A 144,179-nucleotide genomic window follows, 5' to 3' on the forward strand; every position below is an offset into this window, starting at 1 on the left:
TATTATATATCATAAAATAATAAATCAAGCCTTCTGAACATGGAGTCAACATTCTTGTCTCTCCCCTCATCCAAGAACCCCTGTGAACACTGTCACACAGAGAGTTTTTCAGAAGTGATCCCACATCATTTGACTGGGTGTTACATCTCTGCAAAGACTGCAGCAATGACAAAAATGAACACACCCAAGACTTTCTTCAGAGCCTTCCAAATGTGCTCCTACAGTAATTCACACTACAAACATTCCCCATTCAAGACCAGGTGTTTTAGTTCAGTAGAGTTGGAGGTAGTTGAGAGAGCATCTGAATCCACTGCTACCCTGAGCCACCCAGAGCAGCCTGCCAGGGAAAGGACAGATGTACCCACCCAACTCCTGATTTCCAGACAAGGGCAATAAATAAACCCCGTGGCAGAAATCCACAGGCCAGGAGGGAGCAACCTGTGAACACACACCAAAAAATACATTTTTAACCCAACTAAACCTCCAGAATCACATTATACTCCATGTCAGGTTGGTTTGCTTAAGCAGCAATGGCAATAAACAGCTTTTGTACAGCTTTAGTGAGGCTTCTCAGCCAAATTTCAGGGACTCTGAATCAAATGCCAGAGAAAGCAATGGAAAAATTCCCATTGCATTGAAAGGTCTTTAGACATGGGCCATCTACCATAATGTCTTGGCAGAGGTATTCCTATGTACACCAGTAAAAATACTGACAATTTGGGAAACCTCCTTTTTTTGCCTGTTTGTGATTTATGCCAGATACCCCCTAGAAATACCCCATTAAAATGTCTATACATTCAATCTGAAGTATGGAACTAACCCACTACAAGTCAGCCTCATGTCCAGTTAAGGCCATGATCGTGATATGCAGGATCAATTTATTTAGGAACAATGTGATTGTTCAATTTCTAACCTAACATTGGATTTTCCTAGAAGATGTTGTTCTTAATGTTCACCACATTGCATGTATGCATTCTAGCATAAAACTCCTTTTTTCCCCTTTTCCCTAAAGAGGTTAAATGCGTTTACTACTGGAACCTACTTCTCTACCAAACTGTTACAGGAGACAACATTTTTACTAGGCTTAATTAAAACTCATGTTAATAAGATAAAGTGTAATAAACTAAATATAGCTAATATTTTATTGTAAGAAAAAATGCTAAATATATAGCATACAGTAAACACATCATATAGTTAATTATATTAGCTATATTTTATTAGCTATATGATGTGTTCACTGTATGCTATATATTTATTATATTAGCTATATAATGTGTTCACTGTATGTTTAAAGCATTTAACATAAACCAGAATGTCTGGTTAATAAATACAAATGTTAAATATCCATATAATATGGAGATGCCTAAATGTAAATTGAACATCAGTATTTTCTATAGCACACTGCTTTCCCTTGTTGTAGGTAAGAAATTACTGATTTATCACATGTAAAAGCCCTGAGGTTGTAAAAGCTTTTTCTGAGGTCTCTGTGGTACCATTGATGTCCCAGTGCAGCTTGTGCTGAGCTCTGCCCAGCCACTGACATCCTTGCAGCACTTTGGGGGCAATTCAGTCAGATTTGATTCCCCTGAAATGCAAGGCCATGCATGTACAGCCAAAGTACCAAAAGCACAGCAAGGTACCCCTGGTGTGACCAGGACATGCACAGAATCCCCTCCTTCTCATCACTTTTCACCACGTGTACAACAAACACTGGCAGCTGCCAAACCCTGTCTGGGCTGGAACCATCCCAGCTCTGAAACCCGCACCTCCTGCAGAGCCCATCTGCTCTGCAGCACACAACAAACAGCCCTGGGGTGTAGTAAACCCCATAGATTTAGGAAAAGCACCATGGAGGATATGAACAATAGGAATGCTGAAACAGCAAAAGAAAATTCCTGTTTTCTTGTCCTCCACCCCTTAACCTACCTCTGTAACCCTATAAGGCAATGTCATGTTAACCCCTTACCCATTGGTCAAGCTTGGATCCTTTCCAACCCTATAAAAGAAGCATACTGTACCCCATTAGTGGAGAAAGAAGAAGAGCAGAGACCCTTCACGGACCTCCCCAAATAAAGCCATCTTCGTGGAACAGCCTGCGCCTTCTCCTTCTCCTCTCTCTCCGTCTGCTGCAGCCTCAAGCCCAGGGCACCACTACCTAGCAAGCAGAGCTGAAATCCTGAGAGCTTGCAATCACTATAGAGCTGATAATCACCATGCTTGCTAGATGGTAGCCCTGCGGTCTTGGCATGAGCGAGCTAGCTTCGGGCACCCGGTCCCTACCCAGGGACTGAGCTCCTGAGCCCTAGTGCTCTGCATTATGATAAGGCCAAATAAGAGGCTTTATTACTGGGGTACCCAGCCAAGCCCTCCCTGTGCCCATCAGATCAGCTGTGGCTCAATACAATCCCAGGAGAAATCTTGTCCCTGCCCTGAAACCCCACGGTCTGGAGTCAGGGGCCTCAGGGGAGCAGCCACTCTCAGTCTGGTTTCTCTGCTCCCCCTCCTCCTCCCTCCCAGGCAGAGAAGCACTCCTGGCTCTTCTTTATTTGCACTTGCCCTCCTTGTGTTCGTAAGGCTCAGTCTCTACAAGATCAAGGCGCAGTTTGCCCGCAGTACAGGATACAAAGTACAAAAACTGCATTCGCAGCACAGATCTGCTCTCCTGGTCAGGCACAGCCCACAGGAGGCCTGGCCTGCTCTAGAGCCCACTCCATGCAGAGAACATGGATTACATGACCTTTTCACCATTTTGCTGGTTTGGCATCACTGTCCTTCAGGTTTTTAAAGCTCATTCCAACTCCTGCTCCTTACAGGGACCAGTAAAACAGGCTAAAGCAAGCACAGCCCTGTGGCTCCCTGGCTGGAGGGAATGAATACATTTCAGGGATGTCTCACATGCTATGACAGAGGTGTATGGTCAAGAACATCTACAGTATTTTATAGGACATAAAGGGGAAAATGGGCTGTAATAAATTGTAAAAGTTATGCCTTTTAGCATCTGGATGGCCACTTTAGAAATTTAGGACCTTACCTTTAAAAAGTGAAACAACTGAGCTATAATTCATTTTTATTTCACTTCCCCATCAAAGATTTTCACTCCACATACATCACGTTTGGTTTTTTTTCAAAAGCTGTCAAGAACATAAGAAATTTTGCCTTGAAGAAAAACACAGCTATTTCTTTCCATCCTGCAACATTATGTGTTTCAATCCAGACAGGGTTGCAGCAGCTCCATTTATGCAGATTATATTTCAGGAGAATCCATCAAAGCAGGGAATGATTGCTGTATGTGAGAAAGGTTAATGCTCCAGAAAGGATTCTGGAAGGTAGATACTCCAGGAAGGACTCGGCCATCCTGCACTGTAGGCTCACCTCCTGCACAAGGCTGAGGCAGCTTCAGCACTGACTTTATCTGCTTCAGCCTTTCCAAAATGTGCTTCCATGGTCACAGAGTGTCTCGTTCAACCAATTTCTGAGCACACGGCTCTTTGGTTCTATGTGGTTCAATGCTGGGGTTATTTTGCCATTTCTGCCCTTACATTTTCAGCTCTCCAATCAGAGCAGCACCTGAACCATGGACACCTTGAAGAAGCAAAGTCACACCTCTCCTGGACCGACCCCAGTGGCTGCCATTTCTTCAAAAGCCCATTTTTACTGCTGCTTGGGTAAAAGATGTTTGTGCAAAACTCTCAAGTGCCTCCATTTCTATACAGAGCTTATACACAGACTTTTACTAATCCAAAGCAAAGCCACAGTACAGGTCCTTCCCTCTTCCTTTTTTTGGAGAAGTGGAAAACCTTTGCAACTCCTTCACCCCTGAGGATGCAATAAAGGCTTACCCTGTTTCACCCAGCAGTTTATTATTCCTTATTATATAGGAAGCAGGTTCCTTCCTATGAGCCTGCAAACTCCCACAAAACACTGGGTGGGACCTATTTCTCCTGACTTTGGATTAATCCAAGGTCACACACACATCTTTATAAGGGAATTGATACTTTTTAGGATCCCAGCCCTTTGGGTCCCATTTTGCCTTGGGCAATGGAAGCTTCCCAAGAGAACGTGGGTTTAGGCAGCATTTTATGCTTCCTTTCCCAATCAATACACCATAAAACACACGCCGAGGTCCCTCTCACAGCTCCAAGGAGCCTCCGAGCATCACTTGATCTTCCTTCGTGCCTTTGCCTGCAGAGTGGCCTCCCGTGGTGCCCTCAGCTGGAGGACAAAGCTGTGTCGCTGCAGAGGGCTGCAAACGAGCCGCTGATTACAGAGCACAATTAAGAGACATCGTGCCGGTCCCTGCAGGCTGGTGCATCGCAACCTTCCACGCTCCGAAGGTCAGACGAAGTGAGCACAGTGGGAAGTTGGATCCCTGTCACCGGGAAGCTCATTGCAAGCAGGTTCTTGTCTTTTGGGAAAGGCACGTAGAAACATTTAGATTTAATTGCAAGTGGCAAACCAGAATGCCAACGAGATGAGAGCAAGCTGGTCCTCTGCAAGCATATGAGATTCAGTCACCAGCTCAAGCCAGGAAAAAAAAAATCAACTTTAAGAGCTTAGGAAGGTGATAAACTTCTGCCCAAGGATATAAGGATGTTCCTTAGCAGCAAGTGTGGCTTGCATATATTCATTGTCTTTGAGACACCTACCTCAAGCAGGCTTTACACCACGAGTCTGATGTGGCTTTCACTTACACCACATTTGTAGCACTTTTCTGCAGAGTTTGACAACACTAGAGTTTGGAAAAGCAAGCTCCACATGAGTTTTCAGATCTCAGCAATTTAGGCATGTTCTTCCATATTTTGGATTCCTTTCTGAAACAGAGGCTTACAAGATTACAGCCCCCTGTGAGCACACCCACCCAAAGGGATTAACAGCAAACACCGTGTGAACACAGCTCTCCCTAACACCAGCCCAAGTCCTTTCCCATCCTGCTGCACATCCCTGCTCCCAGCTGTGACCACAGGGATAAAGGCAGGCTGATGCTACACACCTCATGGGCTAAGCTTTGTCTCTGTAAATAAAACTGCTGCTATTTTTCCTTTGAACAACCTTTAGCAGCTTGATCCTGCCTCTGGGAATATTTCCTTTACAGAAGCTCATTTGAAGGATAATTCACACAGCCCCATGAAGAGCTGAGGAAAAGCTCCAGAGAGAGCAGACCCAGAAGGTGAGTGCCACTCACTTTGATCTGCAAACCCTCACATTTTTGCTCCATTTCTGGAAACTTCAAAAATTCAAAGTTTTTGCAAACTTCTTATGCCAGGATGTAACCTTGCTAAATTTGTTGTATGTGGACTATTCAAGGAATAAACTTGTAAATAAATTTCTCTTTTTCCCCCATGTGTTCAAGGGGTTTGATGGAGTGTCTGCTGATATTTGGGCCAACAGTTGCCAGAGGCTTACAACTGCAGAGTAACTCCTACACCAGACTAGAAGTGCTGGGTTTGCACAGTCTGATCAGAGAGAGACAGACTGACACTCTTAAAAATATTTCTGCTCAGACTTTCCCTTCTGTCTCAGAGGAATAAAATGTTTTCCAATGAGGCTGAATTTCCCCTTTTGTGGTGCCTTCACATCATTCTCTCAGGCTCCAGAGACAAAAGATTAAAAAAAATTCTTTCATGTCTAATTTCAGTTTAACTTCTGTTATGACTCCCTGTCTCTGGCCTTGTACCAGGATTTCCTCTGCCTTCTGAAGCAAGAGTAAACTCAAGTATTAAACAAAACCTTCTATTTAAAAAGAAAACAATTGAACTTTTAATGTGTAAATCTACACATTAGTTCTAGAAATTTAAAACTGATCTATCATCTCCAACACCTCTAAAAAAAATCCCATGCTGAGGGCTTTTCCCCTTTTGTTGACAATACAACAAATAAATTCAAAACAAGAGACAACTGCGCACAGGCAATGTGAGAGTCAGAGCAGATGAAGAGTTGATATAGAGAAGCTGATTTGCTGTTCATTTTCAGTGCCTGGGTTGTCCTCTCACGTTTCAATATGCATATTGTACTCTGATTTCACAGAGATCACAAAGCCCTTGCAGACACGGGTCCCTGTGTCACAGGCAGGCGGGTCCTGCACAAGCAGGAGCTGCTGAGACACCCCCTGCCCCCAGCAGCACAGACAGAGTTACAAAGTCAGCCCTCACATCTGACAGGGAGAAGAGAGGACACAGAACAAAAAGGGAGACAATTCAGGCAGAAAAGATAAGCTGAGGACACAGCACAGCCTTGATCTCTAGCTGATCTCATGCCCTCAGCACAGCTGGAAGCTCTGGCTGAAGCAGACTGACTTAGACCAGTCCCAGTTTCATTTACTTGGAAATGAAAGGCACTGCTGGCAGAGGCTTAGCACAGCCAAGAGCTCAGGAGCAGGCTGGAGCCAGCTGAAGTACCTCAGGTGGCAGACATGTCCCCTTACACACACTCAGATGTGAGGCTGAGCTCCTTGCAGCCATGCTGAGAGCTCTCCATCCTTGCCAGGGATCTGGGCACAAAAGCAGCAGATCGGGGAGGGACGGATCTGCTGGAGTGGCCGGTGAGATCTGCAGCCACCATCAGACACTGTGGCTGCACTGCTGCTGAGTCTGTCAGAGGAGGTATGAAATCACACCCCATTAGTTCATTCTGAAAGTTGCAAACATCACTGTTTGTGCAAGAATCATCACAATATAAATGTGATGCTGTAAATGTTTTTTAAAATAATCTTTTATGTATCTAGGATCTGAAGTATGCAGAAAGAAGTTAAAAATGCTGGAGCAGAAGACAGAAGAAACTTGTCCTCTTTGTTCTTGCCAGAATGATGCTCCAAATTCCCTGGGAAATACATTGCCTCATAAAGTACAAACTCTATTTCCAAACGAGCTTGAAACCCCACCAGACACACATGTGCTCCCAGACACAGAGCTCCAGAACACCAGGAGAAACTCCTCAAAGATTTCCAGCATAATTTTTCCTTACACTGTTGTATGCAAAGCCCACAGGCCATTTCTGACAGCTGCTGTGCAGGTGTGGAGCCCCACTCTCACACCTCACCCAGAGTGTGGCAATGCTGCCTTGAACAGGATGCTGAAAATCCAGCAGAACCCACAGGACAACAGCCCGACATGCTCTCCTCCAGGGCATAAATGTGGTGTTGTTCCATAAGTCACCTTTTTGGTTTAGGTGACAACAGTCCAGAGCCAAGGCCCCAGCACTGCACAGCCCCAGGAGCAAGGGCATTTCATATGGGGATATGGCATTTTAAAAGGAGTAACTTCTGGCTGTATAATTACAAACTGCATCATTATGCATGTGCACAACCAGAGGAGAGGACAAACTGAGGTCACCCAGGAAACTTTGATGCTGTCATTTCTTCACCCACCTCAGAGCATCTGACTTTGCAGCTTTAATAATATTCTTGTCATGAAGGGGTTTTGTTTAATTTATATATAGATTATGGGCTGCTGTCCATTGGCAGACACCCACAGTGTTGGCTGGATACAGTTTAAACAGCAAACCTTCCCTCTGTTGGAAACACCTGTTTTAGCCAGAAGAGCATTTCATTGCAGGTGTTACACTCTGAATGAAATAGGAACCTGTTTTGATTCTGTGATCTGCCCAGGGATGACAGCATCATTTAATGCACCCATCAAAAGTTACTAACTTGATTGTTATGGAATAGGGAACAGTGCACATGACCTTTGTTTTAAAATTACCATTGCAGACTTTTAATAGGTTTCTCAAAAGTTATTGCTATTAACATGAATATTACAGGAATAAAATCAGCCCCTTACAGTCAGTTATCACAGTGCTTAAACAAAGCTGATACCTGCTGAGGTATCAAGAACTCTGCTGTTCATAAAGGAGGACTTAGATGGAGACAAATCTATTGCCTGGTAGAGATAATGGTAAAGATATCACCAGAGTTCATCAATTGTTTTAAAGGGGACAGAATTTTACAGCGTGTCTGTTATTGGCATCTGCCACGCCTGGCTGGGGGTACGGGGAGCACTGGGAGATGCAGGGCACTGGGGCACTGTCCTGTCCCACAGGCTGTGAACCTGCAGCCATCATCCCCTGAGCTCTGAGCCACCCATCAGAGTTAATGCCACATTTACAGCCAAGGTTAGGGAGCAGCACAAGGGAACAAATTCCTAACTCACAATGGACCGCACTTCTTTGAAGATGCCCCCTTTTAATTTTAATTTCTACATGAGGAGTGAATAAACTGTTTGGCCATTCAGAAGGAAGGACAACAACCCAGTCACATCCCACTCTGCTGGTTTGCTATTCATCGTTCTTTGGTGCCCCTCCACTAGGATCAGTGCTAGTGAGTCTCACATTTGCTGTGCACATTTAATTTTTCAGTCACTGGAAGAAAAACTACAGTAATGGGTCTGGAAAAGGTCTGGTCTGGAAGAGCTGCACACACAGCAGGGATCAGTGGTTCCCTAAGGATGTCCCCTTGCAGTGTGTCCCAGTCCCTGGTCAAAGGCCCAGTCCCAGGTTCCAGGCAGGTGTTTGTGCTTTGGCCTTTTCTGGGAAGAAAGGGGTGAGTTTTGATGGTGTGCAGAATCTTTCTAACAGCTTCCCACTCCTCATGGTCCCAGTGAAGAGTTATCAGAGCCCTGAGTGCCCTCTGAGGGGCCACTGACCTCTTTACTCCATTTAATGTGCTAAATGCCACCTCGTGAGCTACAGTACCTTTTACAGAAATCAACGTAGAACTAAGTTACTAAGCATGTCAAATTGGCTACAAATAGCAAAGGCATTTTTCCAGGGAAGAGTCACTTTTTTTCTATCATGCCATAGTTTTCAGCTATTATTGTCATTTCTAAAGTATAATTATATATAGTTGGTGCCAAACTGAGTTTACAGCCTGTTGTAATTCCATGCTCTCATCTATTTTTCTGCCCCAGCAAGCCTAACTGCCAAAAATAGGAAAAATCCACCCAATTTACAAAGAGAAAATCATTAAACTTGATTCTACCCATATAGCAACTTAAATACCATCAATTTTAATATTGGGCATTGCAAAGGGCACTTGGATATGTACTGTACTGCCTCCACAGATTCAGGATATGCAATAACTGTGCAATACAAGTCACTAAAGACTCCAAAAGCTACTGGAAATGGAGCATGTCTGGACCTGTGGAGAACCATGCCAATACTGTGTTATCCAGCTTTTTACCTGGCTGCTGGCCCAACCCAATAAAACTGATTACCATGAGATGCTTTTTTACAAATGGAAAGCCTGCAGTTCGAGACAATCCAAGTGCTGAGCTCTGTGCAACAGGCAAACACCACTGCCAGTTGTTTTTTCCTTGTGGAGAAAGGGGCAATTTGCTCCTGCTCACTCCAACAGAGAAAGTCACAGCTCTGTTCTCTGGATCTGCTGCTCCTGGGAGGCAGCAGCAGAGAGGACCTGACTATCACTGCTATGATAAAGATCATTCCCTTGGTGCACTCAAACACTTCCAGTTCCCCTTTCATTCTATGAAATTTTTAGTTGCTTTTTGCAGATTTTTTTTTTTCACACATCCTTCAATCTGCCCCTGCCACAAGGCTTCATCCAGTCAGGTCCAACATGCAGACGCAATTTCCTGTTACAGAGAATCCCACAGACTCCTTCAACCCAGCATCAATGTAGGAGCTTTCTAAAAATCCTCTACTCCCTGCCAGAGCTTTCAGATTTCACACAGAAAAGATCACACAGCTCATGGCCTCGCTGCCACTTGCTTTTGGCACGTGGCAGGGGCTCACTAGTGTGACCCAGAGCTCCTGAAAGGGGAGCAGAGACACAAATAAAGCTGCTAAAGCAGTCCTGCTAAAGCAGCCATCACACCCTGAACTGGTTGCCCCCTGTACCATGGCACATCCCAGGCTCACATCCAGGATTTTGTTGGCATCAAAAAGCACTGTTGATATTTACCCTGATCCTCTGAAAAATTAGTGGGAAATGAAAAACCAACTCAGAACAAGGGTCTTTGCTCAGGATGGCAAAAGCAGGAAGATTATTTGATCAGGAGAGTAAATCTGTCTCCTCCATAGGCATTGATATTTGAGATGGCACTGAGCAGCCATTTCCATAGTTCCAGAAATTCCCTTTCTGGTCTGTGACCACAGACAACACCATCACTGTTGGATACTCCCATCCCATCTTCCAGTTCACACATAACTCACCTTTACACTACCAGACTGTACAGACAACAGCAAAGCAGCTCCCTCAACTCCACTGGGCTGCCTCACCCTGTGCCTGAATCCAGCCACGTGCTCCAGAGCCTCCTGGCTTAGGGCTGGGGCTGCCCACTGCTCCCCACACGTATCCATTGCCATGGCTTTAGGGCAGAACACATCATTTGCTGCTGGAAAGGCAGCTGGAAGGTTTGGTGCACTGAATCTATCAAGCTGTTTAAATTATTTGAGAATATTTCCTGGCAGGTGCCAGCACAACACAGTTTTTCACTCCTTTTTCTTCACTGGTGCTCCCATCCTAAAGGGCCCTTCCCAGAGCCCTCCTGGGAATCCATCAGAGACCTGTCCTCTCCTGCCAGACTAGCCCAGGAAACAGTGGCTGATATAAGGCAAGAGGCATCACACCAAGTAAATGGCTCATTAATGACAGTGTTTAGCACAAAACAGACACCAAAGATCCCTCTTGAAAGAGGGGATCTGTGTCTGACAATGTGTATCTGACTGCAGGGAAAGCAAAAAACAGCATGGCACAAGGAAGGACACAGAGCCAGGCTCCCAGGGACACTTCTGCCCAAGCAGGAATCTTTCCCTGGGAGTCTACAAAAGCCATTGTTGGTCTCACCTGCTGCCCCATTTACTGTGCTCTGTACAGGTCACAATGGTTCAGGTACAATGAACACCACTGTCAATCCCCAGCCTCCAAAGCAAGGCAGGCTCCACACTGCCGTGGACACCTTCAGAGCAGGGGACTCGGAGCAGGCTCTGTCCTTTCTGTAAAGTTCCAAGGGCATTCCCTTCCTCCCAAAGAAAGTTCCCTGACTGCACCATTTTGGAGCACTTTTCCCACTGCTGAGGGCACCTCTGCAGGCTGTGAGCCCTTAGTCCAGAGCTGCCACCAAAGTCATATGCATTTGAAACACAGTGACTCTGCAGCCTTGGCCAAGGGCTCCAGCTGCATTCCCCAAGCGTTATGCTCACTGTGCTAAAAAGCACCTGCAAAGCAGCTCTTCCTGGTATTTACTTTGTAAAATTAAAGTACAGGGAGGGAAAAAAAATAGGAATCAGTATCTTTCTGCTACCCCTTAGTTTGCATAAGCAGTCAATGGTAAATGTCAAATGGCAGCAGTGCATTAGAAAAGGATCACACTGAAAAATTCTGTCTTCAAAGCCAGATCCCAAACCCCTCACCAGCCCCAAATCTGCTCCCATTTCACACACAACATCCTACATTAGGAGCATGTACACTAATGCTTCATTTAGCCATCACAGCTCCAGGAGTGTGGGAGTCAGGGAGACTCCAACAGCACATATGCAGAGGGTTCTCTCTATGCCGAATTTTAGGAAGTGCTCCCCTGCTTCAGACAGCTCTTCCCAGGTTCAAAGGAAGAACACGGAATATTGTGAGATCCGAGCTCATTAGAGGAGCAGGTGGGGATGTCTGCAGCTGAATAAGCAGGTTGCTTTGGGAATAACTTGAAACAGATGTCCTGTCTTAGTGCTCCCTGAACATTTGCTGCAAATAAATTGCAAGTTCACGGTTTAAGGCTGAGCCTGTCATTTATCTCTTTAGCAACTCCTCTTCTGTTTTCTTCTGCCTGTTTTCTTTCAGAGCAGAAAATCTCTTCTGTAATAAGATGACTTCAGAAGCTAGAGAGCAAAATCTGCTTTTTGATTGAGCAAGGGAAATGAAGAACTCCCTGCTGGATGAGTTTACTGATATTTCAGGTAGACAATACTGAGAGGTGCTCTGCATATTGTCCAGGACAGACACACATTCAAAGAACATCAAAGCTCACTGAAGAAAACCATCAACCCAGCTTTATTAAGGGAATTTCCCTTCAAGATATTTTCCTAAAAACATTCATTGTTCAGGCTGGGGAGGAAGTTGAGGTTTTACATATGTTAAGTTTAGCCTGCAAACTGTAATTTCAGCACAGCAATGCATTTACTCATATCAAATGTCTGAAAGAGATGAGGGACACTTGTTCTGACCCCATACCCAAGTCCTGGGAAAGACTCATTCTGGACTAGAACCCTATTTGCCAAGAGATTACTTAAAGCACATGTTAAGGAGGCTTGATTCCCCTTCATTCAGGAACATTTTGCTTTGAGAGACCAAAGCACAGAGCGTTTCACCCACAGGCAGTCTTCTGGGAGGCTCTGTTTGGAGACACCCCCAGCCTCTGCCAGAAAGCAGCTACTGATCATCACAAAGTCCCTTTCACTTCCCATCTAGAAGGTGCCATTGAGATCCATTCAGGTTTGGCAGCCAGCCAGCTCAGAACATATTTAAAAAACATTATACAGATAATGAACAAGGGACTAAAACAGGCAACAGCTTCTAACTCTTAGTAGCACAGAAAATAGGATGTACAAGTCCACTGCCTTAACCCACAGTGGTGTGTCTCTTCTTCCTGTGCTGCTGGGATAACCCTTCCTGTGGGCAATTCCCTTAGTAATGTGCCTAACTCAAAACTGTGCAAAAGAAACTTCCAAGAATCTGCACAGAGGATTAGCTCAAGTCTCAAGACAAAGAGGCAATAATTCACCCACTCCATCAGCACTACCAGCAGCTAATGTAAAATAAATTCCATGGGAGTTTCCAAAAATGTCAGATGACAGTAATACCTTAGTGAGGTAGAGCATATTTTATGCATCCTGTTCATTAGCTGAAAAGCCTGTCTGCATGACTGTTTTTTCTCATTTGAATTAATCACACCGTATATTAAGAAGAGACCCGCTGAGCTCTTCGATACATAAAGTATTTAAAAGATATTATTAAAAAAGTTATTTTGGAAAATTGCAATTACACCTCTATGTGTACACTTGCATTTATTGCTTCTCTTCCTGTCAGCCTGCATCAAGCAGGAGACACATGAATGTTTCCACAGCCAGAGGTTTGGAGCCATGCTAGGGATGTTTCCAGGGAAATATTAAAGTATTGTCCTGGTGAAAGGCTACACATGTCCCAGCATGTATTTCATAATAAGTGTATAGAGTACCTCAACTTTGATCTACACCCCTGTTCCAAACACAGGAACCCAGAAAATCCAAGTTCAGCCTGGTCCATTAAGTAGAGGCAACAACCTCCAACTCATGCTGTGCATGGAAGCTCCTCTCTGTGCAGTATCTCAGGCTGGAACCTTAAAGGTTTTTAAAAGCCCTTTGCAAGGCAACAAACCCATCAGTCCACCAATGTACATCCCCTTTTGTGAATTAACTCTCTTACCTAAAAGGAACTTCAACTTTTTGCTTTGGCCTTTACAGGCAGACAATTTTTCTAGCTTGAGATTCTCTTCCAACTGATACAATAAATGCAGCCACAGCCAGTTTATCACCATTTACTCTGGGATCAGGCAGCTCTTCTCCCTTCCTGATGTTCATCCCTAAACTATCTATAGACAACAGCCTAAAAGATCCAGCCAGCCCTTAAAGTGATACTTGGGCACTGATTTTTGTGTTCAGGACAAGCATAATTTCTGCATATAGGGCTATCACCTTGCTACCATAATTAAAAGCAGGAGAAAAGCAAAGTTTTAATTCCAGAGCCCTAAAAAATATCTCATGATATTTGTGAATCACAACAGCAAACAGGCCTCACTCAGACCCCCAGAGACAGTGTTAGTAAAGGCTGACACAAGGGCAGCAGCTCCAAGTGCTAAATGGATAAAGTGGCATCCCCAGCAGAATTTTTCTTCATTCATTATCAACACATTTTTAGAGTCATCACACAACCCTGCCCACCCTTCCCCACAGGGATAGGGGTATCAAGTCATTCGTCAGCAGAATATTGTCACATTTTACAATATCACCCTTAAGTACACGAGCTCTCAACAGGACAGTGCTGGAGGTTATTGATTCTGAACCACTGACACAGCAGACAGCATCCCCTCAGCAGGAGAGATGCCCAAGGTCAAACGCCTTCTTAAAATACACATTTGGCTACAGAAGTTTCATTAAGTCCAATAAACCATCAGGTATTGACTGGTGGCGCTATTTATAAATAATCAGCCTGTGCAGTGCTGACCCCTTTTTTATTTAATGAAATTTTCTTCCTCTTGTCAGTGTCAGGTACTTTGAGTCGGCAAAACGCTGTGACCTCTCCTACGCTAAAAGTGAAACTGTGTGTGAACACTGTCATAAAAGCCCTACCCAGCTCCCGGAAATAGCATGTATCTACTTAGGCAATAGAAACAAGATGTCAAGTCTTTAGGAGCGTGAGCTGCTGAAGCAAGCACCAAACCCTCCCTAGACATTTGCACACCACAGACAGGGAGCGAGGGAACTCTTTCATTCAGCCTTCATTAAATAAATAATATATTATGCACAAGGAAAATTGTGCATTTCCTAAAGGGAAAGAATTTCCTAAGGGCAGGATTTCTTGTGGAGGAGCTGTGATGTCCCACAGCACTGTGGGCCCAGCCAGGTCCAGGCTGGGCCTCAGCAAAGCCTCCCTTCTCAGAGGTCCAGTGCAGGACCAACATCCTGCTCTGCCCAAGCTTCCACACACTCCCTTAGTTCAGCACTGCTTCCTCCTCCTTAGCCCAGAACTGGCAGGAGCTTTATCCACCACAGGCTCGCAAAATCTCATTCTGAGTTAATGGTCCTTTATTTCCCAATGGAATTTCCTTACTCCTATTCTTTATACCACAGTGGCAGGAGTAGGGATCCCTTTTCCTCTTTCCGAGGTAGTTTGGTCTCCTGACCTTTAAATTCTCAGGTAGGGGTGGGGAATCACACCAAAAAAATCCAGGAAACATTAGCTCATCTCTTCAGGCCATTCTATATTTAGCAGTTCCCCGGTGTGCTGCTGTGTTTCTAATTGCTGTAGTCTGAATATATGCAGGAGAGGGAGCTGCTGTTTTACAGAGGAACAGCCCTTCCTCCCCAGGTGTGAAGTGTGGGATGGCAGCTGACCCGGAGCAGGAGCTGCCAGGGTCAAACACAGCACCCAGATTGTTCTCTCCCTAAGGCCCAGCCTTGCTGGACTCGCCCTGGAAGCTGCCTGGGTTTGTTTCCATGCATTCCCCCCATTCTCACAGCAAGGGTGCACTCCTGGTGGGTGGGTGCACACATTTATAGTCACTACATGGCAAGGGGACATTCTGATTTGCAAGTGAGCAGCGTTCAGTGACACCACACTGTAATGAATATGGGGCATGGAGAGATAAGGAGTTATTACAAGGCAGGATTAAAACCCTTCAGTTGATCTGTATTGATTTTCTTTTTGCCGTACTGCCTGCCTGATCATACATCTTCCCATTCCCATCCCGCCGCCGGGCAGGAGGGGGCACGGCTCAGCCGAGCCTGCAGGGTCTGGCACGAATCCACGGAGCAGAGGAAAAGCCGCCGGCATCCTTGAGTGGTTACAAATTACAGACCTCTCAGCAGGGGACCGGGCTGGAGCCAGGATCCAGCTCTCAGCGTGCCAAAGCCAAGCACAGCTAAATTACACTCCCAGCTGCTCTGCCAAGCAGCCGCTATGGCAGACGCAGCCCCGTGCCCAGGGCCACCGTGCACATCCACCCACAGCAGCCCAGGCATGGAGGGGCCAAACCGCCCCCTGGCTGTCACTCTTGGGCCAGGTTTAGCCCTGTTCAGTGGAACAACCAAAATCCCATCGGGAAAGGCAGACAAGAGTTGCACAGTGGGAGTGCTGAGGGAGAGCTCCCACACCGGCACGCTCAGCAGCCACAGGTGCTGCAGTGCTGCCCTTGCTGTTGCTCCAGCACAGAGCTCCCTTTGCTTCCAGCCCAGACTGACCCAGGAACAAGTGCGATGTGACCAAGCAGCTCCCACCCCTCCCTGCTGACCGGGAAGCAGCAGATTATTGGAAAGCAGGAATTATTTTCAACCTTGTTAGCATTTGCCAAGCGTCATTTCAACCCTAACATTCTAGGTGTTTAATAGGGCCACACTGAAAGTCTTTGAACCTTGCAATCAATACAGCTGAGCTGCTGCACAAAATTTACAATTGATCTGTGTTTCACTTCATTAAATGTTAGTTTTACAAGCTTTGAAGATAGGCCTGCTTAAAATTGTTTAACAACCTGTGGCTGCACCATCAGCTCTAAACAGCCACGCAGCACTGACTGAAGGCTGACCCCACTAGTCAGGGATCTCTTGCCCTACAACAGCATCAAACTCACTTTTAAAAACCTGCAACACGTACAGCAACATTCCTTTCAGCTCAAAGCACACTGACACAAACCACTTAGAGAAAGAGAGAGCACAGACAATAAAACTGAAACCCTGGGCCCACCTTCTTTGAACACCCATCTCAGATGTGGCTGAGCTGCCCACCCTACAGGCCTCAAGGAGGGACTCTCGAAAATTCTTCAAATACTAATTTTTTGAACATACCAGCTCCCCTGGAGCAAGCAGGCACATGTTGTTAGTCACTTGGAGACCACACAATCCTCAGGTGGACTAAGCCATACAGATTTGCAGCAATAACGTGCACACCCAGCAAATTAATGATCAAATCTGTTTTCTGGCTTCTCTTTCTTGATCCACTGAGTTAAGAGTGAAACACAAAACCTTGATTCCTGCTACACCGGGATGGCTGAGAAGATCTATCAAGCCCTTACTCCACAGGCAACGCTCTGCATGGGATAAATTATGAGGTCTGATAGCAAACCATCACTCAGCTACCACTACTAACACACAGTGTTACTTATCTTCTAGACAAGTGTAATATTTTAGTGCAAATGGGTTTATGTACTAGTATTTCCTCATTTCTATGGTCTTGCCTCACCAGCCTCTATATTTTCACCTCCATGCCAACAGCTAGTAATGGAGAAAAATACTGTACATTCATTACAGATTAAAACAAAAAAAAATTCCACTTCCATTATTTCTTTATGTTCCGGTTAAAGGTTACCTTTCCTCTTCATTCCCATCTCCTACAATTTATTAAGCCCTTTGCCAGGGTAACTCTTGGAGTAGGTAAAAATCTATTTACACAAACAAGTGATATATTGCACAAACCACCAGATAAGAATCAGCATTCTTGAAAATTAAAACATAAATATATATATACACACATAGCAGTAGCTGAGGAACTTTGTCACCTACCATGGGCAGACAGGCTGGGGCCTCCTTGCTTCTCCTGCTGGAAACTCTGCTCGGCTCCTTTGGCAATGGCTACTCACGGTTGTGCCGAGGGTGGCTGTGACAGTCCTGCTCCCCTCAGAGGGAGCGCTCCTGCTCAGCACTGGGGGCTCAGAGAACCAGGCCACATTTACAGCCCAAAAACGCAGCTCCCCCGTTCACCAGGCAAGCAATTGGACATGGCAAAGGCACAGAAAACATTTTTGTATTGGTACTCCACATGACAGACCAAAACCTCCCAGATGTGTTACAGTCATATTTTCTGAAAAATCCCTTGCCCAGGATTTCTTCTCCTGGGAAGCTGAGAAGCCTCAGAGAAAAATGAAAACAATAATTATCTGATTCCCCTCTCCTGTGTTTTGCTGCTTTGGAGTGTGGTTTGGACATTGTTTACCAACTGGCCATTGTTTGATTGGTTTCATGTGAATTATTTTGACTTAATGACCAATCATAGTCCAGCTGTGTTGGGCTCTGGGGAGGGTCAAGAGTTTTTCATTATTATCTTTTAGCCTTCTGTCTGTATCCTTTCTCTATTCTTTAGTATAGCATTCTTTAATATAAGTACATAAAATAATAAATTAGCCATTAAGAACATGAAGTCAGACTCATCTTTCCTCCCAACAATGGGGGACCCCAAAAATACCACACAGATGCCACTACTGAGGTGTTAACACTTCAGCAATTACTCATTCCCCTGCCAACAAATGGGAAACCTCTTTTGGTTGCCAGGAGCTCCATGGCCAGGAGGGAGACACAAATACAAAGTGATCCAAACCACCCCTGCAACACATCCCAGGGAGGTTCACAGCACCCACTACAGCAAAGGAATTCAGAGAATTCTCCTTTGTGCATTATTTCTCTCCCTCATCCACATCTTTGCTTTGCACCATGCTGATAGCAGAGGCTGGGAAGTGGAATGCTGGACTTGGAGCTAAAGCATCACAAAATGCAATGTTTATTGTCACTGTCTGCAGGAGAAAAGCTGTTTCTCTGACATTCCTACACAAAACAAACACACTCCTACGAGATAAAAGGAGCAGGGAGCTGCTCCAGCCACAGCCCAGCATGACTTCACAAGGCCCAGCAGCCTCTGCCAGCTTGCCTGGCACAGCCACAAAACCAACTCCAGACCCAAGGCAGGAAAGGAGAAGAACTGAATTCAGCTCTCAGCTGCTAAGTTTTATTCCTCTTTGAGCATTGACAAAACCCAGATGGTCTTTTCTCTGAGTGAAGACCATTTTGCACCTGGAAAACTCCAGTTGGGAAGAGAAACCAGAAGGCAAAGGGGAGAAATCTGCTCATGCAAGCACTTTGCTTTGCAAACAGAGCTGTACCCCTCTAATCAGCAGCAAATGTTCCTGTGCACAGCAGGAACATGTGCAAAGCAAACCTGTCTCTCAAAGAGATGAAGGCATTTCTTCACATCAATAAATATTTCACACTGATGTAAACAAAAAAACCCAAACAGACACCTGTTGGAAGGTTTAAAGTTGAGGGAAAATGTGTGAACAAAAATGGTGTTAAATGAGGCTGTTTGGGATCTACCTTTCTTTTCTGAAATCATTTGAAGGATTGAATGGCTGAAGCAAGCAGCAGATTGGAGGGACCTTCCCTCAGGAGCAGAGTTCAAACTGGAGGATTTTTCTGAGCAATGTTCCCAAGCAAAGGCCACCAAGCATTCCCAGATGCCTTCTAGTAGTACCACAGCAAATAACACCACATAAACATTAAGCTAAGACCAAATAAAATAAGCCTGCTTCTCAGGCCCAGGCTCCACACACCCCATACAGAGTTACCCCTCTTTACCAACTTACAAGGTCAAATTGATTTTAATCCTTTTTAATCACTGCCTGTGACAATTCCCCTGTAATTTACCCACTCCTCAGGAAATCACAATTTATTTTTACCCACTCCTCAGACACCAAAACAAGAATAGAAATTGCATCGTTTTGAGGTAATTTTCCAGTCATTTATACCCATGAAATCCCAGTTAACAGGACTGCCTGTGTAAAGCAGCAATAGAAATGTGAAGGGATTTTGTCCTTTTTTTTAATTGAATATCTGGTAAACCAGCATTAATTTTCTGGTGGGTTGGAATATTGTAAGGATCACTCAAGTAATTGGAAACAGAATAAAGACTTGGGTTCGTGTGCAGTTATAGTTTAGCACTGCAGTCATTTTTGCTGCCCTTTGGACATCTTTATGTGTCTGAAAAGAATGAAAACTCACAGGACACATCTGAGCAGAGGGTAACTTTGGTTACACAGCTCTCTTCTAATACTATCCCTTAATTGATACAATTTCAGCTCCTCTTGTTCAGGCCACTGGAATTCTGAGGCTAGTAATATGCAAAATAGGAACTAAAAATGTGGTTAATAGACAGTTTAGCCCAAAACCTTTCTGGGAGCATATTTAATTACTCCTAGGGAAGGAAATGAAAAAAGCCTGCCCAAAATTTTCTCCCCAACCAAATGAATAGCACGGGGTAATTAGACTAAACATCTTTCCCTCTTGCAATCACTCTTGCAATTATGGACTGTTTACATATTTTGTATGATGACAGAAAACTAAAATGCAGCAAATATGACTTGGAACCCATTTTTTATAACATGCATTCAGAAAGTTTTCCTCAATCTGTGACATCAACAGCTCCTGAGATACCCACAGGCATAGGTGGAGGCAAAATTTATTTATGTGGATTCCACCCAGCCCATGAAAAATTCTCTCCCTCTATGACACAAAGGACTGGAAATCTCCAAATTCCACCTTTTTTTTTTTTTTTTCCTTTTTCCCCATCCAGACTCTCCCAGATCAGTATTTTCTGTATTTATAGCAAGTACCTGTGCTGGAGATGAAGGCCCGGTCCTGTGAGGGGAGAATGGAGCCATGAGGGAAGATGGCGGAGACAGGGCTGTGAGGGGAGAGAGGAGAGTTGTGAAGGGAGAATGGGGTCATGAGGGAAAGATTGAGCTGTGAGGAGAGAGAGAAGAACTAGGAGGGGAGAATGGTACCGTGAGGGAAGGTGTGAGGGGAGATGGCAGAGATGGGACTGTGAGGGAAAATGGCGGAGATGGGGCTGTGAAGGGAGTTGTGAGGGGAGGTGGTGGAGACGGGGCTGTGAGGGGAGAATGGGGTCATGAGGGAAAAACTGAGCTGTGAGGAGACAGAAAGAAGAGTTATGAGGGGAGAAGGGCCATGAGGGAAGATGGCAGAGATGGGGCTGTGAGGGGAGAGAGAGGGGAGTTGTGAGGGGAGATGGTGGAGACGGGGCTGTGAGGGGAGAGAGGGGAGAACAGGGCCATGAGGGAAAAATTGAGCTGTGAGGAGAGAGAAAGCTACAAGGGGAGAGAGTTGTGAGGGGAGATGGCAGAGATGGGGCTGTGAGGAAAGAATGGAGCCGTGAGGAGAGAGAGAGAGAGAGAGAGAGAGAGGAGCTAGGAAGGGAGAATGGTACTGTGAGGGGAGAATGGGGCTGTGAGGAAAATGGCAGAGATAGGGCTGTGAGGGGAGTTGTGAGGGGAGAATGGGATTCATGAGGGGAGAGAGAGGGGAGTTGTGAGGGGAGATGGTGGAGATGGGGCTGTGAGGGAAAAGAGAGGAGTTGTGAAGTGAGAGAGAGGGGAGCGAGAGGGGAGTTATGGGGAAATGAGGCCGTTGAGGGGAAAATGGGGCTGTGAGGAGACAGGGGGGCAGTTATGAGGGAAGAATGGGGCCGTGAGGGGAGAGAGGGGAGAGCCGTGAGGTAAGATGGGAATTGTGAGGGGACATGAGGCTCTGAAGGGCTGTGTGAGGAAGGTGCTGCTCCTGCTGGTTCCCGCCGTCCCGGCTGCATCATGTGAAAAAGCCCACTGCAAACACCAGCTCCAGGGACAGAAACACCCCAACAACCCCTGCCCCGACCCCAGCAAGTGAATCCTGGGACACAGCAGGACCAAGACCTCAGTATTTTCCTCAACCAGGTAAGCACACTTCCGAATGAGACTTCAGCGTCAATTAATTAATCAAGATCCAAGATAAAAACTTATCAGCGCCAGTCTGGGCACTGATCACCGGCTGCCTCTTCTCTCCATTGTTCCTTTTTCCTGCTAATGTAGGGATATTAGCAGGGGAAAAGTCAAGCCGGCTGTCACATGGAACTATCCTCTAAGAAAAGAGAAGGCAGCTTCAAAAGAGCTGAGGGAAGCAGCTGGGAAAGCTTCAAGTTGCCTATTTTTCATTTATTTGCTTTTTGTTTAACCAACTGATCATTTTACACCTGAAAATGCCTCTGAAGGGCCTTTAGAGCAGCACATTCATTGCTCTCTGCTGGCACATACCTGCCTTCCCATTCAGCTCAGTTTGCCATCAGCACTCACAGAAACATTTTCCTGGACACAGTAAAGTTATTACTTAACATTAAGCACATATGGATTATGGATGCTCTGCAAGGATATTCCTGCACTTTCCATTCTGTCAGGGTACCAACACAACTTCTTGAACCCCCAAAATGCTCAGGGCAAAACTCTGAAATCTCTAGTGAGAAGCCAAAGAGATGCTGTAAAATGGCCACAACTGGCTTAAAAATAAAAAACAAAAGGAAGTGTGAAAATCATGCCAGAAAGGAAAAACAAAACAAAACAAAAAAACCCCAGGAGTTTTAATATTCAAACATACAAGAATGCTTGTAAGGAAGGCTTTAAATTGAGTTTCATAATTTGTTGTGATTGAAGAAAAGGCCTTATTCATGACATCACTCATCTTGCACCGAATTGTATGCATATGTTGGGGCTCCAGCCTGAAGCAATGGGTTAATTCCCCAATTATTTCACGGGATTAAAACTACTTTTTTTTTCCCCAGGAAATGTAGTGTGATTGTGAAGCCCATCAAGACATGCTATTTCATAATTAATTCTAAATAAAAAGTGAATTCACTCCTTTGTCTAAATAGTTTGCTTTGGCTCAGCTAGGAGCAGCAATTAGCAGGACAGCCTCCCTGAACACATTTGATCTGCTACAGGGTTTCCTGCTGTGGATCAGAGGAACAAACCTGATTTCACACAATCCATGGGGTTTATGTTGGCTGGATGTGCTGTAATTAAAATGATCTTTTTTTCCCCAAGGGCTTTGTTTATCTGCTTGTGCTTTCTCACAGAGAGGCATTCATGTAGCTAATTTAGCACTTCTGTTGATTTACACTTCTGCTCTTTACCAGCTCCTTTGTAGCATTCACTGTTTGTAGTTTGGTGCAGAAACTGGGACCTGTTGTCACTGGTGTTATCGGTCTGTTTTATTAGCAGGAGTAGAGGAACAGTTCCCATGGAAACATTCCCATCTTTCATGGTGTGCTTTTCCTGGGATTCTCAAGGTTGGGTAGGGTGGGCTCTGGGCCTTCCTAAATGGGAGCATGCAGCAGTCTGTGAAAACTTCCCCTTCAGCAGGGGGAGGAGAAAACTGCATTTTTAGATTGTGTATTTCCTCTCTTATGAAGTCTAATGCTGTGAAAACAGAGCAGCTCCACAGCCCCACACGACAGATTGATGTTCAGGCCAATCCCACCGCTCTGACAACAAATTGGATCCTGTTTGGAAAGGCCACCTCCAAACCCAAGAGAACATTTTCCTTTCATTCTGACCTTTACACTTAAGCTGTGAGTGAAGCTGTGGTTTAGCAGGGCTCAGCACACTGGCCTGAGCCAGGATGGGCCTCTCTGTGTCACAGCAGGCACTTCCCAAGCTCCTTGGAAAAGGGCCCCAGACACGCCATCAAACCCCTCCTGTTCCACAGTGGAGGTGTTCAGGCCTGGGAACACCAATGCTCACGAGCCAATCCAAGCCTCTGGCACTTACCAAGAGTGATGAGAAAAAGAAAATGAAATCACCTGTGACAAGATTAAACAACCATCTCTCGTCCCTCAGTGTTTGCCACACACAATGAGGTGAGCTCATTGCAAATTGATTATCCCACCTAAACACATCATGAGATTCACCTGCAGCAGCCTGGATCCTGGCAGGGCAGGAACCCATCCCCCTTCCCTTTGTACTCTTGCTTTCGAAGCTGGCAATGGGCTCCCACTGTTATTTTTTTATCTGCAGCCTCACAAATATTTTTTTTTTAAATCTACTTCCTATACACAGTAGTGGGAAAAAAAAAAATCCAAAGAAACTTCAAACTTCAGGGCCACAGCCAGTGCTTTGAAGAGATCCTTACAACAAGTTCTTATTCAAGAGGAGAGTAATTATCATGTTCTAACAAACATATTAAATAATTCATTATTATTATTTTAGCAGTTCTTTGTGAACCAGGGGTTTAGGAAGCAGTTTCAGACAGGAGCAGGTGATGCAGTCTCTGGGGTCCTTCCCCACAAGCCAGTAGCATGAGGAGAGCCACTGATGCCTGGACTAGGCTGGAGCTCCCCAGAGCCTGACTCCAGCAAAGCCCTCAAATCAGCATCACAGCACTCTGTGGTTTTACTTATTTCCATCATCCCCATCAATATTTCTCAATTTTAGAATTACTCACATGGAACCATCTGAGCTTCCAGTTTAGGAAGATTCAAGTAAGGTTTCTGTCTCTGGTCTATGTTATCTTAAGCTTTTAAAACAGTCATTTTTATTTATGTAAGAGTATTCAAAAGTTAATTTTCCTTCACACTACCATCTCTGTGTTGCTTCCCCCTTACCAATCCCACATAGTCTTGCTAAGCCTTCCCCTCCTCTGACCTTCCACACACTGAAAATCTCAACCATACTATGGCATTTCTAGGATTAAAAAAAACCAACAACCAAACAGGAGGAGTCTGGAGCCACCAAGCAGGAGGGGAAGGAGCTTTTTCTTTAAGAGAAGAGTGAGTCCAAGCAAGATGATTTCCTCATTCCTCCTTCGGCAGTTCCCCTTCCCCCTCACAATCCTCTCCTGCATGTACTAGAAAGTCTCACAACCACAAACCAGCCTGGCAAATCCCTGGTTTGCTGCTTGATTAATTAATGCAGAGCCTCTATTTACTCGGTCCAGGCAGAGCTGCTCTCAAGTCAGCTGTTCTTACCTTGGATGACCAGAGCTGCAGGTTGGTGTTGGTTTGGGGACACTCATGACTGCTTCACCTGAGCCTGGAAAACACAAGTGTGGAGACAGACAGAGATTTTGGCATTCCATACCCAGCAGCTGCATTTGCTGGCCCATTCTGCTCAAAATAAAAGACAGTCTCATCAAGACTTTTTTTCCACTTAAAAGTGGGAAGAAAAAAAATGGCTGAGCCATTTTCTTCTGTATCAAAGTGGTGAGATCAGTATAAAGAATACACACCATCCTGGGACTTACTTCAAAAACATTTGGGGAATTAAACAAACCAGTGCCCTGGCATAGCTGGTATTTGTTGGGAAGGCAACACAGAGAGCCTGGGGGGCATTTGGTGTTTGAGAGGTTTGGGTAGCACAAAGGAGCACTGGGCCAGGCACTGTCCCCAGGCCACAGAGGCTGTTTGGGTTAGCTCTGCTCAAAACATTACAAAGGGCACTCTGGCTTCATGCCACGTTCATAAGCATGTCCATCAACTGCAGCCTTTGGGGAACAGGCTCTACTGAAACCAGTCACTTGCTGAAAACAAAGTGCCATTCTTTACCTTCTAACCCTTCAGCAAAGCAGTTTTCCTGCAGTACAGAAGGTAAAATCCACTCCATACATCCACTACACAAGTGCTATTTAAAATTCACTTGCACAATGAATTTATAATTCATTCAGGCTCAGCTCAGATCCTGGGAAAGGCCCTGTAACATCATCTTCAACCAGAGCAGAATTCTGCTAAAAACAACCACACAAAGAGTCCACGAGGCTTGGCACAGTTTCATTTCACTGAAAAGGGCTTAAGCACAGGGGCAGGGAGCAAGACAGAGGAGCTGAAGGTCCCCAAGTACTACAGCAATTTTTATTCATTAGCACAGAGGCATTTCAGCAGGCTACAGACTCTCCCAAGAGCCCTGACCCCCTTCTCTACACACTGCCCACTTTCTTCTCTTAGGAAGGTGCATTTGAAGGAGTTCCCATGGGATTTATTAGCTCAAAGATATTGATTGTACTAAGTATCTCTTTTCTCCAGAAAATTCAGTGAAAGTTCTCTGCACTGCACTAAGAGCCAGCCCTTTCCCTTGGCCCACACAAGCCCATGCTGGGACAGAGATGTGGTGACACACAAGGCCACCAACACACTACAGGACACTGCCAACCCCTCCAGCACCCCTTACCTGAATAAGAAGACTCCGGGAGCTCCACGTTCTCCTGTCTACACCCCAAAACTACTCTGTGAGGAGGGCAGGAAGAAAGAAGCAGCCCAACTGTCCTGGGGCTGCAAACACAGCACAGCTGAGGAATGAACGAGTTGCACCTGTGCACAATTACCCACAGCTACTCCTTGTTTAGAGAAAACAGGGAAGCAACTTCACATTGCTGGGATTTTTTAAAGACACCTGGCAAGAAAATGAAGAAAAATGCACAGTGTGCTGCTAATTTCTCAACCAAGCATGTTCAATGGCTCCTGCCTGTAAGCCCAAGCAGCTCAGAGCTTCAGTCAGTAAAGGAGAGAAAACAAAGGTGGGATTCTATAATTTATTACCATTGCTAAGATGAACACAATACTTGATACCCCATCGTATGCAGAACTGTAAAAAAATAGTTTTAATACAGTATCAAAATTTACACAAGTGTAGTGTCAAAAGACCAGTGTCCCTCGCTTGGCCCCTGCACACCCAGAGTGCAGGCACAAGTACAGGTGATACAGCTGTTCATACATACAGAGATAGGAATACAACAATTGAAATTGAACTCTGCAAACAATATAGGGGAGAAAACAACCTGGGAAGAGAACAGATAGCTGGCTGGGCTGGGAGTTATATCAGAAACCACGCAGGAGGGCAATGGTTCAAAACAGAAGGCTGGATCCTGCACTTCCAACTCAAGGAGAAGCAGTGAAAGGGAGATTTCCCAAGAAAGCAATGCTGGATCAGAGGCCTTACATTGAATGGTACCAAGTGAAAATAACAACAGAAACCAACAGAATTACTGCTGCAAATGAACACGCTTTTTCTGAAGACAGATAGCAGATTTACATCATACTCCTATATAACAAAAGATTGTACAGCAACAGAGCTACATTTCACTGCAAATAGCCCACAGATACAGTCCAAGCTCAGAAAAACAGAGGTTCTGACTTTGGCTCAAATCTCAGTAACCAAGAACAAACCAGAAACCCAGGAATTGTTGCATTCCTATTTTTTTTTAATTAATTTTTATTAGTCTTTTTGATACTCAGCTATGGTAAAAAGTTAAGCAACAGCATTCAGTCACAAGCCTGTTGCACATTCATACATGAAACTATCATTGCTTTAAGATATACACAAAATATCTATCGTTGTAATTCAATACACACAACTAGGATCATACACAGAGATAAAAATAAACTAAGCACATCTAGGGCGCCGTCTGGTCAAATCTCAGGAAATCTGAACAAGAGCTTTCTGCCTCATAATAATGAAAGGCATGCTCTGAGGATAATAAAACCTTTTTCTTTGAAAGAACGCTACAGTGGCAAGAAAAGCTTTTTTTCATAATGCAGTGCAATCTTTTAGATCCTTGTAGGCTCTTGTTAAACAAACCAGCATGTCTCTAAATTAAACAGTAGAAATTAGCATCCTGACAATTGGAATATAATTTCAAAAATAAATTCTAATGGAAATCCTGACTTGAGACCTGTAATAATGATGCCTAAGTATTCTGTTCATTAAAGGGCCGTTCATTAAACACCTTACACCTCTTCAGAAGATGTGCATCAAAGTGAATCGAAAAGAAAGCTATCTTGACTTTCATTTAGAAAGAAATTGTGGATCACTACAAGTACTGTAGTTATGCTACACTACCGGCTGGTTAGGACTTTATGGTCTTTTAGCACCTCCAAAGGCAGGTATTCTACCAAAGCAAAAAAATCACCTGGAAATTGCCTAAGCACCATTAACGGATCCTTTACAGACTGAAGTGTGAGTTACTAAGAAGCGACTTCCTCAAACCTGCGGAGACCAAAGGCACAGTTTATCAGTGTCTCTCCAGTCTGCTGAAAACACTCTCTTAACTCCAGTGGAAAACTTGTTCAGACCTATCAGAGATTCACTGTAACTAACCAAAATAAAACTTATTTCGCGTAACGCCTGCAGAATCCCAAATATCTTTTGGTTAGGATGGCAATACCTCAGTGCTTCTAAGGGTGGAGTGTTGCAGTGAGGGCGCAGAGCTTCGTTAGCTGGGCTATTGGAACAGCAGGATTGGGGGACGCTGCCACACAGCTCCCTGGCAGGCCCCTGTGCAGAATGTCCCCCCTTTCCAGCAGTCTCTTGCAGTGCAGACCCCCGTGGTCAGCTGGGGATTGCGGCGGACACAGGCGGTGCTTCCCCTCTCCTGGGCAGTTCAGGCTGTGCTCTTCAGAGAGAGGATGTGCTCAGGGCCTCTTACATGGGTCCTTTGTACTGATTTCCTGACAGGTGCTGTCTAATTCCAGGGCACGACCCTGCAGCATCTCCAAGTTTCCTCCACACAACCTAGAGGGAGGGATGGAAAGAGAGCTCAGTTATTATTCCCAGCTAAGGAGCACTGGTGTTCTTATGGACATGCATCTGGAATGCCACAGCTCGGCACACACACCATGCAGCACAGCTGGGACACAGGGCAGGGACACACAACAGGAGCAGAGACTGTCTCAAGGGACACAACATTGCTTCTGAACACAGAAAGCACATGCTGCCAGGTAAAAATGACTAAAAACAGGGACACATGAACTGGCACGTGCATCACTGGGATACTTTACGCTCCACACACAAGACTGAGGGTGTTTGCAGACCTCAACAGAAACTCTGTCCAACAATTTCCCCAACCACATCTCTTGCAGGATGTGATTGAGAAGCACAAAGATCCATCCAGAGGTGTCTAAACGTCACCAGTTTAAAAACCACAGAGCAGTTCTCTATTTCCAAAGGTTTACTTGTTCTCTTAAAATCAAGCAAGGCATTACAAATGTTTACTCCACTAGCTCTTCCTTGAGGTCAGAGGAACTGTGCTACACTTTGCTTAACACCCATGTTACAATGCTGGAATTAAAAAGGCAGAGAAGTGATAACCCCCAACACTCAGGGAACTATTTTATAATGATTTATAGAAAGGTTGATGGAATAGGAGCACAAGAACAGTAGCTTGTGGCATGTCCCCAGGCCTCTCAGGGACCACTAGAGACAAGAATGGTGATTCCTATCAATTGGATCACAATTTCAGATTATTTTTTTGTAACTGCTACTAAATCACCCACTAATCTCCAGGACAACAGCAATAAGACTGTCAAGAAAGGTAAAAGCTGTTTTCCATTGTCATCATTCATTATTTGCATTTTACTAGTGCCTAAAGTCCAGCAGTGAACAGACTCTGCATTAGCTGGCACTGAATAAAAACAAAGGAGCTGGATCCTGGGAAGCTGACATCCTGAAAAGGTAGCTCCTGTAGCTGATGGAAAAAGACAGAAGAAACCCAAGGTCCTACTGTGATTCTGTGCAAGAGATGGGAAAATAACCCAGTTTCTCTGAGCCTTTGCTGAAGAAAACCTGAGTGTAAGCATGAAAACCAGAAATATTTTAGACTGGAAGCAACATGGCTACAGTGCTAAAGCTACAGGGCCTAACAAAGTCAAGTCTTTAAAGGGAACTGTTTTTAATTCCAATGGGTGGGCATGACCCAAACCCTGCAAACTTGCCATATGACAAAATCTTGCAGCCAGAAATCCCAAGTCACCATCATAAAAAACATGTGAGCATGAAAAATGGGGGTTCAGTGACAGCTCTCAAATAGGGTGTCTGTGGCACAGCCAGGCTGGATCTGACTATTCTTTCCAACCTCTGGTTCCTGATTTTCCTAACTTAATACAAGCAAAGAGGAAGATCTCCTGGACAGCTTTTGTGAGAAGGCACATTGCACCTACCCATGACTTTCAACAATTTTTCTTCTCAATAAAAATTAAGACAATATTTACCATGCAGCTAATGCTGACACAGTAATAAACCAGGGGGTGACTCTTCCCACAGTCCCTTGTCCCAGCTGAATGAGTGACCCCTGATTGCTAGGAAGGGACAAACCCATACAAGAGAGCCCATGTCCTAAGCATAAGTGAAAAGTTGGGATCAAAATGTCCCTCAAAATAATTCCAAATTTCAGCAGAAAGCTCAGCTAAAGGACAGCTGTGAGGCTCATGATGCAGCCATGGAGTTTCCTTTCCAGCTTACTTCCAACACAGCAGAGTGTCAGGATGCAGGAATGCCCCTGGAAGCCAGACAGGAACCTGCACCCAACTGCAGGGGAGAGCCATTACATCTGCAGCAGCATTCCAGCCCTGGGGGACTCCATGAGCAGCAGCAAATACCCCTGGAATTCTCAGCTTCCTGAGCCCTCCTGCCCAGCTACACCCCTAATCCCAGCTGGTGTATCCCACCTTCCCTTAGCCTCCCTTCCCAAGTGAATTATGAACAAAACTTCCCAGTAACCTGAGAAAAATCAGGAATAACATCCCTCCAGATTCCTGTGCTTTGGAATTACCCCCATGCTCTCTAATACCCCATGAACTACCTCCAAACCTGCTGCCACATGTGGCTACATTCTCAAAAGGCACTACAAGTTTATAAATGCAAAGCAAAACCATTCCCAAATCCATTGCTGATGAGGAGGCACCAATTCCATTTGCACATCCTGAGGAGAGAATTCCCACCTCTGTTATCTTAATAAAATAGCAGCACTATCATATACAGCACAAAATTCCTACAGCATGAATTACACATCCATATTTGCATTTTGCAATATTTTGGTACCAGATTGCATTTTGGTACCAGTCAACACCACACATCAAAATTCTGGAGCTCAAAGTGAAACTTGTCATCGTTCCACTGTTTTCACAGGCAAAAGGATGCCATGGCAAATGTTTCCTGTGAAACACCCACAGTGCATCAGGCTGCAGCTAAACACTGAGTTACAGCCTGGCAGGAACTGCAAGGAGAATGCAAAAGAAAAGAAACATTATAATTAGTTCATCACAAATCTCCTGTGCTTTTAATGTAGGCTGGGTGGGTGTAAGAGAAGACAAAACCAGAAAGGAAATAACCAACTATTTAAAAAGTATAATAATATATCAATAGTCAAATCAGGCACAGATTATAAGAGTCAGAGGAAAAGGGAGCATTTCAATGCCAGCAGCAGAGCTTTGAATGGCTGGGGAACAAAGGGACAAGGTGGGATACAAGCATATATTTGAGATTTACACAAAGGAAGTGATAATGTCAAATTGAGCATTTTGGAAGTGGCATTACTTACATCACAAGAATTTTTATGGATTACTATTAAATATGTATAACTTACAAACTGGGGTTTTAGCCATAAATTGTGAAGGAATATCACAGGCAGAAAAATACAAAAGGGCCATTGTTCAGGTGGGGAAACTGAGGCTGTCAGGCTTCATCCCACTTGCCAACTTTTATTCTTATGAAGGATAAATTCAGGTCAGCTGAGTCATACACTACTTTATCCCAGATATATTTTACACATAGATTTTTCTGATCAATATTAACCCACATGTTAACACTACAGTGTTCCTAATGAAACAGTAACTGCATTACAGAAACAGTAATTAACTTAATTTCCATATAAAATCTTCAAGGGCATACTGTCAGCATTTAAACAAAGATTACTCTGCATCTTCAGGTGTTTCCAGGCTCAATATGGAATATAAAATTCAACACCTTAAACTTACCCTGCACTTTTTCCCAGCTGTCTCAGTGCAAAGCAAATCTGTGGGGAGCACCACAGGCAGTTTGGTCAGATACAAGTGGCCCAGGCATGGAGACACACACGTGGCAACTTCTTCTTCCAGCAGGTCATGGAAGAGCCTTGGCCAACCAGCTGCATGCCAAAGCTCTGCTCCTGTTCCCCACTTCCTCCACCAGAAAGAGAGTCCAGGCAAGTGTTTAAATATTTTTTCATTTTTTTTTAAAGCCAGGAAGACAACAGCAGTATTTTAACGACTCCCTCCTCTGTTTTCTAATGGAAATGTCCCTTTAAAACACATTCCTGCTCTTTAGGTTTCTTGCTGTGCACAAGTGGGTTGCACTAAGAATGAGATTTTGTAACACAGACTATTTCTTTGTTGCAGGAATTCCAAGTTGCCAAATTAGCACAGAAAAACAGGCTCCTGGTGCTGGCTGGTTCTTCCTCCTGCACCTGATCCTGCAGAGTGTTCATTCTCCAGAAAGGAGGGACCAAACCCATGTGTCCCCCCTGGGAAAGAGCAGGGTCTGCTCCCTGACTGGGGATAGGGAAGTCAGGCAGTCTGTGGGCTGACAGCTCACTCTCCATTTGGATACAACACTTCATTTATATCAATGGCTGCACTACCTCCTAGTGAACTTCCAGCTCAGCTTTCACATCATATTGAACTAAACTCTGTGTACTTCTTATCAATCCATTTCAGCAAGCAAAGCATCAGCTGTTGTTCCAATATTTCACTTACACAGACCAGCTGTTATTACAGGTTGTCAAAAGCACCTTGTTAAATGCTCTCTTCAGGGAAGAGCCTTTGCCAAGGGGGATTTTAAGAGAACTACAAAAGGCTTTTTTCCATAATGACACATGATCTCTCGACAAAATTACATAGCATAGCTTTATTTTCTCGGCAGCAGCAGGTGAAATACATGGAAGGTGCAGAGAGGACCTGGAGCACTCTGAACCAGGCACTCCTTGGAGCTGGGAACGTTTCACAAGGGTGAGAACGGTGCACTCCTGGGGCATCCCCCGCTGCTTCTCCCCTCGGGATGCCAGCAAAACAGGCGAGGTGGCTGCAGGGGAGCGCTGCCGTGCCCGGGGCTGTGTTACAGGAAGGGATCTGACCAGGGGCTGTGTTACAGGAAGGGATCTGATCAGGGGTTGTGTTACACGAAGGGATCTGTCCCAGGGGTTGTGTTACAGGAAGGGATCTGTCCCAGGGGTTGTGTTACAGGAAGGGATCTGGTCAGGGGCTGTGTTACAGGAAGGGATCTGATCATGGTTTGTGTTACAGGAATGGATCTGATCAGGGCTGTGTTACAGGAAGGGATCTGATCAGGGGCTGTGTTACAGGAAGGGATCTGTCCCAGGGTTTGTGTTACAGGAAGGGATCTGTCCGGGGCTGTGTTACAGGAAGGGATCTGACCAGGGCTGTGTTACAGGAAGGGATCTGATCAGGGGTTGTGTTACACGAAGGGATCTGATCAGGGCTGTGTTACAGGAAGGGATCTGATCAGGGCTGTGTTACAGGAAGGGATCTGATCAGGGGCTGTGTTACAGGAAGGGATCTGTCCCAGGGTTTGTGTTACAGGAAGGGATCTGTCCGGGGCTGTGTTACAGGAAGGGATCTGACCAGGGGCTGTGTTACAGGAAGGGATCTGATCAGGGGTTGTGTTACAGGAAGGGATCTGTCCCAGGGTTTGTGTTACAGGAAGGGATCTGTCTGGGGCTGTGTTACAGGAAGGGATCTGACCAGGGGCTGTGTTACAGGAAGGGATCTGATCAGGGGCTGTGTTACAGGAAGGGATCTGTCCCAGGGGTTGTGTTACAGGAAGGGATCTGGTCAGGGGCTGTGTTACAGGAAGGGATCTGATCATGGTTTGTGTTACAGGAATGGATCTGATCAGGGCTGTGTTACAGGAAGGGATCTGATCAGGGCTGTGTTACAGGAAGGGATCTGATCAGGGGCTGTGTTACAGGAAGGGATCTGTCCCAGGGTTTGTGTTACAGGAAGGGATCTGTCCGGGGCTGTGTTACAGGAAGGGATCTGACCAGGGCTGTGTTACAGGAAGGGATCTGATCAGGGGTTGTGTTACACGAAGGGATCTGATCAGGGCTGTGTTACAGGAAGGGATCTGATCAGGGCTGTGTTACAGGAAGGGATCTGATCAGGGGCTGTGTTACAGGAAGGGATCTGTCCCAGGGTTTGTGTTACAGGAAGGGATCTGTCCGGGGCTGTGTTACAGGAAGGGATCTGACCAGGGGCTGTGTTACAGGAAGGGATCTGATCAGGGGTTGTGTTACAGGAAGGGATCTGTCCCAGGGTTTGTGTTACACGAAGGGATCTGTCTGGGGCTGTGTTACAGGAAGGGATCTGACCAGGGGCTGTGTTACAGGAAGGGATCTGATCAGGGGCTGTGTTACAGGAAGGGATCTGATCAGGGGTTGTGTTACACGAAGGGATCTGTCCCAGGGGTTGTGTTACAGGAAGGGATCTGATTGGGGTTGTGTTACAGGAAGGGATCTGATCAGGGGTTGTGTTACAGGAAGGGATCTGATTGGGGTTGTGTTACAGGAAGGGATCTGATCAGGGGTTGTGTTACACGAAGGGATCTGTCCCAGGGGTTGTGTTACAGGAAGGGATCTGATTGGGGTTGTGTTACAGGAAGGGATCTGATCAGGGGTTGTGTTACACGAAGGGATCTGATTGGGGTTGTGTTACAGGAAGGGATCTGATCAGGGGTTGTGTTACAGGAAGGGATCTGATTGGGGTTGTGTTACAGGAAGGGATCTGATCAGGGGCTGTGTTACAGGAAGGGATCTGATCAGGGGCTGTGTTACACGAAGGGATCTGTCCAGGGTTTGTGTTACAGGAAGGGATCTGTGCGGGGTTTGTGTTACAGGAAGGGATCTGACCAGGGGCTGTGTTACAGGAAGGGATCTGATCAGAGTTTGTGTTACAGGAAGGGATCTGATTGCTGTAATCTGTGCTCAGTTCACTTGCATAAACCCATTTCCTCAGGCTCCACCGAGGTGAAGCCTGGCCTGAGGGGCACAATCACCCTGTGCAGGAACTTGGCCCGAGGGGCACAATCAAATCACCCTGTGCAGGGACTCGGATGTCCAGGTAAGTCAACAGCACTGCTGAGCTCAAAACCGGAGCAAATGTCTGCAGAAGTCCCTTCCAGAAAGAGGTCAAACCTCCCCATCCAAGTATGTCCCTGCAACACCTGTGTAGGTGGGGAATAACACCCAATGAACCTACAGCAGGTTAGAAATGAGTGAAGCACAGGAGAAAAGAGGTGCCCAAAGCCCCAAACAACCACGACTGAGCCAGCACTGGGAGAGAGGAGTACACAGTCCTCACTCTGCTCAGCTCTCCCTCCAGAGGAACACAAACACCACTGGTGCCTGTGCTGCAGTGGGACAGTGAGCTCAGTCACTCGTTGTCTCAGGTCACCCCATAAACCTTGGACATCTTGTAACACTTTCTAAGTTTCTTTAATTGCAACAGTTTTACTGCTGACAGAAGGTAGAACTGGAAACTTTACCCCTCTGATGACTTGTGTCAACTGCTGTGTATCAATGCCACACAGGCCTTTGCAATCCAGCCCTGACTTCAGGGTAAAACACATCTGTTCCCAAGGGAGTTTCAACACTGACCTTGGAATTGTGGTCTTTGCTATTTTTAACACAAATATACTGTGTGCCTTGGCTTTATCTCTGCATTAAAGTCTTTCTCTCTGCACAGGTTACAGGAATCCCTTGTATTCCACTGGAGCACAAACATGAAACAATGAGACTTCCTTATTCAGCAAAACACCACTTCCAGCCTCAAAGAAAAACTACAAATGTAACATGGAGAGCAGCTACAGCTGGAACCAACATGGCTGAGAGGGCTGGACCCTGCCCAGGAAACACACAGTCCACAGATGCAATGAGTGACGAACAAAAACAACCCCACTGATGACAGCAACATCCCGGTGGTGCCCACGGGGATGTTGCCAGGACAATACACACGTGTTGAGGGACACACAGGACGTTTTGCATGGACTGTACCAGAGGAGCAGCGTTACCTTCAGAGCATTTACCACTGAGTCAGACTGCTGAGAGGCTGAGCCATGTCCAGTGACGTTGGCTGGCTCGTTTGCAGAGCAGTGACTCCCCTCCGCCCCTCCTGGCATCCTAACGGCATCCTTCGCAAAAGATTAAACACTCTTTAATACACAAAAGGCTTGGTCACTGATTAAAACAGATGTCAGTCATTTATTGCTCTTTTGCAAAAGGCTGAGAAGTGCTGAAGGTGTGTGTTACTCCAAAGCCCCCTCTTTCTGTGCCACAACCGAGGGCCATTGAGGCAGCCTGGGTGGCACTGCTCAGTGTCACCCCGAGGGCATCTCCGTGGGAAATCAGGACATAGTAACAAAATTTCCTATGTGTGTACATCGCCTCAGAGAAGTGCTACAAAGTTTAGAGAGATAATTTCAACCTCAGTGTAAGGTTTTTAGAAAGCCTAATTTTATCTCTGTAATTCTGGAGGTTGTTCCTTCAACAGAAATCATATTTTGGAATGTTGCTGCGAGGTTTGCAACACGAGCTGTCCAGGGAAGGAGTCAGGAGCTCCAGGCTGCCAGCTCCCTCCTTCCCTGCCTCCAGCTCCTCCAGGCAAGGCCCCCTTGCCCTGAGAGATGTCAGCTTGTCCCCAGCAGTGGCAACCTCGGAGGCTTTGTCCTCCCAGTGGACACCTGGAAGGGCTCTTCAGGACACTGCTAAAAAATGCAAGCTACATAAACTCTTCCAGCCCAGTCAGCTCCAACTTTGCAGGATGTAAAGCATCTCCTGGAGTGAGGTAACCTGAGCAAGCAGGCAGCTCTGGAGGAGTGCTAAAAATACCCCTACAGCATCCGTGGGCAGCGGTGGGAGCGCTGCAGCCGCAGGGCCCGCCCCAGCCCCGCTCCCGAGCTGCTCCCAGCCCGCCCTGCCCTTCCCTTTCATTCCTCACACACAGCTTTGGGAAAAAAAAAAAAAAAAAAATTAAAAAAAAAAAAATTGAGAACTACAAAGAAGCAAAACGGTTCAGACCGGGGGATGGAAATTTCCTCCCTTCCAGACTAACAAACACCATAAGAAACGTTAAGAAATAATGTAGCAGTAATTCCTGCTGGAATGTGTGGGAAATGCATTCTGAAGGAAAAATAATGACGGTGGAAAGAGCCTCTGATGAGGATCGGTGCCCCCTGTGCAGTCATTTGCCCTGCTGAGCAAGCACACAGCACAGGGCAGAGCTTTGGGGGGGTCTCTAATCTAAACAATAGGAAAAGATGAAGGGGATGTGGGAGAAAAAGGGCACAGAGCAAAGACACGAGGCTGAACTTCACAGATCCAGTCTGGAATTCATTGGAAAGTAACCCAGTCCAAAGCAAGTTCCTGATGCTCTTGGGATATGCCAAGGTCACTGTAAGCCATAGAGCAGGCTCAGAGCAGTGCCAAGGGGCAGAGGGAACCCTCACAGCCACCCAACACACCAACTCAACCCCCACAGTCATCTGGACTGGACCTCATATTTTTTTTTAAAAACCCTAAAGAATTTAAATACCTTTAAAAAACACCAAACCTTGGAATGCTGCATATGCTACAGCCATAGAAAAGGTACATTAAGCCTGAATCTGAAACTTCATTTCCTAGACAAACTTGTCCTCCTGCCAAGCACAGGATCCATGTAACCCATTAGAGTGGGCACTAATGGATGGGATAACCAGGCTGACAGCAGCAGCACACACTCAGGGCTGTGCAGGGCAGCATCCTGCAATCCTCCCCTGGAGGGACCTGGAGCAGTTTGCTGTGAGGTATGGAGGGGTTTTAGGACTTGCTTTGGGAAGGATTTATAGATCTGTTAGTGACTGGCCAGACTTAATGCTGTACTTTGAGAAAGGAAATGAAAGTTGAAGGAAAAGGGGCAATAAAGTAGATTGGGTTAGGATAAATTCAGTCTGTCAGCTTTGGAGCTTTTACCAGTAAAATATTCTGTTTCTTTACTAACTCCAGAGGCAGCAAAGATTTTGGTCAGTTTTCAATTGAAAATAGAAGTATTGCCATTAAAATGCAGAGAAAATGAGTACAGACTACACATGTAAAGCCTGAACACAATAAAACCCTGCTCCTGCAAGTGGTGCAGGCTCTCAGAGTTCAAGCCTTCCTCCAGGCAGTTGTGTTCCACAGCCTCTTCCCTGCCATATGTAGCATGTTTTTGTCTCCTTTCATGAGAAAGAGAAACTTGTGAACACAATGCTCCAAGCAACCAGCACATGTTGGTAGGAGATTGAAAATTAGTATTTCCCCTGTGGACATCCTTCTCCTTCCTCCCTCTGTCCTTGATAAGAGACCTAAGTTTTCTTCAAAAAGTGAGGCAGATTTTGCAGCCCTGAAGGCCCTTCCCCAGCTCAGGGATTTCTCATTTCAGGTGAGGCCACTCCACGGAGGCAGCAAAGCTTCTGCCTCCCTTGGAGGAAGCTTTTTCCAGGGGTTTTGGGGATGCCCAGCCTGAGCATGGCCCTGTGAGCTGGAGCACTCCAGCACTGCTTTTGGGAGTTCCTGAGGCAGGGAAGCAAAGCAGGAGGAAAAGGCACTTTGGGGCACAAGGACCTGAGGTCTGCAGAGCCTCTGGCACAGCTGCTGCCTCCCAGGGGGAGTATGGACACATTTAACCCTCCACCAAAACCTGCCCTTGGTGTCCTTGCACTGAGCCCTGTCACTGCCCAGCCCTGAGTATTGGATCCTGAGCAGGACCTCGAGGATGGGAAGAGAAATCTGCTCCCTTCCTCCTCCTCCTCCTCCTCCTCCTCCCTGGCTGCACTCAGTACCTGTACGGAGCCACTGGAAGCACAATCCCTGTGACAGATCTTTCCATTTCTTATCCAGTAACAAACTGTGAAAGTGGATCCAAATCAGACAGGAGGGATGAAGTCATAGCTCTGTAGAGCTGAAAGGTCCATAAACTTTAAAAATCTGGAGTAATTGTGAACAAACAGTGCTGTACAACATCAGCACCTGAGAAATAATTGACTTTTTTGCTCATTCCACACAACCAGCCTTCCCTACAGGCCCTGGCCAGCCCTTGTGCCTCTCCTGAGCCTGCAGGGATCTGTGTGCAGGTCATTCCACTGCAGAGAGCAGGTAAAACCCACACCACATCCTGTGTATGGCTTCCCATAAGGATCAGGATCCCTGAATGCACAGATCCATTTGCTGTTAGAAGTAAATCTACAAAATATCTAATGCCAAAACGTGACTCTAGTGAATTGAAAGAACAGGAAATCTGACTCAGCCCTGTAATATCACCTAACAAAAAGCCCAGATGAATGGAAATTTAGCATTTCACTCACACTAACTGCAAAATGTTACTACTCAGGCCATTTTCCCACAAACCCTGCACTGTACCCTGGCCAGGGTCAGAATAAAGCCCCCTGTGTAAAACAGGGGATTTTGTGATGGAGAGAATTAATCATAAGCCTTTCTACATAAGTCAGTGGAAAGCTTCATTTTTTCAATCTGTATTGTTGAAAAGGACAGCCATGAATGAAAGCCACTGTAGTGCCCAGCCCAGTGTCCAGCTCAGTCCATGTGCCAGCCCCTGCAGAGGTGCCTGGCACGCAGGGAGAGGCAGGAAGGGAAAAGGAGTCCATGGCTGCCCCAAGGACACTCACAGCCACCTCATCAAAGCTTCCAAGAGAGCAGGAGTTTCCTGCCTGCTGGGCACTGCTCTGTGCACTCACCATCCAAGCCCTACCTCATTGTGCAGCAGCCTCTTGTTCCACAGGCAAGTGGTTTACTGGGAACAGATCCTTCCTGCTGGGGAGCTGCCACACCAGTTCAGTTACTACCTGATTTTCAAAGCTTTTTTTCCTGATTTCTCCAGCTCTCAATTTCCCTGTACAGCTCAAAGCAAACACAGACTGTGTTTGTCAGCTTGTTTCAAACAGGCAGGAGAAAGGAAAACCGGGAAGCAATAACTGCAGCATGTTGCTCTGCTGCATTAATAACACACTAAAGAAAACAGTGACTTTTTTTCAGGGAACATTCCTGTCAATTAAAATACATAATCTTCAAATGCTGCAGTTTTTCACCTGTCCTCAAAGACCTCAGCAGGAACCTGCTGCCAAAATCCACACACTCTCACAGTGGCTTGGAGGCACACTCAGATTTTGGAGTGGCCAAAACCATTGCTGGCTTCACCCCCTCAGAAACAGCCATTTCCAGCAGGCCCTTCAGAAACCTCCTTTGATAATGAGCAGGCAAGAGAAAAAAATTCTGGGCTGTGGCAGTTCCAAACCTTGGAGGCCACACATGTAAAGTCTAGAAGATTCTGTAGAGTCTGCTAGAAAATCCTGAGGACAAAGTAATTCCAGGCCTTTTGAGTTATAACTGGAAAAAAGCACTATCTGTCCTCTGAGAGCTGCAACTCTCTGTACACCAAGTTTTTCTTGAATTTGTGTCTTGGTAGCTTGAAGCTCATGAGCTCTTGTCTTCCAGCCCTCCCTGTCAAGCACAATGGACAGCCTGAGATAAAGGCTCTGCCCAGAACCTCAGCACTGGCAACTGGAGCCCTTTATTAATGGCCAGTTAATTTACACTGGGGATGGGAGCACATGAAGGAACTGGGTGGGTGGATGCTCTTGATTCACTTTCTTTCAGCAAATATTTGATGACATGATTAGGAGACATCAGTTTGTTCAATGGCTTTTAATTACATTTTGGTTGAAGGATTCCCTATTCTACATGCTAAGGAAGGGAGGAGACAAACACTATGGGACTGTGAGTGACACAGATTTTAGGAAAAAAACACTAATCAAACAGTTCCCATCTTCTAATTAGATTTATAATTTAAAAATATCATGAAAAGGGAAAATAAAAAACCTTGGAAATGTGGTTTAATAATGGATAAGATTTGGAAATGGGTTGAAATTAAATGTGATAATCTAATGGAAGGGGGAAGAAAGAAGGAAATGGAAATGTTGGAAGAGGTAAAAATAAACTAAAGCGTGCCTAAGAGTCACGCCTGCCATTTTCCAGTTTAACAGACCAGGACTGCAATGGATTAACAAAGATGCAAACCCCCCAAAAAAGGGCCTGAAGGACAGTGCAAGTGAAAGAAAAACAGCAAAAAGAGATTTAAAAGGACCAGAAGCCTTGGAAAGGCAAGAGTGAGGAAACAGAGGCAGCAGAGCCCAGGTGAGAGGGAGCAAAGGGCTCCAGTTCAGCCCAGCCCAGCACTGGCTCCTGCTCCTGTGCTGAGGGAGCCAGGAGCTCACTCCCTGCAGCCCAGCTCCGGCCCCACTTTGTCTGCAGCACCCTCCCCTTCACTGAAAGGGAAAGCTGAATTACAAGGACAAAGAGCTGGAAGGGGAAAAGTCTCCTCCTCCTCCTCCTCCCGTGAAACAAATAAGAAGTGAAGCAATTTAAATTGGGTGACTTGCCAAGTTTGTCTTTTGCAAATGCATTCACTGTCATTGTATGACAGATGTCCACATGGCCAGAGCATTTCAGCTGAGCTGATCAGCCCTGAAATACCATCCCATAAAAACTCAGGGATATCTTCAGCTAATTGACATGTGGATGCCAGGCCCTGCTCTCTGGCTTCCCCCAGCATAAGGCACAGGGAGCAGTCATGCACCACAGCAAGCCTGGAAGGACATTCCTCTTTCCAGGCCTCTGAAGTTACTCCTGACAAAACAGGGCTGTCACAGCCCAGGGAGCTGCAGCTGGGATCCAAATCCAATCTTTGATCCCTACATGTTTTATTGATTATCTCTGCGCGTCTTCATTGCAGCAGCATAGGTGTTATGTCCTGGTGTGATTTTAGTGGTAGGGGAAGATTTAGGGTTTTAGTAATGGGGAGGCCTTTGGGATGGCTTCCCACTTCCCAGCCCTGCAGCTCAGTGCACATGAGATACACATTTAAGGAAGAAAAAATGCCCTATCCACCCTGCACTGCTGATGGGGAGGAGATAGAGAAAATCAGGAGTAAAGCTGAGCCAGGGAAGAAGGGAGGGCTGAGGGCAAAGTGTTTTAAGATTTAGTTTCTATTCCTCATTATCCTGCTCTGATTAGAGTGGTAATGAATTAAACTCTCCAGGCCAAGTCTGTTCTGCCCATGACAGTAACAGGGGAGTGACCTGTCCCTGTCCTTATCGCAACCCATGAGGCTCCTGCTGTGTTTGCTCCCCCTGCCCAGTTGAGGAAGGGAGAGATGGAGCAGCTTTGGTGGGCAACTGGCCTCCAGCCAGGCTCAGCATGCTGTAGGTGGTTAGAGCACTGCTGATGCTGCATTTTCCCTTTTCCATGGCAGCTGCACAGCCTGATCCCAGTGGTGCTGAAGTTCCAGGTGTGCTTTGAGTCAGCAGAAGGCACTGCCAGAGCCCATGTGCTGCTCCTGCCTCAGCCCACAGGGAACTGCTCTGGCCTGAACTCCATCCAGCAAAGCAGAAACATTCTTGCCCTGCAGCCCCCCGGCCCTGCTGGCACACAGCCTTGCCCACAGCAGTGCTTGAGGAGCACCAGGGCAAGCTGCTCACCCCTCAGCACAGTCTGGCATTCCCAACAGAAGAGCCAGCTGTGTGCCATAAATCTTGGGAAGTATCTGCTTTCTTGCTCAAAAGTCCTGTTTGTGGCCAGAAACTGAAAGGATCTGGATCACATCTTGTTGTTGGAGAGAAGGAAAACAGAATAACAACAGCGAAAGAACAGCTCTCACCAAACCTGCAACTTACAACTCTCTGTAACTCTGAAATCCCCTCCTATGCTCTGAGCCACCTTCTCAACCACTGTGCAGCACAGCAAGAGCCATTAACAGGCTTAAGTGAATATTCCCATTTTTATACCTTTTCTATTACCTGACCAAACTAAAATGTTGACTCAGTGGTGGTACTGCAATTCCCCTGACAAAGCAGCCCTTTGGTACAGCAGAGTGAGCTGAAACTCAGATTCCGTTTGAACAGTGGTGGCAGCACTTAAAACCATTTGCTTTGGAAATGCCCTTGCCACTAAATATTAATAAAACCTTTACATTAGAGGTCTGTGGGGTTTTGAAAAGAAAACTAATACATATGGAGGGAGACAAGCAAAGCAAAAGAAATTGGAAAAGAACCACATCTAAGTGACAGAAGAACAGAATGATTTGTCTGGAGAGGTGTCGACAAATGTGTCAGTGCATTTCTGTCAGTGGCACATAAGCAGAAAAGGGGGAGAAGAAAGGATATTGAAAGCAGAGAGGAAAAAGAAGAAAAGTGTGGCAGGAGGAGAGAATAAAGCCTGAGACAAGGCCAGGGCTCTTCAGCAGAGACAGCAGAGGTGTCACACTCATGGCTGTGAGTTCTCACCTCTCTCCTAAGTGCAATCCTGCAATTCCCAAACCCTCCCAGTGCTCCAGCACCCCATCAGAGAGGGACTATCCAAAAAGCAAAAAGCATCTCTCATGGAGGCAGTCCTGAAATTTTAAGGCAGGACACTGTAAATGAGTTAGGGCTGTGCCAAAAACCTTTATCAGTTGCTGAGCTTGTTGTAGATTTTCAGTTTATTTGTCAAAAGCACTTGGCTTGGCTTCATGCCCAACAAACTCCCATTCCTCCCATTAAATGGGATCAAACTAGTGCCAGGAGTTTATGCATTTCCATCCTGCATCCTTGTCTTTGTGACAGGGCCTGATCACACTGAGGTGAGCACGTTCTAGGTGGGACCCACAGGAATAACAAACCCCCAAAACAAACTCGGGCAAATGTAACACCGAGGTGATGAGAGCAAAGTTAGAATCAGCTCGGTGTCTCCACTTCCTTCCTCTCCCCAAAGCCATGACTTCAACCAGGAGGAAGAGTAAAATATGCCAGGAAATGTGAACTCTTGCCACTAATTAAGACTCAGAATGAAGTAACGAGAGATAGAAGGAGATTTTTCAGAACTCTACCACAGATCCTTGTGCCAACAAAACCACACATAAGACAAACTGACCTGGCTATTTGAAAACAAAAATAGCTTCCAGGCTTGCTTGCCTCACTCTTCCCTTTTAAACCCCTATCCTCAGCATATTTTGTTTCAATATTTTTGCAACAGTTTCAGGCTTAGGTGCCAGGCTGTTTCTACAGGGAGTTTTCTCTGGTTTGGCACCCCAGTCAAGATATTTTCACTGAACCCAATGCACACAGGGTGGGTGTTCCAGGCTTTGGTCAGATTTGGGAATGCTTTTTGTGGGTTCTGCCTCAGCACCTCAAACCCAGACAAATCAAACATTAAACACACAGACACTTCTAAAGATTTGGCCCATGAAGAATGTTCTGCACAATTTATCTCCCAGTGTTGTTCCAGACCCAAGACAAACCACACAGTATTTTTGGGTGGGTTTGTTAACATTTGCCCTGAAAACCATTCTTGAAAAGAAAATAATATTCGTTATCACTGAGGATCAACCTTTGTCTTTCCTACTGAAAACTGTTTACATGTTAATGAGCAGGCATTTCTTGCTGTCCTTCTTTTCCAGATCCAAAAATTAGGGTAGAGAGAAGAAAAGTGTCCAAGGTCACCAAGCAAACAGTTGTAGAGGCCCTTCCAACTGTCACATGAAAGGTGAGGGGAAAATCCACCACACTTTACCTAAAATCTGCCTCAGGAAAAAGGGCAATAAATCTGAGCCAGTGCATTTTACTTCTTACTACATCACTGTTACCTTGGATTTTACAGTCAGACAATGACACTAAGTCCAACAAAATATACTTTTCTTCGTCAGACCAAAGACCAGTGTTCAATTTAAACAAAATCCAACTTCTTTTCCAGTGGGCAACTTCATTTGAAGACCTGATGGATTTTCCTAAGGATTATTTAATGAAATATAATAGAAATACATTCTAGTAAGTATGTGCATATATCAGGATTACAAGTGTCTTTGATTCATTTGTACCAGACTTTTAAGTTTTTCGTTCTTAGAGACATGTTAGGAAAACCTTTAAGACCATATTTGCTTATTTATTCAGCCTTGCATTAATGTAGCTAATATAGTCCTTCAAGCATTAAAAATAATATAACCCAATTATCACTTATAATGTTTGTGTTTCAGAGCAAAATATTTTTGTTAACTATAAAAAGTAGTTGATATTTTAACATGAACCTCTTGGAATAAAAGCAGAATGCAAAGGGTCAGTTCCCTGTGATTCCCAACCCATTAATTAATTAATTAATTAGAAGTAGCAGTTTCCAGGAATTTTTTTCTTAACAAAGTATCAAAGCCTGCAAAAGAAAAATAATTAATGAAAGCATTGTCAGAGCCTTAAATGAACCCCCTAGTGGAACACAGCAGGATGAGCAAACAGATGTGGGAGCCTCTGGGTGTGTGAGTGTTGGAAGGCAGGAAGGACAGGGCTGCTGGTCCCTCTGCAGCCCGGCACTCCCGCGGGGCTGGCACCCACCTGGGGCAGCATCCGATTTTCCTCCTCCAGCTGTCTTACTCTGGCCTCCAGCTGCCTAACATAGGACAAGGTTGATTCTAAAAAATCAAACAGAAAAAAACTCGTATTACCCACAGAGATCTGCTCGTGTTCACCAGCGCCAGAGCCTGTGCCACACTCTCACTTGTACTCACAGCAGACTGCCTCTCTCAAATATCCATGGAACATCCCACTCTGCTCCTCCCAGGGCAGAGCAAACACCACTGACCCTGGAACTGATCAATTCCTTGCTGCTTGTGACTCTGCACTTTAAGGTGGTCCTTTCTCAGACCCAAGGTGTAGCTGCATTTCTCTTCACAGAGAAAAGCAAGGCACAACTTCCCAAGGCTGTTTCTAGGATTCACATTCTCCGAACCTCAGAGAAAGAAAAAACAATTCTTATCTCAATTGCTGCTCCTCTTGTTGTTCACAAGTGGAAAGCATTGTGGAAGATTGTTTACCTGAAGGGAATTGGTAACTGGATTCTGGTGTGAGTGCTTTGATCCACTGACCAATTGAATCCATGTGTGTGTGTTGGGACTGTCACGAGATTCTGGGCAGTTGAGTTGAGTGCTTGGCAGATTCAGTGTAATATAGTGTAATATAATATAGAATAATAAAGTAATTAATTAGCCTTCTGATAAGATGGTGTCCTTCTCGTCATTTTCTTGCCTTTGTCAGGGTTGCCCTGCTTTTACTCTACCCAAGGAATCTCACAGAAAGACAACACAGTTTTCCAACCCATCCCCAACTGGAAATGCTCCACATGGATAATGCACCATCCCACATGAACAATGCACCATCCCACATGAACAATGCACCATCCCACATGGATAATGCACTATCCCACATGGACAATGCACTGTCCCACATGAATAATGCACTATCCAACATGGACAATGCACTATCCCACATGGACAATGCACCGTCCCACATGGATAATGCACTGTCCCACATGGATAATGCACCGTCCTACATGGACAATGCACTGTCCTACATGGATAATGCACCATCCCACACGGATAATGCACCATCCCACATGGACAATGCACCATCCCACATGGACAATGCACCATCCCACATGGATAATGCACTATCCCACATGGATAATGCACTATCCCACATGGACAATGCACCGTCCCACATGGATAATGCACTATCACATGGACAATGCACCGTCCCACATGGATAATGCACTATCCCACATGGATAATGCACTATCCCACATGGACAATGCACCGTCCCACATGGATAATGCACTATTCCACATGGACAATGCACTGTCCCACATGAACAATGCACTATCCCACATGAACAATGCACTGTCCCACATGGATAATGCACTATCCCACATGGACAATGCACTGTCCCACATGGATAATGCACTATCCAACATGGATAATACACTGTCCCACATGGATAATGCACCGTCCCACATGGACAATGCACTATCCTACATGGACAATGCACCATCCCACACGGATAATGCACCATTCCATATGGACAATGCACCGTCCCACATGGATAATGCACTATCCCACATGGATAATGCACTATCCCACATGGACAATGCACTGTCCCACATGGATAATGCACTATCCAACATGGATAATGCACTGTCCCACATGGATAATGCACTATCCCACATGGACAATGCACTATCCCACATGGACAATGCACCGTCCCACATGGATAATGCACTATCACATGGACAATGCACTATCCCACATGGACAATGCACCGTCCCACATGGATAATGCACTATCACATGGACAATGCACTATCCCACATGGACAATGCACCGTCCCACATGGATAATGCACTATCCCACATGGATAATGCACTATCACATGGACAATGCACTATCCCACATGGACAATGCACCGTCCCACATGGATAATGCACCGTCCCACATGGATAATGCACTATCCCACATGGATAATGCACTATCCCACATGGACAATGCACCGTCCCACATGGACAATGCACCGTCCCACATGGATAATGCACTATCCCACATGGATAATGCACTATCCCACACAGATAATGCATTATCCCATCAGGTCAGCACTGCAGAGCCCAGGGAGAGCAGAGGGTGCTGTGCAGGCCGCTGGGTCAGGGGCACCCCTCACACCCTGGCAGGGCTCTGGGGCACACGCAGCCTCCCCAGCCAGCACAGCAGCTCCTGGGCTCCACCCCAGCTCCACCAGGCTGTGCTGCCACAGCTGGGGCTGGGCTGGAAGCAGCTGTATGTCCCCAGGGCCTGGAAGGTCCCCAGCTGGTTGACAGCAGGACCAGCCAGGGCACAGAGCAGCTCACAGCGTGTCCTCCTCTGCCCCAGGGACACGCTCCCAGTGCCCTGCTCTGCCCTCAGGACTGCACAGAGAGCAAACCCTGCTTGCTCTGCTCACCAGGCACTCACTGACCTCCACAAGGGCAACATTTGGTGCCTTGTGAAGAACGTGAGGTACTCCCAGTCTGCTCCCAAGAACTTGACATAAGAAGAGGAGATCCCTCATCCGGCACTAAAAACCCCCACGAGCTTTACCATCAGACATTTCCTGGGTCACTTAGAAGTGCTGCTGTCAAAGTCCTGGATCTAAGAGGGAGACATGTCTAGGAATGCATCACTCAAGTGTAAGAAAAAAAAAGAAAAAAGGTGCAGAAAAACTGCTGTGACTCTTGCACCTCTTTGTATGTAGGTGGAATTCTGCATGTACTCATTCCTGACTCAGAGAGCCACTCAACTTCCTCTGAGATGTCAATTCCCATCACACATTTGTACTCACATTGCCATTTAATTAGCAAAATTGATGATTGATGGTATGGAATCCATGGGTATTGGAGCATTGCTGATGCCTGATACAGCCCTTCAAAGCTGCATTGACAACACAGCTGTTCACTGGTTTAAACTGACAGATGACTTTGGGCATGAATTTCCTCTGATAGCTCAACACTAATGCAGCCTGCCCATAAAATAAGGGAAATAAGGTGTCACTTACTGCTCTTACAAGGCTGCAATAGGCTAAAATATGCATGGGAATTTACACAACATGAAGACAACAAACAGTAATTTGTCAAAGATGATTAATGCCCAGCCAGGCACTGGATTAAAAATAGCCTTGTGCAGTAAAAGAGGAAGAGGTAATCTGAGGTTCTACAGGCTTGGCTGCCTGAGGATTTTCATAGTTAGTGATGGGTGCATCTCTGGAGAGCGCTGAGCCCGGCTCAGATGAGCACTTAGGAGATGAACAGCTCATTCAATTAACTGCCAACGACAGGGACCCTCCCACCAAATCAGCTCCTTCCCAGCACAGGCACTCCTGGAAAGGGCTGCAGGAGCTCCCTCACATCACATTAGCACAGGCAACAGCCCCCAGCACATCCCAACCCTCCCCTCTGCTGTTTTCCATATGAGATGGCTCCTTAGCACTCATTATGTCAGAGGGCTGGACCAGGAGCTCTAAATTCCTTGGTTACAGGTTCACTGCTGTGTCAGTGTGGGATTGGACTTCATGCTCCAGTCCAACTGCCCAGCTGTGCCCACCAGTTCCCTCCCTGTGAGCTCCCCTCTGGATTCTCTTCAGCTCCAGGCTGTCACAGACACATTTTATGAAAAATCCTTTCCTTAAGATTTTTCCTCCTGAGAAGCCTCAAGAACAAAATGTAAGCAATGGTTATCTGCTGCTGTGGAATGCAACAGGTGCATCTGGGATTGGTCTCATGTGGTTGTTTCTAATTAATGGCCAATCACAGTCCAGCTGGCTCGGACTGTCTCAGTCAGTCACAAGCCTTTGTTATCCATTCCTTTTCTATTCTTAGCCAGCCTTCTGCTGAAATCCTTTCTTCTATTCTTTTAGTATAGTTTTTAATAGAATATATATCATAAAATAATAAATCAGCCTTCTGAAACATGGAGTCAGATCCTCGTCTCTTCCCTCATCCTGGGACCCTGTGAACACGGTCACACCAGGCCTTCTGTGATTTCCTGGCTGAGCATTCCTTATCTCCTCAGATAACCAGATAACACACACCTCTTGGCAGCATCTGCCTCTTACTAGTTTTATTCCTTCACTTGTCTGTTGGGAGTCCAGAGCAGAGATCCCTGCTGCTTTAAATCACACAACTCTGCCTCAGTTCTCAACTTCCCAATGCCAGCTGAGGATTTGGTCTGGAATCTCTGTGTCTCCTAACCCTCCTAAAGTGTGAAACAGTTACTTAAATCTCCTCTTGTAATCTGATTAAAAGGGAAAATTAGGTCATCTACCAAAGGCTTGAGCAAGCAAATCCTAATGTATGTGAGTCTTCTTGACACACAGACTAGACACATATATATTTCAGGATCTGTTAATATATTTATGCTGGGATGGTATGAGCTTAGAGGAAAAATGAGCAGAAAAGTCAGCCAAGGACATAGCAGACAGAGAAATTGAAAACACAGTGAAAGTGAAACAGTCACCAAACTTTAAAAAGACCAACCAAACAAAAGTTGCACTCAAAGAGTTTATGAGAAGACCTGTATGATCCATCTCTTGTGCTCTGGAACATCCTGTGCAAACAGGTCAGTCACTGGCTCATGTCATTACTGCCAGATTTGACCCCTGTGGGCCCCTTGGTTACAAGATTTCCATTCCTTCCCATCTCCCTTTGTGAGGCATTGCTAAGGATGGAACAATTTGGAAAAATTCCCCTTCTCAGGAATGGGTTACCACCAAATGAGCTCCCCTCCTTGAGCTTCCTGTGCTCTTAACATCTCTGAGAACAGGATCAAGGTGGTGCTTCATTCCAGAGCTGAAATAAAACTATTTTCTGAATTATTAGAGACACAGAAATATCTTGCTCTTAGGGAAATTCAGTGACAATTCACCCTCTCTCCACATCTGTCACTCTAACATGTTGTAAGAGAACATCAATATTTACAGAGCTGATCTCCTTTTCTTTTGACATCCACACTCTTGAAGCAAGGAGATATTTTGGGGTTATGTCAAACTTTATCAGACACTTACATTGCTGCCAAAGGCATATTTGTGCATTGGATTTATCCATTTTTATATGACTGTGCCTGGTCTCAGTCTAGCAAGGAATTCATAATATTCTTTAAGCCAGATTATCCTCTGCTGTTTCGGAATGGGGGAGGATGTCATGTTAAATTCTGATATTTTCCTTTTTCTTTCTGGGTTTGTTTTGGTTTTTTAGTTTGTTTGTTTTTGAGGCTTACAACTCACAGGCAGCTGTGGGACTGCACTGGATAACATTTTAAAGTCTGAGATCCTCTACACACTAATTAGATTCCTGGAAAAGGAGAACCCCACAGAAGACAAAAACCCAGAGGTTCAATCAACTTTTCTGCTTGTTCATAGGAGCTGGAGTAACAAGCTCAGTATGGCAGGTGGAAGGGATTTTATCCAACAGGGGAATACTTGAGGGAAAGACAGAAAGGGAGAGCCAAGAGCTGGACAGAAGGCTGCTCTGAAGCAGTCCTCACATCCTCATGGCCAGAAAATGGAAAATCATGACTTGGTGATAATGCAAAATTCACCTGGGTTCTGTTACCAGCAGCACTTCCTGCTTTGGTACTCACCTCCTAAAGGAGGCCTCCAGAATCCTTGGGAGCTGCTTCTCAAGGCACATTTTTAAACACTCAGGGTATAAATGAGGGAAAGTCATTCCAACAATTTACCCAGGCAAAGGATTCAGCACGTTGGGTTTAGGGATACTTTGATGTGTGGCAACAAGAGTTTGGCTGAGGTACATCCAACTTCAACAAACTCCATTTGTTATGCTGCTCTTCCAGAATCACAGAATTAACTAGGTTGGAAAATACCTTTGAGACTCCTGCACTGTGCTGGCAGGAATTTAATAATTGCACATCAAATCAGATTTTGGTCATTCAAATCCACACCCAGCACACTGCAGTGACAACTAAATAATCTTTCAATAAATGGGAGATGAAAACCAAGGTTGTGCAAGGAGTGTTCTAAACCCTCCTGTAACTGCCTGGCAGCTCCACACATTTAGGAAAGGGTTTCTCTGCTAACTGGGGAGCAGATTCAATGACATGCAAACCATCTCCCTGTCCTAGAATTCCTAGTCATCTGATTTAATTGCTTCAATATTAATATTCATGACTGAGACAAGCTATCACTGCAATCCATCCCCTTTCAGCTACCTTGTTCGGATATAAAAAAATAAAATGGCACTGCTGGATTTACACTCTCAGCAATTCACACCCCTTGCACTCAGTGCTGGCAGTGTCCACCTCCCCAGGGCAGGATCAGAAGACCTCCCAAGGTCATTTTTAGCCCTGTCTCCTATGATTTTCTATTAGGGCTGTACATCTTACATAACATCCCTGACTGGAGAAGTGCTGGAGAGCTCCTTGTGCAGCCAAATTCCCCCACAATGCAGCAATGCTGGGATTAGTGCTACCATGTAGAAAGAAAGACAGACATCTGCCCAAGGCAGGGTTTTATTAAGCTCACCAGAATGTTTAGGAGCTATTTATGACAAAGGCACATATTCTCAGGAAGTTTTGGGACAGTGAGCACCATGGCACTAAGACAGTGCATTTCTCTGTCTTGCTGTTGTCTGAAATTCTGTCCCCAAGCTCAGATTCCTCCTGATTACAGATCCAGCAATTCTTGACTTCTCTCAGTAATTAAAAATATCATTAACTAAGCTGAGCTAGTTCACCAAGTGTGTCAAAACTGAATCCTAGCAAAGGGAAAAGCTGGCACATGCTGGTTCAAATATCCAGGATGCAGTGGCAGCTCTGACACTTCTCAGGCATCGTGTGCCATGTCTCCCCTTTTCAGCACACATTACACACAGACAGGTGCTAATTACCTTATCTCTGCAATCAGAGAATTTTATTCAGATTTCCCACAAAAACTATGTGTTTTCTCAGGTGCAGCAGCTTTTAATCACAGATTAACTATTTCTTAGAAGAAATCATACCCTCCTTATTTGAGGCAGCCCTTGCCATGCTTTTACCAATTCAGTGGTGGGGTCTGACTCAGACTCCAAGGTGTTTGCATTTGCCTGGATTTAGGTGCCACTGTGGATCAGGCAGTTTAGTGAGCAGGTCTGGGCTGGCTATGCACACACACTCCTGTGGTGGAGCTCTCCAAGGCTTTCCTTCTTCCCCAGATCACCAAGAAATGTCCCAGGTCACCCAAATGCTGCCTGTGACACTACTTACCAGAAATGTAACATTGGCTTCCACTTAAGAACATTACTGATTTGGGCTTAGGAGGTTTTGTTGCACATTTAGCTTTAGGTGCAACAAAATTTCCAGTTGAATTCACCTGGAAAAAAATAAACTCAAAAAAAAGCTTAAAAAAAGGTTTAAAAACCTTGTATGGAGAATAAAGGATTCAACTATAGGAGCACCTAAAAATGATCTCAGGTGTCAGCTGAGGCAATGCTCTTACTAACAGCTGGATAACACTGTCCCACTAATGGGCTGCTGAAACACTAACCTTGCTTTGTTTGAGGTTTTTTGGTGCTAGAGGTAACAGCAGCAAGGCTTTCCTTGCTGGCCTGTTTGATACTCTGTTAGCTCCCCTCCAGCCTGTGCTAAATGCATTTGGCACAGTATTGATGGAAACAGAGAAAATCAAACCCATTATGCTGTTGCTGAAGCCTTTCCCACTGGCTGTCAGCTTGTTTTGCTATTGACTGCTGTGGTTTATGAGGGGTAAAATCTTTATTGGTTCCATTTACTCAGGTTTGTCCCTGTGCCACCACACTCTCCTGGGCTCATCAGGAATGTCCCCAAAGCAGGCACAGCCCCTGGCCTGGAAACACAGCAGAAGGAAAGGGGGGTGGGTGTTCAGGAGGCTCCTGCATGGAACCCAATGGAAAGGTGGAAAAGGCACCAGCTGGGAACAGCTTTGCTTAGGGAAGGGAGATGAAGCACTCATTCATCTCTCCATCCCAGTGCCCTCATCTCCTTCCTTCCCCAAGCCAGGCTATTCTCAGGCTTGCCTCTTCCCGCTTTCCAGCTGATTTCACACAGGAATCTCCACCTCACACCGGTGTCATTGCATCTTCTAAGTGTCCCTTGCTGAAAGGGCCCCGGCTCCCTTCCAAACCTGTGACCACTGAGAACCCACTGTACCCACAGAGCCATCTCCAGCTTTTCCCAGTTTTGCTGAGCCTCTGTAAAATGAACAGTTACAGGATAAAATGAAAAAATACTATAAATGAAAATAAAAATCTTCCCAGCAACAGCAAGATTTGTACAAAAACCAGAGGGTCAAACTGACTGAGACATCAAATACATGCACTAAACGTCACTCACAATCCCCACAATTCTCCCCAGATGCTCACAGCCACTTTTCTTAGCCCATAAAATTGTGTTTCACAAGCTCCAATCATCAGATGTTGAAGAGACATAGTTTAGAAAAGATAGTTTAGGTGAGAATTTTACTATTGGTACAGCAATCTCAAGTTAATAATACATTGGCTTCCACCTGGCAAACTGCAGCTTAGGCCAAACCTGAAAACCACATCTCCTGGAATTGTGAATCAGACCAAAGCTCTCAATCATTTTTATGCTCATCTAGTGCCTTGTTAGGAGGCAGTTATCCAACCTGTAAACTCCTCTTTTATGGGGAACTGTTTGTGTGACTCAATCCCAAATTCAAACAATGTTCCTGAGAGTACAGAAATAGAAGCTCTCTCATTACTGAAACCATTGAACCATTGAACATTTTGTTGCTACAACTACAAAAGAGATGCCAAAAATCACAACAAAGATCAATAGACACATGAATATGTGGAGGAACAGCCAGCCCACAACAGTCCCTCTTCAAGGTGTATGTGGGGTAAATTTGAAGGAGAGAGAAGGGCTCCCAGAGATGTTGGGCAGCAGGCAGTGCCAGGAAAGCAAGAGGGGCAGCAGGGCCACCCTCTCAACTCTGTTTCCAGCTCCTTGCCTCACTTCTGATCCTGCTGATGCTTCATTGCCTGCAACAGGAGCATCCTGCATGAACTGTGCTGTGCACACAGCATCCAAAGCCTCCTGTAAAACACAGCAGGAAAAACTACAAAACCAGCAAACATCCAAGGGAAAAAGCAGCAAGATGTGCACAATGATCCAGCTCTGTGAGGAGCAGTGGGGAGCATTCTCATGAGCAGGAAAGGGCAGCAGCTGGGGAACTGCCAGAGGAGGACAGGCCAACCTGAGCAAACTCAGTGGAGACTTAAAATTATCAGGACAAAAGGAGGGTTTGGATTAATTTCTCTACACTGAGTGATTAAGATGTAGGACAGGCTATTAAATGCAGTAAAAGATGTTACAAGATTAAATATGTCCTGGGGACTGAAACCACCCTCTTGCTTCCAGAGCCCATTAAAGAGCCATGGTACAGTAACACCTGCCTGTCCCTCCTGAGCTGGGCACATTTAAAGCAGGAAAGATGAGCATTTTGTAAAATTACTGCACCAGCAATCTCAGCACAGAACCTAATTCCAAGGAAAAATTAGCTCTATCCATTTCAGCTGGCAACTACACAATAGCAGAGGGAAAGGCTCTCGGTGCAGTCTCCATCTCCTCTGTGAGACTCTTTTGGAATGACTGGGGAAGGGATAACAGAAAGAAATAATCAAATGACAAGGTATTTAAAATCTATCAGTGCAAGCATGTTGCTCTCCAGGGACTCACCTCTCCTGGGCTGCTCCCTCCACAGCTGGAGCATCCATGTCTCCAGACAAAATCCCTGGGAGGGGAAGCCCCAAGAGGGACCTCAGGGATCAGGAATCTGTGTCCAGCTCGGGCTGAAACCAGCACTCAGCTACTTCAGGACTTAGGAAAACTCTGCAGATGTCTCCTGCATGTTGCTGACAGCCCAAACATCCCCCTTAGGGGCAGAAAGATTCCAGAGCAGACCAGACATCACCCAACAGAGGATACTGCCTCAGTTTCAGCTCATTATTTCCCTAATTTCTGAAGATCTGCATGTCTGATCATTATCTCTGTGCTCCTGATATGATGCTGGGATTATGGGATTATTCCAGAGAGACTCCCAGCAGCCAGGGCAGAGGGAACTCAGGTGCTGCAAACCAAACCCTGCCACATTTAGGCTTCCAAGCTCTCCCAGGGATGGGGTTTAGGCACCTTTTACATATTTTCCTATCCACATGATGAGATTCTTTCTGTCCTATACCCACATTTTTCCCTGTCTTGTTGCCTTGCTCCCTTCCTGAGATTCCTGTGGCTGCATCCTACATTGTTGCAGCTGGGCCTGGGAACTAATCAGACTGTGCTTTATCTGGTGAAAGTGCACAGCTACAAACCCACACCATGGACTGATGCAGGACAACACTTGTGAGAGGGGAACCCATGTTTTTCAGGGCTTCAGAGGAAGCCAAATGTTCCACATTAACAACTTCATGGTTTCTCAGTGCCTTTTCAGTGTTATCTCACTGCAATCAACACACACTGCTGTTATACTAATATGATGCTGATTAAAGCACTCATAATTTAAAAGTAATCTCAGCACCGCACGTATTACTGAGAGCTGTACTAGGCACATTTACCTGCTATAAAGCTGTTGGATTCATGATTTATAATTATTTACTCCCAGACATGGCAAATCCCACAGATCCCAGCACAGCAGATGTGGCAGCTCCTTCACTGATGGGACTTCTCCCTAGTGTTGGTGAAGCTGATCCTTGGGCTTTAAACATTGTGAGCATCTTCTGACTGTCACAGTCATATTTTCTGGAAAAATCCCTTGCCCAGGATTCTTCTCCTGGGAAGCTGAGAAGCCTCAGAGAAAAAGGAAAACAATAATTATCTCATTTACTTCTCCTGTGTTTTGCTACTTTGGAATGTGGTTTGGAGCTTGTTTACCCACAGGTGGTTCTTTCATTGGTTTTATGTGAATTGTTTTGACTTATTGGCCAATCAGGGTCAAGCTGTGTCGAGGCTCTGGAAAGAGTCACAAGTTTTTCATTATTATCTTTTTAGCTTTCTGTAAGTATCCTTTCTGTATTCTTTGGTATAGTTTAGTATAGTATTCTTTAATATAATATAAGTATCATAAAATAATAAATTAGCCTTCTAAGAACATGGGGTCAGATTCATCATTCCTTCCTTCATCCCCACAAATACAATACCTGACCAAAGAGGTGAAGAAAGCACTTTCCCTTTAATACACTTCCAAGACTCAACTACCTCTCCATGCAGTCCTAACTAAAGGACTTCAATTGCCCTCCATGGAATGGTCTGTCCACTTCTGTGGATGTCTGTCCATCCAAATCAGCCACCCAGCACAGCCATTCCCAAATCCATGTCCCTCTCAAGCACAGGAATTGATGCCATTGCTGTTGGCTGCCCCAGCATCTTCTCCTTTTATGTTCCAAGCACCATTTCATCCAACAGGGATGAAGTCAGCCAAATGCAGGAAGTGCTCTAGAACCTGAGAATGGCAAATCAGCAGTTGCAAGAATTCCTCAAGTTTCTAAATCACCTGCATCCATTTGCAGGATGTGTTCACCCATTACAGTGCTGTGTTCAGCAGGAGGGCCTTCAGACAAAGCTGGGATGACTCAGGGAGAGCAGCCCAACTTGAGAGCTCTCCCAGCTGCTTATCTCCACCATCAGAACAAAACAAACACTTTAAACAAGGTCTCCTCTGTTTATTTCCTGGTTATTCACTAATGGGAAAGCAATTTACGCATTTCCTCTCCCCAAACACACAAATAATTGAGCAGGGCTGTTGGTTCCACAGGCGGCTGGAAGTGGTTGTGTCCTTCTGGCTGAGGTTTACACGGAGGAGGCCGTGACTAATCCATGCCCCTGGCTCAGGGAGCTCCTCAGGGCCCTTTCCTGCCCCTCCTGGGCCACTCAACACACACTGAAAGGTGAGTCAGGCTCAAAAATCAAGTGCATGTGTTTGTGTGGACATGGGCATGTGAGGGGAGGGTTTTCCCCCATGAACTACCTGCCATCAAATTACCAGGATTTCATTCTGGCCACTCTGAAAGTTTCTTTTATAGGGTTACAAGGAGGAAGAATTTGCCCCATCAGCAGACAAAAAGCAACAAGAGATAGGTGAGCATTTCCCAAGCAGGTGGTACTGTCTCATTTATCATCTCTGATTAATACTACTAATTAAACTAAAATATAGTAATGTTGTGAAATAGAAAAAAATCTAGAAAACAAAAAAAAAAAAACCCTGACATTCTTCTCTACCAGCAGCTGCAAAGTAGCACTGAATCTCCTGAGATTTCTTAGAATGACGACAAAAAGAATTATTGCCAGGGTTCTGGGCACAAAATACAGATGTGACTGTAACTACAAACTGCAGGAAAACTCCAAGTAAAACAGTTGGGGGGGGAAGGGGATTCCAAATCCCATTATATGACATATGTATGACCACAGCAAGTCATGTTAGAGACACAAGCAGAGCAGCCTTCCTACTGCTTCATTGCAGAGGGATCAGCTCAGATACTGTAGTGCTGTGGGCAAGGGAGGTAAAATCAGTGTATAAATGAGCTGTCAGGGCAGCTGCTGTAACAAAATGCAGACAGCATCCCAAAATTTCTGGAGAAAATTGAGACATATAGACAGCCTTGGAGGTTTAAGGCTAGAAAAATGCTATTAAAACAAAGCAGTCTGGCTTCCTGCCCTGTGGAGACAAAGGAATTTTGATAATAATTCCAGGAATGCCTGGTTTCCTTTTCACTGCTGGAAGTGGATATGGTTGAAAGAAATCTGTGGGCTTTTTCCTGTAAAGAAAATCTTGGCAGAAACAGTTGGACCAAAATTAAATTTATGAATGAGGTTTTTTGTGTGACTTAGGACATGAACATAAGATCTGTAGCAATAAATTACTGCAGAAGGATTATATATTTCCTGGGTTTTGTGAGTCTGACACCCAGTTCCAATCCATGTGCACTATTTTTGTCATTCCTTAAAACAACACTGCTTTCATGCTCACCTATGGAAACCTGTATCAATTACCTGCAGGAGAAAATCTGGATCAATTCCCCTCTGTGACTTCTTTTACAGCATGCTGAGCACAAAAAGGACACCCATCCACCCCAGATAAAAACCACAGAACATCCCCCAGTGTTTCCTGAATCCACCTGCTCTACAAGGGTATGGAATTGCCTTGGTGGCTCCAAGATTGGCCACATTACAGCTGTTAACATCCCAAAATCTTACACAAATATGACCCCCAGCACCCCCTGGTATTTCCTGGAAGGCAACAAGCAATCCTGGCCTCACTAAGGGTACAGGGATCTGCCCTCAGCTTCAAAGCCCACAAAGCTTCCAGTCCTAAGGAAGACTGAGAGAAAAACAGGGCACAGGGCTGGAGACTAAAAGGAATCTCCTCTCCTCCCATTCTTCCCAGAGCAGCAATTACAACACCCTGACCCCAGGAAGAGCTGGCACACAAAACAATGCCTGTCTGGAAAGGTGCCAGCAGCTCAGGGAAATTGTAAGCTCACTTTTCCCATAGAATAAACACATTTCAAGGAGGTTCCTTGAAAAACAAGGAACCTTTCCTCTGACAGAGCAGCCCCTGAGAGCTCCACACTTCCCTACTCAGCCTGCTCTTCCCAAGGAAAAGGGAACTTTCTGGCACAGCTGAAATAACCCTTCCTTGGGCACTCAGGTTCCAGCTCTGGTGGGAACTGAACTCTTCCAGCAGTGGCAAGTCCCACCATTCCTCATCAGCCAAAAAGCACTTGGGCAGCAAGTGGAGTGAGAAGCAATGGGAACTGCTCCATTTGCTTTGTTTGTAGAGCTTTGGGTTGGGTTGGTTGTACCTTTTTTTGTCAGAAGGCAGAAAAGGAATTGAACACATTTCTAGCCCATATCCCAGGAAGCTGTAGTGAGATTTCCCACCTCAGTCTCCTCCTGCTGCCACATCTGCTTGTTCAAAGATGATATTCCCAGGTTTCATTCTCACTTTTTGGTGAGGGAATGCTTGCAGAGGCAGCTGACACAGCTGGCTGAGTTTTGCTGAGAGGATTAATTCCACGCTGACCTGGCCTGGCTCCACAGTCAGCACCCAGGGACAATTTACACTGGGCAGGAGAGCAAGAAAAGTGCTCCCACTGCAGAGCACACGAGGTGAAAAAAGGGCTTTTCCTGATTTTAGAGAAGTCCTCCCCTTAGTCAGTGATCCAAGGATGCCCTGAAGGGTTATTCCCACCCTCCCAGGAACTCTGACTCCAAGGGATGCATCCCATCATCTGAGAAAGAGGAAAAGCAATGACAGAATCAAACCAGGCTCACCCAGGTGTATGACTGTGGCAGCCACCTTCTCATCCAACTTTTTGGTGAAGTCCCTAAGTAAAAGGACTGAGAGCTGCCTGGCCAACATTTTAATGAGACATCATTTCCACCTAAACATCAGGAGCTTTATTTAAAAGCCATCAAGCCTTGTGTCAACTTCCAGATTTGCTTGCTGATTACTGTCCTTACTGAGGACATTTTATGTTTTGACAAAAATCCTTCTCTTTGAGTTAAGCATGAACACACAAGCTACTGCTCTGTCTTAGAATATGAGATTAAAGGGTCTGCTCTCTAAAGGACTGGGACTTTTAGTAAGAGAAAGATTGAGGGATAGACTCACACCTGGATTTGAAGTTTTTGGAAGGGGAAGTCAGGGTGGCAGAGTCAAAGAAAGGAAACATGACCTCAGTTTAAACTAACAAGTGAGACAAATCTCTCCTGGTGGAAGTCAGAGGAATGCAGACCTGTTTGGGAAAGTAAAATCAGAGGAAGTGAGTAACTATCAGCAATCTTATTTTCAGAAAATAACCTTATCTTTACTGCCTCATTTTAAACATAAACACAGTGTTTCTTATGTGGCAGTAAAGAGTTCCCTGTAAAGAATTTGTGGTTTTTTCTTGCCATCCATTACATCCAAAGTCTACAATCCCTTGAGCATCAACCATTTACCACTGGACACGGTAAATGTTGGCAGTGGCCAATTTTGTCTCAGTGTAATTGTTCACTGTGTCCTGTCAATTCCTACTCTGTTCTCCTTGTTCTTGCCAAAGCCCAAACAGCATCCACTGCTGGGGCCACCAAACCAGCTTCTTCCACAGAACCACAGAACAGTCTGAGTTGGAGCAACAGAGCACATTTCAGAACCACAAAATAAATATATTAAAATTAATTGAAAATAGTTTTTGTTGAAAGCTCTTTCCTTCCAACAATAGCTGTCTCAGTTCATAATTCCCAGGTGTACAGACCTCCCTGTGTCACAGGGATGTCCTAGGAACAGGACATCCCATCGTAGACATGAATTAATTTAAGATCCAAATCAGTTTTCCTAGTCTGTAATCAGAGACACTTCACTCTTCAATATTTAACACACTGACCCAGGACTAATGCAGGACACTTGTGATTTGAGTATCAATTTTTAAAGTGCTTCTGAAGTCTCAAGAGGCTTTTCCCACTAAAATTCAGCCCATGCTTAACCTATTTACATAGTCTTTCATCTTCCTCTTGTAAGAACATTCCGTCAAATCTGCTGAGTCAGATAAACCTCTTTACAGGAAAAAGGATATTTGTCCTTTGGATTCAGGCTTGAAAAAGATAATGGAAACCACAAGTTTTCACAAATTCTGTAGTAACTGCTGATATTCTGGGGAAGCATCTTTGTGAGTTATTATTTGCGGCTTGGGGAGCATATCTGAGGAAATTCTGAATCACAAAAAAGCTTTCCCATGCTGTAAAAAGATAATTTCCCATTCTGTACATTGCAACTTCTCTGTACATTGCAAATTAAATTCCTTTTCCTGCTGAAATACCAAATCCAACCCATCCAGCCTACAGTTCATTCAGGGTACTGAGCAGATCACATGTTGAGCCAAAGTCACTTTGATCCTAGAAAAAAAGTACACTGTTGAATCAGCAGGGTCATCCCCTAGATTAAATTTGCCACTAATCCAATCAGATCCAGCACTTACTTTGCCCTCCATGTTGAGCACCCCCTCCCAGTCTATTAAGGACAGGGGATTGTCACAGACACATTTTATGAAAAATCCTTTCCTTAAGATTTTTTCTCCTGAGAAGCTGAGAGGCCTCAGGAACAAACTGTAAACAATGGTTGTCTGCTGCTGTGGAATGCAACAGGTGCATCTGGGATTGGTCTCATGTGGTTGTTTCTAATTAATGGCCAATCACAGTCCAGCTGGCTCGGACTCTCTGTCCAAGACACAAGCCTTTGTTATCATTCCTTCTTTTTCTATTCTTAGCCAGCCTTCTGATGAAATCCTTTCTTCTATTCTTTTAGTATAGTTTTAATATAAAATATATCATAAAATAATAAATCAGCCTTCTGAAACATGGAGTCAGATCCTCATCTCTTCCCTCATCCCCAGACCCCTGTGAACACAGTCACAGAGGATTTCATTGAATGGTGCTGCTTCACAACTCCCAGCTCACATCTCAGCACAAATGAAAAGCAGTTCAAATTCCACTTCCCCTTGCTGATGCATATCTGTGTGAGCCACTGCCTTGGCACTGTGGCACGGTGCAGTGCCACAGGCCCTTCCCTTGGCACAGGGCACTGAGATGGCTCAGGGAGCTTTGGAGGTGGCAGATGTGGGAGCCCCGGGACACAGCGTGCGAGCTGCGGCTTAGCCGAGTGCGGCCTCCGAGGAGGGCTTGTGCCCTTCATGGCTCTCACTTTGGCAAAAATTGATTTTTTTATTTTTTTAAGTATCCATGCCATGTCCCACATATCCTCCCCTCCAAGTTTTGTCTTCCTCCTCGATTTTTTCCCCTGCTTTTACAACATCTGTCAGGTTAGTTTTGGCCCTTTGCGCTGCACCTCATTTTCTCCCAGGCCACTTTCTTGTAGTCTAAATCTAAACACCAAATCTCCCGATTTTCTGGGTTTTTGGGGTTTTTTTCAATTGCATTTCATTTGATCATATCTCCCTCCCAGAGTGTTTGTAAGTCTTTCTTTTCTCTTCCACAAGATTTCGTTTCCCCTCCCAAAAGGAAATGTTATTTCCTTTTGGGAAGGGAAACGAAATCTTGCGATTTCAATGGGGGTACAATGGGCAAGCTTTGGTCCATGTCCCTGCACTTGAAAGCCTTTTGATGGCTTTCATTTTGGCAAAGATTTATTTTCTTCAGTATCCATGCCATGTCCCACATATCTTCCCCTCTAAGTTGTGGGGACACAGCATGGGGCTGAGTGAGCTGCTCTGGGACTCCTGGGCTGAGGGAGGTGGAAACAGGACATTTAGATAGTGTGGATATCTGTATTGTTGTTGTTAATAATAATAACAATAATAACAACAATAATAATAATTATATTTTGTATTATTATTTAAATAATGATTTTTAAAATATATACTCTCAAAAACAAAAAATAAAATATCCCAGTTTAATAAAAAACCAAAATTTTCAAAAAGTTATAATCAAACCAATCAATACTCAAATTTAAATATTAACGCCTAATATAACCACTAAAAACATAAATACACCTCTAAAAACACAAAAATTTAAAAAATAAAAAACTCCCAAAAAAACTCTCTCTTAATTCCAATCCATAAAAATGCCCACATTCACTTATGGGGCAGCTGGCAGAGGTTCAGCTGCGTCCCCTGCTCTCTGCGCCACTGCTGCTGTAACCTGGGGGTCACCAAGCCCCAGGGGAGGCCAGGCTCCCTCCTTCCAGAGTTTTCATTGAAATCCAATTGAAAATCAGCCAATTGAAGTCCCCAGAGCAGGGACCAGAACAAGATTTAGTGTGGCCTCTCCCTCGGACCCAGCCAGCTGTAAACACTGCAAGGTTCAGAGCTGCAGCCTCAGAGCAGGGCTGGGCCAGCTCTCCCAGGACATTTCCCTTCCCTCTCCAGCAGCCTGCAATGGATGTTATGGACTGGTGTATCTGTTCATCCTGCTGGGAGTCAGGTCCCAGCTCACTGGGAGTTCCCAGTTTTCACCAGGAATTGCCTCTCACCTGCTGCTCCAGACTTGGAGAGACCTTAAACCTTTCTCACCCAGAGCTCAGAGTCCCAGAGCACAGGCAGTGAGTCACTTCACACTGAATTAACTCCTCCTGCTCCTGGGAGCCACAATACAAAAGTTAATCAAGTGAAAGAGAAATTAAGGATGTTGTTACTCAAAACATCCAAGTCGTATTTCTGGACTCTGAGATTATTTCATATCTGCCATTCATTTGTTAAAGCTCCTCTGTGAAAGCACTCCAGAAAAAATATGTTTATTTGAAATGTCACCTTTAAGGAGCCTCATACCAAACTTTAGCTCAGTTAGCTCATACCCCACTAAATTGAAAATCTGTTAGATGAAAGATGAATATGACTGAATTGCAGTTTGCATAATGCAATAGCACATAATCAAAGGTAGGATTGCTGTCCCCAGCAGAATTCTCTCTAGAAAAAAATCTGTTTCATTGTAACAGGACAGGTTAATTACTTTTTGCCCCCCAATAAAATTACTTTTATATAGTTTTTGGTTATTACATTAGAACAAATGATGCATGGACAATTTTAAACATGATTTCTCCCTCCATGAAGACAATCAATTAGCAAACTCCCAAGTCCTTCTGCAGTTTTTACTCTGGGTTTATTGAAATTCTCTTCAGATTTTCTCCCATTCTCATTACTCTCGTTGTCTGATCATTTCTAAGACTGGGAATTATTAACTAAGTAATTAACTTCCTTACATCTTCATATCACCCATTAACATAAACTATTACCTTGAGCACCTAGAGAGGTGCCAACAAAAACACCTGAAAGCCCACAGACAGCAGTAAGAGTGGAAATCTGCCTCCATGTCCTCAAAATTTTGCTCCTCTCTCCTTGTCAAACACATCTCTTACATTTGACATGTTTATCAGCTGGATAAATATGCACATTGTTAAACTTCACACTCAGAAGCATCACTTTGACCCTGGGGCAGATATTCTCATTGTATATTTTTGCAGCTGGAAGACCCACAGAAGAGAAATATGCTTTGAAAAAGGCAGCTAGGTCAAGGCCATAGGAATGAAGATTTAACATTAAGATTTATTTAAGCAAAATAAATTTTTAAAATAATTATTTCCCCCCTAAAAATAATATTCCAATGAAGTTAGATCCTGTTGCAAAGAAAGGTGAGGGGACAAGTGTGGAAGGAGTGAAAAAGTCCAATTTCAGGGTGCCATTTAGGGCCTTTTCCAAGGGGTTAGAATTCACACAGAACCATCTTGCATGTTAATTAATCCAGCAGGGGAAGGGGCTGTCCTTGGCCATCAGGTGGCTTGTCACCTCTGTTGTCTGACATGTCACTGGTATTTCTGGCATTTTGACTGTTGCTCTGCATCCCCTTTGCAGCCAGCCAGGGACTCCAGGGTTGTTTCTTTCCACGGGTATTTTCAGCAATTGTCCCCCACATTTTTGTTCCTAACTGGCCTGTTTTGTTACAGGAACAATTGTAACCCTTCCAAATGCTCCTTTCAAAATGGGAATTGCCCATATTTATTCCTGGAGTCTGTCCCATCTCCAGAGAGAAAATGTCTAATTACTCTGTTCATCTCAGACATTATTCACTCACTCATTTAGCTCCAGGGGAAGTGAGTACTCATGGCATTTTCTTTTAAAGGCTTCTAATTCTGATAGTGTCACCAATGTAATGAGGATTATGATGTGAATGACCATGACATTTATTTTCCCTAATACACCAGCTCAAGCAAGGTCCCCATCCTAAAGAGCCACAACAGGAAGCTGCATGGATAAGATGATTAATATGCAGGGGATGACTGAAAATTTGGTGTTGATTTATTTACTTGAATTAGTCAATGCAAGCAGGTGTGAAGGGAAGCAATTTTCCCTAAAAATGCAGGAAAAGCTTTGTATTCTTTATTCTCTCTCTGGCTTGTGTCAGAAAATCATAAAACCTTTCTAGCTTCCCTTTTAGAAAAATGCAAAGCCAACACAAAAAAGCTGCTGTGAAGCCAGTGCCTGAAATGATGGATGCTGTGAGAATTTGGTCACAGCTGTCCCCAAGTTGGGAACAATCTGCAAACAGCCCCTGGACCTCTGGCAAATGGGAACAGAGCAGAGGCACAGCTCTTCCCAAAGGTCTGGAGCTGGCACATGACCCTTGGAGCAGTTAGTGATGGCTCTGAAGAGGGACAAACAAGTGGCCACCACAGTGGCTCTGGGTTCAAGGTAGATTTGAAACAGATTTAGACACCTTGAGCAGGATTTGGGTGGAACTCAGGGTGCCAGATCCCAACTGTGCTCTTTAGATGCACTGATTTGGGCTCCCTGGGTAGAGAGAAGGCTGAGAAGGGAATTCCCCAACACAGGAGAATGTCACAGGGCAGCTCTGCTGCAGCACAGCCACTGCTGTTCTCTGTGCTTCCTCCCACTTCAGCCCAGGGAAAGCACAATAATCTGATTTTTGCTCCAGTATTTATCTAGATACCATACAAAATAGGTACACTTATTTGCATTTTCACACAAGTGCTGCATTAATAATTGCTCCAGGCACCATAAGAGGAACTCTGCCCAGCCTGGCAGAAGGGACAGGAGATGTTCCCAAGAGCAGAACACCCGTTGTCACTGCATCAGCAAACATGGGAGCTGCTCTTGGGCTGAAGCTGGGAAATCACAGCAGCTCTCCATTGCTCTTTCCCTCCTCCAGAGCCAGCCCCATTGAGCACAGGGCCTGCCTCACACTGCAATACACAATGACCACACCCCAAGGACAAACTCCCTAGGAGGGAGCCCCCTGCATCCAGCCAGACCTGGACAGCCTGGCTTGGCTAACAGAACCCTTCCACTTCTGTCAGGATTAACCTAATGGGATATTTATGGTGTAAATGCTGCTTACAGCCACTGCAAATGCTGACATCCACTGTAAATGCTGACAGTCATTTGTTGTTTATTAAGTTATGGGTCTGATTTTCAAAGGCAGCCAAGTGCCAGCTTTGTTCCCGCTGAAGCCATAAAGAAAAATCTCCCTTGATTTCACAAGAGTCAGATGAAGACTCAAGACTTTTCAAAGCCCTTAATTTGTATAGAGATGCAAAACCTCACTGAAACAAAATAAGCCTAGAAAAACTGAAAACACTCAAAAAAATTCTTCAAGTTTACATCAAGCAAAATTTTGCAGTTTGCAGGTATTTCACATCAAAGCTCTGACAGATGTGAAAACCAAAAGGAGCAAGAGTTAATTGAGATCCATGAGTTCTCTGTTTCTTAAATGCATGACTCTTCTGTTCCTTAAATCCAGGTACAATGCAGAATGACTGATTCCTAACCTTGCCCTGAGGTATAATACACAACAGTACAACGTTTCTCAAAGAAGAAGGATCTGTCTTGTGGCAGTAGCACGTCCAATTTAAATTACATTAATATTTAAGGAGATATTAATAGGTACCTTAAATAAACAATGTGCCATGAAAATAGCACCATGTACATGTTTTAAATCCCTTAAAGTGTAATAAAGCACTTGCAGGAAGTAATTTTTACTTTAATAAGAGTCTAGAACAGTGGCTGAATGCACATTCAGAGCTGGCATCAAAAGAGCAAAGGTTTAGCCGTGGATCACAGTTCTCAGGACAAACCCAACATGTTCAATAGATCCCAGTTTGTTTCAGAAGCATCTTCCATCCCATCCCTAGCGCATCATCCTCAGCACCCAGAGGTTTAGGTACACCCAGGGAGACAGAGCCCAAAAACCAAAAATCCCTTCCAGCACTTCCAAGAGCTGAAATCAGCAGCTGCAATTCCCACGGAACCAACAGAACTTCGGTGTCCTCAAGGCAAAGGTAACACTTACAGATCTCTAGTAAATAATTGTTACTAAAATATCTCCTACAGAGGTATCAGGTAAATCAGGGGCTCTTAAAATGCAGAGAGGCTTTTGCCAATTTAGGTATTTGGGTGCAAATCCCACAAGGCAAATTGCAGGTAAGGGAACAGCACAACTTGTCAGCCAGGACACCAGAGACCTCACACAGCAGGTCCCCCCTCAGAATAAATGGTTCAATGTTGAGTTAGAAACCTCCAGAAATAGAACTTTGAGATTATAATTTTCACATTCCCTTGGCTAAAGGTGTTGCTCTAAAAAGAAACTGCTGAAAAGAGAGATCTATCACAGAATTAAAAATTCAGGGCAGGTAAGTTCCATGTGGAATGTCTAGGTATTTAAGAAATCCATTTATCCCATGCATTTCTATTTCTCCCTGAGCTTCCTTTTCATGAAATTGTATTTAGAATTAATAGGATTTAGAATTATATTTAGAATTACACAGTCAACACTGTACAGCTGTGTCCATCTTTTTAAGATGCTTTATAAATTTCCTAAATTTCCCAAAGATTTCTCAGCAATTTGAGCTAGATATGGATTTTTCCCCCCATTTTGCAATTCTAGAGATATTTGGATTTAAAAAAATGCTTAAACAACATGAAGCTTAAAAAAGTACCTGCTAATGACAACCATTTGCTTAATGGCAGTTGTTCAGCCAGGGCAGCAGGAGGCTGCTTGCATCTGCCAACAGAAACCATTTGTAAAAATTAGTCTTGTAAACCACCACACATAAATCCATGGAAAATCAATGCCCATGGTTTCTATTAGGAAGTAGCAATGAATTATTCCTTATCCAAGAAGGAAAATAAGCAGCCTTTTTTCTTTTTTTTTTCTTTTCACCTGCAAAATTCTGGAGGCCAGATCCAAATCCTTTATCAGTGAACTTCTCAGTAACTCCTGTGGGCTTCGGGTGACACCATTCGCCTGTCCTTAATCTTATCAACAAATTCCATCATATCCTTTGGAGAAAATCCTGCCATTGTTTTAAGTATGTCTAATCCATAAGGACAAAGCTTTAATGAGTTTCTAAATTTGTATCTTAAGAAGTAAAATAAAATAAAATTTAAAAAACCCCTGTGACCTAGAATCTGTTCCAAAGCGCTGCTCACGGCTTCGCTTTGTGGTGAGGTCTCAAGATGGGATTTATCCCACATCCAGGAGGAAGAGGCACAAAGCAGGAAAGCTTCCAGTGCTTCAGAGATGGTTTTCATATCCCTCACAAGACACCAAAGGGGGCATGGTCTGCATGTCCCCATCACCGGGGAAGTGCCACTATTGTATTTGCTGGGATGCCCTGAGCAAGGCAGGAATGATGCCTCTGACTGCATGTTCTCAGAAGGCTAATCTATTACTTTACGATACTATATTATATTAAAGAATAGTATACTAAAGAATACAGAAAAGCTACTTACTGAATGCTAAAAAGATAATAATGAAAACTCCTGACTCTTTCCAGAGTCCTGACACAGCTTGGCCCCATTTGGCCAAAGAGTGAAAACAACTCACAGCAGAATCAATGGAACAATCACCTGTGGGTAAACAATCTCCAAACACATTCCACATGTGAGCACAACACAGAAGAAGCAAATGAGATAAGAATTGTTTTCCTTTTCTCTGAGGCTTCTCTCTGCCTTTCAGCTTCCCAGGAGAAAAATCCTGAGCAAAGGAATTTGTTTGGAGAATGTGAATGCCACATGGCACCTCCCCTCCCTGCAGGTGTGTGTGTGTCTGGCAGCAGGACACCATTCCTACATGAGACACAGCAATTTTGGTGAAAGCAAGGAGTCCAATAACTGAAAGGTGGAGGAGGCCCCTGGGTGTCACTGTCATGTTTTCTGAAAAATCCCTTGCCCAGGATTCCTTCTCCTGAGAAGCCTCAGAGAAAAATGAAAACAATAATTATCTGATTCGCTTCTCCTGTGTTTTGCTGCTTTGGAATGTGGTTTGGACATTGTTTACCAACTGGCCATTGTTTGATTGGTTTCATGTGAATTGTTTTGACTTATTGGCCAATCACAGTCCAGCTGTGTTGGGACTCTGGAAAAAAGTCACAGGTTTTTCACTATTATCTTTTAGCCTTCTGTCTGTATCCTTCCTCTATTCTTTAGTATAGCATTCTTTAATATAATATAAGTACAAAAAATAATAAATTAGCCTTCTAAGAACATGGAGTCAGATTCATCTTTCCTCTCCAAGACGGGAGACTCTGAAAATACCACACCTGGGAACAGCAAGCGATTTCTCCATTCTCACTGTCCATCCCTCAGGTGCTTTAATAAAGGGTAGGATATTGAGCATGGCAAAATGAAAGAGATAAAATTCATAAGAACTCCTTGTGTTCCACAGAGTTTGTTTGTAATTTGGCAGTTGTGTAATTTAAAAGAATTGAGCAGCACTTCCCATGCAGGTTTTATCAACCTGAAAGCAATAACATCCTTGCCTGTTACCTGGGGTTTATTACACTTCAAGCAAAATGACAGACAAAACAACAACCTTTCACCTGCTTCTAGTCAAGAGTTTAAATTCCTTCAAATGACCCAAATCCATACCCTGCAGGAAGCTGCAAGGCAAAATTGTTGACTTGGTCCCTTTTAATTTAAGTTTTCCTTTCAATCTATTCACTTAGATTAAACAAATTAAGGCTGGTAAGCAGGTAGGGGAGTGGAAGACAAGTGAGTGTAAAAATAGATGGGGTTGTACATCCTGCACCGCTTCCTTTCTGGTCCTGTGTTAGAACCCTGGTTACTGAGAATTTCAGATTTCTGTGCTGACAGGCACTGACCCCCAAGAAAACATTGCATTTGATCAGAGGCCATAAAGAAGACTTCCGAAATTAAATGGTAGAACTAAGATTATGAGTTTGTAGTTTGAATAGAATTAAACATCTAAGTCCAAACAAGAAATACCATCCCACACATTTAATCCCAACCCTAACAAAAAAAGAGATAAGACTCCACAGTCCTGTGGCTCTTTGCTCTTGATGCTGGTGCATTTGTAGGAAGGAATGCCTTTGCTCTCATTCACAGGCACTGCTGGACGGCTCCTCCCTTGTTTCATATTTTATTTCTGCCCAACCTCTTCCCTGCCTGCTCAGCCCCATTCTGCCAGAGGTGTGTGTGTATCTTTAGAATGCAATCTGTGTGGTGTTACATCTGCACATCCAGCCCAAACAAACTTCTACCTGCAAATTCCCTTAATTATACCCATAATAAGGCAGAGTGTTAAAAATCACATCATCCTCAGGGTGAGCTCACAGGAGCACAAGCCAAACCAGGCACACAACCTGTAGCTGCACTGCAAATACAGGCAGGCTCTGCACAGAGGGATCCCCTCCAAACAAGCACAGCTCTGTGCCTGATCTATTAAACCATTACCAACAATTGATGGGGTAGTGTCGCAGACATCTTTTTATGAAAATCCTTTTCTTGGGGTTTTTTCTTCCTGAGAAGCTGAGAGGCCTCAGGAACAAACTGTAACCAATGGTTGTCTGCTGCTGTGGAATGCAACAGGTGCATCTGGGATTGGTCCCATGTGGTTGTTTGTAATTAATGACCAATCACAGCCCAGCTGGCTCGGACAGAGAGTCTGAGGCAGCTGCCTTTGTTATCATTCTTTTTCTTTCTATTCCTAGCTTAGCTAGCCTTCTGAGATGAAACTTTTTTTTCTATTCTTTTAGTGTAGTTTTAATGTAACATATTTCTTAAAATAATAAATCAAGCCTTCTGAAATATGGAGTCAAATTCTATGTCTCTTCCCTCATCCTAAGATGCCTGTGACCACTGTCACAGGGTAGGACTTGAGAATGAAATGAAGATTCAGTATGAAAGGGCAAAGACAGCTTTTAAATGGTCCACCCAAGTTGATGTTGGAGCACACAGGAGTTGGCATGCTGAGCTGCAGCAAGTCTGCCCCGTCACTCATGGGTTCTTAACAGCCACATCTCCGTCTTTTTGTTATTATTAATTGCTTCTAAGTATCAAATTTTATTTATATGTTCAAACAACATCATTTCTTTCATTGCTTTTGAATTTCCTGATACTGCATTTCATAGAGCTTCTCCAATATCTTCTAGAAGTAAAATGAAGCTTCTATCTGTCTTTTACAGTTACTCATTGTTTATATATTTTCACTTTCCTCCCTGCCTCTCCTCAGAGATTAAAGTCTTTTCCAGTTATCCCTGACCAATTAATTCTTTATAGTCCCCAAGGAGGAGATGACCAGAGCTTCACTTATTATTAGCAATGAAGCTCATACAAAACACATACATTTGTATTTAGGTTAACTGATATCAAATTCTAGTGGAATTGGACTAATTTATGATATTCAAGTAAGTTGATCTCAAATAAGTTTGTTTTGCTTTGGGATGCATCTTGAGCAAGTTTATTTTCCCAGGCATGACTCACTTCTAAAGCAAACACCATCCAGAGTGTGGTTTTACTCCCAGAGACATATGAATCTTTTGCTAAAATAGTGACAGAAGAGTAAATATTTGAGAGCTCCTCTGGGAGAAACCTCTGGTCAATCACTGCTTTACCTGGGGCTTTCTTCCTGATCTCACTCACACCTTGGTTATGAATTCTGCAGATGCTCCCTTTGTTCACTTTTAAATGTCACCCTCTTCTCATGTCCCAACCATTTTTTAAGGCAGATTTTCTTAGCTGCTAAAAGGGCATTTGAGAGAGCATAGCAGCAGTCTAACACTTTCAGCTCCAGTCCTGCACTGTGTCAATTTAATCTCATCACTTGCCTGAAAGTTCTTTCATTCTCCTTGGTTTGGAATGCACAGACATATGGCAGTAGTTGTCTAGAGGCAAAAAGAAGTGACATGTGGCATGAGCTGTGAGCAAGCTAAGGAAAATGAACAGGCAGAATGTGAGGCTTTCACTGGAGGTAACAGAGCTAAATATAGAACTGAAGTGTCCCAAATACAACAGCAGCACTTTCCACAGGGGTGCACTGCTATAAATACCTGGGTTTCTGATGGCACACTCCAGGTGAGGAGCAGGATTCCTGCCCAGCTGAAATGCCAGTGCTCCCCCAGTGCAGCCCACAGGAGACAACAGCAGCAGCACTCAGCAGTGAGGGACCAGCAGCTCCCACTCCTCTGCAAGGTCAATACTTCAATACTTGCTGACAGCAAAAATCACTTTCTGGGGGAACTTGGGGGCATTTATTTCCCTGGTTGCTCTCACAGTGGTTCAGCAAGAGCCCAGGGAACAGGGCTGGGGACCTGCTTCTGCACTTAGTGAAGAGCAAAATGCACTGTGATGAAATTAGAGGAAAAGAGATTTAATCTACATAGATATGAAGGTATTTGCTTCTTTTTCTTTAATGAAATGATTCCAAACTCAGGACCACCTTACAGCCAGGGTTTATACAAGCCCTCATACCTGTTAGACATATTTTCAGGTACAAATCAAATGCAGATCAATAAAGATGCTCTTGTAAGTCAGAGGTGTTTAACCCCATGTGCATCACACCCTCACCTGTTTAAAGTTGACACAAAACTGCTCTGCCCACCCAGACCCCTACTAGAGCCCAAGCTGCAGCTGACAGAGAGGCTCAAACAAAGGAAACATACCCAGCCCACCAGATGTAAAATGATGGATATCCTTTTTTAACTGCTGCCTCTTCATGGGACTTGTCCTTTACCTTCCCAGGAAATATTGAAAAATCTGTTGTCTTTTGATAAGCCTTAGTTTTAAGCCTTTAAGGAACAAAAGGGAAAATTAGCAGGGTTAATGTCTGAGCACAATAAAAATAACTGCTGCTAAAAATCCCTATAAAAGTGAAATACAGCTTAATCTGCTTGCAGCTTTACATGCAGCTTGCATTTCTTCCCAGAGCTCCAGCAAAGGCCAGGAGACAGACTATTTATCAGAAAACCATCAAGCTGGAATTTCATACCAGGCTAAGAGATCCCAGCTGAGCTGTTTACTTCTAAATAAAAGAACCCATGAAGTATGGTATGGAGCTTGAATTCCTTCACTTGGAACCCCAAAGCTGAATGGTCAGACCCAGAAAACTCCCTCCAGAGTTTAATTAATCTCATTTTTGAAGTTCTGCTGCACCTGGTAACCAGATCCACTGTGTAGAGCACAGCTTTAGCCAAATCCATATCATGAATTACATAAAATACACGGGCTGAGCTTACCAGGTAAAATGGACTGTTTTATTAAGCAGTAAAGTCAGGGTATGGAAAGAAGATGGAAAAGAAAAACTTCTGCATCACTGGAGTGGCCACTACCCAAATCTTTGCAGCTTTCAGAAGAGCTGTCATTATTTGATGTCATGTATGAAATGCCTTGAAGATCTGAAAACAAAGCCAAATTCTCCATCAGTCAGAAGCCCTTTGCATTATGCCACCTTAAATTAGTTAAGGGTTTGGCATCTCATCTGTTCCATTTTTATTCTTTTATGTGGTGATTTGGAACACCCACACAAGCCATTTCCCATCCCCTGTGGCTGCAGGGGGCTGGTTGCATGGAATCACATTCACAAGGTCCTTCTCGAACAAGAGAGAAGGAAAAAGAAAGGAGGGATTTCATTTCTACAGCTCTGTGGTCAGGAGTCATTTTCTTCCCTCCTCATTACAGTGTCTTTGCATTCATTAAAACTCTTTTGGGGAGAAAAAAGAAAAGTGAAAGGAACAAGATGTATTAAGATGCATAAACAGCTAAACAAAAAAAAATCTCTGTATTCCAGCTGTTACTAAATCAGATTAAACCAGCTCCTGCAGTCAGACCCCACTCTTACTGAGGACAGAAGTGAAGAAATGGCTGAAAAAAGGACTGGCCTCAAGAAAAGCATCATTATTATTTCCTTTCCACTTCAAAACTTTGAACAGATTCAGTTTTCCTTGATTTCATCAAGATGCTGCTTAGGCAAGCCGAGGGAGCCCCAGCCTGCCCCTGCAAGGAGGACAGGACTGCTCGATGCCTTGTGAAGGCTGGCCTAGAGTAGAGACTGGATGGAGCTAAAGAATAAAGTAGGGATTTATTAGGAAGCCTCAAATAGATCCTTGGGCAGCACAATCCCAAATGGCCACAAAATGGACGACAGGTCATGGGGTCTCACACTTCTATAAGTTTTGGTCCATTAGCATATTGCAGTTAATTGTCTAATTACAGCTTTGGGTTATGAAGTCCCATCGTTCTTGTTTTCTCTCTTCATTCTGCTGTTGTTTCTGCTCTTGGGCCTGAGATCTTTATCAGCTGTCCTTGGGTCCCCAGCTAGAGAAGGAATTGTTTTGCCTCCCTATTCTGTGGAGAGAGCTCACCATCCCCTAATATGCAGCCTAGACTTACACACTAAAGCAGAATAGAATCTGAAAAATAGAAAAGCAAAAAGCTGAGGCACCTCCTGAGCAGAGCTCTCCTCCCCTGCTCTGACACAGAACCCAGGGTCTGCACACTCAGCACAACCCAAAGCAGCCCTGACAGCAATTCAGGGCTCTGCTGTTCTGCAACCTCTACTTTCCCTTTGAAACAGTTGCTATTTATGTGTCCTATCAGACACAAAACACCCTCCGCACATTCCAGGGCTTCCTGCCTTTCTCCCCTTTTCTTGGCTCTGGTACAACATCTCCAAAACTTGACACCAAACCTGCTTATTGTTTTAACCACTCATGGCATTAAGTGTAAGGAATACTGCCTAGAAACCATCCAGTGCCCTTTTCCCCACCCTTCTGTCCTTCAGAGACTTCTCATTCCTGCTGACACTGCCCACCTGCAAAGCCTCAGCTGGGGGAAGGATTTCAGTTTGCTTTCTCTAAGGAAAAGAACATTTTAAAAAAATAAGAAAGAAATCACACCATTAAACAAATTGCCTTGCTCATTAGTCAGGCAAACATTTGGGGGGGGTTGTTTCATTCATGTTCAAGAGTTTCATTTCTGTTCCCTCTGGATTAAAACCAAACCTTCCACCACAGCAGGTACAGAGGGACTACAACTTCACACACTCATGGAGTTGGTTCAGATTTGTTCTGGATTCCCAATATAAGACATTCATTCCTCCTCTACAATTTTTTTTGCTTTTTTTTTTGCCTTTCAACCAGGAAAAGCTAAACTGAAGCATGCAGTGCAAAGTGGGCATCTAATATCAAGTGTAATTTATCCTTAGGGAGGCATCAAATCCAAATTCTGCCCTGGGACATAAGGATAAAGCTTCTGCAAGTGTATCAGAATCAGAGAGAGAACTTTGTCAAGATTTAATCAAGACCACAAAGCTCCAGTCATCAGAATTTCCAGAAGCAGAAGCTGGAATGATGCCTGTGGCTTTAGGAAGTACAGTCAATCTCCTTTCCTTGCTAAACTAGGCTATGAACCCTTCAGTGTTTTCTATCCCAAAGTTTTATCCTGTTTCAAGATCACCTCTCATTCCTTGTTGACAACACTCAGCTTTTTAGGAGTTTTAATTCTATTAATTAATTATATTCCAAAAAGCAGCATTTTTGATGCATATGCTGTTCTTGGCCAAAGGCTGTTTTACCCTTTTTCCTACCTTGAGGAACCATTTTTGTTTGCTAAATATCCAGGGAAGGGACACTACCAGCACTGAACCACACAGCATCTCTCTGATACAAAAATGAAGCCCAGCCTGCCAACTGCTCACATTCCTGAGCAAGAGAAGCTTGATCATCACTCATCAAGATTTTGATAGACATGGGCTCCTGTCTCAAGGACAGGAACAAACTGTGGTGTCTCTTCTGACAGCATCCATAAGGGATTTTAAACTTACAATGAGATTCAGAACTATACTGATTTCCCCCATTATTCATAATAATAATAGAAAGGTTTCTTATTTTTGTTGGAAGGAAAATGAGGAGCACACCACGGAGATAGAAGAGAAACTGAAGCAGCATTTCCAAAAGAAATCTGTAAAATGTGTTTTACCACTGCAAGCAAAGCCAAGGCTGAGAAGTGCTGAAAGTTCATGCCTTGAGCAGCTGGAATAAGGCACAACACCTCGAGGAGATGTGGGAAACCTCTTGCAGAGGAACAGCAAACAGGGCTCAGTTTGGGCAGGTCTGCTCTGTCCCGCCCAGGGAGGAGCACCCAGCACCAGCCCAGCCACATGAGGATCATTTCAAAGAGCTACAAAGAACACACAGAGGTTTGGCTGCTGAGGGAGACAAAACTATTTTTGACCTCAGATATATTTCTCCAATACAAAAAGATTTTTCCATAGCAGAAGTTTGATGATTCCACGTTCCAGACATCAATAATTTGAAAGCACTTTTCTACGACTACCTTGAGCATAAAGCTTAGTCCTTGAAAACAAACCCATGTCTCCCACATCTTTCATTTTTCACCATTTTTCCAGGGGTGAAGACTGAGTGCCAACAGCCCTTTAAGGAAACTGTCTCATGGCCACAGTTGTTTGTCAGACAGCCTGGCCAGATTTAGGGATGAAAACCCAAACATGGATCATTCTGATGAATTCAAGGTGACAGATAACAAAACAGAGAGATGTAGAAAGAATATGATGATTGATTTTTACCAAACAGAATATTCCCTGGATTGTTGCACTGCAGGGCTTGGTGTCTGTAATGGAGAGAGGAGCAGTGAGCAGCTCCAAGTATGAGCAGCACAGTCACCTGATACTTATTTACTCAAAGATTAAGGCCAAAAAAACTGACTTATAGATCATAAAGTTCTTTAGCATTGAAATTTCTGAAGATGTGTAGGGAAGCATAAGGGAAAGAGAATTTCCAAGAGAGAAAACAGGTAGAGAACAGAGGTTTTTCTCCAGCATGGAATGATTCTTCTTGACATAGTCCTGCACCATGCCCACCCTCAGCAGGCATTGTTGATGATAATAAATCTATTTTATCTACCAAACCACCAGCAGAGTGGCAGGTACAGGGGGCCAAAGAGAAGATGTAAGGAGGTTGTGATAAAGAGAATAAATAGGTGCTGTGATGAGAGAAGAGAACACAAATCAGCTTCAGGACTTGAATGAGAGGGGATACAGGGCTGTGTTTGCTTGGAGCACAGGGCAGCACTGCACAGCAGCTCCTGACAAAAAGTGAATGATAATTCCACCACCAATGTTTGCAGAGAGCCTTGGGAAAACTTTCAAGCTCTTGGTATTTCAAAGAGCAAGTAGAAAGAATCTCAGTTTAATATTTCAACCTTTACCCTCTCAGTATTTATGACTGACTCAAAGATAATGGTTTTTCTACCACAAGCTCACCTGTGTGCTTTCCAGAGGTTAAAAATCCAGGTAATGATCCAGACTGACCCTGCTCAGCTTTCAGGTGCTGAGAAGAGCCTTGCTAGCAAAACTACAGCTTCTTTCCTTTTAAATAAATAAAGGATTAAATGAAACACAGAGCCTTTGATTTTGTCAGCTAAGACACTGCCAAGCCCTTGTGTCACCCCTAAACCTGCACAGGAGCCTGAGCCTAAAGGAGGATTATGAAACAACTTCTCCCAAAGCAAAGTCATGGGCTCACCTCAGTTCTGCAGGGCAAGGACCAAAACTGCTTAAGGACCCACAAAATTCCACCTGAGTCCAACATTTAGCTGCTGTGGAGCCTGTCAGAGCACATATCCTGTGTTGCCTAAGTCCCTGGATTTGGGAAGCACAGCTGATGGTTGCAGCAGCAGACAGAGCAGCCCTGGAGGCTGACACTGCTGAGCTGAGCTGCTCTCCGCTCCAGCAGGACTCAGCAGAGCTCAGCTTATGGACCCAACATGGCCAAAATGAGACCTCCAGGACAGACCAGAACAGAAATGTCTATTTTTACAGAATCCTGAGTGTAAGGAACCCACTGGGGGAGCAGCACGGGTTTTTTCAAATCCCCACAGTGCAAGAGGCAGAGCCAAGGCTTGCTTGATGAGTCAGATAGATTTCTCTTTAGAAAGATAAATCAGAAGAAACCCCAAAACTCTGTGTCATGTTGTGCTTGTCACAGGGAGACAACCACAGCACATTTAATCCTTTTCCTTGCCTCTAACACACCTCTCCCCTCTCCATCTCCTGCTGGCCAGATTCTCCTCTCAGTTTTCTGAATCCTCTGCCTGAGCAGGTTTTTCTCCCCAGAAGTTAAAGGGTTAAAGCAGCTGCCAGATTGGGAGCTGAAAATTCCCCTGCTGTGGGCATCTCCCAGTGCCTGGGGCTCCAAACTGAGGGCTGTCAGCTGGGATCAGCCCAGGGATGAAGGACCATGCACAGAGGGATCCTCCATACACTGCAGCTTCACTCAATCCCTTGAGAGCTTTACAGAGGAAAACCTGGAATTTGATAAGGAACCAAATAAAGTGAGCTATAAACATCTTCTGCAGCACAAAACTGGTGCTACATTAGGTTTGTAAAACATCTCAGGGGAAAAGGGGGATGTTCTGAAATGCACAACCTAAAAATCTCTCATAGTTAATTTTTGAGTTTGGTTTTTTTTTTCTTTTAAATTGTTTATCAATCATACAAGATTCCAAGGGATAAAAACAATGAATAATCTACTCAAAATTAATTCTGCACATTGGTTCAACAGTTTTGAAGGTAATAAATCATTAATCACCAGCACAGGACATCTATTTTGTGCTCGAAGCAGCACTTTATCATGGTAAATTTAGCTGTGTCTCATTAAACTGACTGCAGTCTCTGGCCAGCCAGTAAAACCTGAATAGGCTTTCACATTATATTCCTCAGAGCTCAAAATAAATCACAAAGTTTCAGCCTCATGTATCTACATGATCTTTAGAAAATGAATTAACCGTTGCCACTACTGAACAGTGTAGAGTTAGTCCAAGCAGCAAAATTTCAGAATCTTTCCTCAGCCTCCATGGCTCCATAACAATCATATTAGAGATCTAAAAGCTAATTTAGTCTCCATGCAGTGAAGTAGATTTTATTTATTTGTGGTGGTTTTTGTTTGGGTTGGGGCTTTTTGGAGTGTCAGTGAATTACTCTGTACCAAGAGGAAAGCACAGTCACAGGCAAACAAGGTGGCACATCCCATTCCTCCAGAAATCAATGGCAATATTTCTGCAAGAGGATCCAACTGTGGATGATCAATTTCTCATTCAAATTCATTTCTTCTTCCCACTAAAAATGAAATTAAAGCCAAATCTCTCTGTCCCTTCCCCCTGTGGTTTACTGGCCACACTTTTTCACCCCTGTTAATGCTCTAAAAGATGTTCTACATTTGGCCAACTGTGCCAAGGTTTTATTCCAACCCCACTTGTTTCCTTCACTGCATTCCCACTGATTTTTCATACTTCAGTTATGGTGGGAAGTAGAGACTTCAGGAAGGTGTTGACAATTAAACATGAAACATATGTTCCTGTGAAAATAAAATCAAGATAACCATTGTGTGAATGGTTCTTTGCAGCAAGATAAATGTCCTCTCTCCTTCTGACATCCCATTTTTCATCAAAATGGGGTTGAACAGGCTGGGAACTCTGCTTTGGAACTGCCCCTGTGATCTGCCAACTTCCAGCACCCCAAGTGTTGAAAGGTCAGTTGTTGCTCCTGGCAATCCTAATTCTTATTCCTGCTTCAAGGACTGCACTCCTGGCAGGAGAACAGACTCAACAATCCTAGTTCAGTATTTCCTTGATTCCACTTCAAATCTCTCTCCTGCATGTGTAAGAAATAACCTTGGCTGTAAGTGTACATGGATTTTTCTGTTTTACAACTTTAGTGAAGGGAGTGACTGAAAAAGCAAATGATGCTCTTTTCATTCAAGATATTTAAACACCAGAACATCTCATGTTAGGATCCATTCAATAAATTATTTACCCTCAAGATTCTGGGCTTACCACTGCGCCATGTTTGTTCCTGTGATGCCCACAGGAGTAATTGCAACACAGCAGAGCTTCATCCAAAGGTTCCACAATCCTGTGCTTCACCCTCACCACAATTTAACCACCACCATGTTTCTCCATCTAGTTCCATTTTCCAGTGAAATGCTTTAAGAAATTCCTTGGCTTAAGAGGAAAAAAGCTCCAAACCACACCCAAGATCACACAGTAATTGTAATTTTAAATTATCAGTGAGTAAAATCTGCATTTCCTCAAGGAGAAGAGCCATCAGCCTACCATTATCTCTTTAGCAAACACTGCTGGCCCTCAGCTGTCACCAGAGAGATGTCAAAAGGAAGCAGGCAAAACCCAATTCCAATCTCCAGAAATGCAATCCCAGATTGTCACACAGCCTGAGTGCAAGTCACACACAATTCTTTGAAGCACCAGACAGAGCCTGGTGCCCAGCAAGGAAGGCTCCCAGACTTCCATAAAAATCCCTTTGTGGCATAGAGTGTGGCTGATTTCCTGCCCTCAGCACAGTAATGGATTAGCAACACTTGTATTAATTCTATTTTCTCCCTTATTGTGGCATCTCAGAGAGACTGTGCATCTGAATATTGAGCTTATTTGTACAGCTCCAGAACAAGCTCTGTGTCACTCCCACTGCACCTTCCTGCACTGCCTATCCTTTGGGTACAGACTTGGAATTTCCCACCAAGAGCTTCACATCCAAGCTGGAACCTGTCCAGGAGCATGGAGGGAATGGGGTGAGCTGGCTGTGAACAAATGCAGCCCACAGCTCAGGATTTCCCTGAAAAGCACTTATTACCTTACAGTGAAATTGGAAATACAAAACCCCTCCCTGATCAACGTTTTGACTGTTCACAAACACCCCGGCAGAGGGAGGGATGGAGGGATGGAGGGATGGATGGATGGATGGATGGATGGATGGATGGATGGATGGATGGATGGATGGATGGATGGATGGATGTTCCCAGGCAAATGCATGTGATCATTTTCTGCCTGCAAACCAAAAAGGCAGTTTCATATTAACCTGTGCAATTAAAACCTATTTTCTGAGTAACCTTCCAGAAAAGCTTTCCATCCCACAGTACCTTTGATTCATGTTAAATTTATCAGAATTACCATTTAGACAAATGGAAAGATTAAAGGTAGCTCAGCTTATAGTTAGATATAGTCCTAAGGATAAAACTAAGCATTAAAAAATATTAAACAAAGCTTTCAAACTTTCTACCTTTGTAAGGCTATTTAGCTAAGCTCCTTGACAATTCTGAAAACAAAATAAAAAACCCTCAAAACTCATATTGGATCAGAAATTTGTAGTTTAACATGTTAGTTATAAGGTGCCTTCTACTTGTGGAAGATAGGATTAAATTATTACTGAGCAATTCATGGCAGCCTTTGTAACTGAAGTTAATTCACTGCTTTTACCTTAATTAATCTGATCCCATAATAGGTGTACAGATGGATAGTCCTATTTGTGCAGCTGAGTGAGCATTTTCTAGTTGAATTAAAATGAGAGAAGTGGTCTCCTAAATGAGCTGCTACCCTGTATGGCCACATATCAAATGAACCATCAGATTCTTACACATTCACTTCACCTGGGATTTTTTTCCAAGCCCCAAAGCACCTATAGGAACTTGTTAGTGCCATAAGCTTCAAACAGCTGCTAGGCAGGGATTAACAAGGAAGAATTCCTAGATCCCTCACTCTCAATAATAAATCACCCACTATCAAAAATAAATCAAGGAAAAGATCTAGAACTGTAGGTTTTAATCTCACAATTGACTTTTAGTTGATTTTCCAATGTAATTGCTTTTCCACCAGCAATAATAATCAAAGGACTTGTAGTAACGACTTGCACAAATCATTAAGATTCATTTAGCAAAAGTGGATAGAAAAAAAATATTTTGCTTTCTCCTTTTTTAATAGGAAAGCTCAGATTCAGCAGCAGAGTTCAACTAACACAGACTATTGACTGATCCAGTGGCAGCAGTCATTTGAAAAATTAAATACTCCACAATAAGAGATTTCTGCCTTCCAGCACACAGGGGAAGAATCCTGCTTCACAGAGAACTCTGGGAGAGGAGGAGAGGCCAGACAAAAAGAAATTCACTTTTGTAGACTGTCAGCTGCCAGGATTGCCAAAACCCCATTCACAGTCATGAGGAAAGACTGGCAGGAGCGCCTCCAGGTGCTCAAACACCAAAAGCCAAGGGGGGCTCAGAGGTGCAATGGAGACAGAAACCCTGAGCAGCCCCTGGGAGCTGGTGAGGACCAGCAGCACCACGATGGTCACTGGCCATGGCTGGCACTGTGACAAATGTCCTGGTTTCCACCTGCCAGCAGAATGAGGTGGGCAGGAGACCAAGCTGATACCTGTGACTGACTGAAAAACTACAGCCATTGGCAAAACCCTTCAGTTGTTGCATTCAGCACACACAAACAAGTGACATATAAGTGGTCATTACCTACAGCTTTTCCTACCATTTCAAACTTGGAAATGTTGGAGCTTTGGTTATCTTGTACCCTAATTCTGCTCTCCCACAGCTCCATTTTCAGGAAGCAGGAATACTGTTCAAAAACAGGGCAAATTCAACATAATCCAACTCTAAGTAACTGGATTATGACATTTCCCCTTGCCCAGAGTCCTTTTGACATTTTGGTTTTTTCAGTCCTTCACTTTACAACCTATGCACTCTTAGACATAACTCTGAATCTGTCTGACCTCATCCACTTTCTTCTTCTCAAAAAACTCCTCAGAATCCATTTTCTGAGCAACTCTATTGTCTGCACTCAGCAGGGTGCGACTCCAAACCTCCAGCACCAAACACAGTCTGCTCTCATTGCAGCTCCAAAAGCCACCTCCACATGGGAGTGATGTTTCCCCAGAGATGGCAATCAGTCCTGAGCCCAGCTGCAGGAGAAGGGAGATCCTGTGCAGTCCTTCCTACTCCTGCCTTTCCACTTCCAGCTATTGTGTGTTTGCTGCTCCATCTGGGATCCCGCAGGGGGAGAGAGCTCTGCCCCCCAGGCAAGAGTGGGCCAGCTGCTCCTCTCCTGGAGATGTTTCATCCCTGCAGCTTTCTCGAAGGTGCCTGGTTAGTGAGGAGCTCCAACCGCAGCCCAGCATGTCCAAGGCAGCAGAGGGAGCCTGGCACACTGCCCCTGGAGTGCATTTCCCACTGCTGTGTGAGAAGGGTTGCAGATTTGCATCATTCCTGAGATATGGATCTTTATACATTTCTAAATATGTTTGTTCAACAGGCCAATTAGCCTCTCACTAATCATCTCTCATGCTGGGTAAGTGTCTAGCAATGTAGACAAAAAATATACAGAATATTCCAGTTATTCCACTCCTCTGACTCTCCTGGCTGTTCCACACTCAGGAACATTTCCAGTCTACCTTCATTGTGTATAGATGAATGTGCTGCTGGTTTACATTTTTTAATACATGCTCCTGACTCAAGCTTCCCATGGCTCAGGCAGAAGGAGCACCATGACTTGGGAAGCCTGTTCACCAGACCGAACACAAACAGAGATGTAACTGGTTTCCATGTGGGGATTCTGGACACTGTATCAGAGCATTCCACGTCTACTGACTGCCAAGAGCTCAGCTTAAAAATAAAATTACTGCCTTGACCCTTTCAAAGTACCTGGGATGTGTTTTGATAAACTATTTTATTTACTTTATACTATTATCATTATTTCTTACTACTCTCTTTGAATTTCTAACTGCTTACTGCTCATTTGTCTTATTCAGGGTTCAGAGTTTAATTTCTTGACCCACATCCATGAAACGCTTGCAATTATAAAAACATGATAATCCCATTAAGTAGCTATAAAACCAGTTAAACACAGTAGGAATATTTTTACAGGAGAAAATTATACGGCTCTGCAGAAAATTTTACAAGGAAAGATATTTAAACAAGTGCTACCTCAGAAGTAGCACCATATGTTCCTGTACTTCAGCATGAAAGACAAAACGCCTGCAAAATGAAAAGCAATGACTTTTTTCCAAAAGTTACTGCCATGAGATTTTAAAAATACACACTTATTTCAAGTACCAAATAATCAGAGCAATTAAAAGACTAACAGGTTGCTAAATCATGCTCAGGACACACAACCTGGTGCTTGCTCTGGTTTCTAATTGAATTGCAATTCAAATTCAATTGCAGATGAGAATAGTAGCAGTATTAATGTCTCTTTAATCTCTGCCCAGGTCTGAAACCTTGGCCTGCACTCAGAGCACATTTTGGCTGAGAGGGGCCATTAAGGAAGGACTGGCTGCCTGCACAGCAGGAGGCTGCTGGAACTGCAGGAGCTTTGTGCTCCCGAGCAGGATCGGTGCTGTGTCCTGTCAGCACATCCCCCTGGCCGGGAAGGTCCGGGCTGTCACCCCGGGACGGCAAACCCCGGCTCCCGGGTCGGGAATGTCCGGGCTGTCACCCCGGGATGGCAAATCCCGGCTCCCGGGTCGGGAATGTCCGGGCTGTCACCCCGGGATGGCAAATCCCGGCTCCCAGCACCGGGAATGTCCGGGCTGTCACCCCGGGATGGCAAACCCCGGCTCCCAGACCGGGAATGTCCGGGCTGTCACCCCGGGATGGCAAACCCCAGCTCCCAGACCGGGAATGTCCGGGCTGTCACCCCGGGATGGCAAACCCCGGCTCCCGGGTCGGGAATGTCCGGGCTGCCACCCCGGCATGGCAAACCCCGGCCCCCCAGCACCGGGAATGTCCGGACTGTCACCCCGGCATGGCAGACCCCGGCTCCCCAGCACCGGGAATGTCCGGACTGTCACCCCGGCATGGCAAACCCCGGCCCCCAGCACCGGGAATGTCCGGGCTGTCACCCCGGGATGGCAAACCCCGGCTCCCCAGCACCGGGAATGTCCGGACTGTCACCCCGGGATGTCACACCCCGGCTCCCCAGCACCGGGAATGTCCGGACTGTCACCCCGGCATGGCAGACCCCGGCTCCCTAGCACCGGGAATGTCCGGGCTGCCACCCCGGCATGACAAACCCCGGCTCCCCAGCACCGGGGAGCTCCGGAGCCGGCCCCGACCCCTGAGCAGGGCCAAACCCTTCCTGAAGTGCCCCTGCCGCAGTGACCTCGCACAGGAGAGCTCCAGCTTTTGGCAGCAGGGAGAACCTTTCCCCAGCGCTCCCTTGAAGGCAGCCCCGGCTCCGCAGGACTTTAGGCAAACATTTCAGCCCGCAGAGTTTGACAGAGAGCAGCAGCCACCTACCTGCCAGAGCAGAGTCTGCCGGCAGCCAGCCAGAACAGCTCCAAACCCTGAGCTCCTCCCTTCCACATCTGCCAAAGGCACAGATGTTCAGCCTGAGCCTCGCCGTGGAGATTTATTTCTGCTAAGCACCACTTCCCCCTCCCTGGCACACTCACAATATGCCACACTGTGGATGGATGCTGAGGGCCAGATGACCATCTTGCCAAAATACTGTGTTCTCTCCTTTTTTAAGCTCAAGAATATTCATTCTCAAATTTTATTCTGATGGAAGACAAATGCTCCTCTGGATTTTACCAGTTAGCAGCCTGAAATCCACAGCAGAGAGCTGCCCATGCCTTCATTTCCCAAATCAAGACAACTACAGCTACACAACTACTCTGTGCCAGTAAAAACAGGCCATGAGGAACAGGACAGAAAACAGAGCTTCCTCCAGTAAAGCTATCACAGCCCTTCAGGTGGGGATCCATTGTAAATCACTTTGTGTGCCAGGACATCTTTGAGCAGCCCTGTAAATGCAAAAGGTAGATTAATGGCTTCTAACAGGAATGCTGCACACACAAAAGAGAATTAAAAATAGCTTTGCTTCCCACTAGCCCAGTTCAGGAAATTCAGGAAGGAAGCATTGCCTTAAAAGTTGATTTTGAAAGGAAACACATTGAAAATGTTTGTCTCAAGCTGATTGCTCATAAAAGTGTTTTCTAGGCATGTGAGTAACTTCAGCCCCAGTTTTTACACCATGCTGAGAACAGACTAATCTAAGAATAAAGCTGTTAGAAAACTGACATGATGCAATGGCATAATCAGCAGCAAAACCTCAGGAAACCTGCACTAATTGGTGGCTGATTAATCCTGTCTTGTCTTTTGTTTAGCTCATGGTTCTTAACACACAGGTGATGATGACAATATTTCTGTGGTTGGTAAATTGTTTCCAGAAGTATGGAGAAGAGCTGCAAGCAGAACCAGGCCCTACTGACAGGTGTAAGCATTTCCTCAGGGTAACCCACAGCTCTTAATACACATCAAGGTCTCACCTCCATAAAGACATTTTTTCTGACTGGGCTGCCACCAGGGGAGCGTTCTCACAGGTAAATCAATGTTCCACACATCACTGCTGTCCCAGCCCACACACAGGAGCTCTGCAGGGCCACACTCTGTGAGTTCATCCTGCCGAGCTCTCTGGGGAGAGCTGCTGTCTCTCCTCACTCACACAACACTGCTCCCAGACCCTCTGCAGGCTCAAACTCCAGTTTCAAAGTTGGAACAAGGACAGGACTTGCCACTGGCTTTGCTCAGCAAGCAAGGGAGCAAAGGAAAACAGCAATGTCCTCCTCTGCCCTGGGTACCCCAGCCCACCTCTGGAGCCACAGACTTGCTCTGGACCTTTCAGATGCTCACAGGACTCCATGGAATTCAGAAAGCTTCTGCAGCATGAACCAGAGCAGAATTTTGGGCCTGAAAAGGACAGACATACTGCAAAGGCCATTTCCAGAAGAGGCATCAATGTTGTTAATCTGATGGCCTGTATGTTACTGTGTTATTTTCAGTCTTTCCCTCTGATGGTGAATTCAGCACATAACACCAGGGCTGTGGATCCAATCTCCACACAGGCCATTTGCTAAAGAGTTGGACTCAATGATCTTTGTGGGTCCCTTCCAACTCAGAATAAGCTGTGAATCCATGAAAAGAGATGTCACTGAATATTTCTTTTGCTACCTTTCAGATCTGACATACACTTGGGTTTGGGTTTTTCAGCATTTGGCTTTGTGTTCAGAGGGAGAAGTTTTCTGCACAACACATACATAAAAACACAAGTTCACAAAACCAGAGCAAAAAGGGGTGCAAGGTCTGATTACCCCCATGTCTGATGAGCTCTCCCCAGAATCCCACAACTCCCCACAGTCAGCAAACCAATCAGCTGGGCTAGAGTCTATCAGAGCAATTCAGAGCCATTCTCCAGGCATGGAGAATAAACACAGATGGAGCTGGGCATGGACAGATCCACAGGTGACAAACCAGCACCATGCCAAGCCAAGGTCTACAATCTCATCCACCCCTGGTTCTCCACAGGCCTGAGCTGAGCAGTCAGAAGTTGAATCCTGAAGGGTTGGTGCTCAGAAACAGAACTGTACCTGCAATCTGCAAGGCAAAGAGCCACTTCTGATTTACACCATTAAACAGAGAAATCTGTGGTTTTTACCTCTATGTTTACAACAGATGTCTCTGGGTGTGGCTGACCTGACACTGTGCTCTGCTGATGGGACTTGTGGAGCAGTGAAGAAACTCTCCTGAAGAACCCTTCCCACTGTGCTTGCACAGACATGGTGGGACACAAATCTGGCACTTGGGCCCCAGATCAGCAGTTCCATGAGCTGAGATGCAAATCAAGCAGCTGGCTCAGGCAGCAGCCAACTCTCCTGACACCTGATGAGCAAAGCCACAGACCAGAGTGCCTCAGTGTCTGGCGTGAAAGTGCTCCTGCTTCCCTGGGGAACAGCATTTCCTAATAAACAAAATGCAAATTCTATCTGGATTTTTCTCATTGCAGGGAGTAAAAACCTTCTAGTAACTTGTATCTTTCACTACAGATTCTTGCCCAAGATTTTCCAGAGCCTCTTTGCTTCCTGTGCATCATTATGGGTTTCTGAGCAGCACTGCACAAACAAATAAATCAAAATCTAACAAAACTGGGAAGGTATTAAAAGTACTTAAAGTGTTAAATTTGAGAACAAGCAGCACCTGACTGCATCTTTGCAGTCAAGATCATGTTTCCCCTGCAACAAGGACAAGGAATACTCAAAAATGACATGCAGGATTAATATCTAACATCAACTGACTTAAAAATACATGTGCCAAGCGCAGCTCTACTGAGCACAAAGCAGATACAGCCAAGGTTTGCTACATTCAAACTATAGATCTTTACAGTGATAAATTCAGCAGTATTTTGCTCTCAACACCAATAGAAATTGTTTCTCATTCAAACATTCTTCAGCAATCCTTCAAATATCCATTTTCCAAAGTGACACTGGAATCACCTGTCAGGTTTTCTTAGTTAAGAAAAATGAATAAAATAAAAAACACCACGCAACAGGAAAGGTAGCATAGAATATGTTGCTCAGGAAACTGACTCCAGTGCCTGAAGGACACATTTCAGGTGGCAGCTGATAAGTAAATACACTGAAATTTGCATTGCTGTAGAAAGTGGGTCATGCAAGTCCTGTGCAACTCCTTTTGGAGTTCCCCAGCCACCTTTTCAGGATTCCATGGATACAACTGGCTGTACTTGCAATATTGCAATCAATTCAAGGCATCAACACTGCTCAACTCATTCTTGACAAATCCAGGATGATGGAGTGGCTTGACAGCACAAAACTCTGGGATCTGTGCTTCCAAGACAGTCTGATCAGTCACTTCCATGCTCTTGGCCAATGCAGCAATCCAGGCTGAACAGAACATTCCAGTCCACTCAAAAGTGAAAAAAACTTTAGCATTTGATTATGTTCATGGAGAAACTAAAGCACATAAAATCCCAATGTCTTCACACTGAAAATAGGATTTGTTTTAATAAAAACTCAGGATCTTTTCTCCAAAATCTGTGCACATGCTGTGGTTATAAGTGGTCACAATGTAGCCTTCAGCAGTATGGGCTGGAGGACAGGCCAGGCATCAAGTTCCAACAACAGGAATGAATCAAAGAGTTCTCAGCAGCTGTACCTGGAGGAGACAGATTTGCTATCTACACTGAAGAGCCTTTGGTCTCAGTGGTTGGAGATCTGATTAGGAAAAAATCGTTGCTGCAATGATTTCTTTTCATGTTTTCTTTTTGGACTTAGTGACACTGCAAAAACCTAAAATTCAAAATTTAACTTCAGGTTACATAAATTTCTAAAATGGACCCGAACAAACAAGGTGAGTGACAGTGACAGACAAGTGACTTCATTCAGAGCACTGCATGAGCAGGGATAGTTAAGCAGCACGTCCTGTCTGAGCATCCCATTTCAGTGCAAGGAGTGAAGTGCTCAAATCCTTGGAAGGATCTGAGTCCATTTGCAGGTTCTGCCTCACAGCAGTCATGTGGTTGTGCTTGATATATTCATCTGCCTCCAGTGGAATGTTCTTTTTGTTTCTCATAATCCAACACGATTTTTAGAGGCTCATCTTAATGTCCTCAGCAATGTTTGCTGACCACAAAAGTCATCAGATGGATTTTGAACATCATTAAAGTTTGTTCATTGTAAACCAAAGACAGGCTCAGGAGCCAGGAGGGGATGTGGGCCAGGAATCAATGCTTTTCTCCAGGCTTAGCTGCACTTGCCCGAAATGGGAGCTTATCACAGAGTGATGAATGAGCCTTGCACCCTTGGTAGAAAGCACTGATATTTTCCTTTGAATCCAAGTCACAGGTACAGGCTCCACTGTTGATCAAGGCAAATTTTCACAGCTCACAGGAGCTTAGAGAGATGCACTGAAAGAAATCCAGTGATTTTTGAAGTGACACACTTGAAGGAGCTATCTCACTACTGATCAGATTAGAGGTGTTTAATATTACAGGCATAAAGGCCCTGGAATAATTTATGCAACCTTGAGGAAGTACCAAATTGGAGACCTTTAGGAGACATTCCATATCATGGCTGCCACATGGCTCACTGTGCTTTTTCAGCTCTGACACATCTTTTACTCTTGACAGTGCTTGAACTGCTGTTTCACTGGTCCAAATACCCACTCCATTTATTATATGGACTTTTACAAACCAGTAAAGTCCACAGAATCATGCAAATAAAAAATAAAGGGTAGAAGAAGCATGTCCTTGCTGAGCTACACAGGTCCAGAGCTGCTGCCTTCTTTACTCCCCATGAATGTTACAGAAACAATGCAAATATGCCCAAAATTTTATAGCAGAAATGAGGAGTAGCACTAAGACTATTTGTTATTCACAGCCTTCACAGAACTGTTCATCTTTTAAGACAGCCTAGCTCAAGATAGCAGCTTTCCCATTCACAATCAATAAATTTGCACACACTTCTATGCTGCATACCAAATGCTCATGGACACAGATTACAATCCTGGCCCTCCTCTGTGTGCCTTGCAGCATTAAAAACACTTAAAAAATAAATGTCCAAGTCCACGAAATAAGCACAGAGTAATATCATTACTGCTTGTTTTTCTAAAGGCAATTTTAGTTGATGCCCTTCACCCCCCATGTTACACTAGTATAACTCATTCCCTCTCAAACAATTATTGTACTGCTTTCTGCAATGAGAAAATCAAAAGCTGTGTTTCAGTCCTTGCTGATTCTCCTCACAGAGACCACCCTTGAACCAGTGAAGAAGCCCAGGCAGACAAGATTTACATCAAGATCATGACTTGAAGATAATTCTCAGTGCTCCCTCAGTAACTATATATCTCTGCCCATGACAATATGACCCAAGATAAGCTGTGCTTCAGTTTACTAATTAAGACATAACTTACTAGCTCAGAAGCCAATGAATTTTCATTGCCAGTCATTTTCTTATGTACACAAGGCTTTATTATAGCTCATTAAATACCCTGTAATTTGGAATGCCTTGCTGTCCCTTACTCCTGTCAACATCCCTGCCCTTTGTGCATGTGGCAGTACAAAATGTGAACCCCACACTACCCTGCCTGCCACGCTCTTCCCTAACTCTTAACCCATTCAGCTCCAAGCCCTGCACAACTCTCCACTGTTCACTTCATGAGAAAGCTTAAAAATAAATAAATAAAAAACATTAAACAGGTGAACAGAAGAGACAGGACATTCTGACTGGAAAGCATAATATACACTACAAGGCTGAATGTTTTAAACAAGCAGCACTCACCAAAAATTACTGTAATATACTGACTGTATTTGAAGTGCCATAGTTCAGAGAATTTTACAATTTAATCACTAATATTTCTAAACCCATATTTGACTGTTCTAAACTCACAACACTAACTCCAAAAGCTGTGTGAAGAACTGATACACGAGGTCCTGACAGGTTAAGGGTACTCTCTCTATGCAAGGACTCAGACAAGGCTTTAATGTGAGGATTTGCCATTCTGGCACTAAAAGAATAGAATAACACACAGATGTGCCCACTTATTTCAGGCAGACAACACCAACAGCCGTGCAAACTCCTGACAAGCTCTCTGAGGTAAAGGCAAGGGGCTCAGACCTTGACCCAATCTCCATGAAAAAGAAATAATCTTCTCTGCTGTTTCCTGCATGCACCAAAACAAACTCCCACTCACCACTCAGAAAAGACATTGTTTCTCAGAAATGCTCAGCGAAATAAAGAAAACAGAAGAAAGATTAATTGCCAGCTCCACGCCAGGTGTACCACTACCACAGTCAGGGGGTGGGAGCAGGGCTGGCTCGCAGGGTGTTTGTGGGGACACGCTGGGATGGATCAGCCGCCCTTCCCTCCCGGCGCCCCGGGGCCAGGGACGTGCCAGGGGACACTCCAGACACGAGACATGGCCACACGTCCCCAGTCACGGAGCCAGCGCCGCTCCTCCCCTCCGTCCCGCTCGGGAGAGACGGGCACTGCTCCCGGAGCTGCAGGGAGTCACCGCACGGGGCTTGGCTCCCAAATCCCTGCCAGCACCGACCCCCTCCCACCTCATGGGCTGACGGGGACCCTGCTCCCAGAGAGACCAGGTACACTGGACATGGCTTAAAGGGAATGGCTCTGTTCTGTTCCATCCAAGAACAGCTGAATCAGCATTAAGTCCTCAGTGCAAAACAGAGCCTCCTGGGAGAAACGAAAAGCCAATAAAACTTGGAAGCAGTGATTTCCCAGAAGGTGCTGCGGTGTTCTCAGTCTCCCTGCACATCCCACTGCAGCCAGCAGTGCCACAGCACCCAAGAGCAAGCCCTGCCCCCAGCACCTGGGATCAGCCTCTGAGCTGGGCAGGAATCAGTGCTGAACATCCAGACAACCTGTGGAACCAGGCTGTAGCCATGATATTTTCTGAAAAATCCTTGCCTTAGGATTTGTCCTCCTGAGAAGCTGAGAGGCCTCAGGAACAAACTGTAACCAATGGTTGTCTGCTGCTGTGGAATGCAAAAGGTGCATCTGGGATTGGTCTCATGTGGTTGTTTCTAATTAATGGCCAATCACAGTCAGCTGGCTCGGACACTCTGTCCAAGACACAAACCTTTGTTATTCATTCCTTCTTTTTCTGTTCTTAGCCAGCCTTCTGATGAAATCCTTTCTTCTATTCTTTTAGTATAGTTTTAATAGAATATATATCATAAAATAATAAATCAGCCTTCTGAAACATGGAGTCAGCTCCTCATCTCTTCCCTCATCCTTGGACCCCTGTGAACACGGTCACACCAGGCCACTCTCCATAAGGAGAGGCATCACTCTGCCAGTAACACAGCCAAAGTTCTGCTGGAAGGATGATCCACTGCACACTAAAACATTCACATCAAATGCAGTTATGTCAGGGAAGTTAAGGGCATGGAATTGTAAACCTCTCCCAAAAGTCCTACAGCGTGGCTTTCTAGTAGGTTCATTGTTTTGATACTACAAAACACATTTTCAACATGATAAATCACTCCCAAAAAAAGGAGTTGGGTAATAAATGCAGCATGCTGTAGTCACATCCATATTCACAACTCATGTCCCAGTTCTCTTACAGTGTGTAACAGCCAGAACCAATTTACAAGTTTGACATCAAACCTACAGAGCTCAATTGAAAGACTCTGATTGACAAAGCTTCAGCTCTCTACACTTCTAAATTAAATACCTGAAATAAACATGACATCACAAGGAAAAAAAAATTCTACTGACCCTTGTAGCCTCTGGTTTCACTCTGAAAAGTAAGGAGTGCTGCCCCAGGCTCCCAGCTGTGCAGTGCTGGGTGCCACCAGGACAGGTCAAATCACACACAGAGTGTGTGCAGTGCCATTGATGACAGGCAGATTATTTGCATTTCAACTTTAAGAAGCATGAAGTGTAAGAAAACAGTGATGGAAACATGACATCATGCCACTCTTCAGCCAGCAAAGGGGAGCTGTTTGCACAGAGAGGGTATCAGTTAACTCACCAACGTTGTTAGGAGTTTTTTGCCCTCTGGAGTCACACTGCAGTTTACCCTTTTTACTCAGTGCAGTGTTTTCTAATTTAATATTCCTTCTCACAGGTGAATTTATAAGAGAAAGAGTCCAAAATTTATGCTGAGTCTCTGTTTAGCCTCCAAACACCTTTGCTCAAGGAGAGGTGATGCTGCATTTGTTCTGTAAGAGCCCTCACACCTCCAGCAGTACAGGAGGTGTTAGTCAGCACTTTGACTTCTCTTCATTAATAACCTCAGCAGGAAGCAAGAAGCACACATGAAAGCCTTTGGATACCTTCCTTTCACACAAAAGTCAAAGCTCAGAGTAAAACAGAGGACTTCTTAAAATAGAAAGTTGAAAATAAATCACTTAGATTAAAAAACCAACACTCAGACTGCAAATGCTGAAAGCAGATCAATTTATAGAGGCACTTACACCCCAGATATCTGTGTCAGAGCTAAACTGTCAAGTGTTCTTCTAGGGTCTATTAATGCTCTCTTCTCTTCTCTTCTCAAAATGTTTTTACTGCTGGTATTTTCTCATCTAATTTCAGCAGTCTTTCTATCCCAAATACTTCTGTTCTCATTACCAGAACATTTAGGTGTGATTACAGCAAAAGATTGTTATCATGTTTTATTTGGTTAAAACCTCTAGAATTAAATACATGTGTTTTCAATTAACAGGCACCAGGCCAAATTTAGCTCTCCCATCCCATTTTCTGTCACTCCAAAGTCTAAGGACAACTCATTTCAGGAAAATATGTAGGAGAACCATGAAGCAGAGGTTATTTTTAAAGCCTTATAAATCTTATAAATGAAAGCTGACATGTCATACAAGAAAAAATACCGAGATCAAACCTTTGAGCATAGAAGATGAGAAGAATTATGAAAGGAAATGTTATCACCTCATCCTTTATTCCTCCAGCTGTGCCTGTGAGCAAGAGGCTGAGGTAAGTTCCCCCATAGCTGAAAACATGCCTGAAGGCCAATGATTAATGCATAACCACATGCTGCAAAGCAGCTCCAGCTGCACACATCACATTTCTGATGGCACTGCCATGTCACACTGCAGCCCCACTCTGTGAGGAACCTGCAAAGCCTCTGATCCACCCCAGCCCTCCTTACCTCCAGCCCCAGCTCTGGGAGAGGTCACAGCCCCTGTGCAATCCACCCCTTCCCTGTGCTCACCAGCTGCTGACAGCACTGCAAATCCACCCAAATGGGAGCTGCTAGAAGCTCCCACTTCTCCAGGAATAGCCAGGCTGCTCCTAAACACGCTTCCAATCAGGAACAGCAGTTCCAGGTAGAGAGTACAGCACTTTTGGAATGAGGTTTGACATGTAAAGGAATAACTTCTCCTCTCAGACATGATTCAGAGCCCAGCTCAGAGCAAGGGAGATGGGACAGGCTTGTACTGACTCTGGTAAATTCTGGCTACGTAGTCAAAATATTTTCTTTTACTCCTTTTAATATCAAAACATGTTTGTCTCTGCTGTTTATCATTTAGGGCAAGCAGCACTTCACTCTTGCTGCTCACATGACAGCCCACAAGAACTACAATAAGTTTAGAACTCATGACCCAGATGTGCAAACATCTGCCAGCTAGAGATATTCCAAATTTGAAAACAAACTGGATTGCACCAATGAGATAAAATACTGTATGTACTGCATGGCTTTGGGATCACAACCCAATATTGTCCTTTTGTATTGCTCAGCAGAATTTAGGGCCAGGTTTCCAGGCCATTTCCTAACTCCCATTGTCACAATTTCAGCCTTCCTTACATGAAGATCAGGATTTTTATTGCCTACACTCAGCTGGCAGGGTCAGATACACACAGAACATCCAAATTCAGATTTACACATTATTTTCACAACAATAACAATTTATAATGACCAGCTCTTCTAGCACTTCCTTATTAACTTAAGTTCCCCACAACTTTACAGTAGCTGACAAAATCAGAACACAAAATACCCAAAAGGATCCAGCCTTGCTGTGAAGACCAAGTATTTCCCTGAAGTTTAAAGCCTTTTCTTCACAGCAGAGCTGTCAAGAGTCTTACCAAGTTTGATCAAGGTCAGACAGATGTCAGACTTAAACCTCAAGCTTGCAACAAATTATATAAATATGAAAGAAGAGAGGTTTGACAACTTTCTGGTGAGAGAAGTTGTCAAACCAAAGAGGACTTTTCTGTAGAAGTGCTTCTATAAAGCACAGGGCAGGCAAAGCTCTGATTAAAGTCAATAAAGAGCCTCCCAGAGCACCAGCTGCCCTCTCCAGCACCTTGTGGCCTGAGTCCAATCTTTTGACAGCTGAAATATGCTGCACAATGGATGCCAGTCAACTCAGGAGTAAAGTAACAACTGCTTTCACTGCACTATTAGGGAAATGGTTCTTAACAAGGCTACTTGGGGGGAAAAAATCCCCAAAACAAACAGAAAGCCTACAGCGCTGGTAGCAGAAAACCCATATCTTCCTTCCCCTGTAAGTGAATTTTAAAAATAAATACTTAAAACCTTGGATCACCTTCCTGCATAAACTGTGGTGGACTGATGAACATCATGGGTGCAAGAAACAAGTCATTTTTAGGAAGTCTGGTTCCATACTTTGTGCTGCTTACAGAAGGTCAATAGTAAACACAAAAATCTGAATGGAGAAAAATACAGCATTTAATGGGAGTTGTGTAAGACCACCTTGAATAACTTCTGTGCTGCACATCTTCACATATTTGTCACACACTCACCTTTTTAATCATTTCCAAGTCTTTAGAAACAGGAGTCTCTACACTTACCATGTTGGGGCTGGTCAGCCCTGTCAAAAATACACATTTCACTGAAAACAACGTGGATTTGCCCCTGCAGAAAGGGGCTAACTGAAGGCATTGTGCAAGTTAATCCCAACAGGTCACTGGCCCAGTGTGACAAAGGCTGAAGAGACAGCACCCATCTCACAAGCAGATCCAACAAGGGGCCACTTCCACTGATGCCAACACAGCTTCTCACAGCTGCTTGTGACATGGAAACACTGGAGCTCCATCCAAGACAATTTGCTGAGGCAAAATCATCACTTTCTGCAGAGCTGGATTTCAAATCTAAGTGTAAAGGTCTGAGAAAAGGGTTTTCAACTAGGACACTAATTGCCTCATGAGAACACCCCAAAGCACATGGAAGAAATAAAAAGTAGCAGGCTATAGGAATTCTGCTAAGTCTAAAAGGAGTGATTTCCACAGCAGAGTAGGATGGCTAAACTTTGTAGCTTTCAAAATAACAAGATACTTACATTGTGACTCTCCTAAGACAAATCATTTATTTCCATCAGGCAGGACACACTGCACTTAAAAACTAGGCATGTTCATTGGAAACCTCTCTAAAAGGCAGCAATAAGAACAGCAAAGAAACCCCTTCTTGATCTTCCTAAATTTTTAATTTGTTATGATTAAAAATATGCAAACTCAAGGCTTTGAACGGAGCTATCAGATTCATTTCTATTGAGTCTACTCTTCATCTGGGGTCTTTTCCAAAGTTTATGGATAAGGATAAAAGAAGCCTTCAATCAATAAACAGGAAATTTTAAAATCTTTAAAGCTACAGACAAAGCAGATTAGGAAGGTGGAAAGAAATTGGAGACACTCACCTCCACTCTGCTGACTCAGATATAAGCAGGACAAGAAACATAATGCAATTCCTCTCTTAGGCAAACACAAATGCACCTAGGGACAAACAGTTCACATCTACCAACCACAGAGCAGGGTCAGGGCTGAGATCTTCTCCTTGATACCCTACACCAACATTGAAAATGCATTTTCCCCCTACTTCTTTAATCCACCCCACACCTGCTGGATGGACAAACATGTACTCCAATGAAATCACCTGCTACAGGAATAATGGTAACATCAGACTCATTGCCTTTCATTTCACACCAAACATCATTCCTGCTGCAGAAATAGCTGGAGTAACACTAAAACTACCTTAGGAATTTTCAAAGGGAGCTTTTGCAAGCATTGACCCACCATTCATTCCGTTGTACAAACTCCTGTGGTGAGGGGACAGCTCATCTGTCACTTGTCTCCTGAGGGTCCCTTCTCTGCTGCCTCCGCTGAGGTGTTTGAGGTGCTCTGGGCTCCCTCCAAAGTGTTGTTTGAGATGCTCTGGGCTCGTACCCCTCACCTTGTGCAGGTGCTCTGTACTTCCACTGGGCGTGTGCTTCTGCAGGTGATCTGGGCTGCCACCGCTGTGCTTTTGGTGCTCAGGGCTACCACCAGGCCTCTGCTTTTGAAAGTGTTCAGGACTACTACTCAAAACGTGCTTTGGGATAGTTTCTGGGCTGCTGCTGCTGTGCTTTTGTGGTTCAGGTACTTTGACAATGGTTTTGTGATGCTCAGGGCTCGGCCCTTTCAGGTGGTGATCAGGACTGCCAGAACTCCTGGGCTTCTGCAGGTGCTCTGGGCTGATACTCCTGTGTTTCTGATGCTCAGGGCTCCCTTCCCCCCGAGGTTTCTGCAGGTGCTCTGGACTGGTGCTTGGGTGGTGTTTGTGATGGTCTGGGCTGTCTGTGCTGCCCGTGCTGGAGGTGCTGCTGCCGTCCCCGACATCTCTGATGTAAGCGCTGGTGGCAGTCAGCTGGCACAGGCTGATCTGGCTGTCGATGGAGCTCCGGCTGCCTGCTCCTCCGCTCTTCTCCTCATCCAGCAACACACACAACTCCTTCAGCTCCAGGTTCTCCTTAACCACTTCTTCCTGCCTCACTTCCAGCTCTTTCAGCTTCTGCAGGTACAGGGCCACCTCCTTGTGCATGACGCTGGCGCTGTACCTGCCCAGCCGCTGCCACTCGCGGGACACCCTCTTGCCCTTCTGCCGGTCGTCATCCAGGAAGCAGCAGAGGTCCCTCAGCTCCTGGTTATCTTCCTGCAGCTTCTGGTTGATGTCCTTTAAAAGAAAGATCATCATGGCAGAGGGCTGTCTAAAGGAATTGATGTTAAACTGTTACTGCAGACTCGTGTTTAAGCACTCCAGTGAGGCATAAATAATTGCATGTGTAGATCTGGCACGTTGGAACAGCCCCATGCTTTGAGCAAGCAAAGCTGCTGTCCAGCAAAAACTTCCCTTAGCTTGGAGCTAATTTCTAATCCCTGATACAGCAGAGAAGTTTCAGGTGCTTAATTAATTTTCATGCTAAATATCAGAGTAATTTAGCTCCCAAATTGAGCAAAGATTGTAAGTGCTCTCATGATGATCTTGCTCCCCTGAGAAATATTCACCTGCGAGTTATTGCTAAATAAAAGTGCAAGGTACATCACAAATTGTAATCTCTCTTAAATTATTAATTATTAACATTTATACTCCCTAAAGCATAGTCACATATAAAGATATTTTAGAGATTTTTTAAAGAGAGGGGTTTGTTGGATTTTGTTTCTGATTGGCATAAAAAGCCTTGTCGGTTATCACTTAACCAGGACTGCTTCAACCACTCTGAAATGAAATAATCTGCTTAAACAGATTTTTCTTTCACCCTTAACAAAATGAAGTACATGATTCTATGCCCTTCCTTAAGTGAGGAACAGTCTGAAGCAAATGCTCTGAAGTAAAAATCTTCAAGGTATTACTACAGCAGAATAAAAGCATTTTCAGTATTTTATTCTTGTATTTTGGTCTTGTGACCATATTTATCTTTCTCCCATCATCTACATATCCATTCCTTATGTACAACATTAGAGCCAGAGATTAGCCAAAGTTGTTAAAAAGTCAGTCTTATGGAAACACCATTTCAGCACAGTTTCCTAAGGAAAGGAAGCTTTTGTAACTTCACTGGATTTAGGTGCATGTATGCACCTGTGTTTGTCTGATTTTTGCCTCAAATAACTTGGAATTTTAACAATTTCAACCTGTACTTGACAATGGAAAAGAATCTCAATGAGGCTTTAAGGCATCCTTAAAAACCTCTGCTAGCAAGAGATGTTTGTAATGATCCCACAGTGGAATAAAAAAAGTTGTGGAAGTGCACAATTCCTCAGTGAGGAAGCAGGAGACACCCATCCAGCTGGGCATTCTTACTCATGGAGCAGAGGAGGGAGATTCCCAGACACCAACACAGGGCTCAAAAAACCTCCTTTTCCCAGATTCTTTCTGAAAGCTCCAGCTGAGGCATCTGAACAAAAGGAGGAAGTCAAACAAGACTTAAGGAGTTTGGAATTGAGAGAGGAATTTGTGACTCTGTCCTACCCACCTGAAGTGTGTTTGGTCAGTTATCTGGAAGCTGCAGAAATACTTTTGCACATAACTGGGAGAAAGTTACTATTGCCGTGACTGAAGTTACACTTAAAATATGAACTTCAGTTTTACTCAGTGCTACCATGGGTGGGTCTTTTTTACCCTCAGACACCACCAAAGGGACACACATCCTTTGCAGAACAGAAAAACTTGGGAGGCAGGAACTATCTTCCCCACGAGCTATTTATTTCATGCCATGCTATTATCAAAGACATTTTCTCAATAATTCTGTCATTTCAAGCCATTCTACAAGTGAAGAACTCTCTCCTAATGCACTTTCCTGTAATAATTCAAAAGCCCACACTGCATCTCTGTCTCTTCTCTGCTTCCCTCCAACCTCACCTCACTGAAGGAATTTCCTGAAAATTCTCAGAGCTGTAAGACAGAAAATGCTCTGTAGTCCTGCCTACTCAAAGGTAAGTTTCTAGGTCTATAATCCACAAGCCAGGTATTGCTCTGTAAATAGCAACACTTTCTTCCCAGTCCTCAGAAGCAGAAAGGAGGCATTAGGGACTAAGCTTCTCATCCACCAAGAGAGTGAAATTAAGAGTGGATAAGCCACTACAGACTTGGTCTGCCTCTGACTGCAGCCTGCAGGAGCACACGACTAAGAATGGTCTGATCAGAGATGCGTTACCAGATGTCTTTTCAGACATTAGGGATTGGTTCTGACCATCCCAAACCCGAGCCCAAGGGTTTGCCATCACCTGCCACAGGCTGCACTGCATCCTGGAAACGACCAGCTCTCTCCAGCAGCCTACCAGACAGACTAAGTCTGTCTGAAAATAGTGATAGAAAACAGCGTGAGCTCCAGAAACCCTTCTTTCTGTGCACTTCAGGCAGGATCATTTCACCTCACTCACAACGAAGGAACTCTAACACAAAGCTGACAAGATTTCAGCGTTTTTATCTACCCAAAAGAATACCGGGGCAGAGCATAAACCAGCCGTGCCCCACAGCCTGCCGAATGAATAGCTGCCTCTCCCTTAGCCGGGCGCTTTGATTATTAAGCGGGATCAAACGCTTTTCAGCCCGATCCTCATCCACTTTTCTCGGGAGCGGCTCCTCCCAGACCATCCACCTGGCGAGATTGCTCCCGGCGGGAGACACCGCACAAACTTCAGGGCTCCCACCCTGCCCACCCCGCTACCTTCAAGCCGCGGATCTCGCCGAGGTGGAGCTGGAGGCGGCGGTTCACCTCGCGGATGAGGTTGCTGTGGTCCAGCATCGCGCTCATCTTCTCGGCCTCGGCGCGGCGGAGGCTGCGGATCAGCTCCTCCTTGCTCCACTTCAGCAGCTCCTCGTCCGACACCTTGGACAAGTCCTCGGCCGGGGCTGCTCCGCAACTTTCCGTCGCCACTTTGGACATGGTGGCGGCCCGGCAGCCCGGGGCACTCGCGGAGCCTCCCCGCGCTCCCGGGGCCGCCCCGCCGCCGCCGCCGCCGGGGGAAAGGGCGAGCCCGGAGCCCGAGGGGTGCCCCCAGCTCCAGCGCTGGGCCGGGGGGAACGAGGGAGACCTCTTCTGGCCCCAGGCAGCGGATTCTGGAAAAAAGGAGGAAAAGGAGGAGGAAAGGGTGTGGAGGAAGCCGGGCCACAGGCTGGGGAGCAAACTTCCCCCGTCGAGAAGATAAAAAAAAAAAATAGAAAAAAGACCTAGACAAAAAGATCCCCGAGACAAGCCCGGCTCTTGCAACAGGTCAGCGCCAGCTGCGTGCGCCCGCTCCTCGCCGCAGCGCCAGGGATGCGCGGTGGCTCTCACGGTACCCGCCGCCCCCGGGCTGCGGGATGCAGGGGAGGATGCGAAGTGCCGATGCCGCGCACCATGGCGGTGGGCAGAGCGGGCCGGGCGGCCGCGGCGGAGCGGGAACGAGCAGCGGGGATGAGCAGCGGGGATGAGCAGCGGGGATGAGCGGGAGGGACGGAGCGGAGCGGGCGCTGCCGGCGCCAGTGGCGGGCGCGGGGCCGCTCGCGGCTTTTCAGTGGGGCGCGCGCCACGTGCGGGCGGGGGCGGCGCGGGCCCCGCGCGGCTGGCGGGCGCCCCCTGCCGGCCGATGCCCGCCAGCGCGGCCGGGACCATCCCGGGGCGGCCGCCGGGACGGACGGACACACCCGAGGGACGGACGGACGGACACACCCGAGGGACGGACACACCTGCGGCAGCGTCCCGGCCCTCCCGGCCGGTGACCGCCGCGCGCCGGCGAATGGAGGCACAAACGCAGGCGCCGGTGCCTCCAGCAGCGCGGCTGGCGGGAGGTCACACACATTACATCACCGGCGGGCAGCGCCGCCCCGGCTCAGCGCAGCTCGCACCGAGCCTGGGGGCAGCTCCTTACTCCGGCTGGAGGTCGTGAGCTAAACCCCTCACAGGAATTAGGCTTGGGCTGCTTGTACACCTTCCCTAAGAATATTCAACTGCAGTGTAGCAAGAGACTCACATTCCCCAATTCGCTTAGAGATACAAAGACTCTGCATAAAATCTGCCTTGCAGATGATTTGAGAATGAAACTTGATAATCCATTCATGCTGCTTACAAAGAAAGATGAGACGGCAGATCTCAGAGGCAGAGGTGGATGAACTGAAACTATTAGATGAGTAATTGGTTGAATCCCTATTTTTCAATCACAAAGTTCCTCCTGAACAACCCCCCTGCGGGCAGAGGAGGCTGTCTCGCTTAATGGGCCCTTCCTCCCTCCAGTTCTGCAATTTTAGAATTATGTAGTATTAAAGAAGATTTCTAGTTCTTGAGAGGAAAATTGAAGTAGTTAATGCCAGCACTGGCAGATCACAGGGCTGTAGCTGGCTCTGCACAGGCAGCTACAGAACCTGTCCCACGTCACTGTCCCAGCCGGCTCCCTTGGCATTTCCCTGCCAATGCCAGAGGCCCAGCCCAAGGATTATTTTCTGCTCTTAGTCCTGTTTAAAAGTTGCTGCTCAAATGGTTAAATCAAAAACTTCCTTTGTTCTTACTGCTAATCCTCTCCCTGAACTGCCAGCTGTACTTGACCACAATAAAATTCTCCTGCTCCTATCCACCGTGGGCTACACTCGGGCTTTTCCCCACTCAAGTCCTCCATGTTTTCCCTTCCCAGCTGTCATGAAGAGATGTTCTTTCAGCTGATCCATTTTCCAGGTGCCTCCAGCCTCCCAAGCACATGCCAGACACTCTGGTTCCACCAAGTGGGAATCCCACTTGAGCTGCCCCCACAGGTTCAGCCTGCTGCTCAGGATCCTCTGCCCCTATTCCAAGGAATACCTGTGCCACAGGAGGGGGCCTGCAGGAGGAACCCCAAAGCCCATCACTGTCAACAAGAGCTCCAACCAAGCACAGAGCATGAAATCCCATTTCTTGAGCAGCACCAAGTCTTGTGTGAAAATTTTATTTTCTCTGCAAACTCTATCACTCTCTTAAATCCTCTGATTTTTTTTTCCACTGCAAAGAACAAAGCTTGAGATAAAAGCATCTGACCAGCCACAGCAAAAATACAGTAAGAGGCCATGAAAAGGAGTTGTCATCTTTTATGCCCAAATATATTTCATTTTAATGCAGCTGAAAAAGAACAGCTTGGCAGCAGTAAATAAAGGCTTTTCTTCTTCTAATTCAGCAGTGTATGAGTTGAAAGGTCACATGATGTCAGATTTTTAAAAGTTCAAATTAATTTCCGTCCATGAAATAAACAGTTAACTGAAAAATGTCCAAGAACTTTTTAATCCAAAAGCTTCAGGGAAGAGTATCCACCTGCCTCAACGTTACCAATATTTCTCTGGAGCAGCATTTCCCAGCTTTGATCAGGAGGAGCCGTGGAAAGCACAGATCTGAGAGGAACAGCTCCAGGGGACACCGTGTTCCCCACAAACACAAAGCACCTCCACATTTGTGTCTTCAGGAGGCACAGTGTTATTTTACAGGTCCCAGTGAGATGGGGGAATTCATGGAGCATGGACACTGGAAGTGGTTCAAACTTCAAAGGTCTGGGACAAATGTAGCTCTAATAATGAAAGCAAAAGTGTATCAAGTGAAACTAATCTGGAACGTTTCTATAAGGAGAGCATCTAATTTCACATTCACTCTTGCTGGTGTAACAGGATCAAAACCAGAGTGGGAAGTGCAACATAATTACTCCCATCTCCTTTAGGTTTAAAACTTTCCTTTCAGACAGCCCACCTCACTGCCCAAATGCCAAGAACTTCCCTACTCCTGGGCTTTACCTCAGTGGTGAGAACAACAACTGCCCCAAAACAAACACACTGCTTTTCACATCCAAGCTGCATTTTTGCAATACTCCCCTGAATAATTCTTATACACAGCCAGAAATGGAGAGTCTGGGTAAATGAGTTTGGAGACTGCAGTGCTGGGATTGCTGCAGCCCCTGTCCATCCCCCAGTTCCTTCACACCAGGTGCCAATGCCAGCAGCAGTGTGGATCCACAGCCAATTAAAGCTCCATAGCTGCCCATGCTTTGCCAGCTCAGTAACATTTTCACTGCTGTGTCCTGCTCATGCCTGGACATGCAGATACCAAGGAATTGTTGCTGGAAAATTTCTCTGGCAAATCCTCAAGGATTTGCTTTTCATTGCTGTCTGCAGACCCTCCAGTGCTTTACATTCCTGACTGCTGGGTGGAGTCTCTAAGGATTATAATAACCAATAATAATTATCTGATGATTTTAAACTCTTGGACATTTCCAATGAGGCCCTAAAGCTGTTCAATAGCTCTCTGCCAAAAATATGTCATAGCCAAGTACTTGCCTAGCAGTCATTTTACACAAAGATGGCTAAACTGTTTTTGTTCAGACCTTCCAAAAATAGTTTTGAGAGGAGTTCAGACTTGAAAAATGTCATTCCCAAATTGGAAGGAAGTGGAGAGAACTTTAAAAATGAAAAGTTCAAGTAATTTTAGTTATAGTTGCTTCTAGATGCTGTTCCCATCAGTCATGTGTCTGTAGCTGACACCCAACACAGCATCCCCAACATCAGCTGCTCTCCAGCACAGCCTGTCCCTTCCCTGCTCCCTGGGCAGAGCTCCACACCTTCCATTCCTAAGCAAGGAGAGAGTTCCCCTTCCCCACCTTCCCATGCTGGCCCTACAGAGTGTCTCTGCACCATGGCACACCCCAGCCATGCATCTCCTGCCTGCCAGTCTGGCCATTATTCCCTCATCGGTGTCACTGTCACCAGCCCCCTCTGTCCATCCCGAGGTTAAAGATCTCCTCAGCAGCTTTGCCAAAATGCCTTTGCCTCATTTGGCCAGGTGGACCCCACCTCAACGCTTCCTATCAGTCCTTGACACCCAAAGAGGGTCCCTTGGTCACAAAAACCAGATCCCTGCTGTCAGTGCCAGCTGTGCCAGCGCTTCCTGGCCACAGGATCCATTCACTCCTCCTCCAGCTCCTCCATCACAGGATTCACTTCCCAGCCTGTCTGCCACTCCTGTAGGCTCTGTGCAGCATAAACTAGATAATGCATTTTACAGTCCAATACAGATCAACTGCTCCTAATGGAGTCTCCAGCAGTGTTCAGAGTGTTGGTGCATATGAAACTTAATAGTCTGACACCAGGCCATCCACACTGTATTTCCTACCTCACTGCATGCCCACTGCCACTGCACAAAGGATATTATGGATAATGCCATCCAGCTAAAGCTGGCCCCAAACAAAATCCTTCACTGCAGGCACCTTTGTATTCAAAGCCTTTACAGATGGAATCCTTGTCCTTTGCTCCTGAGCTGACCCCAGGTGAAAATAAATGGCCAACTCTGAACAAATCAAACCAGGCAAAATGCACTTTTCTCATCCCAGAAATACTTTTGAGAGAGAAAAAAGTTCATGTATTTCCAACTAGGAGAAAATGTAAAAGAAATCTAGAAAAAAAAATGTTTTCAAAATAATAGTCTGAAGAGAGGGGGGAAGCTCAGCTTGAATTAATCATTGAGGTTTTTAAAACTTCAGAAGTTGCAACTTAAACCCCTTAATTACTCGTAGTAAATAGTTTCTATCTATTCTGTAAGAAAACTAACTGCATAAAAATCTTTTTCTTCTTGAAATTGTTGAGAAGTTTACCTCCATATTTCAAAATCCAGAAATTCTCACAAAGCAAAGTTTTCTGTGAACTTCTTCCTGCTGCCACCTACACCTTCCTTATAGTCCAGCAACCATGCAAGTGTGAGGTAAGCTGGATCAGCTTTGTGAGTCAATGAAAGAATAATGTTAAAATCTACCACTTCTGAATAATAACTGGTTTTCCCGTGGATGACTGCACTCATCTGGCTCACAGAAGCTGTGTGGGATGCAAGGGAGGTGGAAGGAACACACAAGGCCAAGGATGGAGATGGAGCTGGTCCATCCCCGCTGACAGAAGCCTGCATTTGGAGCAGACTAAACACACCCTGAGTCAGGCAGCCACCAAAATGTCCCAGAGGAGAGGAGAATGAGAATGAGAATGAGAATGAGAATGTCCTGCTCAAGCTTAGGCAGTGCCTGTGGCCCAGCCAGACTTGCAGCTCCCACTTGGAATGTGTAATAGAATGAAAACTCCTGGAAGGTCTCACGTAGGCACTTTGCCTTTTATTTCAATTGCACACTTGTGTGTGCCTCCTCCAGGACAAACCCAGGATCCCCACATCAGGGATTATTCACAGGAGGTGAGCAAGGAAAAAACCTTTTCCTGAGCCAGGAAAAGGTATTGCCACTCAAACTGACAGGGAATTGCTTCTGCAGGTGTTGGCCCATGCTCCTGAAGCTGCCTGTTCATCTCAGTGAGGTTCATGGAAATGAACATGCTTCAGAACTGCCCAAGGTTAAACAAGTGGGCTGATGGCTGATCCTCAGAGAAACATCAAATATGGCAACAGGCACCTTTCCAACTCAGCACAAAACATCCCTGAGACAATAACTTAAAGGCATCCATAGATGTTAGAGGGAAATGATTAATTATAACATTTTTATGGCGTTGATTTTATCGTGGAGGGCTTGGCAACTTTTCTGCAGAGCTGACAGTTTGTTCTGGCTGGGATCCAACAGAGACACATAACCAGAGCATCTGGGGGGTTGTTTAATTGTGCTCCCATTCTTCATTTGGGAAACACTGGACTTTGCTTCCTGTTCATGCTTGATTAGTGAGTTAATAAGGGGCCAGATGCTTCTTTCCACTATTGTTGATGGGAATAAAGCATATGCCCATATTGTGGGGAGTGAGACAAGGTACATGTCCTACAGCATCATTCTTTGCTTCTCCAGCCCCAAAAGAATGGCAAACACTGGCACAGTATCTACAGACATGGAGATGGAGACTTTCTGTCCTCCTCTCTGGCATCAATAGAGATTTAAGCATTTATGCCATGCTTAGTAAGCACTGGAATGAGATTAAGGCTTTACTGATACTTGTTAATAAAACCTTTTTACAAAAAGTGACTACTCACTGCATTGTTTATAAAGCTATGTGTGCTTAAGGAAAACTAATTTGCAACAGGACAGACCTCCATGGTTTGTAACACTGTTTTTCATTTAGAATCATCTTAATTTAGCAAAAACCATTTAAATCAGCCACCTGTCCACTCCCTCTGGCTGACTGATGGTTACGTGATGGCCTTTTGTACCCAGCTCCTTCCTTGGTAGGGCAGGATTTTGTAATTTACAGCAGATCTCCCAAAATGTCAGGTTCTGCCTGCAGTATGGTGGGCTCTGTTGTGAAATCATTGCTCACTTATTCACCACTTACTCTGTCACAGAGACAGCAGTGGTGTGTTGCAGCAGCCAATTTCTCCCTGTCTCTTGCTGCTTCACTGACAGCTTCCACAGTGCAGCTCAGTGGGAAACAATTCCAGGGACTTCCAAATTATCCAAACTTCCCATCCTAAGGTTTTCACATCTTTACTTGGGTTACCTATTTACAGAAAGCAAAATTAGATTCTTTTGAAGATTTCCCTGGAGTCACTTTAAATACTAGACTGGTTTAAAAACACAAACAAAACCATTCATCCAGCACTGGTCCCTGAGCACAAAACTGGAGACCAAGGAACACCCACAGGAGACATTTGCACATCAGTCCATATCAGTCTCATGTCCTCACTGCAAGCCCAAGTCCATCTCAGCACTTCCCAAAGGCAGTGGCCAGGCCCCAGCATCTGGAGTGCTGCTTCCCACCATGTCCCTCCTTGTCTGGGCTCCAGAGCCAGGCCAGCAGCTCAGGAGCAGCTCATTCTACCTGCAATGCTGCCCTGCCAGCCTAACCCAGGCTTCATCTGAGGGCTGCACAGCTCTGCACAGCTCCTGCTGCAAGAAAGAACTCCAAGACAAAAGGGCTTTAACTTTTAGATAATAAAAGGCAGCAGGAGTAACACAACTTCTCCAGCAGATGTGGCTGTGATAACATTCATTTCCTTTATACCAGTTGCAGCTCTACTAATCCCCATTTCCTTATCCCTATTCTTTAAAACTGGGCTGGTTTTTTTCCCCTGTTCCTTTTTAATTAAAAACAAACAAACAAAAGGAAAATAACAGAACAAAAACCCAACAGAATAACAACAAAATCTTCCAATGTTTGGGCTGCTGTGAAGTTAAGCATTCAGAGCTTACCTAACAGAACATGGCACTTCCTATTGAGTGCATTCCCTGTGCTGCTCCAGCAGTTTAGAAGCCACTGCAATATTTCCTGGGGTTTATATCCCACATCTGAGCAGGCCCTGGGTCCCCAGCTCACTGGCAGCTGCTCACAGGCTCTGCTGGAGCTGGGCAATAAGAGGGGTGAAGGAGCTGGCTCAGAGCCCTGTGGGCTCATGCACAATGTCAATGAACACAGACCCTGACCAGGACAGCACACACCTTTTGCCATTTTGTAATTGCTGCCTACAGATTAAGTTTTCATGAGAAAAACGAGAAAAGCTGCCCAGAAAAGGAGAGTTAAGGGTATGGCAGTAAAACAATCACAATGCCTAGAGGAGTTCTGAGTTTTAGCTGGAATTAAAGCCCAGCTGCATCTAAAGTCAATGCCTTCACATCAGCTGGAAACCACAGGACTGCAGAAGGAAGCTGCCTGCTAATAGATGAACTGCTCACTTGCCCCAGCCCTGTGCAGAAATTAATTAATTCATTAATTATCAGCTCTGACAATGGAATAACGACTGCAGTGTATTATCCATGCTGAGCCTCACTTATTTATTTGCACTGCAATAAATGAGACCCCCAGGCAGGCAGTGGGATCCCTTGGAGCTGGGGCTGTGGAACCCCTAAAGGAGAGGACTGTCCTCAATCTAGTCCATAAAAAGACAGCTCCCCTACAATTTACAAGATACACCTTTAGACCTCAGGTTCCTGCAAAGAGTCAGAATTAGTCAAATCTGAGTGTCCTATTTAACATGTGGGCATTTCTCACTGCAGAGCTGCACTGACATTAAACTAAAGAAAGAACAAACCACAGCTTTATTGTCAGTTCAGCAAACAGTAATCAACAGAACATTTACCATCATGTCATGCAGTAAGACTTTGAAGTTCTTCTTCTGGTTTCAGGCCACTGAGAGATGCATCTCCATGTCAATGTATGAGTGCCCCTCTCAGAAGGCAGGTACCCAGTAACTGCAAAGGCAGCTCATGAGGTTATTGAATGAACAACAATCCCCACAGATCACCTTCCTCTGCAACTTTCATTTCCAGGAACACACTCCTTAATTTTTCTGCTGATTCCTCTCAGCAGGAAAAATCCATTAAATATTTAATTAGGCTGTGTTCAATATATTAGGTAAGTGAACCACTCTATCTAGTGCTAACTTCACATCAGATGCTGTATCATTACAAAACTGTGCTGCAATGATATGCACATTATTGGAGATTTTGGTCTGAACAGCAAAACCAAAAGGAACACCCAAATCAGGATTTCTATTCTAAGCATCCTCCTTTGAGCTATTATTACTTAATCAATTCCAGAGGAGATGCATGAACTGGGCATTGGAGTGAGGGGGTCTTGGGCTTGTTTGAGTTTTTAAGGATTTTCTCTACTGAATTCATCAGTAGGGAAAACCCTTGTGTATGGCTTGCACAGCCACAGGCATGACAGACCAGAGTGGACATTCCAAACTGAATGAAATAGAGCTAAAACAGAGAGAGGGCAACTTAGCAATTCCAAGAAAATAAGATTTAATCTAAGTAAAGCACAAACTATTCCTTGAGAATGGCCAGCAAAATCCTGCTGACCTCAGTCACCTCCCAGCAATTTGGGATGACACACTCCATAATGTTTGGAATACACAGGGAGGGAAAGAGAATCTCATTGCTGCACATTTTGTCCCAGCTGAGGTATGAAAAATGCCAAGGGCAAGTGGTTCTGAAAAGAAATGGATATGTTGCAGTTGAACCAATTGTTTCCAACAAGGAAATATTAGATGCCAAAACCCCCAACCCCCAACCTTCAGAGGATGAGCCTTTTCTCTGTTTGTAACAGTAGATAAACAATGTGCACAAAGATCTTTGCACAGCAAGCTCCTGCAGCTCCAGCACCACAAGAAACCAAGGAGGATCTAACCCAGAACTGAGATTCCCCAGGCTGACTCAGCCCATGCTCTTTAAGGCTACAGAACAAATTGTAACTTTCTAATCTCTGTGGACAGGGACAGTTGTGCTCAGCCCTGGAGCACTGGGGATATGATGCCACTATCTGAGCCCCCAGCACTGACTAACAGAAAGTTATGATGAAAAGAAACAAACTTCACTGATTTTTAATAGGAATTCAGTGCTATGGAGGCAGAGACCAGTTAGGTATTTTAGAATTTGTCCCAAAAGTCACTGGCTCCAAACATGGCTTTCCATTATTTGCAAGGAGTCCTGGACTCATAACCTGCTCAATGACTTCTTACCAGCCTTGGTCCTCATCTCCTTTTAAAAGTAGAATGACATTTAGACAAAGAAAATGAGAGAAAGAAAATTAGAAGAGGGAAATAGCTAACAAAAAAAATAATGAGGGGAAAAAAAATCACATTGCCTGCTTTTATCTCTTGTCAACTAAAACCCTCACATAGTTGCAGTAATCCAAGTGGTACTTCCTTATGTTGCCAAAAATGCAAAGATGTTAAAGAGAATTTTGCAAGTCAGCCATGTGTCAGAAAATCCCAGCTGATTGAACTTTGATAAATGCCTTTTAAAAAAGAGCAAATGTGTTTGCATTCCTTTTTCCACTACGATGCCTTTTTTATTTTGCTGGGAGATTTTTTAACAGAGGTTCTTATAACCATTAAAATCAAAACATTTGGAAAAAATGCAGAGCACAGAGCCCTGTTGCAAACAGACACGGGAAGATGTGCAGCTGAGAAATTACTTTTGGAAATAAAACAGGTTCTGGAACTAAACCATCTCCAACTTTACAGAAACCCAGAATATCCCTGGTCTATCACAGGAGTGGGGGAAGCAGTCTGGACCAAATTGAAAGGAAAACTTCCCAGAGGTTTTCTTCCCAGAGGATCAGATGCTGATGTTTCCCTCAAAAGCAGCTATTTATAAATAAATAAATAAATAAGGCTGAATAGAAATTGTTATTTTCCATACAACCTTCCAAAGCTCAGACAAAATGAAGGACAAAGTCAGAGGGTTTCATCATGATTACAGACATAAAAAGAAAAGAGAACAAACTACAACCAGATACTTTTAAAGATACTATTGCTTTAAAGACAACTCCCCTTCTTCAAAGGGTGACAGAAATGTGCTGGTCCCACAGGGAAATTAAAAATCTTCTCATCTTTGTGCTATAATCTTCTTGTTTCTCCTCTTGCAGGGACATAAATCACTGCTCAGCCCTGTGACACATCCCTCTGTAGCAACAGCATCAGCAGGCTGGGCTGAGCGTGTGCCAGGCTGGCCCCAAACAAGGAGCATTTTGGGGCAGAGGGAAGCCATGGGAGCCATGAGATCAATGGAATGTAGGACAAACCTGGGAGGATTTGTGGATCAATGTGCATAAACAAGGCAGCAGCCTGATGTGGATGGATGGGCACTGCAGCTGCTCACTTCGCCAGGATTCCAGCGACAGCCTCTAGTACAAAATCATCTTCACCAAGTTTACATCCCAATAATCCACTGAAAACGTACAAGAACTAATTAAACTTAGTGGAGAATGATAGCAACAATAGTCCATAGTAATTTCTAGCACTTTCTATCTTCAATGCACTTTACAGGCATTAACTAATTAATGGATAACATGAATTAAAAAATCAATGCATGAGCATAGCATATGATTAGAATTAACATTTCAATTACTCTCCTTATCCGACCACTACATTTACAAAACACTTCTCACTTCCTTGCACATGTGTGTAATCATTAGAAAGGATCCTGTACAACTTATTACAAAGCAATTTTAGACTTTCAGAGCTGTCCTGTCCACTGAGAACTCACATTTGCTCTCCTATTGTCCCTGAAATTCTGCCTTTTTAGCTATTTAGCAGCAACAGACCCCTGTTATTGTTATTGCTTTTTCCTTAAGCTTTGCTCATGCACAGGGGGTACTGTGAAGTTCCTGCAGCTACTGGAGTGCTCACTCATTTGGGAACTTGCAGAGACCAAATCCCAAATCCCATTGCTTCTTCCCACATGGCAAATACCCCCAGCAGATACCTGGTGAGTGCAGCTCTCACTGATGCACCTCAAAAATCACCTCAAGTGCTAAAAGCAGAGCAGGGCAGAGCTCTCCATGGGCCAACTGCTCTGGATCTGCCTCACAGGACATTTCCTTTAGCCAGAGCCTTCAGCAGATTAAATTAAATGCAAGTGTATCTGTGCAGGGGCCAAACGTGGAAGTCTCCCACTAGGAGGAATTGAGGCTTTCAGAAACACAAAACAAAGACACATTTTGGCAACTTGTCTTCCCCTGCTGCCAATTTAAACCTTACAGCTTAGAATTACTTCCTTTCAACATCTGTTGTTTTTGTGGCAAACGGATTGACCTTTGTGAGAGGGAAAAGTTCCTTCTGGGTTTCTTTGCAGACCACTGGCCTGCAGGGATGTCAGTGTCTGGATAACTCACAGTTGTTTGGTTTTTTTTCCAACAGTCTTTGAGGGTTTTCAGGTACTAAACCCAACCCAAACTAACAACCCCCAAAGCCACGAGGACCCACACACATCAGCTACCACACACAGCCTGCAATGAGCAGAAACCTCCCACAGCTGACAGGGTGAATGCATTTGCCTCTTCTCCAAAACACCAATTTGCAGCATCTTCCCTGCTGCTGCCTTCCTCCCACTGCCCTTTCCATCTGCAGAGACTTGCAGTTTGTCCTCCTGCTGTTCCAGGCACCTTTTTAATGAAAATTAATTCATGTTGCAGCATTTTCCCTGCTAGTTGTGTAGGCTGAGCCTGCCTTGCTCTGCTGTTCTCTGCCTTCCTTTATGGACCAGTGCAAGCTGCCCAGCCAGAGTTTCCTGCAGTAATCTCTTTTTCCCACACATCCCCACACAACTGTTGAGTTACACACGTGGATGGCCAAAAGCATTTCTCCAGCCTGACCCCTCTTTAAAAAGTTACCTTTTTCAAATGACTTCTCTGCTCCTGTCCAACTCCTCAGGTGGCTGTAGCACCTCTGAGCAGCTGGTTCCTGTTCCAATTCCCTTCCCTTGGTGCTGTTTCCATGTTCCCAGTCAATGCAATCAATAGCACACCTCTCATGTTTGTCTGATTACATAAAGGAATATAGAACCAGTGCTTCCAGAGCACAGGTTGAGGTGACAAAGGGGAGCACAGCAGTGAAAGCCAACAGCAATCACTCAAACCCTGCTGAATAAAGTTCTTAGGAATAATTCAATTATCAGCTTCCTTTTCCCATTTAAATTCATTAAATGCCCATAAACTTCTAACAGGAAAGGCCAGCACTGATTTTAATCTTGCTCATTACCTCTCCTGCTTCTGACTAATAGGGCTGCAAATATTCATTCTCGTGTTAATTATTTTTTTATAATGTTATTATTCTTTAAAATGGAGTCTTTCTTTAATTTACACAGAAGCTGGCTGGTGAGGTCTATATACTGAATTTTCCAGCTCATTGGATTTTACTTTCAGCCATGAAAAAACTGTGCAACTATGAAGACAAGTTTCAATCTGATCACTCCATAAAAGTTTCTGGACCCTGTGGAATGGAAGAACTGTGCTAATAAAGTTCTCTGAACCCTGAATGGAAATTCTCATTGGAATTCTCAGGAACAGGACAGTCCTAAACCCTTACTAGTAACTGTGGGGAATACTTCATAATTTTACAACAGCAGTAGTGAGGCAAACAGGTTGGAACTGGAAAAAACCTCCAGTGCCATTACTGCCACACGAGCCAGAGCTGTGAAGCTGAAACATTTGGTAGGCACAACGTAGGAATCAGACTCAATGACAGAATTTTCCAAGCAAACAGAAGATGGAAGGGTTCCAGGTACTCTGACATGGAGCCCACCCCAGGAATGCCCCTGAATCCATCCCTGTGTGCCACCGTCACCCTGTGACCTCTGAGGAGGATAATGAGGGAAAACCCAATTTCTACAGCACAGGGAAATGTTTTGGGAAGACCAGCAACGAGTCCCATCTTGGGAGGCTTGGGAGAGCTGGACAGGGATATTGCTCTGAGCCTAGGAGATTATTTTAGACAAGATTCAGGCACTGGCCCAGAGCACAAGGAAATTTCCACTGCTGTTGGTACTGTACATCATTGGGATAAATAAAGGCTTTCCTAAGCTATCCCTTCCCCACTGACTTTCAGAAGTACTGCAGTCACAAAATCCAGCAAAAACTTGAAGACTGAAGGAAATGCAAAGTATTTCTCTTCTATAAAAATATTCTGAAGCAAAGAGGTATCATATGGAGCAATATTTTATAAGAAATTACAGCCTCATAACTCTGCTTTTTGCTTTTCCATTCAGCACTCCTACCCACCTGCTCTCCCACCCACACACCCCCAGCATTATTAATGCTTATGAAAGGGCATAAAGTTTTCATAATAAAGAAGGTTTTTGTCCATTTTCTAGAGAATAATGTGGTTCATTCAATATGCTCCCTTGGGGAAAAATAACGTTTGGGTCTGCTCTAACTAGATGCTCTTTCTTGGGACAATACAACCTGATTTTCTTTTGGATTTATAAGAGTTTGGTACTGAACTGTTTGGTACTCTAATAAATCCAAATCTGCCTGGAGACACTGCTTTTCACTGAGGGGGTGTCAGGTGTGCTGCTTGTTATACATCATCAACCCACACTATGTGTTGTTATGTGTGGAACAAGATGTATCTTTGATCCTAAAAGCTGATTCTGTGTTTTTTTAATCTCATTACTGAAAATGAGATTGCTAAAGCTCAGTTTTTGTACATAAAATCTACTTCAAGGATATGCTTTGTTGCCATTTATTGTTTGCTTCTGGAAAGTTCTTGATTAGCCACAAATTTGGTAATGCCATTAAATCATACACTTGCAAAACAACCTAAATAAGCATTTGCTTGTGCTAAGGTTAAGGCCAGGCTGCAAATTTGAAAGTCAGTGGTGGAGCCAGGGATTTCAGCTGACAGTGCTTTAACATCTACAAGCTTAATGTTATGGTATAAAACAGCAGGAACAGTCCAGGCAGGAATGTTTTGGCAGAAGGGAGAAGCAGCTCTCAAGGCAGCCCAGTGCCCTCTAAATGCAAACCAAAGTTTGGATGTACCCCTGTCAGCGAGGTGACACTGGCACAGAACAGGGGAGCACTGGCACAGGTGTCACACTGTGAAACTCCTGTCACCTTCAGCAGCACCTAAAGCCTCCAAGCCCTCTGTTATTCCACTTGACAGTGACCTAAACTAGGAGAAGCCAGGCAGGAGTAACTACTTGTGTCAAGGCTTGTCAGAGCCCTCAGCAAGGATCTAGCAGGGAGGGGACAGTCCCCTAAACATCGCTCCCCCAGCTGAAATAACCAATTCCATAGCAGCCTCATCTGTCCGTGAGAAGTACTGCATGGAAAGTAGGGAAACAGCAGTGGAGTGTCTTCAGGTCAGCTCAGTGAACTGCATGGGTTTGTTATTTAGTGAACATGAGCATCACCTGGGGATAAACAGACAAACAATCCAACCCCTGGACCTACTCATTGAAATTTTCAAAAATAATTAATATGAGCACTAGAACTGCAGAAACTAGACATAAAGCATCAAATAAAACATAATAGTACTGAGGAGCCAAGAGCTACATTCCTCTCTGGTTTTTATACAGGTAAGTCAAATACAGCTTAAATAAATTGCTCTGTACCTGCCTGTGATAAGAAATGCTGACCCAGACTTTTCTTCCTCAGCCTTTGCCACCTATCCAGATGTGGCCACGTGGAGCCAGTGACTCCATGGGGTGAGTGTGGGTCTGAGAGGATGGCTCAGCTCTCCAGGAGCCTCTGGATGCATCCCCAGCACACAGACCTCTGGAGTGAGGGATACCTGCTTCAACCTGCTGTGCCCACAGGGTACACAGGGCAGATCCAGGCCTTTCTGGCCGTGTGCTCCCATCAGAGAGAGCTGGAAAAATGTGTGACTTCAGCACCACAAACCAGAGACCAAGGCAGGGAGCACTGGGAGGGCAACCCTGGGTGGGAATAACTGCTAATGGAGAACAGGGTGCCCTGAAAGAAATCCCTGCCGGCATTAACTCAGCCGGAGACACTGAGAGATGACCGGGCATCTCCACTGAGGGGGAATCTCCCCAGAGCGCAGAGGATGTTTCCTCTGGGGCTCAGAGCTTGGCTCTCCCTTGGAAAAACTTTAAAATAAGGAGGGATAAATGTGAGTGACATGTAACACGGCATGTGGACATCGCCCACCGCTCAAAATACCTGCAGCCTGCCCGGGCGGCTCCCGCCTCAACCAAATCCCCTCACGGTTCACCCGTGTCCCACAGAGAGCGGCGGGGAAAAGGGCGGGAAAAAGGCGGGAAGGGCCCTGCGGCCGGCAGGTGGCGCCCGCACACAGGTGGTGCCTGAGCGCGCCGGCCCCAGTGTTATCGGCGCGTATAAAATACACACAAATTTTACACTTACGTAAATATGTACATCAGCACTCTTCCGGCAGCCCGAGACTCCCTCCTGCTTGATCTCCACAGAAAAAAGGGGCTTCACTTCAGGCCGTGCTCCTTAACGGCCTTTGGAGCATCCCATTCCTCTGGGCCTGCAGCCCCCGGCCTCCTCTCCCGGCACTGGCCAAGAGGCAATGGCACCACAGAAAGCGATTGCAGAGAAATTTCCTTTTGCCTCCCCAGAGAAAGGCCCACGCCTTTTGTGACTCACACAAAGAGCCACTTCCACGGGTGATTCCCCAGAATCTCCTGCCATTTTACAGGGCTTCCCCTCACAGACCCCGTTCTTGTGAATGGACATTGCACACGACATTTTGTACCGCTGGCCACTTTGAGGTTACCCACTGAAGGGATTCCTTAAAAAAAATCCAGGGGTACAGTATTGTTTGGTAGAGGAAGGAAGCTCAGGCATGGCTTACAGACAGATGTAAATCAGAGCAGAACAGGATTCCTGTCCGAGTCCGTGCTTTAGCATCATTCCCTCAGCACCAGATCACGAGTCAATGTTGTCACACTGTGTCAGACAGAAATCCCTCTGAACGTGAGCTCAGCAAAGGAGGTGAACGCTCTCAGTGACAGGAGCCATGGCTGAGGCAGGGAAAGGACAGAAATCCTGATCCTCGACTGCTGCACTAACCATTGGGACCATCCCTGTGAAAACTGGCACCTGATCTTCCTGCCTCACTCTCTTCTCTTGCACACAAGTCAGGAAAGTCTGTGCAAGTCAAATCAAATCAAAATAAAAACCAAAACCTGAGCAATTTGCTTTTACTGCGGTGTAGTGCATGTAAAGGTGACTGTGCAGTAACTCATGGTTACAGCTCTCAAACTGTGAGGAAATAAAACCAAGGCACATTTCCCAAAAGGACCACAGTCCATCCAGCTGCAGCCCATAAGCTTGAGAACAGCTGATAAAATAAGCACTAAGAAAGCCAGAATTTGAGTGATGTAGCCACCTCCAAAAGCATTTGTTCCTAGAAATGTGTCTGGGAAATATCTTTCTCCCCCAGTGCATCGCCTTCCTCACAGAAAGGTAGGAGGAAACCATGCCCCACCTTAGAGTACTGTATTTGACTAAAACCAGTAGCTGGATTTCTATGGGATAGGACAATTCCCTCTCTTGAGTGATGCCATCTCACACTCTGCTCAATGATCTGTGCCAGAGTTTGCTGGCAAAGGGACCTGACAGGCTTGTTCTTGCTTGTGGGGCTGGATAAACTCATTAGGCTTACAAGGGAGAACAAGCTCAAGTAAAGTGCACACATCGCTGTGCCCTTCCTTAATTAAAATGCATGATCACCAAACAGCTGACACCCAAAACACTGCCTGCACAAAGCAGGCACACACGTCCCTCAGTTAACAATGCTTTATTTTCTGTCAAAACTTCTCAGGCAAGGGATTTTGTTGGTGGGTTTGAGGGGGTTTTTTTGGGAGGGGCATAAGAGGCTGCACCATGTGGAACTGGGTCACATAAGTTTCTGGATGCGTTTCAGAAAGCACTTGAAATATCAAGGTTTTCAAGATAATAATTGGAAAATATGCATATCTTTAAGTGACTTGATGACATTTTTTGCAATCAAGATTTTGCAAAATACCATACAAGCACTGACCTTCTTTTCTGCTGTTTCCCATTTTGTAGCTGATGGAAACGTTCATACAAATCTAAAAGATTTACACCTCAGAAAGAAATATAAGCATCTAATTATCCAGGTTTATTTGCAGAATGGGGAAAAAATGTCAGTCCTCTGCTGCACTTTTTAATTTTGCCAGACCTCAAGTAAGGAACATTTGCCACGGGTGTTTCAACACTGCTCTGCCCACTAAGTGTTCCAGAATATACGATCCAGGCTTTTTCTATCAGCTAACTAATTGATTCTCAGAGAGAATCAGCTTTCCAAAGGTGAGGAAAAATTATTTATGCAATCATTTTTTCTCACAGCAAGTACAGCTTTAAAGGAAATAAAAATTTTACTTGGAATATGATAAGAAAAAAGCATTTCAGCAAGCAGGATTGAGCTGGCTCATGTCACTTTGAGAAGAAAAATATATGGGGTTTTTTTTAACTTTGTTCTATTACTTGTGATATAGAGGGTTTAGATTTAAGGTTATCTTTTTTATATTCACTTTTATCACCAACCTTTCCAATGATCTTGTTCATTCTGGCTGCAGAAACTGGGGCACATAATATTATGCCATTTGCAACCCATTACAGAATGTTGTTCCAATGACTTGCAATGGAGTGCAATATAAAGCTGTTTATAAGGCAGTTACTTGAGTACAGAGTTTAACATAACTAAAAGATATTGAAAAGAAAGGCTCTCAGAGCCATCGTATTTTTATTTGCTCATAAAACTATTTTGGAACTTTAATACCCAAGCGTAAATTTAAGCCAAATTAAAGCGCTGAAATGTTTACTGAGAGTCATATTTTAGGAACAAGTAACTTCAAAAGTATTAAGAAAACAAAAACTGGGATCTGAAGGCATACCTCTGCACAGCACAGCAAAACTCAGACAGGATGGTTTAGCTGGAAAACAGTGAGTTCACTCAAAGTCAGAAGTAATGAATAACCCTCTTATGAAGGTGCTTCACATGCACAAATCCCATCAAACACAAGAGGCTGAGAGACACATCCAAGTCCCCTTTGAACATCAGGAAAAACTCTAAATCAAATGTACATTTCCTTAAAAGGGGCAGGTCTTTGGGAGGTAAAAATAGTTGAGCTTTGCTAATTTAAGTCCAGGACTTGAACGTGTTTTGCAAACAGTCCAGGCTCAGCACTGCTCCTGGGAAGTGAAGGTGTTACTGTGTCCTTTTTATAGACACACTGCAGGAAGCAGATTTTTGCTCTCATATTTTGAAACGTCAACCACGAGGTAGAAACAATTTTGAAGCACATCTGTCCTTAATGGAGTCTTAGGTCAGCTGCTGCTGCTGGAACGCTGAAGCATTAGTCAGATTCAGCACAGGAAATTCTGTGTTCCCAAAATTGAGGGGAGAGGGGCTAAAGGGGAGCAAATTTGCTCTATCACACCGTGAGTGCTGTGTGGTTACTGACACCCCTGATCCAAAGGGAAAATCCTCTGGTCATGGACCCCTGTATGAGCAACCAGGAGCAGATGTGGAGGGGCCAGCACAGCACCTGATCCCAGATTATTCCAGACAGAGGCTGCCCAGGGCCAGGAGAGCCATTGCCCTACTGGAGCAGCCCTTTGGGGCAGGATCAGAGGCTGAGCTGTCTGGGAGGGGACAGCGATCCCCCCAAGGAGCTCTGTGGTGGCATTTGGCAGTTTCATTGCTTTCCACATCTTCTGCTGGTTTGCATTACTGCAAAAAGGCAGCATAAAGTGGAAAAAAGCACATGTTTTCAGAGTTCTGACAGTTTATACAGTGTGCCATGCAAGACAGCCCAACTATTTTCCTTTTCTGAAAAAAAGATTCCCCTGAGCAAGCCTTAATTCTCAGTTCCAAACTGACTGGCAATTAGGAGTAGATGAGCACTCCACGCTCCATCACAATACAGTTACAACTATTTAAAACCCAACTAATTTCTTTCTAACTTTCCCATCAAGCTGTAAAGTTCCAGTTGGCAAGGATTTTTACTTTGATTTTGAATTCCTGCTTGGAAGATTAACTGAAAATGGATTTGGCTCGAACAGCTGCACCGAACATATTTTGTTTTATTTTGTTGCCATCTCAAATAACAATACTTAGCACTCTTCATCTTCAAAGCATTATACAAACATTGAGTCACATCCCCTCCCAACAATCTCGTGACATCACCTTCTGTGAATAAAATCATTCTCATTGCAAAGAGGTGGAGAAGCAGCAAGAGCTCCACAATCTGTGTGGGGTCACAGGAAAAGCCCTTGGCTCAGGCAGATGGAGGAGCCAGGGGCTCACAGGTCCCTCCTGGTCCTCACTTTATTAACCTCCACTTCTGCAGAGGTGGGGGTTGCTTTGGGGTGGAGTTTTCTTCCCTTTTTTTATTTTTGCAGCTCTGTTCATCTCAGGATAACAGCCATTTAGCCAGTTGTGCATGTAGCAGCTTGCAGGGGCTGTGCCTTTACCTGCCCTGCCACCTGAGGCTGAGAATGCACAGCTGGATCCAGGGCAGGGAGTTCCCTTTTCCCTCACTGAATAAATGGTATTTTAGGCATGGTCCTAGGCAAGTGTGTGTCTGCCCTCGAGTCACTGAGGCCGGTGGACCTGGCTACATCCAGCAGGGAAGGAAGGTGATCTTTCTCTTCAGCCACACACTGATCTCCAGAGTTCACTGCCTGTGGGGGGAAGCAGTGCCAGGGCCAGCCCTAAATCCCTGAGTGCTGCTTACTCAAGGCTCACACACTGCACACGTGGCTTATGAGCCTAAATTAGGAACCTCAGGTTGCTCTGAACTCACTGAAGAAAGGTGCCTCCTTTCAGGGAGTAACTCAGAGACCATCATTTAGGCTCTGCTGACAACAGAGAGTGCCTGTGCTCCTAAATTAGACATCTAAATCGGTAGTGTGTGCAAAGCAAAGTCGTGTGAACACATCCCTATAAATACATATTCTCTGCAGGCCCAGCTCCCATGAAGTGAGTGAACGTCAGACATGTTGAGCACAGAGCTGTCAGGGCCTCTTTTCCTGAAGAAAACTGACAAACCCCCCCATGCTATTTTTGGTCCTTTGCACATCTTGGTTTGTCTCCCTCCTTATTTGGCTTCTTCCTAAATACCTAAAGAGATTGGATTATTCCTTACAAAACTATAACATTACCTAGAGAGCCCCTTTCCAAAGCATTCTGAGGCACAAGCGAGGGAACTGCTCCTCCTGAGCCATGACAGGTATGTGGTGACAAAATCTAGGTTTTGCTGAATTTACGCCTTTGTGAGGTCAAACACCCTTGTTTGTAGACTGGGAGGCACTGGGAAGAGCTGGCACCAGGAGGCTGCATCATTCCCAGGCCACTACTCCTGCACAGCAGCTTTTAACGAATTATTTCACCTTCATTCTGTGAGGTAACCTCCATCTCAGCAAGCACTGCTGGGTGCTCCCTCTATTAAGTCCTAATGCCAGTTTTTGAGTGCAAACTGCTCACAAAATTCCCAAAAGAGCTGAATTGTTGCTGCCTCGAGTGCAGGAAATTCCAGACAGGAAGAGGGTCCTTCAACTAAGAAAGCTGGAGCCAGTGAATCTGAGTGCAGAAGGACTAATGAAATTGTCCAGAATCTCGCTGGAGATGAGGGCACCCTTGCCACTCTTCTCAGAATAGATAATCTTTTTCTGGTATCTCAAACTAAAAGAAAACAACCACAAATACACCTACCAGTGACATGCAGCTTTCCAAGTAGCAAGTCTGACTCCAGAGTTGAACACTGTGCCAGCACTGACCTAGCTCGTGTCTTCTGCAGCACTTTCTGGCATTTTAAGTTCCCCACAGGGAGCTGTTATGGCCTTTCTATCACTGGGGTAGTAGGAACACATAAAAACACCAAAAGCACATAAAAAACACACAAGGATAGAAAGAGAATGCAGCTGAAAGAATTTTTGAGAATTTCTTTCTTTCTATAACAACTCCCAGTTGATGGCTTTTGTTTCATTCTGTATCTCCTTTGTTCCTTCTGAGACTGTATTAGCAACTGCACACCCAGGGACTGAAATGAACCCATTGTACTCACTACAATGTATCAAGTGTGTAAAATAATCATTTCCCTCTGTTTATCATCCATCTCTACACATTCTGGTTGCAGAATGGCAAAACACTGCACAATAATCTCTGCAATGGAAGAAGCAAGAAAAAAATCTCGTGCTGTTCCTCCTGGACATGCTTATGTGCAGTGAATTAAAAGGCACAGAAGGATGAGTTTAAAATTGATATTTCTCATTGTGCCATAACACCTGTAAAGTTTACAGGGTAACACCACTGGCAGCTGAATCAGGGTCCCACTGGGATTTGAACAAGTGACATGAAAGACCTTACATGAACCACCACAGAAGTTTCAGGCTCTGTTTCACACCAGAACAGTGTTTTATACAAGCTTCACTTCACAGGAGCATCACTTTTTTCAGGTATGATGAAGTGATGAGCTGTGGAACGAAAAGGAAGAAAGGTAACCAGATACCAAAGGCCTGTATGTATTTATTACTTCAAAGTGAAAACACAGTGCAGACTGGAAGGGGGAAAGGTTCAGTAAAAGCAGTGTCAGCAGAGGAATTTAAAATTGTTCACATATTCCTTGGAAAGAATCCATAGCACTTTCATCTGGTAAGAGTGGTGCTGTGTTAGAAGTTGTGTCATCTGCAAGAGCAAGAAAATAATGATCGAGCTAACACTTGACTCTGAACCATTCTTGACTTGTCCAAGTGCAAACAAAGCAGCATGAGAAGAACAGGAATAAAAATACACCCTGACCAGTCCAGGGTCAAGAAGAGGTTTTGTGGACTGTAAGAGCACAGATCCCCTCTCCTAAGAAACAGCTGTTATTCCAAATAGCTCCTGAAAAGCACTTTTATGAAAATTCCATTGCTAAAAAAATAAACAAGGAGGCAGAATGGCTACTATAAATATAAAAATAAAGAGTAAAAATACACATGTATGTAACATATATATCTATATTTAAATATAAATATAGACAAAGAATGAAGTGTTCTCAGTTAAGTCTGAGACACCATACAAAGAAAATGTGATGTTCTTGCCAACTATGAAGATAAAAAACCTAGCAATTGTGGCCATTAAAGATTTATAGGATATTCCTGTAAAAAGAAAGAGGCAAAAACCCAGAAGTCACCAAAACCATTTCATTAGACAGGCCAACTTAATTAATTTGTTCAATTTGCTTCTCTTCCACGCAAGGGTGTAAATGCAGGGTGGGAAGCAGGAGGCTAGAGGTGATGGGAACGAAGCTCATTAGGAAGCAATAAAGAAGGAAGAGACACCAGAAAATGAATGTTAGTTCATTGGGAGAATTTTAAAAAATGCCATTTGTCTTCATGACACAGAGGCAGAGAGCTCAGCGGGCCCGTGCATGGGGTGGGTTTGCTGGGACCTCTGGCTCCTGCTGGCCTCTGACCTCAGTGTTCAATCAAGGCAACACTGAGCTGTGCACGGGGCCACCTTGGAGTATCTGGTGAGTAGAGTCCCTAAAGCTTACAAGCCAAACCAGAGTCAAAAGAGACACCTAACAGACCTGCCACAGGATTTCAGCAGGCTGCAGATTACCAGTGCCAGTGCTGACAGCTGAAAATCCAAGCTCATACACACCTTGGCCTCTGCCCAGCCCCACCTGACATGTCACAGAGCTCCTTCCTACTCCATGTCTGTGTGACATGTGTGGATATTACCAGCTGAAGGAGCATTCCATACTTCCATGCTGGACTGGAATAAATGCTCCTGAACTGGGACTATTCAGCCAGGCAAAGATTTTATTTCTGCATAGAAACTCATATCCCTATGAGCAAGAATTCAGGGGAAGGCCAGCTTGCCCTTAGGAAGAAGGATCCACACATTAAGCCAGCAGTCTTCTGGAGGAATCTCCATGAGCCACATCCCATAAATAAGTCAGGCTCAATTATTTTATATCAAAACAATATCTTGGCTTTAATGAGTGCAAGTGCCAATACAGAGAGCCCCGCGTTATGAATCGCTATTTTCTCCTTCCCAGCACTTTCTAATTTCCTGCTAAGGAGGCAGCGGAATGGGGTCATTAATCTGAATTAGGAATACCCTGACCTGCTCTGCACTTTATCTGCTAACATTTTCTGGCACAGCAGTATCAGATGGGATTCTGTATGTGAGACAACAGGGGGAGGTGAGAAATGTAGGTCCTGATTTTAAATAACCTCAGGAGAGGTGTATTTTCACTAGCAAACTCTTGAACGTAAAAGCAGCACAAGGTTCTCTGTCTGAAGCATCACAGGAAATGTGTTGAGCAGACAGCAGATAATATGTTCTTTAAATGAATTAGCATGAGGACTTTTCCACTTTAACTTCAAATTAAATATTGGAATATTATTGCAAATACACCAATGAATGAGATCAAATATAAAACAAATAGAAATAGAAATATAAGGTATTAAAATAGAAAAAGAGCACAATTAATAACAATGCTCATAAAATTAATGAAAACACTGCTCCATTTATAATGCAACTTCCCTCACCTGGGAGCCCAAAGGTCCTGACAGGACAGGTCATGCTGGATTTGTGCTTCTCAAGCAGAATTGCACAAAGACACAAACATGATGTAGCCCAAGGGGTCTAATATCTGAAAACAGCTATGCACTCAAGCCTTGCTTTCTTTTTTATGATTATTTTTATGGGACTAAAATAGAAAGTGCAAGCTGTAATCACAGAGTGCATTCCCATTGCACGTGGCACAGGACAGAGTCGGACCAACAAAAATCCACAGCCAGGATTGAGACCTCAGCAGCGCCCAGACCCATTGCCAGCTGTCCTACAAAGGAATGCACCTCCCTCCAAATAACTTTCCACAAATGGATAATCCCTGCAAAGTCAGTGGGAGTTTTCCACAGGATTTAAACTGCTCATGGAAAGGAGAATTTCCAGCAGTCAGCCCAAGGCCCCCATGAGATCCTAAGTGAGGTCTGCTGAGTTTCCAGGGCTCCTCTAGCAGGACTGGGCCTAATTCAGAGAGCAGCTTCACAAAGGCCATGCCTGGAATGGTGAATATTTGTCACCTGGGACTCAGCATCCTCACCAGCAGCAGCACCACAGAAAGCTTTGGCTGAAGACATGGAAGAAGTGCTGCACACACATCTTACACAGCAGAACATGGCCAATTCTCACTACAAATTACTCACTAATTATTCTCCAGTCCCTCTATATATTTGAGAAGCCAAGAAAAAAGACAGTAGTAAAACTTTCCCCTCCCACATATTTCTTTGGTAAAATCCTATTTTTTTCCTGCCTATGGCTGTTTCACTAAGCCAAAATCCCTTCAGCATTTAGTCTTACTTAGAACTAAGTGATCTTACCTCTGGCTCCCAGGGTGGCACATCTATTATCAGGCTTGGATAACATGATAAGCAGTTATATCTCACAGTGCAAACATTTTTCAGCTCTGTGAACCTCGTTGCTAAATGTGTACCTAGGCAGACTAGAACTTAGAACCAAGGAAGTTTATTAAGGCAGAAGACAAAGCTTGTCAGTTGTTCATATTTCTGTGCTTGTTATTTGTTGGCTGTGCCTCGATTTTTCTCAAGAGTGAGACAACCAGCTCATTTCAGCCTCTTCTCAGCCTGCTGACATGACACAGAAGAGGCAGAAAAGCTAATGCTGTGCTCCTGAAGCTGACAGGTATCAAGAAATAGATTTGAAAGTTTGAGGCTAAGATCTCTCCAATTTTTGTACAACAGATTCTTCTCCAAACAAGCAGTGCTGTGGTGTCCCCCTCCCTCATCCTTGCACAGCACACAGCAAAGAGTATGAGATGAAAAGTTTGTGCTGAAAACAAGATGAGCACTGACAGGTTGACAGGTGAGCTGATTTCTTCCATTATTTGGTGTAAAAAGTTTTACAGGAACATCAGAGTTTTCTCTTCCATGAAACCAGATTACAAAAAATGCAACATACAGGCTACAGAACCAATTTTTTCCTACTTCTGTTAACATGTGACACTCACAAGAAACAGGACAGAGCTGGAGAAAATTAAAACTGGCTATGTATCTTCCTACCATTCAGAGTCCTGCTAACTTTGTCCCATCTCCCTTTCTTACCAGGACACAGGAATTCCCATGTATGAGATAACTCCCTGACTTAAAAAGACATTTTGTGCTGGAAAAAAAAGATTACAGAGGGCAAAGGGCTAGGAGCTCCTGTCTTGATTGATTTCATTTATCTTTTAAAAATACATGCTGGTATATGAGCTAAAAAGAGCAAGGTAGCCTTTTAAAGTGTAGATGTACCCAGAAGGAACCTCTCTGCTGCTGCTTTAGCTCTGACTTCCTTTTATCCCAGAGAAAGAACTGCAAAGTGTGGAGCTGATGACCTGTGGTTTGACAACTGCTTTAGCAACCACTTGCTCCACACTGGACAGGCGCTGATTCACTTCACTTTTTTTTTTTTTTTCCTATTTCAACTTTTGACTATAAAAAAAATTTATTACATTTTGGCAACCAGTTAAGAGTGCAGGAATTGCTGGTCAGCAGTCCTGCTGCCTCAGCATCCTGCCCTTGCCAGCAGCTTTCAGGAAACCCATCTCTTTTTCAGGCAAAATTTACCCTGTCCCCAGGGCCCACCCAGACTCTCCCTGGTGGCTGTGCCCCTCCATGGTTCAGCATCTCAAACAACCCTTCCTTAATTTAATATTATTTTATTTTAAAAATTCACACCGAAGCAAAGTCAATTCCATTTCATTACAACCAAGAATATAAAATAAATGCAATGAACTCATAGCTTAGTTTTAACAGTAATTTCAAGAGTGACATCAGGACAACTTAAAAGCAGTAAACTCTCAACTCTAGAATGAGAAACAAGTGTTTGTTAACTTTGAAGGTGCTCCATTAGCTTCCTTTCTTGCACACTACCAACCTTTGAGGAATGGCATTGTTTCTCAAGGAAAACCTCATGATCTTGCACTGACATTCCACCCCTGCGCAGTCCTACAGGTGGAATACATTAAAAATAAATAATTCTATCCCCAAATTAATTTCTTGTCCCGTTTGAGTTGTGACACAAACAGGTAAATCCTAAACTCTATTTCCAAATCCCAGTAAAGCTGAAACATTCTAACACTTTTTTTTCTCTCCTTCCACTGCCATCCAGTTTTTCCAAAGGAAACAGAGCAGCTCTTTTCATGAGCTTTTTGAGAATTTTAGAGGCTGACACTCAGCCATGCAGCAATTCCTAGAAAAAGGAAAGCAGAACAACTGAACATTTGAACTCCCACAAATAACCTCCACGATGATTTTCCACATGACCCAGAAGAATTATTTTTAGACCCAGAAAAGTAGCTTTATTCTCTATTTCCATTTAGTCCCTGCAATGTTGGAAAGGACATGCAGTAAGGATGAGTATTATTATTTCTCCATGATGTGGATTCCCTTGGAAAAGCAGCAATTCCTAGAAGTACCAGCCATGATGAAGACAGGCTGTTCTAAGCACGGTGTAATTCATGGTGAGAGCTTCTCCCTCCCGAGGATTTTCAACCAAAGCAGGCAAAACAGAGCAAACCAAAGATGAGGAGTTTGTTTTGGAGGCTGGGGATCTTCCCTGGCTCCCGTTTTGCTGCAGTTTTGTGTGAGATGGGACAAGCTAACAACCTTTCTACACTTTATATTTCCAGGCAGAAATGCCTCCACCACCTTGCCATGAATTGAGAGGTTTTGGCAAAATCTCTCAACTGCCCTTTTCCACCTCAGACCCAACAGGAAACTTCCCTCCTTCCCTGATTTCTGCTGCCCACTCCCCGAGGGGGGCACTAGGTGCCACTGGGTGGTCACAGAAGAAGCTCAGTGGTGCAAACCAGACCATCCCATTTCCAGCTTTGACACCCCCATGGCTTCACAGCCCACAGAAAGTCAGGGTATTTCCACAGCATCCCTGCTCCCCTCATTTCTCAGTGACTACATGTTGCTCAAAAGCCCAGCAAATGCAAAATGCTCGTGTCCACCTGGCAGGATCCCACAAGATCCCGGCTCCCACTGACCCCTCAGCGAGAACAGTGTTGAGGGGAGGGACAGAATGTGACATTTCCCACACAAATGTACCTGTCCAATTTGCCAATCTCTCACTTCTTTCTCCAGCCTGAGGGCAAGCAGCAGCCAATGCCAAATGCTGCCTAAGCAGATTTTTCTGTATGAATTACACAGAACTTCCATTTGCATGGCACAGGAAATGAAGCCATAAATTCTATTTCCTGTAAAATCCCATTACATACATCATATTACAGACTAACACAAACTCTGATGAACTCAACCAAAATGCATCTCAGCAAAGGGTTGTGGAGGAGCTGAGCTGTTTGAAATCCATGAAAATTAAGGAGATGCATCACTTGGTTCAAAAATATTTGGCATTCAGCACAGGTGAAAACCAGAACCTGATTCATGTCTGGTTTCTTCCTTAATATTAAAAGTCCATCCAAACCTCCCATAGCATTTATATCCCTATTTGTCAAATTAAACTGGTCTATGCAGAAGTTTTTGTGCTGTGCAATGCTGCAGATAAAAAACCTTGGCTCAGGAAATGCTTCTCTTCAAAGCTTTCCCGGTGCAGGGTCTCTCTCCTGCAAGATCCAGCTGAGACATCAATGACAACATGGATACAAGTTCAGACTGAAAACTGGAGTGATTTTTAAGGTAAAAAATATTCTATGAGAATAATCCCTTTTAAGGAACCACTGGAAAACTGCTGTGAGAACCACACAATTTATAGTGAATCAAAAGAAGAAATTTCATCTACAGAATTTATAATTCAGGAATTTTGTACGGTGATTTTTATTTTGTGGTCTCATAGAAACTCTTGAAATTTTCTATGTGTCATCTGTTGGTTATTTATCAATCTGTGACATACTATGCTACCTATTTTAAGGAAGTTGTATAAATTTGCATGTTTTTGAGAGGCTGTCTTGGCTTTATCTACATTTTATGCATAGGAAGAGTTAAATGACAGACTGTAGGAATGTCACAGGAGGTATCTATGTAGGAATGTCACAGGAGATATCTATCCCTCCCTATGTGCAGGGCAGAGCCCATGCTCCAGGCCGATACAAAAATTCATTTAGTGTGGAAACACACCCAGGAATATTCCCAGAACAGATAAGGCAAAAGTGCCTTATTGGCCCTTCTTCTTTTGCCCCTGTTCTGGAGAAAAGGAGATGAGTTCTCCCAGAATGTGTAAAGGTTGCTGGGCTTTATCCCTGCCAGGATAAACAAAACCCCCCAGGTTTTGTTCCTTTTTGTCCCTCAATGAATGAAAACTCTGATGCTGCAGAGGCCAGGAGAAATTTAGGTATAATTCAAGCAATCACACCCACATCCCCACGAGTGTGCAGGGCCAGTGTGCCAGGTTTTGTTTGCTCAGATGGCTCCCATCCTTATCTGATTTCTTTCCCTCCGTGGGTCATGGCTGTGCTGAGAATCACGTTCCATTTCTACAAATAGCATTTCAGCTCTGTAATTAAAATGCAGCATAATCACAAACAATTGAACAGCCATCAATGAGCACAAGGCAGAACAGCTTGGCACACACAAGCCACAGAATTAAGGCTGGAGACAATTTTCATTTGTTTCCTTATTAAGGAACATGAATGAAGCCTTATATTATTTGAGGATGCTTAGAGAATATAGGTATGAGCACTTGGTGGGTTAATCACTTCCAGACAGAAGACTATTGGCAATTTCTTTAATTACAGTACAACTAATCAAACACAGAAAACTCTAAAGAATTGGCCGGTTCCTATGGATTAGACTGCAGGGGTCCCATCTAATTTCAGCGACTTAACCCACGATTTCCAGTGATGTATTTCTACTCCAACTCCAGAACAAAAACCAAAGCTGCAGAGCAGATGGTGAGGTTACCATACCAGTTTCTGTATTTTTATTTAATACAGCCACAGCTGAGGTTTGATGGGAAGAGAACATTAACAATCAAGTGAACTGATCGAATGCAGCTCTTGCTATGGAGTCAGGATAATCAGATTAAACTTGCTGCAAAAAGCTAAGTTCATAAACCCATAAAAGTCATCTAATTGCAACCTTTGTTCAAAAGAGCAAATACAAGTGTATAAACTGCTGCCTTTGTCTACTTTAGTGTTTAAGACTGGAATTTTTCTTTATATTGCAACTTAATTACATTTCTTTAAGGGGTTTCAATGTATTAAATAATTTGCTGCCATTACCTTAATATTTTCCTGAATTACCTAATTTTCTATTTATTTTTAACATGCATTTTTCATATTTTTAAAAGCCTTTTATAAAATTAAGATGTTTATATTTGGCTGATTCTGACATAAAAATAGAATGAGCCCAGTGAGTCAGAAATCAGCTCTTGCTAGAGAAGACCTAAAGAATCCTAAATTTATTCACAGTGACACATGGAATAATAATTATTTTTACATGGGCTGTGATGGAGAAGGTAATAGAGTGTATTACAATGCATGAAAATAATAACCTGTCTTTAATCCAACATATGGTTTTCATGAACGATGAACTTTAACTACAGACGAAGCAGAGGGGGGGAAAAAGGGAAGGCCAATGAGTTAACACAGAGACAGACAATTTACTACCTTAATATTAATAGAGAAGGGAAAATATCTTTCTGGCAGAGTCTATTCACACAAGAATGAGAAGATAAATTTCAGGGAAATTCCCTTCATCAAATACAGCAGTTGGAAAGAATGTAAGTGCAATCCTTTGCTTCCCCATCATAAAACAGAAAGGGATTGCCCAAAGAGTTTGAGACACCTCTGGATTTTCACAGCTGATTTGTAATGTGCACTTCTGCATCTTGATTCTCCAGAGAACTTGGTATTCTCCTGCTAAATCTCATTTATAGTCCAGCCAATTCTCACCTTGAATTTTCTAGAAGCCTTCTGACCTCAGGTGCACACAGTTAATTCATCCTCGTAATTTATCTTATCCTTCTTTCCAGCTAATTCAATTACTGCTTGATTAGTGACACAAGACAAAGGAGAAAATAAACCTGGGCTATCATTAATGAACAGAGCCAGGGAATTCACCTGCAGGTTTCCATGAGAGGCCTCTTCAGCAGGGCACAGTGACATGAGGAATGACCAGGGGTCCCTGTGCCACCCTCCAGAGTGGCCCTGAGGCCACAGGATGGATCATACACACTGTGGTCACTTGAGCTGGTCCTGCTCAGCACTGAGTCAGTGCTATGGGATCCAGGCTCCTTCCTCTCTGGAGATTTGGGCAATTTCCCCGAATTCAGTACCCAAATTAAAAGATAGTAAGAATTTTTAATTTATTATCTGGGTAGGAAAATAAAACCACCAGTGCCTCGGTGAAGGGTAGGAGTGGTGTAAGTCACAGAGCTGAACACAGAGCTGACAGCTAAGTGGGAAATTTGCTTGTCCCAGCAATGCTGGTTTGGAGTTATCCAGGGAAAGAGGCAGCAAAGCCCAGAAGTAATGAATGATTTGCTGCACGCGCCTTCACCAGGAGCTTTGCTGACGACAGAAGCTTTAATCAAGTACTCCAAGGGTTCCCCAAATGCTTGAGCAGATATTCCAGCCCACTGCTCCTCCTCCTATCTGCTCACTTAGCAGCATTTGCTCCCTGTGCTCTGCAAACACTTCCCTCTGCTCTGCCTCCAGCCAGAGAGGATGTGAAAGGGAAGTGGAAGGTAAATTCTGCTGGTCCCAGAGCTCCAGAGAGTCCTCCTGCTGCAGTTTGTTAAATGACACTGTTAACAGCCCTGCTTTAACAGCCCTGCTCCAGAGCTGCTCTCAAGTCTGCCCAGATGGGAAAATATTTTCCTCCTTGCCATCTCCTCCAGCTGGAAGAGGATTGCTCCTCTAGTAAATCCCACCAAGTGGCAGAACCATGCACTGCTGCAGCACGAGGGAGGTGACACTGCACCTTGTGGGGGAAAACTGCACGAGCTGGGCAAGGTTAACAGGCTGCTGTGGAGCTCTACTGAGATAAATGGAGTTTTGCCACACAAAACAGAGGGTATGGAGAATATCAAAAAAGGCATCATTTCCCACCATGTCAAATTGCTGCCCAAAAGCAGAGTTTTTAGCGTTCATCTAAGTGCCTTTTAACAGCATAAATGGAATATTGTTATCTCCAGAGCAATGCTCCAAAAGGTGATCTCAGATAAAGAGAAGCAGGGAAAGCTGAGGAACCTGACAAAAATAAACATTCTCTGAAGATGAAGATGTTTCTGCTAGCACAGATGGGTTACAGCAAAAACCACTTACAGCCAGAACAGAGTTTCATCAAAATTATTTTACAGGGTTTGCCACATAGTACCACAGCAGCCTCAGACATTTCAGGGATCTAAAAAGTGTCACCTGGTCTCATGCCCAGGCTCATATAAATACTCTGCTAAAAATATATATATAAAACTCAAGAACCAGATAAATATTATCCTTTGAGGAGACTTGAGCTCCAGAGCATGTTTCAGATGTAAAATTTTACACCCTGCCTCAGGAAACTCAAGCAGCAATTCAGGATATTCTGAGTTCTCTAGTACCACTGCAGCCCCACTATTTTATTCTCCAGTGTTAACATATGCTTGGCTTGAAAACAGGGACTGCTTTAATCAAGGCTTATTTGGCTATTGTAATTTTGGAATTATGAGATCATCAAAGGACCCAGCTTAGGATAATGACAGTGAATAGAATGACTTTGGCTTAACAGGGAAGTATAAATTATGTCTAAAGAGGATACATCCACCTTGTGCCAACTGGTTAAGCAGTGCTCCCACAGATGTTTCATACATACAAACTTCTCAAATCCCATCTTTTCATTTAAAAATGACCATAAAAATTCAGTTGCTCAGCTGAAGATGACTGCTTCACCCAGTGCAACAGACATTTTTTTCTTATTTCATTTAAGCTTTTGAAGCTTGGTTTGGGGCTGTGCCCTCTTTGGTGAGCACACTGGAGCTGATCCTGTAATATTTACACAATGAGTGTTGGATGGAGCAAACCAGAGTTAAGGCACTGGGTGTTGAGCTGTGACTGCCACGTCCTTGGTGGGTGCAGGGGGGCTGGAGGTAAAACCACAACCAAACAAATTCTTTGTTTTCCCTTGATCCACAGGAAGAGGAAGCTTTTCCAGGGAGCCCACAGGCAGTGACAAACTATTCAGTGCCTGCTCACTGCTGGCCAGTGTCCTGGGGCAGCCAGGGAGCTGCAGGATTTGGGACAGCCCTGACACCCCCTGTGCAACACCCCATGACCCATCCCTACCCTCCAGGATGCTGTGCATGCCCTGCAGCCCCTCTGCAGGGATGGCACCTCCCAGAGCCAGAGCCAGGATGCTGTGCATGCCCTGCAGCCCCTCTGGCACCTCCCAGGGCCAGAGCCAGGATGCTGTGCATGCCCTGCAGCCCCTCTGGCACCTCCCAGGGCCAGAGCCAGGATGCTGTGCATGCCCTGCAGCCCCTCTGCAGGGATGGCACCTCCCAGAGCCAGGAACTCAGGCAGCACAGTGAGGAAATTTGTTGAAGGTGCAGCATTTCCGAGCAAACGCACATTCATGGCTCTCCCTGGAACAAGGCTCCCAGTATAGCTGTGGTCAGAGTCTGCTCCAAGGGAAGCTGTGCTTATTTATATTCTGGAGACACATTTGAGCCCTTAGTATCTTGTTTTCCATACTCACTTTAACAAAGCATGCCTTCTCCAAGGTTTGCTAATGAGCCTAGCATACTTAGGGAAAAAATGTAAAATATACAAACAAACTCACTGTCAGATGGGTTTTTCCAGGACCTGGCCTGGGTCTCAGAGAAAATAAGAAATAAATGCTACGTCCCTCCAAATATCTTACAAACTCTGATGAAGAAAAAAACCCCAACCTTGATTTTTCGGCCAAATCTCCCAGCTGCTTTTGCAATTCATAACAGGTCTGGCTGAAGAGTTGGTTCATTTTTATAAGTTCAGTTCCTTTTCACAAAAAATGTTACTTTAATAACATCCAAATCCTGATTATTCCGTGCTTAAAACCAAACTTTGTTAAAAGACAGTGCCTTTTCCTGCACTGCACTTTCACCCAACATACATAAAAGCACTTCTAAATTTCTTTTGGAAAGAGTGTGCCCCTTCCAGAACCAATGCTGTTACTCAGGGACTAGGATGGGTGAATTTGAGAGGAAAAATCATAAATCCAGATAAAAAGATAGCATCTAAAATCCTGGAGATCAGTAAACCATCAAAACATGCATGGCACTAAATCTTCAAAAACCCCACATGTTCAAACTGCAACTAATTGGTGAACAATCAGTGCAAGTTCCAAAGTGATAACATCACTCTGAACACCAGGATACCCAAATGTCAGGTTTTGAAGGATATATTTCACTAGATTTCCTTTATTTCATCAATGCTGATCAGCACTGGGCTCTCAAGGATTCTTCTCCCTTCCTGCAGGTGTAACATTTTCAAGGATCCCTTTGCTACCTCACTGCTCTGATTTCCTTAGAAACTCAGGAGTGGTGTCTATTTTGTGTAAGAAGACATCAGAAAACATTTTTGCCCTATAAGCACACATTGTTCATGGAAGTGTGTGCAAATACATCTGTGAGTTCTCATCTGCCTCACCTGAGCAAGCTCTCCTCCACAGGAGCTCTGTCCTGACAAATGACACAAAAATAACCCTCTAGGAACCAAATGTGTTTCTCAGAATTGCATCTGCCAGCCTTGCCACAAAGCCTTTTTCCACCTCCATTACCCAAAATAGTTCTGAAGAATTTCCAAAAGGCCATCAAGACACAAAGCAACTTTCACATGTGGCTTGGAGTCTCTTGTTTCTCACCTACTTCATGACAGAGGAGGGGTCTGGGGAGGTTTAGACCCGATTAAGCCTTTGCCCCACACATGTACCAGAAATCTCTACAGAGCTGCATCCTATAATGTGCTTGGTACCAGACTTACAGAAGTGAATATTGTAATTTCTGATGTCTGATGAGCTTTTCCTGAAGGACAGCAGAACAGATCTTGGTCAGGGGCCAAGCACATACGAAACACTGTTATCCCTCAAATAAATAATTCATAGACTTTTGCTTAATGAAAATTTAAGAAGCAAAAAATCACACCAGCATTAGCAAGTTGTCCTTTGAAGAATTTGCCTGCCAAAGTCAAAAAGCAGTCACCTGAAAAGGGATCAACCAGCCAGAGATTCAGATGGAAATTCAGCTTTCTCAGATCAGGTTCTCCAGCTGGTTTTGGTGTGGAGGGAAGCATTTCTTGCTGTGCTCACTGTGCTGCTGAGCACCAGCCACAGGCACTGTGCTCTTCCCTTGTCACAGACATGAGGCCAGCTCAGCAACCAACTCTGCAGAAACTGAAGGGAAACCAAAGACAGCCCAGGCTCTGCCATACAAACCTTGCAAATGCCACCCCAGGGGATGATTTGGACCCAGTGCCACCAAGAACTCACAGGCACCCAAAGAGTGACACAGCAGCAAGCTGGAGCTCAAGTCTCCTTTCCTCAAAAGTCAGTCCTGTAGGACTTCAGGGAGCTCCAAACCCTAACAGGGATTTTGAGAATTTGAGTTTGCTGCTCCAAAAACACACAGTTTGACCAGTCTGCTGTCAGACCAATTCCTACTAAAACAAACATTTAACATGTGCAAATACTAAAAGATGAATTTCCTGTTTGAACAGTCAGCACAACAGAACATTGCCAAAGGAATCATTGCAACATCTGTCAACGTAACCAACCAACTTCCAGCCAGAAAATAGGACAACCATCATCTGTCATCAGAGACAGAACCAGTGCCCCAGCACAGCCTCCCTGCACCAAATTCCACATGGACACAAAAGATGAGCTGGATGGGGTGCAAGGAAGGGTTCCTGTGATCTCTCACCCTTCCCTTCCTACACAAATAAGCCAATATCCAGCTTAGGAGTGGAAGCCCCATTAGTACTTGGCAAAGGAAGCACCCTCCAGGCAGTGACAACTTGGAGACAGTTCTGTTCTCCCCAAAAAATCAGTTGCTTATGACCATGGAGCTGCTTCCCTCAGATATCTCATTGACAGAGTCACCAGCCTGGCCAAACCCCCCCAGCAGACATGTACAGGCATTGCAGTGATAGCAATGACAATATTAATGTTCACAAGAAATTCTGCTTTTTTAATAAGAATTTCCAAGGTCTTTACTCATTTTCTAAGCGATCACACATTCCTTGTCATTCACAGGGAATCACTGATACCAAAAAAGTTTCATTTCAATTCCAAGGGAAAAGGTGTTGCTGCTGACAGCCCATTGCACAGGTGTGTGCTGTCCCTGCAGCTGTGTCCCAGCCCTCAGCCCTTCCTGCCTGCAGGGACTCACTGAAAGCTGTTTGGATGTGCAGTGGGACACTGCCATCCATGAGAGATGTCACTTTATCAGTGGAAACGATGCTGATGTGGCTGTGGGGGTTTTAACCTTTTTCAGGAGCCAGAAATTCCTCTACAGCCTGAGTGCCTGAGAAGTTATTACACTTGTGTGCAGTTACCAATTTTGCTTTTAAACTTATGTAGAAAAAGCAGAGGGAGACAAATTAATGCAGTTGGATTTGCCCAGGTGGTTAAAGAATCCTCCAGTGCCAAAGAGGTGGTTTCTGGCCACAAGTGGCCAGGGAAAAAATTCTTTTGTGAACTTGCTGCCAGTGGAAAGGTGGTGGAGACATTTCTGAGCCACTTCTTACTATTGTGGCACATGGAACATGCCAGGGAAAAAGAAAAGAAAGAAGAAAAAAGAAAGAAAAAAAAAAAAAGAGTGCAGCAGACCAGTTTCTGCTATCTCAGAAGAAGATGCTAGAGTGAAGCTGCAGGAGCAGGACAGCTGAGTTCCCAGTGCTCCCTCCCAGGGAGAAAGGAGCTGCTGCCATCAGCCAGCTCCATGCCTGGGATTTGGAAATGTGAACGGGGCCCTTAACTTCCAAAACCCTTCTTCCTGTGTTTCTATTTTAAACTAAAAGGAGCCACTCAGAACTTGCAGGAGAAGGCACAGCCCTAAAGCTCTCCTGGCCAGGGGCATCTGAAGCAGCCACAGAAGATGTTGTGCTTGTAAATTGTTGCTGCTGCTCTTTGCAACTCTGTTAACAAAATTTGTAATTTTCTTTTCAAATACAAAAAGTGGAAGTGGAAGAAGGAGGAAAAAACCACAATTGGCACAGCTCAAATCAGACACCCAAGCCAATGTATCAACCATTTCCAGTGCAAGACTCTGTTTCCAGCTCACTTCCATACATTGTGGATGGGAGTTTCCCTGGTTTCCTTTGGGATACCATCCCCAGACATAATCCAGCTCATTATCAAGAAGCTCTTCTCAATATCCAAGCTCAGTATTCTTTTTTCACTACTTTTATCTTAGCAGCCTTGATCATGCTTTTCCCCCCATTCTAAATCACTCCTTTATCACTTGGATATATTAATGCTCTCCTTCTCAGGGATAATCAATGAAGCAGTTGCATCCAGAAAAACTCAAGATGAACTCAATTAATTAATAGGAAAAATTTGTAAATCACTGTCATACTCTCTAATTAGCCACTTCCCACTCCTGCACAACAGCAAACCCTGTCTTGAGAGTTTGGACTCAATTATTTGACCCAAAGTTTGGTGGATGAAGACCCAAATGCATCTTTAAACACACAGAGCAGTTTCCTGAAGTGAGGCCACGCAGTTTGAAGCAGTTAAATCCAGCTGGCTGCACGATCCATACAGCTGTGGCTTCCCTCAGCTCTTAAATAAAATATTAGGGTGTGTTTCTATTGTTTGTTGGCTGTCATCAGCCCATCCTTCAGCTGACGGGGGTTAAAGGCTATGTAGATTCCTGGGACAGCTGTTTGGTAATTGTCACAGGCAGTTACTTGGTAACCCAGGAAAGGCAATCTCAGGAGGTGGATTCTTGGTTGCTAAGCGATAAATTCAGGTAAAATAACCTTTTCCTGGATTTTATTGCAACTACAGGCTCCAACTGAATAGTCCTGTGCTTTTTTTTTTTCTTTTCCTTTCTTCCTAGGGATGGGATTTAAAATTATTGCTGAATAACTTTTCTGGGATCTCATGCAGCATTCAGCACGGGTTAAATGAGGTGGCACAATATTCTACTGCTATTTAAAAGGATAAATCCACAAGGCTTCTACAGCACATTGCACCACGTGCTATTTATTTGCTGGGTGCAGAAGAGAGATTCACACAACAACAAACTGAGCAAAACAGAGAAAGGGGCAGGTGCTGCTCCAAAAAGGATTTGCTGTTCCTATTTCCCTTTTTGGGGGTAGGAAATTTTTTTATTTACTTATTTTTAAGAAACTGCAGCATGCAGGTTTGAGCTGAGCCAGATGCTTTTGTGCCTGAGGCTCGCTGAGCAAAGCACTGCAGCCCCCCCTGCCCTTGGCAGCATCGTAGGGGTCAAACTCCCACATGGACACAAAGTCCTTCAGCAGTTTCCCCACGTGTGTGTCACAAGCAGGAGCTCAAACAGAATCTCAGCTCTCAGTGCTCTGTAATTTCTTCACCTATGAAAGAGACACTGGCAAGACTTATTTTTCTGCATGGCAACCTTATTTCTGAAAGCCTTAGAGGGTGAAATCCTCAATCTTCATTTCCAACAAAGGTATTTTTATTGGTTGCCACCTTATCATTATTGAGTAATTCTCATGTCCATTTTCAAGGAAATTACAATGAATCAACACCTGCCTCCCTCCAGAAGAGATGTGCAAACAGAATTTGGCTGAGTTGGCTGCACTAACCCCATCCTGCTGTTACAGGGCAGGACAGGGTCAGGATGGATGGATGGATGGAGGGTCCAGCACTGGCTCCAGGCTGGCAGCCAGGTGGAGCTTCCCAAAGGATCTGTGCAGCCACCCCTGTGTGTCTCAGCCAGCAGCAGCACCCACCAAGGGCAGGCACCAGCCCAGTTCCCTTTTTGGGGGCCTCTGGCCAGCACAAAGACAATTCCATCCCAATTCCTCTAACATCCCATCTTGCTCTCCCTGTGGATCTGAAGGAGGATGTTGGTCCCTGCCCCAGGATCAGGCTGTCTCTGCCACTTCACTTCCCACACACCCCAGAAGGACTTTGCAGAGTTGTCTCACATTCCTTCCAAGAGGAAGAAATCAAAGGTGCCTCTGTGCCCAGACTCTTGGACCATAACCTGTGATCTGGGAACAACCAAGCTCTAAAGAGCTGCTGAGCTGATACCAGGAACCTCCAGGGGGGATTTCTGCAGCCAGCTCTACAAAATCCCCGTGAGCAAGACCAATTCTTGCCTCACTGACAGGAACTTCACCTTATTCCCTTGACCAGGAAGAAGTGAACTCCTTGAGCCACACTAAGAACCTAAGGACACCCCAGCTGACCAAGGAACCCTCCTGTTCTACTAATAAATGTTAAAGGAGTGAACTGGAACCAGAGAATTGGTTTGAATGACAAACACACTGACATGTAACAAACTCTTTTGTCACAAAGATCACAGACCTGCTCCCCTTTCAATCACTACAAAAATTACTGTTGAGGAGAAGGAAGATCTGGGAGAAAAAAAAATAAACAGGAGAAAAATTATGAAGGAGGAAGCCCATTTGCTGATGTTTACCTTCAGACCTGGGGAAAATGACCCACTCCAGGATGAGCCAAGGTTTGATCCTTGCAGGCTGCTCAGGGAAATGCTGATGGATTGGTCAAGCTCTGGTTCTCCACTGAAGGGCCAGTGCAAGTTGTGTTTTCCACTCCTTTATGTGCCATATGGCAAGCAGAGGAGTCTGGCTGGGATTTCTTATTGATGATTTTAGCTTGATGCTCAATTTCTACAGCCCCAGGAACACCAAAGCTCTAAAGCTGCATTGTTGTTCAAGGTATTAGGTTTGCATGCAAGCACAGAGAAAATACCACCTGCTCTAGAAGTCAGGTAAAATGACACACAGAGTCAATATCCAGTGAAAGACTGGGGTCTAACCAAGGAAGAATGGGCAGTGGCTTTCAAACACACAGAAAAGCACAGAAACAAAATCCAGTAACTGGGAATGGCACAGGGAAGGGATGGTCACATTTCACACTACAGAGAGTAAAGGAAATAAATATTTCAATACATCTTATTTAAAAGTCTGAAAATCAGATCAGATAAAATATAGTAATATTCTATACCCATCTATAAACCACCCATCCTAACCCATTTCACTGCTTCTTCCAACCAGGGGAAAGCAACTGCATCCAAATAAAGAGGCACAAAAATATCTGTTTCTGCATGATCTGAGGCTGCTCCAGCAACTGCAGAGTCAATGAACACATTCCTGTTGACTCCAGTGTGGTTTGGATCAGGCTCCTTGTAAGAGAGAGTCTTATACCAGGGAATTTTCTAGGGCAGAAGGCGAACATCTCCGATTCTGCCTCAGAATTTTCTTTCTGTTCCTCAAAAATACTTTTTTGAGGAAACAAGGTGTCATCTTTTGTGAGATGTTTTCAGGCAGTTTTGAATGCTGAGCAAAATTACTTTGATAGAGAAATCTCACTGATAAATGGTTATTAAATAGGTTTTGAAATGCTACAAAGACCTGGCTCAAGAATTAAGCACAATATTATATCTGTGTTATGCAGAAAGGAAGCAAATGTTCAGTCTTCCATAGCATATATATCATCCTGTACCTAGGAGTCATTTCTTCCCTTAAAATGGCATTATTTTCATTAAATTCTTTATCTTTTTTTTTTTTTTTTATGTTTCAGGTGATAATTAAACTTTCAATAATTAAGCAATGCCTTCCTGAGAATGGCCAGGCCCTGTTTCTGTTTCCTTATTCCCTTGCTGCTTAGGCAGTATCCCTACCTAGAGCAGCAGGGATAAAACAAGCCACGACTTTTTGGGACCCAGGCAAACAGAGAGTAGAACAGAGAAGGCAAAGATTTTTTAACTCACACAAACCTTAAAATAGCACCCTCCTTGCTTGTCATTTTTGTCCCTTGACAAGATCTCCAGTAAAAAAAAAATAATTTTTGCATTTTCAGTCTCACAAAAACCATGGGTTCTCCAGCAACGAGGCAACGGAAAAAATCAATACTTGCCATGTACCATGTAACCAATAGAATAAGGGCAATGATTTATGTATGGATGGATGCAGACTGAATCAGCTGGGGCCTCAAACACAGGCACACAGAGAAGGAGCCAGAGAGAAAGAGGTGTGGGGGTGAGCTGGACTGCAGTGATTATTCCTCCACTATGGCCAGATTTTTTTTTCTGCAGCAATAATCCCCCTCGCTGGCGCTGCAGGATGTGGAGGAAGGACTAGCAATGTGTGGAATATATGCTGGACCAGCTTTTCTCTTTTTGCCTCAGAATAATGATGCTGTGTTGAATATTGAGGTACAGTAAAAAAGGAAGAACGGTACACGGGCTGCAGTCCTTCAAGCTTCCAGCTACCTCCACCCTAATAAAGAGCAGCCCACTGGGGCAACAAGAAATAGTTTAAAGAGAGTCAAATTATCAACAGGATAAAAATGTACCATCACTGCTTCATGACAAGGAAAAGCAGGAAGGGCTCACTGAAGAGAACTACTTATACCCCAGGAGTTTCTGCTGAGAATAGAGTTTTGTAAATTGGATTACCAGGGACACAGCACCATAAGGTATTTAATGACTGTGGTAACTTTTAGGATATCTAATACTGCTGCTGCTTTAGAAACAAAAGCATCATGCTAAAGATTTACTTGTCTGTTTGTGTGATGTAGGCTAGCAATAAACACTTATCCAAACTATATTCAATGCTTTATTGCTGTACTGTTAATAAATAGCTCGGGAATGACTTTAAAGTGAGAGTAATTTGCTGCAGAAATGTCATAGTATTTTATTAAAAATACCTCCTGTGTAGTTTGTGCCAAGTGTAAAATAACCCATAAGCATTCCTGCTCGGATCCAGGCTGCATTTACATTTTGCAGAATCAGATGTTGGTTCAGGACTTTCAATGTCTTAGTTTGCCATGAAGTAATTTGCTATAATTCATATTTCTGCCACAATTACTACTGAATCAATTCTCTTTTCTATAATATTTAGACAACATTTAGATCTTGGTATTTTCAGTCTCTCTCTTGAAAGGTAAAATATTTCAGATAATGCTATAGAACAATAGGAGGCCACCAGTTACATACACCAGTGAGGCAATGTTAGACCAATTAAAGCTTTAAGAATTGGGGGATGTTTGAAAGCCTTGAATTTTATAGATGTCTGGGAATTTATCAGGTCAGAAGAGAATAAAAATCATTTCCATTCTGCCTTCCCACACCATATTATGACAATCTGCTGGCGAGATTTATCACCAGCTCCCAAACAATTGTGTTTTACAGCGAAAATATCAATGAATATAAGGAAAAAAATTAGTTTAAGTATAAATAGATTTTTGTTTTCTAAAGAATGTGGTTGTATGTCACCAGACTTTGCACTTGAATTATAAAAATTCAGAGTATTTTGCTTTGCTATTACCTACCTATACTGTGCTTAGTATAACAGAGCATACACCTGTATGGGCATAGCAAAAAAGCAGGAAAATAAAACCCTGAAAACAGACTTGGTATTTGATTTCCCAGTCAGCTGACAATGGCAAACAACAATAAATTTCAGAGAATGAAAGTATGAAATGTGTTCTAAAGCAGAGTAAGTATAAACAGCTCATTCTTAATTCAGTTAGAAAATCCTTCTGGTGGCAAACACTCAACAGCAGGAACAACTATCTGTTCCTCATTCCTCTCTTTTTATTCATCCCACAGATTAAAATCTTGATAAATTTAAACCTTTTAGAGTTATGTTAGGATACAAGGGACAAAGATGCAGCCCATGAGCCAAACAAAGCACAACAGAACACTATCCACAAGAGAAGACACAGCAGCAGCAACTTCTGCTGTAGAAATGAAATGTGCACGATTCAAGGGGATTTTCCCAACTGCCCAAAGTCCTGGAACAGAACAGGGCATGGAGAGTCTTACCTTGAAGCAATAATTGTAATTCTCCTCCTGCTTTCTCTCTCCCAATGAACAGAACAGAAACTGCACAGATGATGCTGGACTTCCTTGAGTTTAGTTTGGCTGCAGCCATAAGGCCATGGACCCCTTGGAAGAGCAGAGGGAAGAAGGGAAGAGCCAGAGGAACAGGCACGGCTCCTGCACAGCACCAGGGCCAGGTGAGTCACACAAACAAAGCCTTGGAGGCAGGGATGGGGGAATTTGGGTTGAAAATTAATGCCAGCATTTTCCTTTCTGCTGGCCCTGCACTGCTTTGGTAACTTAAGCACAAGGTTGTGCAGTTAGAGCACCTGAGCAAAGCCTGGTTTGGGGTTTGGACAGAGCAGCAGAGTTCATTTTAAAGCAACAACACCCAGGTGCACGCTCCATAAACAAAAGGAGAGGTGCACTGCCACTCCTGCAGCCCTGCACTGCTCCCTCACCTCAGAGGTTCTGACTGGCAAAGAACTTCAGAAATTGAACCAGAGTGTTATAATTAGGAAAAGATCACAGAAATTACTGAATCTGCAATATAGAAAATTATCCTAATGTTTCACATGTACCAACAAATGTCTGTTTCTATCCAGCACATGATGCTCTCTTTGCAAATCACCGTTTGAAAATACACTGAAGTTGAAGAGAATGTGGTGAAATCCACAGCTGAATTTTTAAAAGCTGATATATAAAATACTAGAGGAAAAAATCTTATTTATCATTTTTAAATGAAAATATTTTAATCTGATGTTTACTGCAATTCAGTTCTTTAGCATGATTTCCAGCTTTTATTAGAGAAATACACAGTTAGGCTTGTTCCCATTTACACTGCTGGTGAGATTATCAGTAAAATTGAATTATTCTTGTTGATATCTTCTTAGCATTTTTAATATTTGTGCTTTGGAAACAAGTAAAAAAAAGGAAGTGGGTGTGTGACTTTAATAAATGTGTAGTTTTAAATTCACTTTTTATACCAGGAAATTAATGTCTACAACTGTGAGTTAATTTGTTTTCAAATGAACGTGCAGAAATTTCTCATTCCTCTAAAAGCAGCAGGATAATTTTAAATTATTTAGGGACACATCTATAGAAACACATTTACAATTTTTTCTGACATTAAAGTAGTGTAGTTTGTCTCATGAATAAGGAAATCTCACATAATGTCACAGATTGAAATGCCTTATCATGCTGTAAAAACTGGGACACTGTGGAGCAGCAACATCTGGATTTTTGATGTCTTCATAATTTTTTGCCCTGGTGTGGTCAAAGGATATCAATATTTGTTGGAAACTGCTAAAGTACTTCTGCAAAGAGCAGCACTAAACCAAAGCCAGTTCCTGGGGAAATGAACAGCCCAAGATCCTGCCTAACACAAAGCAGAGAGAATTGAACAAAAATGCAACGTCTGCAAGGTGTCAAATTTAATCCACAGTAAAAAGGGAAAAAAAAATCAACTCAAGAGCATTGTAGGCCCTGATTTTGGAAGTGCTTGGATCACAAAAGCAGCACCCATTCTGAAAACAACCCAGTGTTTCCAGGCATGGCCTCAGCCCTGGGAAAAAAATCTGAGGGGGAAACTGAGCCCTGATATTTGCCACATAACAAGCCCCAAATATTGGTGTATCAGTGCCCCCTGAGCAGTTGGAGAGCTGGCAGTGATCATTTGCAATTACTGTAATTGCATTCATTCCTTGCTATCATTTCCCCTACTTACAGTGCACAACATCTGATTCTTTTATCTCATGCAAACCACCCCAGCTCTGTCAACAGCTCCTGAATTTTTAAACAGGTACCTTTCCCTCCCCTCTTTTACTCTGCCTGAAATTTTCTGACCCCACA

At 44.4% G+C, this 144,179-nt stretch overlaps 1 protein-coding gene across 4 annotated transcripts; it reads right to left on the reverse strand.

Annotated features, from left to right (window-relative positions):
- Positions 1 to 25,852: 25,852 nt before the first annotated feature.
- On the reverse strand, positions 25,853 to 100,606 carry CCDC85A (coiled-coil domain containing 85A). 4 transcript variants are annotated; one of them, XM_066546042.1, is made up of 5 exons: positions 99,873 to 100,606; positions 96,466 to 97,381; positions 44,541 to 44,617; positions 35,169 to 35,288; positions 25,853 to 27,845 (listed from the first exon to the last, which is right to left on the reverse strand). In XM_066546042.1, exons 1-5 carry the CDS (start codon positions 100,089 to 100,091, stop codon positions 27,756 to 27,758), a joined length of 1,422 nt encoding a protein of 473 aa, XP_066402139.1. In that variant the 5' UTR covers positions 100,092 to 100,606; the 3' UTR covers positions 25,853 to 27,755. The 4 variants fall into 4 exon arrangements, with proteins under 4 accessions (XP_066402139.1, XP_066402140.1, XP_066402141.1 ...); XM_066546043.1 differs by lacking the exon at positions 35,169 to 35,288 and having other exon boundaries at positions 99,873 to 100,169; XM_066546044.1 differs by lacking the exons at positions 35,169 to 35,288; positions 44,541 to 44,617 and having other exon boundaries at positions 99,873 to 100,169.
- Positions 100,607 to 144,179: the final 43,573 nt, after the last annotated feature.

The sequence above is a fragment of the Molothrus aeneus genome, chromosome 3 (genome assembly GCF_037042795.1).
Source record: "Molothrus aeneus isolate 106 chromosome 3, BPBGC_Maene_1.0, whole genome shotgun sequence".
Taxonomy (NCBI): domain Eukaryota; kingdom Metazoa; phylum Chordata; class Aves; order Passeriformes; family Icteridae; genus Molothrus; species Molothrus aeneus.

Excerpts from the sequence above, each read along its gene's own strand:
- CCDC85A (XM_066546042.1), bottom strand. The coding sequence starts at position 100,091 with ATGTCCAAAGTGGCGACGGAAAGTTGCGGAGCAGCCCCGGCCGAGGAC. Across the intron at positions 44,618-96,465 it reads TTTGTACAACGGAATGAATG|AATCAACCTTGTCCTATGTT; the intron begins GTGGGTCAATGC and ends TTGATTTTTTAG. Across the intron at positions 27,846-35,168 it reads CAGTGGTAAATGCTCTGAAG|GTTGTGTGGAGGAAACTTGG; the intron begins GTAACGCTGCTC and ends CCCTCCCTCTAG.